The sequence below is a fragment of the Urocitellus parryii genome, chromosome 1 (assembly GCF_045843805.1).
Source record: "Urocitellus parryii isolate mUroPar1 chromosome 1, mUroPar1.hap1, whole genome shotgun sequence".
Classification (NCBI taxonomy): Eukaryota; Metazoa; Chordata; class Mammalia; order Rodentia; family Sciuridae; genus Urocitellus; species Urocitellus parryii.
Genome location: NC_135531.1, coordinates 224796777 through 224912484, shown reverse-complemented (window position 1 = coordinate 224912484; position 115708 = coordinate 224796777). Strand labels below are relative to the sequence as shown.

The 115708-nt window shown below is 35.1% G+C and overlaps 1 protein-coding gene across 1 annotated transcript; it reads left to right on the top strand.

Annotated features, from left to right (window-relative positions):
- The first annotated feature begins 25865 nt into the window (after positions 1 to 25865).
- Slc25a12 (solute carrier family 25 member 12) lies at positions 25866 to 110072 on the top strand. Its single transcript, XM_026389513.2, has 18 exons — positions 25866 to 26083; positions 27032 to 27085; positions 52843 to 52985; positions 57100 to 57215; positions 65600 to 65739; positions 70726 to 70872; positions 73055 to 73193; positions 73852 to 73945; positions 76063 to 76147; positions 83738 to 83819; positions 85263 to 85421; positions 89302 to 89354; positions 89607 to 89687; positions 102690 to 102830; positions 104731 to 104869; positions 107709 to 107867; positions 107970 to 108060; positions 109846 to 110072. Exons 1-18 carry the CDS (start codon positions 26072 to 26074, stop codon positions 110045 to 110047), a joined length of 2037 nt encoding a protein of 678 aa, XP_026245298.1. The 5' UTR covers positions 25866 to 26071; the 3' UTR covers positions 110048 to 110072.
- Positions 110073 to 115708: the final 5636 nt, after the last annotated feature.

The window sequence follows — 115708 nt, the reverse complement described above, 5'->3', positions numbered from 1 at the left end:
TACCAGAAAAGGTAAATTGCTCAAATTCACCCTCAGTATACAAGTTACACAAGAGCCCAATTCTCAGGTACTTAGAGATGGTCTTTCTTTTCTTTTTTTCAGTCGTTGGTAGATCTTTATTTTATTTATTTATATATGGTGCTGAGAATCATCACACATGCCAGGCAAGTGCACTACCCTTGAGCCACAGCCCCTTAGAGATGGTCTTTCTGAAGATAAAAATGAGAAAACTCAGAACTCCTGGATCCTTTTCTTATTAAAGCCTTAATTAGGGTTCAGGATGTGGTTACATGGTGAGTGCTTGTCCAGCATGCTCAAGACCCTAGATTCAATCCCAACACAGCAAAATGAATAAATAAAGCCATAATTATGCATTAGCCATTGTAGTCATAATGTTAAGACAAAACTGAAATCAATGCTACAAATGACATTATGAATCAAAAAAGGAGAACAATTCTTTTAATTTTTTTTTTCAAAATGTCAAGACTCATTTCTTTCCAAAAATCATTTTATCTATAGATTAGTCAATAGATGATCAGCAATTATGATTCTTTCAAGAAAGAAATCAAGAGGAAGTTATGTTTTAAATACAGCAAATCTGAAATAGATAATTAGTCCTGAGGCATTTGGTTAATTATAGGGAAGAAATATGATAAACATTGAGGCAGTGTAACTATATCGATATTTAATATGATCTGAATATCTGATTGCAGAATTGAGACTACAAACTTTTTTTGGTACCAGGGATTGAACCCAGGGGTGCTTAGCCACTGAGTCACATCCCAGCCCTTTATTTTTTTATTTTGGGACAGGGTCTCATCAGGTTGCTTACAGTGGCACTCAATTGCTGATGCTGGCCTTAAACCTGCAATCTTCCTGTCTCAGCCTCCCCAGCCACTGGGATTACAGATGTGTGCCACCACACCTGGCTGAGGCTACAATTTTAATATCATCCTTGTCTTAGACCTTTTCACACATATTTTTTAAAATATCACAGAATATATGTTTAAATACAGTTTAACCAAAAGATAAAAGAATGGCTTCTTTCAGAAAAATAATATAAAATTGCCAAAAAGGAAAAACATTCCCCTTATTTGTAGAGATGTTTCCCTTTAAAAAAAAATTAGTTATATATGAACACAATATCTTTATTTTGTTAATTTATTTTTATGTGGTCTGAGGATTGAACCCAGTGCCTCACTTGTGAGGGGCAAGTGCTCTGCCACTGAGCCACAACCCCAGCCGATGTTTCCCTTTTAATTCATGTTTTACCATGTTCTAAAAGGTACTTAAGAAAGTGACTGTTACAACTGTAGAATAAATTCCCATAAGAGTCATGCTATTCTGAAATATGTGGGAAAGTTAGCATAGTTGTCTGGAAAGTTCAGTGACCTATTACTTCTACTACTTCATGATTGACCTTGTTTCATCCATTAAGTAGAGTTAATATTTTCCCAGTCACCATAATGCATTTTTGTGAAATTAAATGGAATAATATTTATAAAAAAGCTTTGTAGACTCTAACATTTTATGTAAATACGAAGTGATAACATGATAACATTTAGTCTAGTATAGAAAATCTGGAAAAGGCTTTTTTTTTTTTAAGAGAAAAAATACTAATTATACTGTTAGGAATGACTAGTAACCATTTATTTGGTACAAGCTCAAGTGCAGATGGACTAGGAAATTTTACCATCGTCTTGAAACCTTCCAGAAGGAATTTTTTTTTTTACTTTGTATAAAAAATATGGTCACCAGAAAATAGACGTAGGAAATCTTAACAAATAACAATAGCTAGCTACATGTAGTTCATAGTTATTGTATTTATTTTTTAGCTCACAGTGGTAATGAGGGTAGCATTATGAGTTTCCATCCTCGATTATGCAGAAGCCCCTATCCAGCTAGATGACTTCCAAATGGAATATAGGAATGAAAATTAAAATAGATCAGCACATATGAAAATCATCATATAAAAAATAACTGAAATACACACAAATTATCAGCAATTGGAGTATTCTACTTTTAAACTACTCATAGATGTATACATGCTAGTACTTTTTTTTTGTCGGGGGAGGCAGGATTTGCTAGAGTTTCAACCCAGGGCCTCATGCATGCCAGACAAAGCACTCTATCACTGAGCCACATCTCTAGCTCTATGCTAATTTTTTTGAGAAACAATTTAGCAGTTTTAACAAATTTTTATAAGCCAAATTTAAAACTTTTATATATTCTTTGAGGTAATTTCACTTGTAAGTATTTGTATTACAAAATTACTTGCACATCCAGCATTACACCTGTAATCCTGGTTAGTTAGGAGACTGAGGCAGTAGAATCCCAAAATCAAGGGCTGCCTGGGCAATATAGCAAGACGCTGTCCCAAAATAAAAAATGAGCCAGGCATGGTGGCGCCCACTTATAATCCCAGCAACCAAGGAGGCTGAGATACTAGGATTTTAAGTTAAAGACCAGCCTCAGCAATTTAGTAAGGCCCTAAGCAACTTAGTGAGAAATAAAAATAAAAAATAAAATGGATTGAAGATGTTGCTGGGTGGTAAAGTCCCTTTGGGTTTAATCCCCAATAACTAAGCAAACAAGGCTGAGTATATACCCTTGGGTTCAAGCCTCAAAAGAAAAGAAAAAAAGTTAAAATGTAAATAGGGGGCTAAGGGATATAGCTCAATGGTAGAGTATATGTTCAGCATAAGCGAGGGCCTGGGTTAAATCCCTGGCACCTAACATTTTTTAAAAAAATAAATTGTACAAGAAGATTATGCTATTTCATTGATATAAAAATCTATTTTGGTGGGGGGACAGGGGTGCATGCCTGTAATACCAGTGGCTCTGAAATCTGAGGCAGGAGGATCATGAGTTCAAAGCCAGCCTCAGAAACTTAGAAAGGCCCTAAGCAACTTAGCGAGATCCTGTCTCAAAATAAAATATTTAAAGGCTAGGATGTGGCCTAATGGTTAAGTGTCCCTGGGTTCAATTCCCAGTACCAAAAAAAAAAAAAAAAAAAAAAAATCTATTTTGGATGTTAAGGGTGTATAGCTCAATGATAAAGTGCTTGTCTAGTATGTGTTATGGCCCTATCTCAATCCCAGTACCATCAAAAAGAAATGTATTTTGATAGAAACAGAAAATATCAAAAGCTTAACCTAATAAATTTAATTTTGTTATATTTAGGAGGGGAAATTCAGAGATAGGGATTAAAGCGTTTGTTTGTTTTAAATACTGTTTGCTTCTTTTAATAAGGACATATTGATTTATTTCATAATTAGAAACTTCTTCATCTCTTTGGAGTTTTTTAGGCATGGTTACTAACTCCTTAACCTCCTCTTTATGTTCTACAAATTATGGTACTCGAAATTAAAAGAAGCAGAGCTAGGGTTTTGGCTCAGTGGTGGTGCGCTTGCCTAGCATGCATGAGGCACTGGTTCGATTCTCAGCAACACATACAAATAAATAAAATAAAGATCCATCAACAACTAAAAAAAAAAAAATTAAAAGCAAACAAGGCTGGAGATGTACCCCTGGGTTCAAGCCTCAAAAAAAAAAAAAAAAAAGAAAAGAAAAGAAAGAAAGAAAAAAAATAAGCAATTTAGTTTGAAAAAGGAACAGTTGAACATTAATATTTTAGTTTTGCATTTTTTTACAAGCAAAGATTGACCAAGATAAGAGAAGGGCACTCTAGTTGTTTTTGTTTGTTTATAAAATAACCATTCAATGATGCCTGCTTTACTTTTGGAAACTGTACATGTTTTGTTTTGGATCTGATTTGTCCCCAAAATGCTCATGTGTGAGACAATGCAAGGTTTGGAAGTGAAATGATTGGGTTATAAAAGCCTTAACCCAACAGTGAGTTAATCCTCTGAAAGGGATTAACTGAGTGGTAACTAAATGGAGGTAGGGTGTGGCTGGAAGGTGTGAGTCATTGGGGGTGTATTTGGATATATATTTTGTATCTGGGGAGCAGAAGTGTCTTTCTCTCTCTCCCCCCCCCGCCCCCCTTCCTGGTGTGATGTTGTGAACACCACAGTCTTCCACCATGCTGTTCAGCCTCATCTCTAGCTCCCAAAGAATGCAGCCAGCCATCTATGCATTGAAACCTCTGAAACTGTGAGCCCAAAAATAGACCTTTCCTCCTCTAGTTTTTCTTGTCAGGACTCTTGGTCACAACAATAAAAAAGCTGACTAAACCAATACAGAATTCATTAGAATGGCATCATATATTTGTCTTCATAGGATGAGTAATATAATAATAACTATGACATTACATACTCTATGATTAAAATGTTATTTCAGATACTCCATCTTTTTTCAGTTTTAGCCAAGAAAAATAGCCATTACTTCTCTTTTAATTTTGTTGTTGTTGTTGCTAGTTTTTTTGGTTTTGCTTTTGTATTGTGAATTGAACCCAGGAACTCAGGCATGTGTGGCAAGCACTCTACCACTGAGCTACATCCCTAGCCCTTTTCTTTTAATTTTATTTTTTGAGGAGCCTTCCTAAAAAGTGTCAAGACTGACCTCAAACGTGTAATCACACTGCCTCAGTCTCCTAAGTAGCTAGGACTATAGGCCTCAGTTGCCACAAAACACCCCTGCCCCGCCCCCCTTGCCTTGTTTTGTATCTTAATGTAGAAGAGCTTCAGAATAAGGAGAAAGTTAAGAAAATTTAGTCAAGTTACTTTAGTAAGGCTAAAAAGTGAAAAATTAAGACTAGAAATATTAATTTTAAGTTCACATATTGCTTTAGTCCATGTCTTTAAATTGGTTTTAAAAACCCACATAGTATAAATTTACTAAATTAATAAAAAAACCCGTTATTTTAATGAATCATTTTAAGACAACTTCTTTGTAATGTACGTATTTATATAACACAATACAGTAGCAATACTTTTAACATACCATAATGCAGACACACAAAATAACATACATTTAAAACCGCTATATAATACCATTTATTCAATGTTTAGTTCATAAATCTTTTCCTTAAAAGAATCATAAAATAAAATAAAATTTAGTTTTTTGGTAATTTTTTCTAAATTTCTTTACAAGTCAGAATTTTGAGGGACTATATAAAGTTGTCAATAAGCTAAACCAACCAGTCACTTTGCACATTAGTGAAAATTAAAGGATTTCTCCTAAAATTTTTTGCTAGGGGAATTCAAACTTAATTATTAATTTGATCAATACGGAGCTTTCAGAAACCCCCTTTGCTGGTCTCTCTCTCTCTCTATTCTTTCTTTCTTAATACTGGGACAATTTACTTACTGAGCTATATTCCCAGTGTTTTTTTAAATTCCCCTATTTTGAGACAGAGTCTTAATAAATTGCCAAGACCGGCCTCAAACTTGTAATCCTCCCACCTCAGAAGGCTGGAATTACAGATGTACACCACCATGTCAGGCTTTTTGCTCCTGAATGAATTAAGAGAAAGAAAGGGTCATGCCACCTGGCACTATATAATACAAAGAGAGCCTGCTTCAAAATGGAAGAAGGGTAAATCAGTAGGGTTAGGATGCACTTAAAGAATGAAAGGTTTACTTTTTTATATATCTTTGCAAAATTGTTTTATTGTATGTGAGAAAGTCAATGTTACTTATAGATATTATTTTTTTAAATTTTTTAATATTTATTTTTTAGTTCTCGGCGGACACAACATCTTTGTTTGTATGTGGTGCTGAGGATGGAACCCGGGCCACACGCATGCCAGGCGAGCACGCTACCACTTGAGCCACATCCCCAGCCCTAGATATTATTTTTTGATACAGTTTAAGAGAAGCTAAGGTACTTTGAATAATATAGAATCAGGAATTTTACAGCAAATTGTTTTTTTTTTTATCTTTTATTGATTTTATTTTTTTAAAATATATGACAGCAGTAGAATGCATTACAATTCTTACTACATATATAGGGCACAATTTTTTGTATCTCTGTATATAAAATATAGTCACGCCAATTTATGCCTTTATACATGTACTTTTTTTTTTAACAAATTGGTTTTAGAAATCAGGTAATCTAGTCTTGTCATATATTATTATTTGGTATACATAGACATCAAAACTTGTTCATATCTCCTTATAAATATATATGTATATATTTATACTGCTGCTAGTTCATATGTTAAATACTACTATTTTTAACTTCTAAGTTTTTTGGCAAGAAATTATTAATATTCATTTTTAGTACTTTCTACTTCAGTAAATCACCTGTGCACTTCTGGAGGTTCCTGGCTTGATCCCATACTCTCATTTGAGTTTACTCAGCTAGTAAATAGTAATAGATAGAGCTAGATATTATGGTCCAAGTCTCTCAAATTGCTCTTTAGTTTTTCCACATTTTTCTTCCCTTTCTTCCTATAGCAAGGATTAATTTTTTCATGAAATAATTTACTTTGGAGAGAAATCATTGTGTCTGGCACATGGTTGACACCTATTAAATGCTTGTTAAATGATCACAGTCATAAGAACACAATTTATTCTCCAAATAACCAAGTTTCCAATTTTGTTCAAGTAATTCTTGGTTCTTGGGAGTGGAAACTGCTAAATTTCTTTGCTCTGAAATATCTTTGAGCATGTGATTAGAATCAAAGAGGCTAAAATCCAACTCATCCACATTTAGTCCATTATTACCAATATGTGTATTACAGAAGTCATTCCTTCTTATTAAATTGTTCTCTAGGTGTCTCTAGGGAAATAGTTTTGACCTAGGATTGGTAAGTAGTTTTCAGGAAGTAGATTTTTACCAGAGTACATTGTATTCCTGATAAAACAAAAAATTTTTCTGGGACAAGGACATATTCTTGTAGATAAGTTCAGATGATCAGTAACCCTGGATTTCCCTAATTTAAATTCAGATTAAGTTCTAGCTTTATTGTGTAGGTACAAGAAAATCTAGTTATTCTCCATGAGAGACTTCTTTCTAACTCCTTCTCAATTTTTAATCAACTAAACACCCAAACATTCAGACACTAAATGTAAGCTACAGTATCCCCAGACTCAGAGATTATTGGAAATATACTTATGGAGTCAAGGAGAGACATTGGGTAATTGATACAGTGGATATAACATCCTCCTCTTCTGCTTGGGTTTCCCACAACAAACAAGAATGAGTCCATGCTATTCCCTGTAGCAGTGCCATTCCATGTTAGCCTTTATATTTTCTTCTCTTCAGTTGACTTCATTGAGGCCTGCTGGACCTAGGGCCTGCTGTGTTCACTAATCAAGGTAGACCTGCTTATCACAGAAAGATTTCCTCCCTTTTTGATCTGTCCTCCATAGGTTAATTACAGATCATCTCCTTTTGGACAGTATGGACAACTCTGTGTTAATCAGCCTTTCATTGTTGTGACCAAAATACCTAACAAAAACAACTTAGAGAAGGAAAGATTTATTTTGGCTCAGTTTCAGAGGCTCAGTCTGTGGTCAGCTGGTTCCAAGGCAGAAACAATATGACAGAAGTATATAGTGAAGGAAAGCTGCTCAGATCTTCATAGCCAGAAAGCAGAGAGAGAAAGGGACCAGGGACAGATACAGTCCCCAAGGGCTTTTCCCCAGTGACCTACTTCCTCCAGCCACAACCTACAGTTACCACCCAGTAGTCTATTGAAATTATTAATTCATCACATGGATTAATCCACTGATGAGATTATAGTCTTCATGGTCCAATCATTTCACCTTTGATTGCTTAACATGAGCTTTGTGGGAACATTCCAGATTTAAAGCATAATATCCTGCAAGGCTAGAATTCTGTCATTTTTATATCTGAGTTCTCACTTGAAGTGAGAATACATTCCTTTAACATCTATCAAGGATTTAAAAAAAATTTTTTAGTTGTAGTTGGACACAATACCTTTAATTTATTTATTTATTTTTATGTGGTGCTGAGGATCGAAGCCAGCGCTTCACATGTGCTAGGTGAGCACTCTATCGCTGAGCCACAACCCCAGCCCCTTACCAAGGATTTTTAATCAGATTAACTGTTATATGATATACATTAATATTTAAGAATGCCCATACCCTCTCAGGCTCTATTAGGTTTCTTTATCCCCCCCATCCCCCCACCCCCCAAAAAACAAAACAAAACAAAAAAACACCAAAAAAAAAAAAACTTTGAGAAATGAAAACTTTCATTTAAAATAAATGAGAGTAGGGAATATAGTAGCTTAATGGTATTGCACTCACCTAGAATGCATGAGACCTTGAGTTCAATCCTCAGGGTCTCATGCATTTGATTTAATAAAAAATTAATAAGTAGGGCTGGGGATGTGGCTCAAATGGTAGCATGCTCGCCTAGCATGTGTGAGGCACTGGGTTTTATTCTCAGCACCACGTAAAAATAAAATAAAGATATTGTATCCACCTAAAACTAAAAAATAAATATAAAAAAATTAATAAGGAATCTCAAAAGAGTCCTAAAACTTTTTGAAATACTAACAAAAAATTTTAACATTTTGTTTTATGTTAGCTTTGTTAAAATAGAATAATAAGAAAGAAAAAAAATTTTTTTTCAAAAAATTGTGTCTGTACATCTTTATTGTCCTTGGATATGCGCTAAATTATATGTTTTTTTCATTTGATAATGATTTTTGCTATTTTTTCCTTTGCAAGTAGACCTTCAACTTCTTTTATTCTCATATTTTGAAGTTTACATTGTTCTTTTGAGTAAAATGCACAGAACTATGGTAGAGAAATGACAAATTTTTAATTCATTCAAATAGTATCAGTATAATAATCTTAGGTTTTGCTTTGCTTTCTGTTAAATGAAAGTTAGATTATATGTTTAAATACTAAATGACAATTTTATTTACACTATAAGATTTAATTGTATATGAACAAATATCTAAATACAAATGAAAATTGCCTTGTTAGCTGGTTTACATTATATAACACCTTATCCATTTTTTGAAAGTAGATAAAGACTAACCTAAATCTCATAACCTAAATCTCACTAATGTGGCTCCATAACTGTATTATGAATGTTCTCTCTGGTATGTGGATGCCAACCCACAACAAAGGAGGGTGGGGGAGGGGAGGAATAGAAATCCATTGGATTAGACAAAGGGGAATGAAGGGAAGGGAGAGGGAGAAGAATAGGAAAGACAATAGAATTAATCAGACATAATTTTCCTATCCTTGCATATGAATGCATGACTAGTGTAACTCCACATCATGTACAACCAAGAGAATAGGATCTTAATTATAATAAGTTATACTCCTTGTATGTATAATATGTCAAATACACTCTATTGTCATGTATATCTAAAAAGAACAAATAATTTAAAAGATAAATAAAATTTTAAAATAAAATAGAAAATTTAAAAAAAATTTTGGCTTCACATGAAAATGTGCTTTGAAGTCTAGGGATTCTACTTACATTCTATGCCTTACATTAGCATACACAATTAGAAAAATGAAAAAAAATAATCAAGTGACAATATGGGATGTTACAGTGCAACATTAAAATAATATGCCTTTCAAATAAAGAAGAAGAGGAGGAAGAGGAGGAGGAGGTTTGAGCATTCCTAGGTATGAGATCAATATACCACAAATAGTTCCAGGAGATTCTTGACTTGCTTCAGTTTCCTAAAATATTCCAGAGCAGAAAGGACTTTAAATATAAAGTAGACTCCTAGTCTGGGGATATAGGTCAGTGGTAGAGCACTTGCCTATCAAGCACAAAGTTCTGGGTTTAATCCCTACCACCACAAAATAAAGAAAGAAAAATAGAGTCCTCATACAAATATTACAAATGATGCAATAGAAACCGTAGTTAGAGACAGAACACAGGTAGATAGATGGTTTCACATGAGGTGGGCCAAAGGAATCTTTACTGGATTGCTCAAAGACCTGTTCTCTGAAATATCTGCAGTATTAACAATTTTAAATTTTTTTTTTAGTTGTAAATGGACATGATATCTTTATTTTTATTTATTTTTATGTGGTGCTGGGGATCAAACCCAGGGCCTCACGCATGGGAAGCAAGCACTCTAACCATTGAGCTACCTCTCCAGCCCAGTATTAACAATTAAAAAAAATTTTTTTGTAGTTGTAGATGGACAGAATGCCTTTATTTTATTTGTTTTATTTTTATGTGGTGCTGAGGATGGAACCCAGTGCCTCATGCATGCTAGGCAAGAGCTCTGCCACTGAGCTACAGCCCCAGCCCAACAACTTTTAATAATACAATATTAACAATGTATGGACTCCATTCAAATTGGAATGATTGCAGGTAATGGGAAAATTCCAGCACAATATTCAATTTTTAATGGAAAGGGAAGAGAGCTGGAGTTATAGCTCCTTGGTAGAGCACTTGCCTACATGTGTGAGGCACTGGGTTCAACCCTCAGCACCACATAAAAATAAATAAATAAAGATATTGTATCCATCTACAGCTAAAAATATAAAAAAAAATAAAATAAAAGGGAGGATTGAGGGAGCACATTCTGTTTAATTTTCTTTTAAATGCTATGATGTTAATCTTTGAAAAACACCCCCTGACCCCCAAAATAAGAACTCACAAAAAAGCACCCACAATTTATGGGTCCACAGACAGTAGCCAAGTATCTGTCATCCTAACATGGATCTGTGAAAAACAATCATGCTAAATGAACATTTTATATCTGAGACAAATAAATAGCAAAAAAAGAAAAAGTATAATTGCAGATTTGGTTAGCTATATGATCACCACTAACCTGATGCAAAATTGTGATTTAGAGAAAATTCAGTTATATTCTCTAGGCTTTAATATATTCAGATTATTCATGCAATTGTACTTGTCACGTATATAAAATATCAATTTCTGATTCATTCACTTAGCATATATTATAAGCTCTGTACTACTTTTACTTTTATATGACCACATTACCAAGGAATCTTAACCTTTTTTAAAAAATATTTTTAGTTGTAGATGGACATAATGCCTTCATTTTATTTATTTATATGTGGTGCTGAGGATCAAACCCACTACCTCACATGTGCTAGGCAAGTGCTCTACCACTGAACTACAGCCCCAATCCAGAAAACCTTAACTTCTGACTACAAGAGTTTCTCTTTTTATATCCAATGTTCCAGTATTTCAAAATGTGCATTAATGTACCTTGGAATGGAACCTTTTTCATTCATTGTTTTGGGCATACAGATGATACTTTGAAACTGGAAACTCATCTTTGAGATATGAAAACTAGAAACTCATCTTTGGGATATGAAAAATTCTCTCATATTTTCTTCATTGTCATTTTTAAACCTTTATTTTTCTCTGGAGCACTCCTAGAAGTCAATTATTGGACCCGCTGGGCTAAATCTCTATATTTAAATCTTTTTTTCTCCCTTTCTTCATGGATTGATTAGTTTTTTTTTTTCTTAGTGTTGTTGTTTTTGAAAATTTTTCACAATGGTTTTATTATAGTTCATTTCCTAACCTTATTTATTTATTTATTTTAAGAGAGAATTTTAATATTTATTTTTCAGTTTTCGGCGGACACAACATCTTTGTTTGTATGTGGTGCTGAGGATCGAACCCCGGGCGGCACGCATGCCAGGCGAACGCGCTACCGCTTGAGCCACATCCCAACCCAACCTTATTTATTTTTATGAGGTGCTGAGGATCAAAGTCATATAACTTTGAGCAAATTGTTTAATCTCAGCCTCAATTTCCTCATCTTTGAGATGGAGAAAACATGAAATAAGCTTATCTCAGCTTGTTTTTTGTTTTGTTTTGTTTTTTGTTCTTTTAGTGCTAGGGATCAAACCCAGGGCTTCATGCATACTAGGCAAGGCCTCTCTACCACTGAGCTACTTTGAGTTATTTTGAGGATAGGTTGATAGTGCTTAGAATAGTGTATTACACATAGGAAGTACTCAATAAAATTGGTGATATTGGTTATTCATCAGTATCCTGTTATTTTGGTTAATATAAATGATTTGGGGGCCATTTTTAAGATGATTTCTGACCAATAGAACTAATGACCACATCCCCATCTTGGTGACTTTACCACATTAAGCTTTTTTGTAAGACCTGACAACTGGCTTTCATAATCATGCCTATCTCACCATACCCTTCAAACTCAACTTTTTAAAATTTCCTTCACTTATTTTGTTGTCTGTACCTGTGCTTACATGTATATTTTCTTTTTTTAAATATTTTTAAAAAAATTATAGGTGGACATAATATGTTTTTATTTTTTTATGTGGTGCTGAGGATCAAACCCAGTGCCTCAAGCATGCTAGGTGAGTGCTGTTCCTCTTATCCACAATCCCAGCCCATGTGTATATTTTCTTATTATCTTTTAAAACGTTTAGTTCTTTTTTGCTTTTTTCCCCATTTTGTCTTATTTTTAGATTTTTGTAGGAAACATTTATTCTTAAAAAGGAAAGTGACAGGTTGGGGAATGACTCATGAAATGGTTCATCCTAGTATGTATTTACTCTTTTATTAAACATTTTTATTGACTGCTGCTATGTGCCTCACCCTGTGTTAATTGCTGGGAACATAGAGATTTTTATCTTTTTTTTTTCTTTTCTTTTTTCCAGTTCTTATCTTGAGCATTTTCCATGCTCTAGAACCTATGTAAGTTTTCATTCTGTTGCGGTATTTTTAAAATACAGGTCTTGTCCCAGTAATGGATTATAATATCAATTTAGTTTTGAAAGCAGTATTAGAAAAAAAAAAAGAAATAGAAGAGTACACAGTAGTAAGTACTAGAGAGTATGTTCTGTGTAGTAAGATTCAATATTGCTCCATAAAATTTTTATTTTGATTGTACTGAGATTGTAAAAAAGCATATTTTTTACTATATGCATCTGGGTCTGTAAACTTTGAAAGCCAGCAGTTAAAAAGATAATAAGCAAAAATGTAATTACAACACAATGTGAGAAATACTGTTCATGGGGTACACTGAGTGCTCAGAAAGGGTCTATCACAAATGGGGAAGGAGAGTTAAGGATTGTTTAATGGAAATAGAGCTTCCTGAGCTGTATCTCAAAGGATAAGCAAAATGGAGTAGATACGGAGTAAAATATTCTTATCAAAGAAAGCAGGACAAAAGCTCAAAATTCTTGTGGCTAAAGGAAAAAAATGCAGTACTAGTAGTAAGATAAAAGATATAAATAGGAAGTGGCCAAATCAGGAAGCTCTACTCTTCACCATATGGAGGAGTTTGGATTTTATCCTGAAATCAGTAGACAGCCTAGATGAAACATTTGAAAGCACTTTGGAGAATGGATTTGAGTATAGTGATCAGATGCAGAATATGGAGAACTAAAGACTGAGACAGGAATTAGGAGCCATTATGAAGACTATTTTAATCAAGAGAAGAAAATTTAAAAGCTCTGAAGGTGAGGGGAGAACACAGAACTGGATGGCTATTTGGATGTGAGGGGCAAGGTAGAGTCTGATACTCAATTTTTAGACTCAAACAACAATTTGTAATAGCTTTTGCCTAGAAAATAAAAGGCACTAGGGCCTGGGGATATAGCTCAATTGGTAGAGTGCTCGCTTCACATGTACAATGCCCTGGGTTCAATCCTCAGCACCAAAAAAAAAAAAAAAAAAAAAAAAAGCACTAATGATTTATGGTAGAGTAACCAGCTAGAAATGATCAATAAACATTTAATTAATTCTATGTATCTAATATCAGGCATTGAGATAACTGTTAGGACTGAGAATATGAAGGAAGGAAGGACACAGTAATGAAACATACTCTGGAAGTAACACAGAGGAATGCTGATTTCAAGAAGAGGTGAATTATTGTTTCCATGAAAACTTCTGTATACCATCCAGCTTGATTTGACTTTTTCTCTGTCTAAATCTCTATTGAATAAATTCACCATAATCAATCATCTTAACATATACTTTGTTACTTAAAGATTATAGATGTTATGTTCCTACTTACAGATAGCAATTATAGACATATGCTATATCTTAGAGATAATTAGAACCTCATAGTCATACAGAGTTTTATATGATGAAATATTCTACTTTTTTCTACAAGGTTCTCCAATGTGTTTAAGTGAAGAGGGATTTGTCTCATCTACAAAGTTGCTTCTCTGTGATCCATTCGCCTCATTACCACTCTTGTTATACTTTGGGTCACACTCATTTAACTGTTCGCTGTGTAGAATCTTGAACCTACTGTCTTTGATGGAATGATGTTGGTACTATAGTCATATGGATGTGAATGGTTATCACTTGACTGAGGAAGGTTATATCTCACATTTCTGCGACTTGATTTTCTTCCATGCCATCAACACAAAACTTGTTCACAGATAATGCTTCATTGAAGGTTGCAATGATCAGAGGACTTTGACTCCCTTTGTCATTTTTCATCCTCACCCTGAACCATCCAGGCAAGCCTATCCATCCAGCAAGATAGAAGAACAGAGTAACCAGAGACAGAGCCAACAATGACTGTTTTCTTGGGATTCTTTGCAAGCAGTGTGAGAGAGGGATAATATAGCAAAACTATGTAGATCTGTTACTTTCATGACTTATTACTCACATTGGCTTGCTTATCCACAGTCAGGGAAGAAGCAGCAGATAAGTATTATTGAGAAGCTTCCTCAAAAGTATAGGCACAGTAAACTATCTTTATACATAAATTGTACTCACATCCTTTGAAGAATCTTTTTAGCACAAAAAAATTAGGCCATGGGGAATTTAATGGACCTCTTATGCCCCAACTCTTAATTCCTGTTTACTTCATTTCCATGTGTTTTTCCTTATTATATTGTCATTAGCTTTAGGTATCCTATTGTCAAGACAACTGGTAATGGAACACACAGAATCCAACTTTGAGACTTTTAATTTTTCTTGGTCAAATTCTTTCTGTGTTCTCAACTTCTTTTCCTTTTGGTTAAAAGAATGCCGATCAGCTGAGTGCAGTGGCACACAGCTGTAATCCCAACTACTCATGTGAGGCTGAGGCAGGAGGATTGCAAGTTCTAGGTCAGTCTCAGCAACTTAGTGAGATTTTAAGCAACTTAGCAAAACCCTGTCTCAAAATAAAAAACGAAAAGGGCTTGAGGATGTAGCTCAGTGGTAAAGCCAAGCAGTCCACATTTTGGCCCAATTTCCTCCTTAACTTGTCTCATTCCTCAAGACCTAACTATATCTCCTCAAAGTCATGTTGTTTCATGTTTTTCCAAAACTTTCTAACTTAAACTTCAATTTAATACTGATCAATATTACATTATTCTTCTAATGTAATTCTTCAGGAGGAGCTTTTCTTTAGTTTCTTTCTGAGCCTACCTCAATTCCTAACTTTCTTGTCTTGAGGTTTGTAGACATTTTTTTTAAAAATTCTTATTGAGTCCATTCTTTATTTTAGGTCTCCCAGTACAAACCTATAGTTTCCCTTTAGAAAATCCCATATTCAAAGGGGTTGGTTTCATCCTACCATCAGTTCCCTTTCCCCCAGCTGGCCAATCCAAGGACATAATGACCCACTGCAGGATATTTCCCACCAAAGTTTGAATTTTTTGAATTACACTCAATTGCACTTCAGCAGGAAAGTGCTAAGTTAGGATTCAGATTGTTAAATTTTCTTCCTTCTGGAAGTTATACAAATATACTTCCGTATTCTTCCTCTAGTTTTCCTGTGGGTAACTATCAGACTAAACAAATACATTTATACAAACACTAACAACTCTCAAGGATGTGTAATTATTGTCTGAATTAATGTTAAGGAATTATAATTTTTTTCTTTATGCAATGTAATTTCACAGATCCTCTTGCCTATAAAAGAGAAACTATCAAGTAGTTTCAGTTTCTTTTCCTCTTCTCCAGCAATATACACAGACCTATCAAGGGTTAAGAAATAAGTCTCATTGCAATTTCTAACCAAACAACTGAATTACATCTTTGGATACCTATCTGTGCAAACATAAAGACTCAACAATTTTCCTTGACAATTTATTATGATATTTTCAAGCATTTGGAAAAGTTGAAAATTTTTTCAGCAAAGTCCTATATATCCCCTCCAATTAGGTATTGCATGTCTATCTATCTCTCCATCTAAAAATCTTTATTTCTTTGATATATTTCAAAATAAATATACTAGTACTCTTCTTCTGGACTACTTCAGAGTATTACTGAACTAGAGTTCCGTTTTTTTTCCTTTTGGAGAAAAATTAACACACATTTGTAATGAAATGTCTAAACCTTAAGTATACATTGGACAAGTTTTGAAAAACTTATCTAAATAGCTAACAAAACAGACAACTCATCACTTCAGATAATTCTTGCCTCTTTCTTGTGAAGTCCTTTCCCTTGACAATCACAGTTCTGATTTTCTCCATCAATTTAGTTTTATTGGTTCAAGAACTATATATAAATGGCATCAATAAACTGTATGCTTTTCTATATGATATGTTGCATGTGAGTTTTTTTTTCACTTAGCATGATAATCATCCCTCATCCATGTTGTTGTGTGTATCTATAGTTTGCTCCTTATTATTTCAGAATAGTATTCCATTCTGTGAACATACCATAGTTTGTTTATCCATTCTCCCATTGATGGATGCCTGGGGTATTTCCAGTTTGGGGCTATTATTGAAAAAGTGGCTGTGAACATTCTCATACAGGGCTTTTATGGACATAAATTTTCTTTTTTCTTGAGTAAATATTAAAGAGTAGAATACTGGGTCATAGCATAAGTGTTTGGATTTTTAAGAAACTGTTTAGACCTTTTCATTTGCCCATTACAATGTATGAGATCCCTGGTTGCTCCATATCCTTGCCAGAATCTAGTGTTTTCTGTCTTTTTAATTTTAGCTACTCTAGTGAATACGTAATACTATCTTCTGACTGGGATTTAATGTGCATTTCTCTGATGACTAATGATGATGTGCACTTTTTCATGTGCTTATTGATATTTGTATTTTTTTTTTATGATGAGTCTGTTCCAGACTTTTGCTCATTAGGTTGTTTATCTATCATTAAGTTTTAGGACTTCTTTATAGCCTGAAAATTAGTCTTCTATCATTTATATGTTTTGCTCATGTTTTGTCCCAGTTTGGGCTTTCCTATTCATTTTATTTTCCTTTATGGTGCTGGAGTATTGAACCCAGGACATCATGTAGGCAAGCACTCTACCACTGAGCTATATTCTCAGCCCTGCCTGTTAATTTTATTTTATTTAATATTATTTGTAAATGGACACAATTTTACTTGTTTATTTTTATGTGGTGCTGAGGATCAAACCCAGTGCCTCACATTCGTTAGGCAAGTGCTCTACCACTGAGCCACAATCCCAGCCTCATGTTCATTTTCTTAATGTCTTTTTTTTTTTTTTTTTTGTGATGCTAGGGATGGAACCGGCGACTTGTGCATGCAAGGCAAACACACTACCAACTGAGCTATATCTCCAGCCCTTAATGCTATTTTTTGATGAGTCAAAGTTTTAAATCTAATTTGCCAATTCTTTTTTTTAACTTTTTTTTTTTTTAGTAGATGGACAATATGTCTTCATTTTATTTATTTATTTATTTATTTTTATGTGGTGTTGAGGATAGAACATTCCAATGCCTCACACATGCAAGGCAAGCGCTTTACCACTGAGCTAACCCCAGCCCTAATTTGCCAATTCTTTTTTTTAACCTTTTTTTTTTTAGTAGATGGACAATATGTCTTCATTTTATTTATTTATTTATTTATTTTTATGTGGTGTTGAGGATAGAACATTCCAATGCCTCACACATGCAAGGCAAGCGCTTTACCACTGAGCTAACCCCAGCCCTAATTTGCCAATTCTTTTTTTTTTAGAGAATTTTTTTTTTAATATTTATTTTTTAGTTCTTGGCGGACACAACATCTTTGTTGGTATGTGGTGCTGAGGATCGAACCCGGGCCGCACGCATGCCAGGCGAGCACACTACCACTTGAGCCACATCCCCAGCCCCTAATTTGCCAATTCTTAATTTACTATTTATTATTTATTTTTATGTCCTAATAAAACCTTATCTACTTCCACAAAATGTTCTTTTATGTTTTTTTACTAAAAGTGTTATTTAAAAAGTTGGGACACAAAAAACTATGAGTTCAGCTTTAGCATATGACTATAATTCATTTCAAATTAATTTTAGTGTATGGTATGAGGTAGAAGTCAGGTTAATTTATTTTCTCATATTGATATCTAAGCATTCTAGTACCATTTGTTGAAAAGACTCCTTGCCCTCATTGAATTGCATTGTCCCATTAAATTGCATTAGAAATCAAATGACTTTATAATTTTGGATTTATTTCTTGGCTCTCTATTCTGTTCCATTGATCTATTTATCAATCCTTATGCCAGCTAGTACCACATTGATTTTTATAGCTTTATAGTAAAAATCTTGAAGGCAGGTAGTCTAAGTCCTCCAACTTTGACTTTTCAAATTTGCATTCAATACTCTGGGACCTTTGTTTTTCACTCATTTAATTCTTTCTACCCACCCCCAACCCAATCTGGTACTAGGGATTGAACCCAAGGACCCTCTACCGCTAAGCTACATCCCCAGCTCTTTTAAATTTTTTATTTTAGATGGGAACTTACTCAGTTGTCCAAGTTGGCCTTCTCCTGCTTCAGCCTCCCAAATAGCTGGGATTACAGGCATGCATCAGTGTGTCTGGCCACAATTTTTTTTTTTTTTTTTGTACCAGGAATTGAACCCAGAGACTCTTAAACACTGAGCCACGTCCCCAACCCTTTTCGTTTTTTATTTTGAGACAGGAACTCATTAAGTTGCTGAGGCTGGTTTTGAACATGTGATCCTCCTACCTCATCCTCTTGAGTCTCTGGGATTACAGACTTGTGACACCACGCCCAACTCCCACACAATTTTTAAAGTGCACATAGTTTTTAAAGTGAAGCTTTCTTTACTCTGGATCAGGTCCAAATCATCCTTCATTGACCCCTAATGAAGAGAGTTAAAAAAAAAACATCTGAGTAAATCCCCAAGGCTATGTTAGGAGTGGTGCTGAGAACTGAACCCAGTGTCTCACACATGCTAGGCAAGCGTTCTACCACTGAGCCAGAACTACAGCCTCCAGTTATACATTTTTTTTAATATTTATTTTTTAGTTGTAGTTGGATACAATAACTTTTATTTTGTCTATTTTTATGTGGTGCTGAGTATTAAACCCAGGGCCTCTCACATCCTAAGTGAGTGCTGTACCACTGAGCCACAACCAACCCAAGACCCCAGTTATACTTTTTTGATTGATCTGAAAATATGTGACAAGCCATAGAGCTTTTACACAATTATTTTATTTTATTTTGGTGGTAGATATTGAACCCAGGGCTTTGCGTATGCTAGGCAAGTACTCTACCATTGAACAATACTTGCAGCCCTATCCCATTATTACATCAAGTTGCCTTTGCCTTTGGCATATGACACAAGATTTTAGTGTCATTCTTTTCACTGTTAGTTGCAGTTTTTTTTTTTTTTTAATTCTTCAGCTAAAACAGAAGGGATGATTTATTGTATACACGTTACACTAGCCACAAATGAGAAATGAATTAGTCCAGAATGCAAAAGACCCTGGGCAAAGGACCAACAGGAGATGTTAAGAGCAAAGTGGGTCTTCTCTCCGTGGTGGTCTTGGCGATGGGGTAGCGATGTAAGTTGTAAATCCACTGAGACAAAATCTGGATAGTAACAGGCAGTCCATCAACTTATACCAATGTTTCCGGCCTCTGGCATTCCTATTTCTACTCCTTTGGACTCCATGGTACACAAGCTAAGGTTATTTGGACCTCTACCTCATCTTTCTTCTTTTGAGCTTCAGCCTATACATTGGCTTCTTTCTCCACTTGGCTCTTACTGTTACAGAAGCTTCCAAGAAGATGGTGCTAAGGCCGAGAGAGACTACAATTTTTTAAAACATTTTTTTTTTGTATTTGTAGAGGAACAGAATGCCTTTATTTTATTTATTTTTTAATGCAGTGCTAAGGATGGAACCCAGTACCTCACATGTGCTAGGCAATTGCTTTGCCACTAAGTTACAGCCCCAGCCCCTCATTAAAAATTTTATAAAATTTTGCCACAGAAAAATATTCCCCATACTTTGAGTACTGTGTATTTATCTTTTTTATATTTCCTGTAGCTGCAACAGCAAATTTCATACAAACACAAGGCACTCAATAAATGTTTATTAGCTAAAATTTGGTTCATTCCAAATTATAAAATTAAAGTGTTTGAAGAAGCATTAAAGCTTATCTAGTTCAATCCTCCCATCTGATAATATGAGCTTATACATGATTAGTATAATGATAGGCCACTCATATTCTTAAATATTTAGAGCAGCTCATTCCATGAATTTCTTCCAAAATTCAGTGAAAAGAAAACTGGCTGTTTTGCCTCCCTGAGGGAATAAAGAAAGCTGTGGTCCTAAAATAAGATAACTGTCATAAGTCCTGTATGCATAATTTACAGGACTTAGACTCGCACTGTAAGGAAGATCAGTATACTAAAACATATAATATCAGGAGTACAACTATTTTATCTATTTTTAATACTCTTTTTCCTTTCCACCAAAATGAGAATTTATTTTAATTAGGGCAAATGTTTATACATTTGTATAATTATTTGTATAATATAGAAAGGTTTACCATTTGTCTAGTGTTTACTAACTATAAGTGGTTTAGGCTTAAATAACAATTTCTGGCTTATTGATTTCTAAGTCAGACTGCCAAGCAAGATTTAATTAATGTTCAAAGTTGGACACTTAATCTTTCACATTTTTCCCTAGCCCACTCTTGCCATTTCTCCATATAGACACTTAACATGGAAGAAGTTAAAAAGCAACTTACACAATTTATAAGTTTTACAATGTTCCAGCAAAATTTAAAGAACTATTTATAATTTTAGGACTAGGACATAATCAAACTATACTTAAAAATTTCAGATGTTCAATTAGCCTTTTATGTGTGTTCCAAGGTTAGATCATGCTATTTAGTTCAACTATTTTTAAGCAAACATCTTGATAAAAGACATAAAATCCAGTTTATGCCTTATCATAGTGATGTTTTATATATATATATATATATATATATATATATATATATATATATATATATCTATCTTTAACCTAGGAAAAGAGCTAAACTTAGTTTAGTCAGTGATATTCTATTGCTCTACTAAATGTTTGTATCCCACCTCGATTTACTTTTTGAAAGATGGCATTCATCGTAGCTATGTGGAACATGGAAATAGGAACAAAAGTGCATTTATGTCAGTAAAATAACAAAAGGAGGCTAGATAATAAACAAATAATGTGTTATTAAAATGGAAAGAGGGCCATGTCTTTTGGCAGACTAGGATCATTGGAAATTGCCTTGTTTTAATAATCACATTTTAGTTTATTAATGAACTACACATTAGTATAATTCTAAGTTTTTCCCAGAAAGTGCCTGCCTAGTTTCAAATTATCATAATGTAAGTTGCCTGAGAGTTAGAGAAATGCTTTGGTGGGTTTGTCTTGCAAGCCCACATTTCAGTTTTGCATCTGGGGGTAACATGTTATTTTCATAGTAACAATGTTACTGGCAGATTTAAATTCCCAGCTCACTCAAGCTACATATTGAATCTTTTATGAAATCAGCTCTACAAAGTGACTCTTTATTAATGACATCTGCTTTTTAAGGTCAACAATGAGGATCAATACAGTTACCACTAGTCTCTAAACCTTTCACTTCCAGTTTTGCTTTCTGAAATGTCCATCTCTTAAAGCAGTCTTAATTATCTTGTTTTCAACTGAAAGTTGCTCCATAGTTTTGAAATTATTTCTGGTTTACAAACATAATTTGTGACTTAGAGGACAAATTCTAAATTACTAAAATGATGTGTAATTAAGAAATTATAGGAAGTTTTAAATTATTCTACCACTTTCCCCCATTTATTGTGAATCTTATTTGGCAGCTTTATCTTTTGATATTTCATTAGATAACAAGTTTTCCCCAACCATGATCATTTACAACTGAGGTAAAAAGTAAGTTTTAATTTGCTAAAACTTTTGCTAATACAATTAGCCAATTATTACAACAGAATGACAATTTGAAAGTTTTTTCAGGGTAGGAACTCTTTAATTTTTTAAAATTGTGAATATTTAAAGTATACAACATGATATTATAATATGAATGCATAGTAAAATGGTTTCTATAGTGGAACAAAATAACATACCCATCATTTCACATAGCTACCCATTCCATCCCCATCCTGTGGCAAGAGCAACTATAATCTACTCATTTAGCTAATTATAGTCCTCATGTTGTACATTAGATCTTTCAACTTGTTACTCCTACATAAGTGCTACTTTATATCCTTTAAGCTGTCTCTCCCCATTTCTTCCCTGTACCCCAAACCTGGTAGCCACTGTTTTATTCTCTATTTCTTTACTTATTGACCCTTTTTTCCTCTCTTCATCCTCCTCCTCTTCCTCCTTATTCTTCTTGACTCCACACATAAGTGAGATCATGCAATATTTTTCTTCCTGTGATTGGCTTATTTCACTTAGCATATTTCACTTATGGCAAATGGCAGGACTGGTGCTGGGGATATAGCCCATGTTCTCACACATGCTAAGCAAATGTTTTACCACTAAGCAACACTCCTAGCACTCTCCCCGTTTTTAAAGCCTGGATGATACTCATGTGTATATTTTACATATCTCACAGTTTCTTTCTTTCTTTGTTTGTTGATGAATACCTAGGTTATTTCCACATCTTGGTTATTTCGTATAATGTTTGCATTTGTGCCAGTAACATACTGGGTTTTTTGGAACTGGGGGTTGAACTTAGGAGCACTCAACCTCTGAGCCACATCCCCTGCCCAATTTTGTATTTTATTTAGAGACAAGATCTCACTGAGTTGCTTAGTGCCTCTCCATTGCTGAGGTTGGCTTTGAACTAGCAATCCTCCTGTCTCAGCCTCCAGAGCCGCTGGGATTACAGGATTACACTGCTGTTTTTTGTTTTTTTTTTTTCCAAATATATTTTTAGTTGTAGATGGACATAATACCTTTATTTTATTTATTTATTTTTATGGTGCTAAGGATCAAACCCGGTGCCTCACATGTGCTAGATGAGTAGTCCACTACTGATTCACAACCCCAGCCCAACATACTGCTTTGATTAAAATAGTTTTGTAATATAATTTTAAACCAGGAAGTGCGATACTCCTAACTTTTTTTTTTAATTGAAAAATGTCGGGCTGGAGATGTGGCTCAGCGGTAGCGTGCTCGCCTGGCATGCGTGCGGCCCGGGTTCGATCCTCAGCACCACATACCAACAAAGATGTTGTGTCCGCCGAGAACTAAAAAAAAAAAATAAATAAATATTAAAAAAAATTCTTTCAAAAAAAAAAAAAGAAAAATGTCATTGGGATTTCTTTGTTAAGAGTGAAAGGACATGGGCTGGGGATGTGGCTCAAGCAGTAGCGCGCTCGCCTGGCGTGCGTGCGGTTCGGTCCTCAGCACCACATACAAACAAAGATGTTATGTCCGCAGAAAACTAAAAAATAAATATTAAAAATTCTCTCTCTCAAAAAAAAAAAAAGAGTGAAAGGACAAGGATTATTCAATTGAGAAGAAAAGACAGAACTTTCACAGGGAGAGTTGGATCCAATAGCAAAGTTGCTGCTTAAATGTCTAGATTATTGCTGTCAGGCTAACAGTATTTGATCAAAATCTATGCTAAACAGGTCCTGGAAAAGTACCCACACTATTGATGAAAATACAGTTGGGATTTTGATTGCATTGAAGCTATGTATCACTTTAGGTAGTATGGAGATTTTAACAATTCTTTTGATCCATAAGCATCGAAAATCTTATTTGTGTCCTTTTCAATTTATTTAGGAAATCTATCTTGTATGTTTCTCTATTCCTTTTAATACTGAGTACATTTCCTATGGTACAATCTTAATATATTTGGGTATTTATGTTAGGGACTATAATATAATGCTAGATTTTACTGGTAATCATACTTGGTTAGATGAAAAATTCACTTTTGGGGGTAGGTGAGTTTTTTTCTCCATATGGCAGAATTAATTTTTTATTATTTATTTATTTATTTATTTATTTTAAATTTTGAGACAGGGAAGTTGCTGAGGCTGGCTTTGAACTTGTAATCCTCCTGTCTCAGACTCCTGAGTCTCTGGAATTACAGGTGTAGGCCACTGCAAGATCAGCTGTTTTTTAATCACAAAAACTTTCATTGTGACCTGGTACCTATACTTATGGGTTATTGTGGTGGGCTTTTTATATGTAAGATTATCTTCTTCTCTGGAAGTGTCCAGTCCAATTCCAAATTTTCACTCCAACAATGTAGATCTGGTCATAACATGTTCCTGTAGAAAATATTCCCTTCATTTTATATAAAGGTCTTCACTTCCTTCAGGTACTTTGGGATTTGGAGCTTCTAAACAGACAATCTTCCTTTATCAAGTAACATAAAATAAACTTCTTGAGATTCTTCCTTATAGAAATTTCATAAAATAAATAATAGAGGGCTGGGGATGTAGCATAGTGATAGAGCACTTGCCTAGCAAATATGAAGCTCTGGATTCAGTTCTCAATAATTCAAAGAGCAAAGGGACACAAAATGCTAGTAGGACAAAATGTTACATTGTTCAAAACACATGGAACAGACTGTAGAAAGAGATGGAATAGTGGTAAACAATTAAAGCAACTGTATCAGAAAAGCTCATATTGGGAGTACTAGTAATGTAACAGTACTTATTAACAATTTCCACTTGCCACTCCCCCTTCATTTAACTTGTATAGTAATGCAAGCATGATTAGTGTGATTGGAGAAATGGGAAGCCTCATGTGAGGTTCAACAATGGAAATGTAAAAGTGTGTGGAGAGTTCAGTGAGAAAGTGAAATTAAATCTTATAGTTGTTGGACTTTTATTTTTTTCTTTTAATAAAGACCATGGATTATTAAACCAAAAATATCCACAAGTAGTTAAGTTTATGAGGAAGCATCAACCATCTACCTGTAAGTGCTTAGAAGGTAAGGATGTATTTCTTTTTTGACTTTGTATTATTAAAAAGCAGGACTGTATTTGGCATATTATGAATGCCCAGTAACTGTTTGAGTCATTCAACATGTGGCCTAATATGGTCATATAATGACACAAGGCAGTTTTAGAGACATAATTCTGGTTCAAGGTAGCGCTATTACTTCTTAGATAGGGCTGAGAATCCAACAGAGAATTATTTTTTGTTTATGCAGAGGCAAGGGCCAGGATTGTGGCAGCCCTGTGAAAGATAAATGGAGTTTTTCTCATATATATTGGTACCCAACCTCATTACACAGGGATTTGGCTGTTTAAGAAAGTGGAGTCTATTCATAAACCTTTATTATAGTACAGAAGAACAATATTCTCAAGTTATGTTTACTTAGGTTTTCCCCAGTGAGTGGTTCTTAATCTTTTTTGTCAATATTTGCCATTAGTTGTTGTTAATTCGTTATAATTATTATTTTCTTAATATTTATTTTTTAGTTGTATTTGGACACAATACCTTTATTTTATTTATTTTTATGTGGTGCTGAGAATCAAACCCAGGGCCTCGCACTTGCTAGGCGAGCGCCCTACCGCTGAGCCACAACCCCAGCACTAATTCGTTATTATTAATGGATGTGTTCGTTGACGCTTCGGAAACCGTGCTCAATACCGGCCTTGCCAAGGGTTCCTTTAAGCCTCAGGAAAAATGACTTCGGCTGAAGCCTGTACCCAAAGCCACACCCACTAAGAGTCCTTAAGAAACTTGGTGTGGCTTGGCGGAGACTCAGCTGGGGCGGCCACGCGGTGCATTGGAATCCCGTGGCTCGAATTCCACCTTTTTCCGTGGGAGGCGCGTCCCTCCCTTCAGTGGGTCAACTCCGCGGGCCCACAGGCCCCGGGCCAGCTCCCTTTCCAGCGGAAGCTCCCGGCCTTCAGTCTAAACGCCGCGTACCGAGCTCATTTGCATAAGGACGCGCGCGACGCCGGCAAGAGGGAGGGCGGGCGCGGCCGGGGAAGCGGCGCGCGCGCGCACCCTGACAGCTCGGCCCTGCTCGCTCACTGGCTCGTTCCCGGCTTCCGAGCACAGCATGGCGGTCAAGGTGACTCCAACTCTCTGCTGCTGCCTTTATTGCATAAGAGACATTCCAAGGGCCCTGTCTGCAGCCCCCCAGCTCTCTCAATTTCCTTCTTTGCGTAGTTATTAGATAGCGCGTCCTAGGGCTCCAGCTTGCGGGTGGGAGAGCTGATGGGCAAGGATCCGGAGGAAGAGGATGCCCGGCTGGGGGAGGGGAAAGAGGAGGGATTGTGAGTTGGAGGGGTTGTGAGGACCACTGGTCAACGAAGGAAGAGTAGTGTGTCCTGCCCTAGGTACATGGGATTGTGAGCTCGGAGTTGAAGAGCATCGGAAAGGGAGTGGGAGGAAGTGGCAAGTAGAGCCGGGGATACCTAGGGCATCCGTGTATTGCGGTGGGGGAGGGGGTGAGTACTGAGTAATTTGGGGCCTCAATACTGCGGAGAGCAATGGTTGACATTTGCGTTGGAGGTTGCAGGATGTTGAAAGCATTTGTACTGGTGGCAGCTCTCGTGTTTTAGGTTAGATGGGGAACTAGAGGGGCGCTGAGATCTTTGTTATTATTTCTTTCCAATGGGAAGAAAGGCTGCTAATCCATGCCATTAATTTAGGTGTTTTGACTATCCTGTTGCTCCACTCTTGCAGGCCTCTTGATTTCAAGGTTGGTGGTTGCTACTGTGTTGTGGAGTAAAATAAAGAGTGATATTCATTTTCTTCCCTTTTCAGTTCAGAGGAAGCACTGTGTGTAATTTGCTATATCCCAGGCTATTCACACCCGCCTTTCCACCCTGTAGTGACAGATCTCAAATTTGACAGTTGTTATCAGCAGTTAGGGCTTTTGGGTTGTTTTAGACTAAATGCCCTTATAAAAGATAAGAGCATTGATTGTTAGCAATTGTGAACTCTAATCTGGAGATTGTGTGACCTTTAGTGAAGCATTAACTAGCTTTTTTTTCTTTTTTTTTTTTCCTTACAGGTGCAGACAACTAAGCGAGGTGATCCTCATGAGTTAAGAAACATATTCCTACAGGTAAATTATGTAATTCATGTTTCATTGAAAAAACAAAAAGGTGTAATCAGTAGTTCATTTGAAGCCTTAACGCTGAGGAATAGTCTATTTTCATGTATTCTTACATTGCTAGACAATATAATTTATTTTTCTCTTGTTGATGTTTGACTGAGGGTTTTCCTTTATATTAAGGGTTGTTAAGATATTTTCCTCAGGCCTTAAACCGAGCATCTGTAATCCTAGTTACTTGGGAGGCTGAGACAGTAGAATTACTTGGATGACATAGGGAGACCTTGTCTTTAAAAAAGAAAAAAAAATTCCTTAAATTAATGTGTGGTTTTTTTTTTTTTTTAATATGACTTAAGCGGTGTAAAAGTAGACTAAAAAGAACTTCCAGCTTCTCCTAAGTACTGAGGCTAATAAAAAAATTCAAAATGTATAGACATTCTTATATAATTGAGAGGTATAGTGACTAATTCTTCTTTGAAAGCTGCATGTTTTATAAAGTTTTTCTACTTAAAAACAATCCTCCATGTAGATTACAGATATAAGGCTACTGTAGGTATTCTTAATTTGTGTGTTTTCCCCCTCTACTTATTTATATTATAACATAGGCCTTTGGGGGTTTTATTCCAAAATGTTGTCTTGCCAGGTGCAGTGGTACATGCCTGTAATCCCAGTGACTGGGAGGCTGAGGTAGGAGGATTACAAATTCAAAGCCAGCTCAGCAATTTAGTGAGACCCTTTCTCAAAAAATAAAAAAGGGCTGGGGAGGAGCTGGAGCTGGGGCTCATCTGTAGCACTCTTGCCTGGCATGTGTGAGGCACTGGGTTTGATTTTCAGCACTGCATATAAATAAATAAAAATAATAAAGGTCTATCAACAACTAAAAAAAAATAAAAAAGTTCTGGGGATGTGGTTCAGTGGAAAATCACCTCTGGATTCAATCTCTGGTACCCAAAAACAAAACAAAAAGTTGCTGCCTAAAATTCTTGCAAGGATCCACCTTAACTTCTGATAAGCTTTTAGGATCAGAGACTTGCCTGTAGAATTAAAAGGAAAAAAAAAAAAAGGGGGTAGGCTTAGTTTTTTGTTTTGCTTTCTTAATTTCAAAAATTTCCTATGTAGGAAATTAAGCTTAAGAAGTAAATGTAAAGGGAAAGAAGCTAGTGTGTGTGTGTGTTTTTTTTTTAATATTGTATTTTTTTCTGAAATCTTCTTTTGAGAATTTCTATTCTGGATCTGGGTTCTTGTGTAGACACTTTAACCTTGGACAGATTCCTGCTGGGTATTATTTTCCTCTGTAAAATGAAAGGTGACCTCCAAGGTTCCTTCCAATTCTAAAAGTCTGTGATTCTATATTAGGAACAGATTCTAACATACTCTGATGTGCCTGGAATAGATGACATTTTTATCTGAGACATGTGGTTTACTTAAACTATTGTTGGGAAAGAGGCTGCATAGATGACCATCCATATGTATAGTTCATGAAGAAGAATTAGTAAAGGCTGGGGATGTAGCTCAGTGATAGAATATAATATACTTGCCTAGCATGTGCCCTGGGTTTGATCACCACACTGAAAAACAATTAGGAAAAATGAGAATATTAAATTTTATAAAATATACTAAGGGAAGTATCTTTTCTAGAACAAAAATAATTGTGATAGAATTGCTCCATTTGTGGCCTGAAATTTTTATTTTTCACAAGTATTCTTGAGAATACCCAAAATTATATCAGTATTAACATAGCATATAATTATACTCGATGTTTTATGAGGAATTCCTATGATACGGTTAATTTTATTTTCTATATTAGAATAGCGTGGAGGAAATCAGTTAGAATGTTGCAGGATGTACTGAAAAGTGCATTGGTCCAGGTAATTCCCAGGTCCACATCTACCTGGCTGTTGTTGTATGCTTAGAATAATTATCTAAGCTTTTTGAGTTTTATCTTCTCGTGAGATTTAGTGGGCCATAACGGAATTGGAATTGAGGTTCTTCCAGCTTTAAAAATTGTATAGGGGAAAAAAATCTGTGATTCTATATTGATTGTTTTTGTTTTTGAAGAGTGGTGTTGGTGGTGGTTGTGATGATGGGAGGGCTTGAAGCTACAAAGAGAGAGGCCAGGACTCAGCCTACCTCTTTGACAACTTTTAAATCTTACTTTTTCATTTAATGTTTTGCATATACTGTCACTATCTCTTTACATATTATTTTGCAATACTGGGGATCAAATCTAGGGCCTCAGGCATGCTACGCAAGCACCCTGCCAGTGAGCCTTACCAGTCCCTTACAAATTATTTTGATGTTGACTCTAATTTTATTTTCATACTGATAATTTGTAGAATTTATAATTGCATATGTAGCCCTAAGCATAAAGCATTGTCTCAAGCATTATTAATAAATAAGAACATGAAGACATTTATCTTCAGGAAAGCTAAAACTGCTAGGAAGATAAAATATAGCTAGTTGGATCAACAGGAGGACAGTTCCAAGTATTATATTAGGCAACTTTCAAGTATTTTTCCAAAAAAATTATTTATTACACATGCATATATGTTCTATTAATATTTTAGATTTAATAGAAGACAAAAATACATGCTAACTATGTATTTCTTTAGCACTTAAAATATTTACCCAGCAGATTGAGGACTATTTTCTGTGTGCTGGGCACTTGTATTCTATTATTCATTAATAAATACTAAATAGATTAATTGAAGCAGAGAATTGAGCTAGGTCATGAATGATGATGGGCATGTGGTTGGACTAGCCTCTCTCTGAGGCCTATTTCATCTCTGTTTAGGGTTGAAGCTATTGAGAATAGTGAAGGCAAATGCAAAGCCTGTGGTAGAGCAATCAGACTGGCTTGCCTAGAACAGAGTAGCCATACAATGATGACAGTGGTTAAGAGATACTGATTATTTAGAGTGTGCTGTACATTGACCCAGTACTCTAAGGATGGTATGTTAATTTTCATAACTTCTGAGGTTTAGTATTCTTGTTATGTAGATGAAGTTAAATGACTTTGTTAATGTCCCTTAATTTATAAGTGGTAGAGACCAGAGTTCAAATCAAACTACAGAACCTATAATCTTAACCCTTATACTATACTTGTATATAAGATTTTGAAATGTGATGATTTTTGAAAGATAGGCATGTCAGGGACTAATGGCAACTTTGTTAAGAAGTTAAAAAAAAAAAACCTGGTTACTTAGGTGATGAAATAAAAAAGTGCCTTTATGCTATAACTACCTAGAACAGTTGGCAAGGAGTTTGGATTTGAAACAGTAGGGAGGCACTGTGGGTTTCTGAGTGGGCAAATTGAAGTGGTGAATTCTGGCAGCTCTTTGTGTATGTTGGATAAAGTGTAGAGAGATTGGAAGTAAGTGAGGCGATCAGCTAAGAGGCTATTGAAATAATACATGTGGGAGATAATGACCTAGAGTGGCTGATGACTGGGTAATGGAAAGGAAGGACAATACCAGGGACTTTGTAAGGGAAGAATCTATTGATTTGGTATTATATATGGAAGTAAAGAAGAAATAGTGTACCTGGCATTTTATAAGATAGGTGTTAGTTTATTAGGCATTTATTTGGGGATTTTTTTTTTTTTGTCAGATAGGGTTAAATTTGATTGCTAAATAAATGTGACCCATTAAGTTAAAGTCAGGTTTGAACAGATACAAATTTATACAGGTGATAGATGAATCCTTGTAGTTATGAGAGTTAAATGCGAAATAAGCAGGACAGGATCAAAAGCTGATTTATACACAATGTTCATAATTGAAGTAGGAAGGAGGTGGAGGAGAACTAGGGATAATAGTCCCATGAAAATTTAAGGTTGGAGTTTCACAAAAAATGTTAAATCAAAGCTTAACATATAAATCGTTATCAGTATGGTTTGGTTTTGGTAAGATTTGGGGATTATTTGAGTTTAGGGCCATTTCAACTAAAGGCTACAGAGTACACCTACAAAAATGAGAAGTTATACGCCATGTATGTATGATATGTCAAAATACATTATACTGTCATGTATAATTAAAAAAAAAGACTACAGAGAAGATTTAATTTTAAATTTTAGAATACAGTTGAAAGCTTTGTAAAATTTAGATCTGTGATAATAACTGTCTAACTTTACACTAGTATGGCTCAAAACTCTTTTGTTGTGTAAAACAATTAAATGTTCCTTTTTGAAAGTACGGATGTATTCATGTTTAGTGGAATTATATATAGGTTTGTGAGGAGGGCTTTGTAAGAGTAAAACATTTTTATAGAGAAATGAGAAATAGTTCATTTTTTTTTCTGTGTTCTTTATTGCTTCTCAAAATTTGATGAGCTATGTTTTCTTTCTTTTTTTTTTTGTGGTGCTGGGGATCAAACCCAGCATCTTGAGCATGCTAGGCAAGCACACTGCCACTGAACAACACCCACAGCCCACAGGCCTTTTTCAAATTTTATTTGGAGACAGAAACTTGCTAAGTTGCCCAGACTGGCCTTGAACTTGCAATCCTCCCGTCTTAGACACTGTAGTAACTGGGATTATGGACATGGGCCACTGTGCCCAGCCAATAAACTGTATTTTCTGTTAAAAAAAAAATTTACTAGGATTCTGCTTTTTCCCAGTGTACCCCCAACCCCCAAGTTCATGCAACTGGAGTACAAAAAATGAATTCTTATGTGTTCTACTGTGCTATAATTTTACAACCAGTTGTCAAACTAACATTTTACTATTACCACCCTTAAAACTGTCATTTTTTGATTTATCTCTTTCTTCTTTTACCTTTCTCACCCACACACTATCATTGACCTAGTTTTGCTACATCAGAAGTATACAGTAGCAAAAGGATACAATAAAAGCAGTGAAGATGCAGGGAAGGTAGGGACAACAGAAATGTGACAGGCTGTTTGTTATAAGCCTGACAAATTTCAGAATGAACGGTTGATCTTGTCTGTGCTTTCTGGCAAAGTAGGTTTTTAAAAACTCTTCAGTGAATGATTTTTTAAGATTTCTTAAACTTTTTTTTAAATAGATAGACTTTCTGTTGTTCATTTATTAGTGTTATATGGTAAAAGCAACACTTTAAGATGGTACAACTATAGATACTAGACCAAAAATTTACTGAAAGATAGAATTCAAATATTTTGATTCTGTTCTTTTATTCACTAGCACCAATGTAACAGTGAAGATCATATCCCATATAAAGTTATGAAAATGCATTTTTTTTCTTTCTTGTTTATTTAAAGATTAAGTAGGAAGGAGATGATGCTAATATAAAGCAAAGAACATTTTCTCTTTAGGGTTTTTATGATGACATAATTATTAGTGGAAATAAATGTACTCTTATATTGTCAATATTTGTTTACATACTATACATTTACTTATGTTTGGCAGTAGGATGAAGTTTAGAAGGAAATTAAACAGGGCTTTTTAACCAGGGGATTCTTTCTCTTTATTGACATATACATTAGGGCTACCTTCTCAAAAGTTTGGGATGTATGCCATAATGTTAGAGTTACAAAAAGATTATCAAGTATAAAAGGATGATAATATCTACAGAGGCCAAATGTGGAGAAAAAGGGACTCTTATACAGTATTTGTGGAAACAAAAGACTCTTTTTAAAGCAATCTGGCAATAGTTTAAAATAAAAAGTAAATATGCTGGCTATGTATCTTAGAGGTAGAGTGCTTGCCTAGCATGTGGGAAGCTCTGGGTGTAATCTGTAGGATAGCAAAGAAACAAAGAAAAAAATAATAATTTGAACAAAGAAATCTTCTTCTTAGAATTTTTTTTTTTTTTTTTTTAATATTTTTATTTTTTAGTTCTCAGCGGACACAACATCTTTGTTGGTATGTGGTGCTGAGGATCGAACCCGGGCCGCACGCATGGAGGGCGAGCGCGCTACCACTTGAGCCACATCCCCAGCCCCTTCTTAGAATTTTTAAACATATTTTATTTTAATTTGTTATATATGACAACAGAATGCATTACAATTCATATTACACATATAGAGCACAATTTTTCATATCTCTGGTTGTATACAAAGTATATTCACACCATTCTTTTTTTTTTTTTTTAAAGAGAGAGAGAGAGAGGAGAGAGAGAGAGAGAGAGAGAGAGAGAGATTTTTTTAATATTTATTTTTTAGTTTTTGGCGGACACAGCATCTTTGTTTGTATGTGGTGCTGAGGATCGAACCCGTGTTGCATGCATGCCAGGCGAGCGTGCTACCGCTTGAGCCACATCCCCAGCCCCACACTATTCTTGTCTTCATACATGTTTCCTAGAATATTTATCCCAGAGAAATAAAAATGCATATAAGAATATATGCATTGTTAATTGCAACAATCATTTTTTTCTCAAAAAAGAAACAAACGCTATTAGGGGAGGATGGTAGAAAAATTGTGGAATAAGTATACTATGGAGATGCAGATACTACCAAGAATGAAACCTATTGCTGCTGATTTAGAGGAATTTCTAATGTACTAGTAAGTAAGGAAATATGAAAAGAAGCATGTGTAACATGATTTTGTTTTGTGTTTTGTGAAGCAAAGTAATTTCATATATATATATATATATATATATATTTTTTTTTTTTTTTTTTTTTTAATATCTTTTATTTATTTTTATGTGGTGCTGAGGATTGAACCCAGTGCCTCACATGTGCAAGGCGGGCGTCTCTACCACTGAGCTACATCCCCAGCCCTTCATATGCTTTTAGTATGTATATTTACATATATATGTTTGTGTTTGATTTAATGAGCATTGAGAATGGTATGGAAGGAGATATAGTAGGTCATTAACTTGTTTGAGAGAAAAAGAGGAAAATAAAAATAGTCTGAATGTTTGTATATTAAGGTTTGAGCCAATTAAAAAGTAAGAACTTGTTAATCCAAAACTTGAAGCTCAAACAGGGCTTCTCAGCATAAACTGGTTTTATTAGCCATTCCTGATAAGGGTTTTTGTCAATTCTTTAGAATATAGGAATTGAGGATGATAACTTTTAGCTTTATTTAAGGAAGTACTTGTAAACTATATAGTGTTCTTATTTATTTTTATTTTTTTAGTGTTAGGCATTGGGGCTGGGGTTGTGGCTCAGTTGTGGAGCGCTTGCCTAGCATATGTGGGTTTGATCCTTAGCACTGGGTTTGATCCTTAGCACCACATAAAAATAAATAAATAAATAAAATAAAGATATTGTGTCTATCTACAACTAAAAAAATATTTTTTTTTCAAAGAGAGAGAGAGAGAATTTTTTTTTTAATATTTATTTTTTAGTTCTCGGCGGATACAACATCTTTGTTGGTATGTGGTGCTGAGGATCGAACCCAGGCCGCCACATGCCAGGCGAGCATGCTACTGCTTGAGCCACATCCCCAGCCCTAAAAAAATATTTTTAAAAAAGTGTTAGGCATTAAGGACAGATTAGCACTATAGTGAAACTTTATCCTTAAATCATTTAAGAAGGATTGAGAAATGATTGATAAGAAATTTAGTGTTATTATTAAATGCTCTGTTATATTCTATTACCAATCAGTATTTTTTTTTATCTTTTTTTTTTTTTTTTTTTTTTTTTACTGTACTGAAATTTAGCCTAAGCGTACTTTACTATTGAGCTATATCCCCGAACTTTTTAATATTGAGATATGGTCTTGCTAGCCTCAACTTGTTTTCCTCCTGCCTCAGCCTACAGGGTTATTGGGATTATAGACATGCCCCACCGTGCCCAGCCCTAATCAATACATTTTAATTGCCTATATGTGCCATGCTATATACTGTGTAAAGGCCTACCTTTATGGAGATAAGATAGAGGAATTCAGTGATGATTAGGATAAGAAAGAGGAGTTCAGTGAAGAGAGGTCCTCATGTTGGAGGATTGAGGCTAAAAGGATAACAATAGATTGTGACAAATACAGTAAGAAAATAAACAGAATGATGAAAGGTTCTATTTTTCAACATTTTGCAAGAGGGTGGTCAGTAAGGCCCCTGAGGAAGTGAAGTTAGAGTTGAGAATTGAAAGGTTAAGTAAAGGTGGGGTGATGGAGAGACTTCCAGATGACTCACATGTGCACAGGCTTAGAAGTAGAAAAGCTTTTGGTATGTTTAACAAATAGAAAGGAGGCCAGAGAGCCAAAAGTATCGGTGAGTGAGGGGGCTGACTGGTTAGAGATTAAGTAGAAGGAGCCACATCAAGTAGGACCTTGTGAATAGGCCATGAAGAAGAGTTTGAATTTTTTTTTTTTTTTCTAGGAGCAGCATGGAAACCACTGGAGGACTTTTGTCTTTCCTTTTGGAAGTAGAATGATTGAACTTGTAATTTAAATAGATCAAATAATATATAAACTGTTTCTTTTACATTTCTGTGCTTTCTTTTGGATGACTGATTTATGGAGTATGAGTCTATCCATTTAATTTCCTCCTAGCTACATAGTTTTCCTAGAATGTGTTAACTGGATGCAATTCTTTTCCTTCATGAGGCAGCAGAATGTAGCTGGAGCCTCCATGGACTTTGTAGTCTAACCTGGATTTGAATCCTCATTTGACTCCTTTTTTATAGTGTGGTTTGCCTTTGGAGTCTGTTTTCTTATCTGTCTTATAAGGGATACTACAACTAGCACAAAGGAATGTTACAAAGATTGAACAAAGTGTTATGTAATCTATGCCCAACACATGGAGAACCAAATAAAAGCTAGTTTTGTTGTCTATCTGTTTTGGTACCAGGAATTGAACCCAGAGGCACTCGCTGAGCCACATCCCCAGCCCTTTTTAATCTTTTGAAACAGGGTCTCACTAAGTTTCTTAGGGCCTCGCTAAATTGCTGAGGTTGGCTTTGAACTTTCAATTCTCCCGAGCTGCTGGAATTACAGGTATGCGCCACCTCACCCAGTCAAAACTAGTTTTTTGTCCTTTTTCTTCTTTTCCAAGTTGAGGTGAGGATTCCTCCTCCACCCCCCTGAGTAGCATCTGAGTCCCTTGTCTCCCCGCAGCTAATGTTGGACATAATAAAGCAACTAAGATGTTAATATGTGTTTATGATTTTGTACACATATTCAATTAATCACATTCTTGAGACATGCAGCCAAAGACCTTCACAAATCTCTGTATTCAGAAATATCAACACAAGAGGTAATTTCTCCCAATGCTGCAAGGTTTTGAGAAGAGATATAGCTATAGTCTAAAGCTGGAAGACTTGAGAGACTGTGGCAGGTGTTTGCAGAATTTTATTCTGAACCTGCAGTTGCCTAGTCAGGACCCAAAAAGGAATAGTCCAACCATAAGCTCTGAAATACCAAGACACAGACCTGAAAGACTTATGATTCATTCTTTATATATGTCACTTTTTCTTCTTTTTAATTACTATCTTCCTGTTCTGTCTAGCTCTTGCTTAGTAGTGTGGAAATGTCTGAAAGCATCTTCCCTTGAAATTCTTGCTATGGCCAATATTAGGCTTCTAGAACTGGAAGAAACACATTTTTGGGCTTCACACATGTTAAGCAGGCAGTGTACCACAGAGCTACATTCTCAGTCTTTCTTTCCTATTTTCTAGAATAAGTCTAGGAATTATTCTTTCCCACCCCCACCCTAAAGCATGAACCAGAGAGATGCAGTTGTCTCATTAGCTAGATTTTGGTTTGAAATCTTACTCCTGGAACTGATGAGTAAGCCCCACTTGAATCACTTGTGTAAACCAAGAGTGGGGGAAGGAGACATATTTTAAAGGAAAATTAGCATGCAGTTACCCAGAAGGGGCAGGGAAATATGGGCAGGTTAAAAACAAGAAATGTGGAGGTACCACATAGAAGAGATTGGAAAACCTAGGATCCTGGATATGGCTCAGGGAAGGTGGAAGACAGAGATGAGAAGAGGCTTTACATCACCAAATCAATGTTGCTGTATTCAGTAGCTCTTTTTCTAGTACTGCTTTCATATTACCTGCAAAAATACTTTAACAACTACCCAAAATTAAGACCTCTAAAGAAGAAATGTTTCCCCACCCTTTCTTTCTTTAGGTCCCTCTACTCTTCTTTCTACTAGTGGTCTTCCTCTCCTAAACCTCATTCTTGTCTGCTCCTTCCCTTCTTCTGGTCCCTGGCTCGATATTTTGTTGTTGTTGTTGTTGTAGATGGATACAATGCCTTTATTTTACTTATTTATTTTTATGTGGTGCTGAGGATTGAACCTAGTGCCTCACACAGCCACAGACCCCTGGCTCAATATTTTGAACAGCTCTGTTCAACATAGAGTGCTAAGTGATTGTCCTACTAGGAGCCACGTACAGTTTAAGGGGCTAGAAGTATGAAGTTGAATAAGACATCCTGGTTCTTTTTTTTTTTTTTTTTTATTTTTCTGTTACTTTATTTTTTTTATTTTTTTTTATTGGTCGTTCATAACATTACATAGTTCTTAATACATCATATTACACGGTTTGATTCAAGTGGATTATGAACTCCCGCTTTTACCCCGTATACAAATTGCTGTATCACATCAGTTACCCTTCCATTGATTGACATATTGCCTTTCTAGTGTCTGATGTATTCTGCTGTCTGTCCTATTGTCTACTATCCCCCCTCCCCTCCCCTCCCCTCCCCTTTTCTCTCTCTACCCCTTCTACTGTAAATCATTTCTTCCATTTGTATTATCTTGTCTTACCCCTCCTTTCCTCTTATATGACATTTTGTATAACCCTGAGGATCACCTTCCATTTCCATGCAATTTCCCTTCTCACTCCCTTTCCCTCCCACCTCTCATCCCTGTTTAATGTAAATATTCTTCTCAAGTTCTTCGTCCCTACCCTGTCCTTGTTTACTCCCCTTATATCAAAGGAGTCATTTGGTATTTGTTTTTTAAAGATTGACTAGCTTCACTTAGCATAATCTGCTCTAATGCCATCCATTTCCCTCCAAATTCTATGATTTTGTCATTTTTTAATGCAGAGTAATACTCCATAGTGTATAAATGCCACATTTTTTTTTTTATCCATTCATCTATTGAAGGGCATCTAGGCTGGTTCCACAGTCTTGCTATCGTGAATTGAGCTGCTATGAACATCGATGTAGCAGTGTCCCTGTAGCATGCTCTTGTTAGGGCTTTAGGGAATAGACCGAGAAGGGGACATCCTGGTTCTTAAAGGACTTATATTCTAGATTCATTTAAATTACATAATCATGCATCAATATTTGTTTTTTCTTCTGAAATGAGGTCTCACTGTGCTTTCCAGGCTGGTCTCAAACTCCTGGGCTCAAGTGATCCTCCTGCCTCAGCCTTCTGTGTAGCTAGGATTGTAGGCATGTACAACATCCAACTCACATCCAACTCATTACAATTAAAAAAAAAATGAGAACATTATGAAAAGGCTGAAGGCTTGAAGTTCTTTCTGAACTCTCCAAAATCCCAGCATTTCCCTACTATCTAAGAAGTAATTGCTATTTTTAGTTAGTTGTGTTTCTTTCTGATCTTCTTCTGTGCATTTACTTAGAAAATATAGGGTTTGTGGTTTTTAAGAACTTAAGTGATAATAGCTAATGCTTACTGGGTCATTGTTATGTATTAGACACTATATTAAGTGTTTTATACAAACATTGTATTTAGTCCTCAGAGCAATTCAATAAGGTAGATACTATTAGTATTCCCAATTTATTTATTTATTTATTTTCCAGTGCTAGGGATTGAACCCAGACCTCATGCATGCTAGGCAAGTATGTTACCACAGAGCTATACCCCTGGCCCAACAGTTTATTTTTTCTTTCTTCTTTCCTCTTTTTTTGTATTGGTAGTTTAAAATTTTGAGACGGTCTCATTAAGTTGCTGAGGATATGGTTAAATTGCTGAGGCTGGCTTTGAATTTGCAATCCTCCTGCATCAGTCTCCTGAGTAGCTGGGATTATAGGCCTGAGCCATTGTGCCTGTCTTATTTCTGTTTTTTTTTTTTTTTTTTTGGGGGGGGGTGATGGGGATTTAACGCAGGGCCTCACACATGGTGCGCACTTGCTCTACCACTAAACTCAACCCCTAGCTATAGTATTCCTTTATACATGAGGAAACTGCTCTTCAGAGTTAAGTAACTTGCTCAAGTTACATAGCAAATGGAGGAAACTTGCTTTATGTATTTTAAGGCACTGTTGTTTTGTTTGTCTTTGTTTTTTACTTTATATTATTTGAAGATACAGGTAGGTGTTAGTATATACAGAATCATCCCAATTTTTTCTTAGCTTTAAAAAAACTTTTACTATGGAAGCCAGGCGGGTGGTGTACGCCTGTAATCCCAGCTGTTTGGGAGGCTGAGACATGAGGACTGTGAGTTCAAAGCCAGCTTCAGCAACGGCAAGGTGCTAAGCAACTCAGTGAGACCTTGTCTCTAAATAAAATACAAAATAGGGCTGGGGATGTGGCTCAGTGGTTGAATGCCTTTGAGTTCAGTCCCCAGTAGCCACCCTTACCCCGCAGAAATATACAACTTTTACTATGGAAAATGTTATATACAAATTTATAGGAAATAGTATAATGAATCACCATTTATTGTCACTAAGCTTCACCAATTATCATGGCTAATCTTGCTCCCTTTATATTGCAGCCCCACTGACTTATTTTGAAGCAGTTCCCAGACATTACATTCTTGCATCTATAAATATTTAAGTATGTATCTTTAAAGAAAGGACTCTGAAAAACCAAACCAATACTGTTAGCATACCTAGAAAAATAAGTTTGTAGCCAGCCTCAGTGACTTAGCAAGGCCCTAAGCAACTTGGATAGACCGTGTCTCAAAAAAAAAAAAAAAAAGATAGGGCTGGGGATGTGGCTCAGTGGTTATGCACCCCTGGGTTTAATCCCTGGTACCCAAAACTGGGTACCGGCCAGGTGTATACACAGCATTTGGTTGTTCTCTTACATCTTTTAATACTTTGCATTCTCTACCAGGATAGAGGTCCTTCTTTCTCTGTGGCAAAAATATTGGTATTTAATCAAGGCTTACCAACATTAAGGTATTCTGTTCCCCTAGGAGCTGTACCTTGATTGTCAAAAGAGACACAGTTTGCCCAGGTTTATAAATTTATGTGTTCCTTATTTGTTTCCATGGTTACTTAGACCAAGAGATTGAAGTATTTATTTAGAGAACAATATAAATTAATTATTCAATTTAATCTGCCCTGGGAAGCATTCTTGTCTCAGTCACTGGGTTCTCCTGGCTGATTATTTTATTTCCAAGGTTTTTGACCATTTTGAGGGAAAAATTGTTTTGGTAGCCCTACTTTATTATGGTAGCTTCAGTTGATTTCAGTGCTTAAAAGTGTTCTTGTTCCTCTTTACTTTGTTAGGAGTTGCATTGTCCAGTAACTGGTGATAGAACTTGCTATAATGGAATTTTTTTTTATAAGAGAGGAGAGAGAGAGAGAGAGAGAGAGAGATTTTAATATTTATTTTTTTAGTTTTTGGCCGATATAATATCTTTGTATGTGGTGCTGAGGATCGAACCTGGGCCACATGCATGCCAGGCAAGCACACTACCGTTTGAGCCACATCCCCAGCCCATTAATGGAAATTTTATAATAATAAAAGTAAATATATATTTTTATTTTTAATTTTTAGAAAAGTTTTCACTTATTTTTGAAAATAGATATGTTAAAGTAAAAAGAAAAATAAGCATGTAACATTTTCTGGAAGCATTTTGAGTAAGAAAGTTAAGGTTCTGAAGAATTTTCTTTGCAAAGTCAAATAGAAGTTTTTGTTTCTAGTGGATGTGAAATATGCAGCTGAAGTGCTAATTAAAACTAGATATAGGGCTGGGGTTGTGGCTCAGCAGTAGAGCGCTCGCCTAGCACGTGTGAGGCCCTGGGTTCGATCCTCAGTACCGCATAAAAATAAATAAATAAATAAAGGTATTGTTTCCAACTATAACTAAAAAATAAATATTAAAAAAAAAATTCTTAAAAAAACAACAAAACCCCTAGATATATAAAACTGCTTTTCCCTAATGTATGTGTAATTGATTTTGATAACATGGCAATATTTTTATATTACTAATTCAAATTTGTTTTTAAAAATTAATATGGCTTAATGAAGTTAAAATTAAGTCAGTGTGGCCATATGTGTTTAAAATTATTTGTCTCTTTAAAATATTTATAATAGACTACACTTTCATTGTAATGAAGTCAAGAGGAATTCCATATTGTACTGTTGTAACAGGGTTTGTGTGTCAGGTCTGTTGTGATCTTTCCTCCTTACACAGAGTGCTTGTGTAGTGAAAGGTCATGCATTCCTGACTAAATTTGGCTTAGGTGGGAAGTTCAAGCAGTAATAGTGAAGGATAGCAAGAGGATTAGCTTCATGTGCTCAACTCTTGCTTTGGCACATATCATCCTCTTTCATTGTTCACATAATTCATTTTTCTATATAGGAAATGCTCTGTGTGATATCTACAGTTACTGAACTTTGAAACATTGTTGTTCAAATTACTGAAATTGAAAGGATGTTAAGATCTGAAAATGTCAGTTCATTTCAGTTGGAATGAAGTCATGAGAAATTGTTTTGACTCATATTACCACCACGTGTTGGATAAGCAGAGATAGCTGCATAGACCAGTTACAACCAATTTCCTGGTAAGCCTAGAAATACTGGAAGCTGACCTCCTAGGAACCTTGATTTGGAGAGAAATGAAAAGGAAGAACAATAATGCCTTCGTGGGAGTTATTGGGAAAAGCAAGGAGGGAAACTGATCCTATGCTTTTCTATATCTAAGCATTTTACAGTAACTATTTAATTATACATGTGTTTTACCATTTCAAAGGTCTTCTTTTCCCTCACAACAGGATAGCTATTTTGCTTGTAATTCCTTCTTAGAGAAGAAACCGAAAGAAGTCGTATTTGTTTTGTTGAGACAGGGTTTTTGCTATGTTGCCCAGGCTGGTATGGAAGTTCTGTGCTCAAGATTTCCTTCTGCCTCAGCATCCCAAGTAGCTGGGAATACAGGCTGCTGCTGCTGCACCTGGCTAAGCCACATATTTTGTCCAAGAATTCTCAATGAGTTAATGGTACAGGAATTTAGAATCCAAGTTTCTAACCCTGATTTCAGTGTGCATCATGCCATCATTTCTGTGCTAGTTGGCAACATGAACTGTATTTTGATGATCTTCAGCCCTGGTATCAGGCATAATGCCCACCATACAGTTTTATCCTTAATGCAAAATAATGTGAAAGATTTGATTTTATCAGATTTTTGGCTTAAAAAATAATGTTTCTAGATATAGTACCTCAATTTTTGTATACATACTTGAAAATCCTTGTTCTTGATACACTGTTTAATTTTTTTTTTAAAGTAATCAGCTTTCTATTCACAACACATTGGAATTTTCCTTTATAGACTCTGGAATATCTTTTAGAAATATAAAATATCAAAGGACCTGTTTTGAACTGAATTCATTTAAACAGGTAATTTGTATCATTTGGACTTTAAAAAAAAAAAAACAACTCATTCAAGTCATTGAATTAAGTTAATCTTTTCTTTTTTTTAATTTCTTAGTTGAAATGTAGAGTGATCTACATTATTGCTCTTCATAGGGTCTAGTTAATATTGCTTACGTGTAATGTAGTTTGCCCACATTCTAAAAGTCATTTAAGGTTAAATTCAGTAAACTGCAAGGGAGTTAGCACTATCCAGTTTACTCCAGTCAGGTGAAGTCTTGATACCTTGATCTGTTGGCTTCATGGGCAAAACATTTCTACACAGCATGATCTTCTGATTTGGAGCTGCAGATCATTCACTGTCATTATCACATGTATCTGTATGTGAAACCCTGCCATTTTTTATAGACAATAATTTTGATTAAATGTATGAGGATTCTAATCTCTCATAAAATCCATTTTATTTCTCAAGCTTCAGAGTGCCAAGACTTTTTCAAGTATATGTGAACAATATTAATTTCAATTTAAATGTTTCTGGAAGTATCAATGTTGTGTAGGCACTTTTGCATTTTATATACTTCAAGTGGGTCTGGAAAAGTTTAAATGAGAAAATAGATCACCTATTTTTATTTAGATACTGTCAGCTACTTCTTGTCAATGTCTTTCATGTGTCCTTGACTTCTTGCCCAAGAAGGATTTACAGCTGCTTAAGAGACATCTTTGAAATGGCAAATGATTAACTCTACAGTTACCTGAAGTTAGGATATAGTATACTTAATATACTTTTAATACCTTTATTTTATTTTTATGTGGTGTTGAGGATCGAACCCAGGGTCCTGCACATGCTAGGCGAGTGCTCTACCATTGAGCCATAACCCCAGCCCCTGATAATTAATTTTTTTTTTTTAGTTGTAGATGGACACAATACCTTTATTTATTTATTTCTATTTTTTTAAAAATATTTTTTAGTTGTAGATGGACACAACATCTTTATTTATTTATTTTTATGTGGTGGTGGGGATTGAATCCAGTGCCTCATGCATGCCAGGCAAGAGCTCTACCACTGAGCCACAACCCCAGCCCAGGATATAATATTTATTTATTTATTTATTTATTTATTTATTGAATTTTAAAATATTTATTCTTCTTTTAGTTTTTGGCGGACACAACATCTTTGTTTGTATGTGATGCTGAGGATCGAACCCGGGCAGCACGCACGCCAGGAGAGCGTGCTACCGCTTGAGCCACATCCCCAGCCCCAGGATATAATATTTAAAAAAAAAAAAATTGTAGATGTAGATGGACAGAATGGCTTTACTTTATTTTTATGTGGTGCTAAGTGCCTCACACATGTTAGGCAAGCACTCTGCCACTAAGCTACAGCACCAGCCCAGAATGTAATATTTGATAATTTCATTTAATCATTTTAGTTCATCCTTTGGAATGATGGAACAAAATGGAAAAGATTGTTGCACTATTAAATTACTTGATAAATGAAATCTTTAGCATAATCTGGGAGACCCAAAACTTTGATTGAAACTGTTAATCATTTTTAGTACAAACACTCACATAATTTTAATTAGCAGAAAGAGGATGTCTCAGTAAGACATTACATTAATATTTGCTTATTTCTAGCCTTATGTGTTACCCTAGGCTATTTTCACTTTCTTAAAAGTCTGTTTAAGGGGCTGGGGATGTGGCTCAAGCGGTAGCGCGCTTGCCTGGCATGTGTGCGGCCTGGGTTCGATTCTCAGCACCACATAAAAGCAAAGATGTTGTGTCCGCCGATAGCTAAAAATAAATATTAAAAGTTCTCTCTTAAAAAAATGTTAAAAAAAAGTCTGTTTAAAACATTAATCAATTAAAAGAAGCATTAAAAATAAGTTGTTTAAAATAAGTGGGTCATTTTTTAAAGACTATTAAAAACACTTTTGTTTTAAATATTTTTTCCCTTTTATTTAATTTGCTGATGTTTGAACCCAGAGCCTCAAGCATTCTACCACTGCTTCATCCCCAGTCCCTAAGTATGTATGTATGTACATATATATGTATATATTGTGATATGGGGGAATCATACTAGGGCCTTGAACATGGCAGGCAGGTGTTCTGCTCAACTGCACTCATGTCATCAGTTTTTGAGGTACTGGCTTTTCTCTGTTAGCATAATATTTAAAATATTTTAGCATTGTGGATGGATTGAAGTCTTAGTTCTAAACTCCCTCTTTGGTTCTGTCTGTTCAGGCAACAGGCTTTCTGACATTACCAAGTAATTGTCACTAATTTAATGAGTTAATTAGTTAATTGTCTCCTGTAGAAGTTGACTACTGACTCTTGTAGATGAGTTTCCTTCCCCTCCTGAGGTACACACTCTATCTTTCAGTTAAAAATCAAGTTAAAATAAACTGGGAGACTTCGGGAAAACACTGGCAGAATACCTCAGGGAAAGTGGTTCTCTGGTATCATTTATAACACTAGACACTGGCTCAACCTGTTTCAGTTCATGTCAACCAAAGCATTTTTCTTTGTTGGCTGCTGTGTCCTTGGTGTCTTGTGCTAAGGTTATTCTATTTCCTGATATTTTAAAGTCAATAATGTTCTGAAGTCCTGGAGATTATATAACTACAGTACACTTTCATTGTGTGTGGGTGTTTTCTGTGTAGGTAGTATGGTTGTACTGGAGATCAAATTCAGTTAATAGAGAATAAACCTCTGTGACAAAAAGGAATGTACAGGGCTGGGGTTGTGGCTCAGCGGTAGAGCGCTCACCTAGCATATGTGAGCCCCTGGGTTTGATCCCTAACTACAACTAAAAGATAAATATTAAAAAAGGAATGTATAACTAATTCCCAAATTTTTGTCAATAATAAGAAATGTTCTCATAGTCTCCCCCTCTTTTGTCATTTGCTAATTAAAGAAAGCAACATTGAAATACTTGTGAAGAGAGAACAAAGGTAACCATAATTCCATCTCTAATGTTTTCTTAATTTTTATTTTGTTTAGGATTTTTTTTCTTAATGTTTCATAGGAGTCAGGCCCAGAATTTCTTGTTAAAGAATTTGGGCATTTTTTTTGTGATGCAGATGTATGCTTGCTTGTGCATATGTATAGTCAAATTGTTTTTCAAAAATACTGAATTTGAGAAAAAGCAAGAGGTTCACAATAATATAAATAAATGGCATGCCTATCACTAGAAAAGAAAAATGGATAAGAATTTCATATACAGCTTTGGGTGAAAATATAGTAGAACACATATAAATATATGTACATATATAAATATACTCATTTATACATAAAACATCTATAGAAGGAAATATAAAAATTGATTGTCTCTGGGATATGGAATTGAGTGACTGGAAATAGAGGTGGAAGAAAGGCTTTTTAAAAAATATTTTTAGGTGTAGATGGACATGATACCAGTTATTTATTTATTTATTTATATGTGGCGCTGAGAATTGAACCCAGTGTCTCACATGTGCTAGGAAAGCACTCTACCAAGGAGCTACGACTCCAGCTTTTTGTTGTATATCTTTTGTACCTTTTGAATTTTGAATGGTTTAAATACTAGACTATTAAAAGAATAAATAGCCTATCAGTAGTATACACCTGTAATTGCAGAGATTTGGGAGGCTCAGGCAGAAGCATCACTAGTTCAAGGTCAGCTGGGAACTTAGGGAGGTCATATCCCAAACTGAAAAAATAAAAAGGAAAAAGTAAAATAAAATAAAAATGGCTGGGGAGGTAGATCAGTGATAGAGTACCTCTGGGTTCAATTCCTAGTACTGCAAATAAATAAAGTAAAAAGCCATTAGAAATGATGAAGAGTACCTGTTATTTCTTCCCTTTCACTTCAACTGTCTTGATTCTGACCTCAGCCTCTTCTTTCACCTGGATTTTTGCAATAGCTACTACTTGGTCTCCTTGTTCCAGCCATTTCCTCTCTTCTCTACCTGTATTTTACATTGTTGCCAGGGATAGTACAGGTCAGATCATTTCTCTCTTCTCATCTAAAATTTCTAGTGACATAGTATGGCTCACAGAATAAAGTTCAGGCTACTTGGTTTGGCATTTAAAGTTTTCCACTATTTGCTCTTAAACTATTTTTTCTATCTTATGCTACATATCTTTGAATACAGGTTGAACATTCCTTTTTTTTCCCCACAGAAAAATCTAGTGAATTCCTTTTATTTTTATTTTTTAAATATTTTTTTTAGTTGTAGATGGACACAATATCTTTGTTTTATTTTTTATTTTTTATGTGGTGCCAGGGATCGAACCCAGTGCCTCACGCATGCTAGGCAAGCGCTCTACCACAGAGCCACAACCCTGGCCCTTCCTTTTATTTTTTTCCCCACATTTTTATAGGGTGAACATTCCTAATATAAAAGTTCAAAATCAGAAATCTTCCAAAATCCAAGTTTTGAGTAGACATGATGATACAAGTGGAAAAATCCATACCTTACCTCATATGACAGGTTGCTGTAAAAAATGAAGGCACACTAAAAATACTGTATAAAATTTACCTTCAGACCATGTATTTAAAGGTATGTGTGAAATGGCTTAAACTGGTAAAGTTTGTGTTATGTGTATTTTATCATAATAAAGCCAAAAACTTTAAAAATGAAAATAAAAATAATAAAGGTATGTGTGAAACATGAGTGAATTTTGTGTTTCAACTTAGGTCCATCCCCAGAATATTTCATGTATATGCAAGTATTCCAAAATCCAACAACAACAAAGTCTGAACTCTGAAATATTTCTGGTCCCAGGCATTTAGGATAAGGGATGCTCAACCTGTACTCTTTCTCTCTTTTTCTCTTTTTGTCTTAAGGATGGAAAGAAACTTTATTTTTTTAAAAAAAGTATAAGGCAGGAAAGTATTAAACTCTTGCAATCTGTAGTCTCTTTATTAACATTTTTCTTCAGCTAACCCCTCCCCCACAAAAAAGAAGAAAAGTGTTTTTTTTTTTTTTTTTTTTTAATTTCTATGTTTACATTGATTGTTTTGTTTTGTTTGGCAGTGCCGGAATCAAAATCAGGGCCTTGAGTATGCTGGATGCTAGGCAAGTGCTCTACCACTAGCTACATTGTGTTTCTTTTTAGCTTGAAATATTCTATCTTTTCCTTTGCATTTGATTTGCGAACACTCCTGTGTGTGTGTGTGTGTGTGTGTGTGTGTGTGTGTGTGTGTGTGTTTGTGTTTGTTTTACTGGGACTCTAACCCAAGGATACTTTAATACTGAGTTACATCCCCAGCCATTTTTATTGTATTTTGAGACAGGGTCTCACTAAATTGCCCAGGCTGGCCTTGAACTTGCTATACTCTTCTCTCAATCTCTGGTAGCTGAGATTATAGGTATGTGCCTCTATAACCAGCTTGAAATTGAATTTTATTTTTCCTTTCCTCTCCCTACTCCTCATCCCAACTGTTCTTAGAATCTTTTGGGTTTCCATAAATACATTTCTCATAGCATTGTTTAGTTTTTGATACTAATATCTTGTTGTGGTTGATTTGTTGTTCTCCTTAAATTCCACTTTTAGATTTCTTTGTGTTGATCCCTCTTTCCACTTGTGCTTATCTCCCCAACTACCGTGCCTTTTTTCACTCTGGCCTGATCTTTGTGATCTGGGTAGAATGTGTCCAATTATGTCACATAGTGAAGAGAGAAGGAAGTAGCAAGTGATAGGTGTCAGTGGACTTCATAAGTATTAATATCTTACAGTTTGTTTTTCTTTATCATGTGTTTGCATACCTATTGTTTTGAGCCATCAAGGATTATTTCATTACATAGATTTGTGAAATATCTAAAGGACTGAGAAGACAAATATTCTTGTTTCCTAAGGACTCACAATAGGTTAGTAGTAGAGTCAAAGTTTAGAACCAAGATTGCTAAAGGATTGGCTTTTATAGTCATATAGAAAGAAATGGACTCATTTGAGGTCATATTTCTTGAGTTTTTTTTTCTTTTTTTTTTTTTTTTTTTGGTACAGGGGATTGAACCCAGGGGCACTTAACCACTGAGCCACATTCCCAGCCCTTTTTTTGTATTCTTTTTAGAGACAGAGTTTCACTGAGTTGCTTAGGGCCTCACTAAATTGTTGAGGCTGGCTTTGAACTTGTGATCCTCCTGCCTCAGCCTCCCAAGTTGCTGGGATTACAGGTGTGTGACACCACCCTGGCTCCTGAGTGTTTTGGATAGCGTTAGCTTGTTAAAAAAAAACGTCTACCTTGGACTACTTCTCATGCAGGTTGATATAGCACTTCCTGTGATAGTCTCTTATTCTGTTTTCAGAATAAGACAAAGGAAACATTTCTTATTTAATTCTCTTCTGGTTGAAAGAGCAGATGGCTTTGTTTATTTAGATTCATAGATATTTGGAATATCTAGCCAAAAAGCAAACTGGTAATCCTTTCCTTTGATCCTTTTCCTTCATCTAGCTTATCAGAAGCAAACACTTATAACTATTAGCTATTTAGATATTGTCCTTCATATTTCCAGAAAATTTTGACTTTCTTTGCTAGTAGTTGAGGACTTAGTTTCCTTATACTACTACTTCTCCCATTTTCTTTTTCCATTCCTTTCAGTATATTCCTTTTTCTGTACCAGGGATTGAACCCAGGGGTGCTTAACCACTGAGCTATATCTCCAGTTCTTTTTATTTTTTATTTTGAGACAGGGCCTCGTTAAGTTGCTAAGGTTGTCTTTGACCTTGTGATCCTCCTGCCTCAGCCTCTGAAGATGCTGGGATTACCAGTGTGTGCTACCACAATTGGCCTCTCAGTATATTTCTAATTTATATTAAATCAATATTTAGTATTTACATTATGATGACTATTCTGTTTATTTAGAGCCAAGTTGTGCATAATATTTCCTATTTTTGTACAAAAAATACTTTTGTATTGTTAAAAGTTAGCACATTTTTCATGTGCTTAGTTATTTATATGCCTATTACCCATTCATTAATTTTACAGTTATTTACTGAGGGCCAGGTATTAGTTTTGGTACTTCGGATATATTAATAAAGAAACTAGACAAAGAATTTTTTCCTTCTGACACATTCTAGATGGGCAATGTACAGTAAAATATAATAAGTAAAACCTATAGTATGTTAGAAGGTGACAGATGCTAAAGGGGTAAAGGGGCAATGTAAGTTGGGGAGTTGGGAGTACATAGATACAGGGATGGGTTGTAATATTAAATAGGGTGATAAAAGTAGATCTCAGATCTTAGAAGGTCATATTTTAACAAAAACTTATACTCCTCTTAGTGCTATTTTCCCTATAACCAAATAACCTAACATTCCACTTTCCCTAGTGATTTTTTTTTCCCCTAGAATCTTTGTATCTGTCCTAGACAGGACTAGGAACTCCAAAAGCCTGTAGCCTGCAGCAAAGATGTCCTGGGATTCCCTTGGTCACTTTCCAATGTTGGATCACCTGTTTCCTGAGTCCCACATCTTCTTTTTATTTAGTTTACTCTTTTTTTTTTTTTTTTTTTTGGTAACAGGGAGTGAATCCAGGAGACACTTTATCACTTAACTACATCCCAACCCTTACTTTTGATATAGGGTCTCCCTAAGTTGCTAAGGCTGGCCTCAAACTTGTGATTTTCCTGCTTTAGCCTCCTGAGTAGTAGGGATTATAAATCATTTCCTTTAAAAACAAAACAAAACAAAACAACCCTCCTACAGCTTCCTGAAAAGGTAGGAACAAAATACTGAGAACATAGTTATCTTAAAGTACTTTTTTTTTCTTTTTTTGGCTTTTGATGGTGCTGGGGTATGAATCCCAAGGCCTTATACATGTTAGGCAAACACTCTACCACTGAGCTGCATCCCTAGTCCCTCAAAGTACTTTTGCCATAACCTTATATTTGATTGAAAGTTTGGGTCAGTTTAGAATTCTAGGTTGGAAATAATTTCTGTCAGAACTTTCTGGTGGGCTGGGGATGTGGCTCAAGCGGTAGCGCGCTCGCCTGGCATGCGTGCGGCCCGGGTTCGATCCTCAGCACCACATACCAACAAAGATGTTGTGTCCGCCGAGAACTAAAAAATAAATATTAAAAAAAAAAAATTAAAAAAAAAAAAAAAAAAAGAACTTTCTGGTGTTGCTGTTGAGGAGCATGATTCCCTTGATTCATGATTCTTTATATGTGACCTGGTTTTCTCTCCTAAACTTTTAGGGTTGTTCTCCTCTGATGTTTTAAAAAAGCGTGTAGGCATTGGTATAGATTTTTGTTCATTTTTTTGTGCTTGACATTTAGTGAGCCCTATAATTCCCTTTGCTTTTGGGACATTTTTTGATCTTACTGTGTTGTTGGTTGACTGAAATAACTAAATCAATCTGCTACTACTCAAAGAGGGGGGCTTTAGTTGTTTGTCATGCCGTAGTACATTGTACCTTTAAAATAATAACAAGTTTCTTTGATAGGCAGGTATTAAAAAACAAAACAAAAATCATTGTCAGGTTCAGAGGTGAATGCCTATACTCCCAGCTACTGGGGAGACTATGGCTAGCTTTAGCAACTTAATGAGAACTTCTCTCAAAAAAAAAAAATAAATGAATAAATAAAAAAGGACTGGGTGGGTATGGCTTAGTGGTAAAGTCACCCCTGGGTTCAGTCCCCAGTATCAGAAAAAAAAAAAACCAACTAATTACATAAAAGGTAGAATTTTTAATTTGTTTCTTTTTCCCCCCAACTATTGAAATTTAGAACAAATGGAAGATATTGTTTCTTAGACCTTTCTCATTCAGTTCCCATCTAGGGTTTGTTATGCCTTCCTCTCCTCCCACTCTTTTTTTTTTTTTAATATATGTATTTTTTTTAAGTTTTCGGCGGACACAACATCTTTCTTTGTATGTGGTGCTGAGGATTGAACCCGGGCCGCACGCATGCCAGGCGAGCATGCCACCGCTTGAGCCACATCCCCAGCCTTCCTCCCACTCTTATAGACAGTAGATATTATTTTCTCCCTTTTGGGTCCTGGCTTCTCATTCGCTTTTTTTAGTCTTTCTGATATCTCTTATATTACTTACACTCACACTCCCTCCCCCAACCCAGTACTGGGGATGGAACCCAAGGCCTTATGTATGCTAGTCAGGCACTCTACCATTGAGTTATATCCCTAGCCCATTTTTAGAATTTTATTTTGAGACAGAGTCTTGCCAAGTTGCCAAAGCTGGCCTCAAACTTGTGATCCTCCAGCCTCAGCTGCCTGAGTTGCTGTGATTATAGGTGTGCCACTGAACCAAGCTTATATATTAAGACAAAATATTCATTTAACATAAAATTCCCTTTTGTTGCATTTAAAATATATAATTTAATTTTTTTTAGTACATTTATAACATGTGACCCAAAGAGCGACCCCATCTCCCTTAAGCAGTTAACTCCCATTTTCTCTTTCTCCCAGTCCTGGCAACCACTCTTTCTTTCTGATTGTGTGGATTTGCCCATTGTGGACATTTCAAATAGATTGGATCCAGTAATATGTGCCTTTTGTGTCTGGTTCATTAATTTAGAATATTTTCAAGGTTCATCCATGTTATAGCATGTTGTCAGTATTTCATGTTGTTCTCCCTCGACCCCCTATGGTACTGGGGATTGAACCCAGGGACTTAAATATTAAGTCACAGCTGCATCCCCAGTCCTTTTTAAATATTTTATTTTGAGACAGGGTCTCGCTAAGTTGTCAGGTCTTGCTAAGTTGCTGAGGTTGGTCTTGAACTTGCAATCCTCCTGCCTTAGCCTCCAGAGTTGTTGTGCCATTGTGCCTGGCTTACAGTGTTCTTAAACTAGTCTCTGGGTGTTTCATTTTCACTATCCAGAGAAAAATTCTATGTTCATTATTCTTATTTTCTTTTCTTTGGTACCAGGGGTAGAACCCAGGAATACTTAACCAATGAGTGATTTCCCCAGCCCATTTGTTTTTTGTTTTTTAAAAATTTTTTTTGTAGTTGTAGATGGACAGAATGCCTTTATTTTGTTTGTTTTATTTTTATGTGATGCTAAGGTTCTGTTTTATTTTTATGTGATGCTAAGGATTAAACCCAGAACCTCATACATGCTAGGCAAGCGCTCTGTCACTGTACTACAGCCCCAGCCCCCTCAGCCTGTTTTTATATTTTATTTAGAAACAGGGTCTTGCTAAGTTGCTTAGAGCCTTGATAAGTTGCTAAGGCTGGCTTTGAACTTGTAATCCTCCTGCCTCAGCCTCCTGAGCCTCTGGGATTACAGGTGTGTGCCACAGTGCCTGGCTCTTATTTTAATACTGGCCTTTAATTTACCTTTTCATAAAACATTTGATGGCTATAAAATGATAATGATTAATTTTAACTTATTAGTCAAATTTTAACTTTTCAATATGCTTTATTTATTTATGTTTTAGTATGCCAGTACTGAGGTCGATGGAGAACATTACATGACCCCAGAAGATTTTGTCCAGCGCTATCTTGGACTGTATAATGATCCAAATAGCAACCCAAAGATTGTGCAGCTCTTGGCAGGAGTAGCTGATCAAACCAAGGATGGGTGAGAATTTTTATATATTTTTGAAAAATTAATGTTCTGAAATATGTTATTAAAAGTTTTTAAAAACAAAAATGTTACTTATGAATATTTAGAATTTTAATATTAGTAAACCCATATCTTTCTTTGAAGTTTATAAAAAATAGCATTATTTACTGCCATTATGAAAGATATTGGAATTTCTTTCTTTTTGAAAAAATTATATGGGAATAGTATGTTTTATAATAGTCTGAGTAGGATGGGTTCTGGGCAATTAGGTTTAATTTCTGACATCCATTCATTCAATAAATAATGAGTGCCTGCAGTTACTTCAGGCACTGTTCTTTGTGCTAGAACTTATCAGTGAATAAACCACAGAAAGGAGATAAACAAAATTTTAAAAATGATAGTATGTTATGAGATTATAAGTGCTGTGAAAAACAAACCAAAGAAGAGTTTAGACAAATTTATTAATTTGTCTATTTGTTTACTTGGCAAATATTGTGTTAACAACCATCATTTGTCAGGCACTATTGAATCTTATTAAAAACAAACAAATAAAATGAAGTTCTGACCTTAAGAAGCTTGTAACCTAGTAGGAATGAAGATGACCAAGCAAAGAAAAATAAAGCAATACTCTGGAATAAGACACTCTAATAGATGTATATGGAACATATAGAAGGTACCCAAGAAAACATGGCTAACTGTTTTGGGGTCAAGTCAGAATCATGAAAGAGGCGATATTTGAGTAAAATTTGTCAAAATGAATACAAGCTTGCTGGTAGTTGGACAAATAGGGAGAAGAATTTCAGGTAAGGGAGCATGAGTGGCATGAAACATGGAGGGTGTGTGCCTGTGTATGAGCAGCAGTGTGGGCAGGATTGTGTTCCACTCCAGTGCAGTTGTGGCATTGCTTTTTATTGTTGAAGTGGAGTTGGGGACCTTGTGTGCTGAATTTGACTATATCCTGCAAGCTTGTGACTCTTAGTCTTGGAGATACTTTTGCTTGGTAAGCATATGGATATGAAGTCATCTTATTAGAGTGTCAGCTTATTTAACTCAAGGGGGGAAAGTCACCATTATTTTTATTAAAATCATATACTAAAATCATATTCTCCATATAGTACTGGGCAAAGGCAATATTTGTATGAATTATATAAAGAAAATATTTGCTTACTATGGCAGTTTCAAGCTACAGCCTCAGACTTCCAAGCATCCAGGCTTGCTTTTCTACCTGTAGAGGTGCTTGTGTGAAAAACACTGAAAAACTGGGCAGCAAGGAGTCTTTAAAAATTATTACCATTGGGCCTGGGGTTGTAGCTCAGTGATACTGTGCTTGCCTAGCATATATGAGGCACTGGGTTTGATTCTCAGTACCACATATAAATAAATGAAATAAAGGTCTTTCAACAACTAAGAAAATATTATTATTATTATTATTATTATTTTTTAGTTATAGTTGGGCACAATTTCTTTATTTTGTTTATTTATTTTTATATGGTGCTGAGGATCGAATCCAGGGCCTTGCACATACAATGTGAGCGCCTTACCAGTGAGCCGCAATCCATTTAGAAAAATGGCAGGTTGGAGTGGGACAAGACTTGCACACAGTGAAATCTGGTTAGGTGACTATTGAGAGGGCTAAAGTAAATAAAGGTTGAGTACAGGACTAACATTGTATTCATTTTTATTGTCCCATAGAACCTAGCACAGTGCATGAAATTTATTATGTTCAACAAATGTTTGTCAAATGCGTATTTTATGAATGGGAAAGATTTTTGAATCATTATAAATATCAGGTATCAGGGAACATGTATAGTATTGTCTAGTCTCTAAAAATGTCAAATCACGTAAGTCACTGGATCATTTAATTAGAGTCTCAATAGTGATTAGACAGTAACACCTATGAAAATTTATTTTTAATTAGAATTCCTTCAGAATATTAAAGTTTACATATACATTAAGTTCTTTTAGAAAATATCAATGCATTATTAATTTGATCTGAAGTCTGCTTTTAAATATCCATATCTTTTCGGTTGCTTTCTTTTGTGACCATCTACTCTTGTCCATTTCAATAGGGTATCTTATCTAAAGCATGAGGTTTTGTAGGTCAAGCTGCATTATTAAAGTAGGATTTTTTTAATGTGGCCAAGTGTAATCAAGGGCAAGGGCTAAAGTTGCCAGAACAAAACAGATCAGTAATGTGTTTTGTCTAGTGGCAAAATCTAAAATAATGTTGAGCAGAGTTTACTTTTTTGGGAGGAGGGTACTGGGATTGAACCCAAGGGCTTAACAACTGAGCCACATCCTCAGCCCTTTTTATTTTTTATTTAGAGACAAGGTCTTACTAGGTTTCTTACAGCCTTGCCAAGTTACTGACTTTGAACCTGTGATCCTCTTGTCTCAGCCTCCTGAGCTGCTGGGATTACCAGAGTTTACTACTACTTCTTCTTTTTTTTTTTTTTTTTGGTGCTGGGGATTGAATCCAGGGCCTTGTGCATGAGAGGCAAGTACTCTACCAACTGAGCTATATCTCTAGCCCCAGAGTTCACTTTTTAAAATACTTGTTTTAGTTAAAAAAAAATAATAATAAATTTGTGGGCAGGTGTTGTGGTTCAGTGGCAGAGGGCTTGCCTGGGATGTGTGAGACACTGGGTTCAATCCTCAGCACCACATAAAAATAAATAAAAGTATTTTTTTGTGTACGACTAAAAAATATTTTTAAAAAACAGTTCTATTTCAATTTTTAAAATTTCTTAATCTCTTCCTCCCAAATCTTTGGAATCAGACAGGAATTGTGTAGGAAACCTGACTCAGAGTTAGGTTATAAAAATTATAAATGACTGTATGAAATGTGAATTATTTCTAGAAGCAAAGGTGGAGTTTTCTAGAAACACATAGGTTCTTAGTTGTCTCTTCATAAGTCTTCTCCAGAGATTCCTGAAGTTCCTGAAATATAATAAAGTATGAGTGGATTCATATCTACAGTTTTCTGGGAAGAATCTTAGATTTTCATAAAGGTCTATGACTTCAAAAACCTTAGTATCATTATTAAGTCTTTTAAAAATAATTTTAATTCAATAGAATCAAAAGCTTCGGTGTTTGACTCATTCAAATAAGTCGATCTTTCCTCATTTAACACATAGAGGAAAATAAGGCCCAAAGAGATTGACTTTCCCAATAACACAAAATTAGTTCTCCTAATTTTTAGTCCCTTTTTCTTATAATCATTTGTAAAAATAGATATTCTTTTTTCTCCCTCTTTCTCTATTACCCAGGGCAGTGAGGAAAGATTAAAATTGTTCAATTGGTACTTTTTTGTGGGGGATGGGGGGTACTGGGGATTCAATTCAGGAGTACTGAGCCACATCTCCAGCCCTATTTTGTATTTTATGCAGAGACAGAGTCTCACTGAGTTGCTTATTAGCACCTTGCTTTTGCTGAGGCTGGCTTTGAACTTGCAATCTTCTTGCCTCAGTCTTCCAAGCCACTGATTACAAGCATATACCACCATGCCTGGCCAATTGGTACATTTTCCCCACATATGAGCTATGTTCCTTGATTCTTTTGTACTTTTGATGATGAATTGTATAGGTGTGTCATTTGAAATGATAATACATAATATTACTTATAATCACCCATGAAGAAGTAAAATCAAGTGAATGAGTAGAACTCATTCAGACAAGTTTTAGTTATTTGGTTAAGTATGAGGAAAAAGCTGGTTTAAGAGTAGTCAATATCATGTTCTTTTGTGCTTTGCTCCTCTCTCCTCCATGTTTTATAGCATGTAAATAGCTACAATGCACAGGAGACCAACAAGAGCAAAAAAATTATCCAGCTTGAAATGTCAGCAGTGCTGAGATTGAAAAATTATGATCTAGAGACTTGATCACTTTCAGATTTAATTATTTTTGGTGTGGCTTTCTCTCCTTATGTGATGGTAGTATCTGTTGATTAGTTCGTTAATTTGTTAGGGCCTTACAAAAGGATAATATTCCATTCCTCCCTGGAATATACACACCCTTCATTAGTTATTTGGTTACTCTGAGCTACAGTTCATAAAGTAAAGGCAGATTAATTAATTTGCCTGATATTTTCCCTTTCTTTACTAGCCAGTAACATTTTATATTTGTTCCAGGTTGATCTCCTATCAAGAGTTTTTGGCATTTGAATCTGTTTTATGTGCTCCAGATTCCATGTTCATAGTGGCTTTCCAATTGTTTGACAAGAGTGGAAGTGGAGAGGTGACATTTGGTAAGGGAAAAAAAAGATTATAATAAGTAAAGTTATGATGTTGGTCCAATCTTTAATTGCTAAATCTAATAACTGATTATAGATTTATGCTTATTTAGAACCTAGTCAATAAGAGAAGTATTAATTTCCTAAGAGTTTTACAAAGATAAAAGTGGTTTTATTTTCTTCAAATTGTTAGACTACTTCAAAAATTAAGGAATCTAGGAATGCTGTTGGTTCAGCTTATTAGGTCACTGACACTTTCGAATTCCTAAAATAAGTGGTGTAAAATTTTCTTGTACTGGACCAGCCTGGGCAAAATTCTTTATAAAGTAGACTGGAGCAACCTTCTCATTCTTTATGGGATTTTTGGATAGGGAATTTAAACCTTCTCTGTAGCAACTTTGGAAAATTGCTACTATGCCATTTTTAACACCAACAATGAAACTAAAGGAGGAAGTTAAGATAAAATTAATTAGTATTCTCTGAACCTTCTGTTTTAGAGTTTTGGTTTTAGGAGACAGGGCTATAATATTAAAATAACTATCTGACTTGGATATAGAAATCGACTTAAGTTCTTTGGTAGACACAATCTAACACATTGTCGATGCCTTACAAGTATGCAAACTAGGATTTTTATATGTAGTCTGCATTAGTTTTTAAAGGTACTTATTTGTAGAAATTAGTTTATGCTTAGTGAAAGTATTGGCTAATTTTTCCTGTAACAGGCTTTTCAGTAAAACTAGTGTAGCATGTTCAAGGATGTTGAACTGCCCTCTTATTATTATTATTTTAATATTTGAAAGTATTTTGTTGTGGTTAAAAAACAAAAAATAAAATTTACCATCTTAACCATTATTGAGTGTACAGTTCAGTAGTGTTTAGTGTGTTCACATTGCTGTGAAACAGATCTCCAGAACTTTTTCCTCTTGCAGAACTGAAATTGATGAACTTGATTCATCTTTTTATGATATGAATTAGCATGAATATTTGTGGAGAAACCCTTGAAAATAAGGCTTTCCCTGAGCCACAAAACTCAATGTTTATTCATTGTGATGTTTGAGTTATAAAACACATCCTTTACTTAAACCTGAAGGAAGAATTATCACAGCAATGGTAAGACCGAGAGAAAATATTGGAAAAACCAGTGGCACCTTGGCTGTAACTTTGGTGAACACATTTTCCAGCTTGGCCTCGACTGTTTTTCTTCCTCTGCCCATTGTCCAATTGTGCTTTATATGAGAAGACTTTCCTCAATAAATACTATGCAAAGCTCTTTAAATTTCTGCATGTATTTTGGCATTCTCCTTGCTTTGGAGCAAGCTCTCGCCATTTTGCCTTCTAAAGAATGTTGACTTTCCATGTAAGCACCCAGATTCTATAGTTTAAAGCACAAAACCAATATCATCTCATCAATCAGTGTCAACCCTGTACTACTAATAATTGCTGCATTTTCTATTTTCAGTAAGTATCACACATGCTCATATGTCTCACTTCCAAATGTGGTACAGAAAAGCTTGGGAAATAATTTGATTCAAATGTCTGTGTTGGTGACAGCATACCTGTGCTTCTATTCTGTGTGCATTAAGACTTAGATTTCTTAAAACCAAATTCTGATTCATTTTGTCCCTCTACCTCGGTATCATGTCACCTCCAATTGATTGCTTTTCCCAGCTTCTATTTTTAAAAATAAATCACTCAAGTCACTTTACCCAACAAACCAACAACAGAGACCCATACCATTGTTGATTAGTAGATTAAAATGAGTGTTGGAAGTAGCTGAGTGGTTCATGTACACTTTATTTCTTGCAAATAAAAGCTTTTACTTATTAAATCCCAAATTTGTTCTTTTATAGTTTTTTAAATTTTTCTTTTAGACTATGATTTCTGAGTTAGGATTTCAAGAAATAGAATTAAAACAAAGTAAATTGGTTTAGTTTTTTTGCACCTGGTATGGACTGAAGAACATTTGAACCCTCTAGAATCTTGCTTTCATTTTTCTGCTCCATAATCTAGAGACAGGATTATTATGGAAGAAGAAAAAGTTATACCCACTTTTGACATTGTTCTTGGGGTAGGCCAGCTATATGGCTTTCTTGACGGTGGTCACCTATTTCTTAGGGACTTTGACCATTTCCCTTTCCTGTCTTGTCTCCACATTTTTGAGGATCTGTTGTTAGACACTTTTTAAAAAATGATTTTTTTTTCCACAGTGTTTAGATTTGAACCCAGGGCCTTATACATGCTGGCAAGCTCTCTAACACTGAGTTATATCCTTAGCCTCATTTTGGAACAAAATATTTTTAGCTAAATTGAAAGGAATTATAATAAAGGAGAGAAGACTAATTTTGTACTTTAATAAAAGAAGATAATCATTGAAACGGTTACTTATAGCAAATGCCATTTTAACAAGATTTCTAAGACCCCACTTATTTCAGGCTGTATTCAAGACTACAGAATTTCTGCATAAGGAAATAATTAACTTGCAGTTTATTTTATAGGATTTTGGATCTGTGATGAAGGTCAGTTTTTATGTTTGTACCCACTTAATATATTGAATTGTGCTAATATATTTGTAGATATATGTTTAGGTAAAAGGAAAATTTAGATTCATTCTAACTGGAGTTAAATCCTTTCCAACAAATGGCCTATGTTTTCTAATTTGGAGCTATTTATAGTTTTCTTTGGTGTACCTAAGGGAAGAAAGTTAGGAGAGAATATTGGATTCCAGGCACAATAATGTGGGGAAAACTATTATGCCATCAGTATCTCTTGTGGACTGCAATGATAATGTTAATGTTTTCTGTGTACATGTATATATTGTTCTCATCTATGCTTTTGTTTTTTTAGATATAGTTTTTATACACATCAAGTTATATACTTAAACTATGTTGTGTATCTTTGCAAGTATTTATACAAATGGCAATATTGAACAACATTTATTTACTTGAGTGCTAGACAAGTTTTATTTGTTTGAGGTACTTTCATTCTGGGAGAGTGGATTTTATGCTGGGGTCTTGGTGATGCATTTCAGAAAATGAAAGCTCAGAAAAAGGGTTCTGGAGGTTTTTTTTTTTTTTTAAGAGAAAATAAACTATTAGTTGTTTCCTCTTTGATGTTCTTTTAATAAAACTTCTAATGCATGCTGTAGGTAATTACTTAATGGCTTGTGTATCTGTTACTGCCAGGTGGCATGAGCCTTGTAGAGGCCGTTGCATGACTGGTGTGTGCTGGGTGCAGTGCAAATTTGCCTTGATCTTCCTATCATTCACTGAATAGCATACCTGATATCATTAGGTTGAGGTCACCTAGTTAAGTGGTTATACTACATTTTTTTGTCAATAGCTACCATGCATTTGTCCAAAATTAAAAGAAAACGTCTGTTGCTTTAAGAAAGAATAATTGTTAAAAAAAACAAACAGCAAAAAGAAGCTTATTAACTCATCAATGAGTATGATATGTATTATGTGTTCTGAGTTCTCTATTAAACACTCATCATCATTGTTACCCAAAGTGTTTGCTTAGGAATGGGAACTCTTAAAAGTGATCTTTTCTAAGGGTATATCCTCACCCCCTGACTAATACAACCCTCAAAAAGCAGGGATACCTTTTAATTTAGTACTGTGTGGGCTATCAGAATGTATAGCAAATTAAAATATGTTCCATTTGTGCTTCTTTTTCCCTAAAGGGAGAATATATTGGAGTGGTTTAGGCATAACCACTGCTTTAATTTAAAGGATTAGGAGATAGAAGTATAGATATGAAAAATATTGTACTCTTTCTCCATGGAAACAGACATAGGCATGGAAAAATATGAAATTCTAAAGGTGACAGACGGCTAATCTATAATTTGGAATGAAGTAGAGCTTCACCTAAGTGTTCAATTAAATCAGGAAGAATTTTTGAGATTCTTTGCTTCATATCATTTTCAGACATCACAAGATCCTTTTAAAAAATACTCAAGGATACTGGAGTAGATTTAGAGTTTGAGGTTAAAAAAAGGACCCAGTGTTTTTTTTTTTTTTTTATGCTATTTGATGGTAGACTGTTGAAACAGCTAGCTTCTGTAATCATAGATGTTCTTTAAATGTGAATTTATCTTTCCTGAGAAATGGATCTTTACATATTTTTGGCAGAGAGACTACTTTATTGACTGATCATACAGTATTCCCTTCTGGAGGTAGGTAAAGAGCTAATAGAAATACTTTTCCCTCACAGAAACAGGGGGGCTCACCTAGGACACTAATGGCATACCTGGGAGTAGAACCCTGCAGTCTGGGACTGAGTCTATATGCTATGTTGGTTAGGACTTCCTCTACAAGTTTCCTGTTGGTCTTTCTGTTGTTGTTCTTTGTTTTCCTTTATTTTCTTTTTTGGCCACTTAGTTGTTCCTACTCTTTTCCACAAATTTTCCTTCACCCAGAAATTCTTCACTTCCACAAGTCTCACCATTGTGTTTGTTCACTTATACACAAGGATATTCACTGTACACGATGAGTGTCCTAAAAGCTTCTCTGACTTCACTTAAAGAACTATGCTGGTGAAACTCAGTTATTGAGGAATTTTCCCCTCTCACAATCAGAATATTTGGTCTCAAGTCTATAAGTTGGAAGCAGTGGCTCCTGCTGGGCTGGAATCCTGGAATCAGGATATCAAGTTGGGCTGATGGTAGGTGGGCTGTGTCACAGGGCTGATGGCTTGTATACCTACAGGAGGAGTTCTCTGGCCACACCGTTGGTACAGCAGCTCCTTCCAGGCTCATTCATGGAACAGGCATGGTGGCAGTCTTGGAGAAGAGTGCCAGCCCCGGTCAGAGGTAATTTTGTACTGCAGAAAGGTGAACAAGACCAGTAGGAAGCTCCCATAAGAACCAGGGGAGGGATGAGGGTGGATGAGATGGGGAGACACAGTGTGGGCTACTGGGGAAATTGAAACCTCTGTTAAGACATATTTACATAAATATATATGCTTCAATGTGTATTTCATCTAGTCCAATCATTATAAGTTACTGATACAGCTAAACTGACTAATGTTATATACATCTGTGAACATTTTTATTTAATCACAGTTGTCACCATTACCTGCCTTCCTGACAAATCATTGTGCTCCTCTCCTTTGAGCAAAGAGAACATTAATGACAAGCTATTTTTGTATCTGGCCCTAATTCCCTTTTCAATGGAATTATCAAACAATCCCTTTTGTAAGCCCATTCTCTGCAGGAAGTGAAAAAGTGGTCTCTTGTTTTCTAGATGTCAGAAAAGGAATGGATTCCTATTTCTCTTAGCAATGCCAACCTGGTATAAAATACTAGATGGTTATCTTGCTGCCAGTAGATATGACTCATATCCCTTTCATCTTGCTGCCAGTAGATATGACTCTTATATCCCTTTCACAGTTTAGAACTGTGGCTACTGAAATAACACTCTAAAGGAGTGCTATTTACAGCTAAAGATCCTTGTTTGCCACTGGAAAGACGGGATTCTCTTTGGGTGGGAAACTTGCTATGCAGTTCCAGTTAGATGTTGTGGATATTTTTGAAATTATTGGTGATAAATCAAGTAAGATAATAACATCAGCTATTTGACTTATTGCCTCACACAAGTATAAGCTTTCCGATTCTGGAGCTTTTATATAACTTTTTAATAAGCATATCCCAGTTTTTTTTTTTAAAAAAGTGGTGATTATGAATTGGACTTTAAAACAATAGTTGTACTGATGACTTCTGTGACATTTCTAAATCGGCTTCAGTCAATTGGTAGTATAAATAATTATAAAAGAGAAGTAGAATGCATCTTAAGAGGTAACAAAGTAGATTTAAAATTTTATTAGTCTTACTAACTACAGTTGAAGCCTGTGATATGACTATAAAATAATTAAAAGTATCTGGGGAGTGGTTAATAAACCATAGCATATAATAATGGTCATAATAAAATCATATACAAAGCTGTCAAGAGATCACTTTGGGAGAAGTAGGAAATGTCCAAACAAATAACATGGAAAATGATGCTTCTGTAATGAAGAGATTGCTATGAGTAATTTAGGCCATTATTTTAATTGTTTCAAAAATATTATATATCTTATTTAGAGATTACTAGGAAATTTGTAAAATAGGATTTCCAGTTAAAACTATTTTATAGAGCTGTTTTCCAGATATAAATTATACATGGCAAATTAATTTATCAAAAAATTTTTTTGTAATAGGAAAAATTTTCTAGGTAAGTTTTCCTAGTTTGAAGGATTTTGAATATTTTTCAATTTAGATTCTGATATTTTCTCATCATAAAAGGGATTCAGTTTTATCCTCCCTTGCATAAAAATTATCAAGGGAGCAATACATATATTTCTTATCAAATAATTAGATTTTGGGAGTTGTGACCTTTAAAAAATTTGTTACCATGAAATAACTTATTCTCTTTAATAATCTATTTCCTGTCCCTGATGGTAACTTGGGATTAAAACAGGGACATTCTACCACAGAGCAACATCCCCAGCCTTTTCTATTTTTTATTTTAAGACAGGGTCTCATTAAATTGCCCAGGCTGTCCTTAAACTTTTGATCATCTAACTTTCACCTCCGAAATAACCGGGATTACAAGCCTGTGCCATCATACTTATCTATAACTAATCTTGATTAAATAAATTTAAGTTATTCTATTCAATTTTCAATTAATTTAAATTTTTTTTTAGTTGAACACTTCTTTTGTTAGGTCTTAAAAATAAGCAATTACATTATTTGATTTGGGGATAGAAGCAGCTAATTAATTAAATTGGGATTTTAAAAATATTTGCTGATCTTCCATTAAAATTTTTGGTCAAATATTTTTCCGACTCTTATTATTTTAATTATCTTATAAAGTTTAGCATATTTTGCAATATTATGTTTCGTGTAGTTTTAATGATAATTTTTTGTGTTGGTTAGAAACCTAGATCCCATGAATTGCTATGATTTCTTTGCTTTTTAGGAACAAAAGCCCATATAGCATTTCATTTGTGTTTAAGGTGAAAATACTTGACATGATTTGAAAACTCTGAAATACTGTTGCTACTTAGGCAAGAAATGAATCCTGCATTCCATTTGAAAGAAAAAATGAGAATCCCATCTCCCCAGTGACATCCAATGCCTTCTTCCAACTTTGCTGATTGCTGTAATCTACTCAGAGCTGTTACATTGGGTCCAGACTGGTAGGATTTCCAGCTTAGAATTTTTACACTCTCCTACCCCAGTTATAATGCTGTTATTAAGAAAAAAGGGTGTATAAAACAAAGGGAATCCATTCAATCATTTACAGTCTGAGATCAGTATCTTATCCAAAGAATTTGCAAAAATTAGGAAAAATAGCAAAATTGGAGGAGATTATAAAACATTAAACTTGTATTTACTAATTCTCTAGTATAATTGATAGCTATTATGGTAAAACCATTTCACTAATAAAATTGACATTTGAAAATAATTTTGCTCTTAAGACATCAGTAAAATAGGCTTCCTGCTTTCTTAACTTTGTTAATGAGTTTTGTTTTTTGTTTTTTGTTTTTTTTTTTTTTTCTGGCATGAGCTTCTAAATTAGTCTATCCAGTCTATGCTTGTTAAAGTACCAGTCATTTGTGGATTGACTTTTACAGTAAATGTAAAATTGTGTAAGAAAGTGAATGACATTGCTAGTGCATGAAGACAAGCTGCCAGAGAGTTTTGGTTGTATATTACACAGCGTGACTGGTTCCTATCTAAAAGTTAGTGTACTGTGTTTGGAGCTTTATTTAAAAGTGAATCACTAATTTCACTTAAAATATTTTAATAGTGCAGACTAATAATCATGGATTTTATGGGGATTTTGAAGCTTTGTGTCAAGACCATATTTTTGACAATATCAGAAGCTTTTAATAAGGTGCTTGCTGCTGAGCTAATGATATGCTTTTGGTAGTATTTCTTATACCTATCTTCAATAGACATATTCAGGCTAGTGTGAATGTAATAATCAAGCCTCAATCAAACCATACTTAGTATGACAAATATTGCATTATACTGTAATTTAGGTATTCATGCTTCTGATAAAGGGCTTAATTTGACTCCTTGAGGAACCGGGAAAACACTATTGATTTTATACTGGAATGTAAAGTAGCAGTCATTTATAGTACAAGATATAAATCACTTCTTAATTAAAATTAAATCAAGAGAAATTAAGAATCTCATGGCCTTATATGTAATGGTACACAATCTTAAGTGTAAAATTATATTTTGTATCAATTGTGTTCCTGTGCATGGATTTCTGGGCACAAAAAAATTTTTGCAGTTAATCTTAATAGAAGCAGATGATATTGACTTCTTAATTTTTTTCTGTAGGAACATTGCAGTGGGTTAAACTACTTATTCAAAGTATAATTGATTTATTTTTGTTTTCCCTTTTAAGAAAATGTCAAGGAAATTTTTGGACAGACTATTATTCATCATCATATCCCTTTTAACTGGGACTGTGAGTTTATCCGACTGCATTTTGGGCATAATCGGAAGAAGCATCTTAACTACACAGAGTTCACACAGTTTCTGCAGGTGAGCTTAGCTTTCACAGTTGTTATAAGTATATACTATTCACCTCCTTCCCTTTTTTTTTTAATTGTTTAGTACAAAAGCAGACATTTCCATTTCACCCCTATTTTTCATTTCCCTCTCATCAGAGACAACTTATTTTAAATCTTAAATCTGTGTTTTTTTTTTAAAGTGTATCCTAGGTGGCTCCATTTAATCAGATAGTAAACTTGTACTGGAACTTCCATAATTTCTTACTTTTTTTGTTTTGTTTTGTTTTTGGTATCGGGGATTGAACTCAGGAGGACTCAACCACTGAGCCACATCCCCAGCCCTGTTTTGTATTTTATTTAGAGACAGAGTCTCACTGGGTTGCTTAATGCCTCACTTTTGCTGAGGCTGACTTTGAACTTGAGATCCTCCTGCGTCAGCTTCCCAAGCCACTGGGATTACAGTTTGCGCCACCATGTCCATCTTAATTTTCCACTTTTGAGTATATTTTATTGATTCTAACTATGGAAAATTATACTGAAACAGGGTTGCACTAAGTTTCTTAAGATTTCACCAAGTTGCTGAGGTTGCCCTAGAACTTGTGATCCTCTTGCCTCAGCCTCCCAGGTTCTTGGGATTACAAGTGTGTGCTGTCACCTCTGGCTGTATAAGGTTTTACAAGTAGTCTAGAAATGATTTAAAGTATATGGGAGCTGGGGTTGTAGTTCAGTGGTAGAGCCCTTGTCTATCATGTGTGAGGCACTTGGTTTGATCATTAGCACCACATAAAAATAAGTTTAAAAAAAAAAAAGTATTGCGTCCATCTACAACTTAAACATTTTTTTTTTAAAAGTATATGGGAGGATGTATGTTGGTTGTATGCAATAATGTGTCATTTATATAAGGAACTTGAGTGTTCTTAGATTTGGGTATCCACTGGGGATGGGATCAGGTCCTGGAACCAGTACCCTACAGGTACTATACCTGACTTAAATTATTTGAGTTTCTAGTATGTATTTGTTTAGTTTTCAATGTATTAATGTAATATTTTCTCACATTTTGCCCAAATTATTCATGTTTTAATATAATATATGTAAAACATATTAGGTAGTTCTATCAATTTAATCTTGTTGAAGCCCTCCAGAAGCTTTCTTTCTTTCTTTTTTTAATATTTATTCTTAAGTTTTAGGTGTACACAATATCTTTATTTTACATTTATGTGGTGCTGAGGGTCAAACCTGGTGCCTCATGCATGCTAGGCAAGAACTCTACTACCGAGCCACAACCCCCGCCTTTCTTTCTTTTTAAAAAAATAGAATGCTGGGGGATGTGGCTCACTTTGCCTAGCATACACACAAGGCCTTGAATTTAACCCCCATTATTGCAAAAAAAAAAAAAAAAAAAAGTCATATAATATAAAATTAGCCCTTTGCCCCTGTTTAAAATTTTTTTAAAAAGTGTCTGATTTAGGGCTGGGGATGTGGCTCAAGCGGTAGCGCGCTCACCTGGCATGCGTGCGGCCCGGGTTCGATCCTCGGCACCACATACCAACAAAGATGTCGTGTCCGCCGAGAACTAAAAAATAAATATTTTTTTTCTGTCTGTTCATCAGTTGATGGACATTTGGATTGTTTCCACCTTGTGACTGTTGTGAACAGTACTCTTGTATATACTCATACAAATATTTGTTCAAATATCTACCAAGGAGTGTAATTGCTGGGTTGTAAGATAATTCTATTTAACTTTTTTGTTTTTGTAGTGTTGGGTATCAAACCTGGGGCCTTGTGTGTGCTAGCAAGTGCTCTATCACTGGGCTACTTCTCCAGCCCCTAACACTTTCTGAAGAACCACCAATTGTTTTCCACAGCAGCTGTACAATTTTTCTGGTGTTTTCTGATCTACTTCATCTTCAGAAGCTGGATTTTGGAACTTTAAGCATAGCTGTTAATCTGTAATCTCCCTTTACCTTCATCCTGGATAATCGATTTGCCTTTCTATTATGTTGAATCTTCTGTTTGCTAGAGATTTTCCTTATCATGGTTTACTTCTTTTTGGTGGAATACTTATTTATCAGCTTTCTGAGGAAAGTAAAATAGAACAATTTTAGATAATTTTCATATCTGAAAACCTCTTGCCTCGTCATTAAACTTAAATAGTATGGCTGGATATAGAATTTTAGTAGGAATTTATTTTTCTTATGATTTTGAAAGCATTTGTTTTCTAATTTGTGATGATGCCACTGAGATGGGCAGTGCCATTCTTTGTTTGTGGTGCTGGGGCTTGAACCCAGGGCCTTACATATGTTAAGCAAGCATTTCACCACTGAGCTATACCCCCAGTTCTTCCTTTTTTATTTAGAGACAGGGTCTTGTGAAGTTGTTCATGTTTTCTTTTTCTGTTCTCTTTGTCCTTGGGTTTTATTTTGTTTTGTCCCTTTGCTGTGATTTTACTGGAGAATGGAGTTTAAAACATGGTGAAGTATACAAATGTAGTCTAATCCAAAGTCATGCTATTTTTCACACTCTTGATATTTTCAGTTTACCTCATAGTTAGATGAAATGTATTTTCAAGTACATAACATCTTCACCTTTAGAATAGCTTGTTTACTTTGTCCTTTTCTTCCATTCCCCTATCCATCCAACCATCCTTTCAACAAGAAGCAGGATTTATTTATCTTTTATAAACCTACTATGTTGTTTTACTTCATTGTGGTGAACATAGATTTAACAACTATGCTGTTTAGGGCTGGGGTTGTTGCTCAATGGTAGAGCACTTGCTTAGCACGTGTGGGGCACTGGGTTTGATCTCAGCACTATATAAAAATGAATAAATAAAATAAAGTAAAAAAAAAAAACAAAACTCTGTGCTGTTTTGTGGGTATTTGTAAAACCCAGTGCTTGTTCTCATCTTGTAAAATACTCAAACTTGAAAGGCTAAAAAGGTTTACACATCTGAAAACTGATTTTTTTTTTAAAAAGGAAATGTCTTCCCAACTAGCATTTTTTTTTTTTTTTGGTTCCTCCAAAGATGACTTTCTCTCATTATTTTTCCCTTTGTTTATGGAAGATATCTGATAATATTATACCCCTATATTTAATTATAGTATGTGAACTGAGAGATTTATATATGAAACTCCTTTTTATTGTTTGTTTAGTTTCTCATTTGAAGTTCTTAATTTTAATTTTTTAATATTTTTCAATTTTGGAAGACTTCAAATATATTTAAATGTAGAGAGGATAGTGTAATGAATTCCTATATATTCATTATCTATCAGCTTTTGACCAGAATTGTTTTATCCACCTCCTCAGTCAGCCTCCTGTAATATCATTTGGAAGTCAGTCCTGCACATACTATAATTTCATCTGTAGTTCTTCAAATATGTATCTTGAAAAGATAGAGTCCTTCAACTGTTGACCTATAGAAAACACAAAATCTATTTTAACATTGTTCTCTCAGTGAACATTCTGCTTTATCTTTATAATAAATGTTCATATTTTCCTTAATACCACTATTAAAGCTAAGTTATATTCATAGTTGCTACTGGATATCGCTGGGTGGTTAAGATATGCACATGGGGAAAATAAATATATAACAAAGACATAAAGAGAAACAAAGGAGAGAGGGAGGGAACATATATGTAAGACAGGGCGTGGATTTTTGTGTGCTCTGAGGCTGCTAGGAATGTCTTTGCCATGGCAACCACTTTGAACCAATTTAATAAGACTAAAAATTCCTCTTATTTGAAGGGTGCAGATTGGAATAAGGTGATGGGAAGATGAAGCAAGTTAGGTAGAATGTTTAGAGTGAAAAACATATCTCTAGCTCATCACCCTACTAAGGAATTATTTTTAAAAATTTTTTTGTTAAATATCATACAACAAACAGAAAACCACATAAAACAAATGTATGCCTTAATGGATTATAAAACAAATACCTGCTAAGGTACTTTTACTGTCTTTGAATTACTAGTGGGGGATCAAAAATCCTTAGGAAAATATAGTTAACTAAAAAGAGTGAGACCTTTACCCAAAACTATTTTAAATGTCAGGAAAGATAAAGCAACATTGATTTGAAGGCTTTGATAAATAAATAGCAATGAAAATTATATTGTCTTATCTTTGAATAATATTTATATATTTAGATATGACTATTAATTTCCAGAGTTGCAGAGAATATAAAAATGGCATCTATGGCACATTATTATGTTGTGCCAACAGGTCTATTTGGATTATATCATGGGTCCCCAGAGCAGAAATGCTCTGATTTTGACTTTTGTATAGAACCCAGGGGATTACTGGCATATTTTGTTGTTTTTATTGATGTCATTTATTACAAAGTTTGACTGCATGGTAGTTCAAAAGTTCAGGGAGATTCTGGATTGTTTCATAGTTTGTGAGTAACTGTGCCCCAAACCCTATAGTGTGATAATTGAACACTGCTTATACAGTTTGTTGTTCATAATTTTTGCTGTAAAGTTATGAAGTATTGCATTTACTGATTGGTATAGTTTTACACTGAGTTTATTTTTTAAAATGTTTGAATAAATGGTGTTAATTCAGAGAAAACATGTATAATTTTCATTGCAACATTTAAAATTGAAAAACTGAACAGAATGTAAACTCAATACAAGAAGTACTCTTGGATGACAAAGTCTACAAGTAGGAGATAATAAATTACTGTGTAGTTGAAAGGCTGAAATAAAGCACTGAAAACACTGTACTTACTTTGTTATTTCAGTGATGAAAACTTTGCAAGTATAATTTGAAGTTTCTTTTTTTCCTTTCTGTTATTGCCCAGCTCTAATTCATTCCTTTCCCTAAGGAGTAATATGTAGTATGTTTCTAAGGAAAAAGGTGTTTCTTAAATGAAATTTGAAAGTTTCATAGTAATTTCAGAGCTGTATATTGTTTCTGTAATAAGCGCATGTTTGCAGAAGAATGTTTGTCTCTCCTTTCTAAGACATGTACTTGGGATGTGCTTTAATCTATTTAATACCCTATTTTAAATTTTTTCCTCTAGGAGCTGCAGCTGGAACATGCAAGACAAGCCTTTGCACTGAAAGACAAAACCAAAAGTGGCATGATTTCTGGTCTGGATTTTAGTGATATCATGATTACCATTCGGTCTCACATGCTTACTCCTTTTGTGGAGGAAAACTTAGTTTCAGTAAGTAGAAAGCAAGTACTTTAACTTTATATTTCCTAAAACATTTTGAACTATTGGGTCCCAAATTGCCTCCCTGTACTCATATGACTCAACTATTCAAACTTAATGCTGGGTTGGTAGAAGGTAAATAGGTACCGGTGTGTGTGTGTGTGTGTGTGTGTGTTTTGGAGATAGAGGTGAAATGATGAGTGGTCTTTCCTCAGATTGTAGTTTTATTCAGAGCTATCATCTTGTTCTCACGTATTTCTAAATTATTTATTTCCATTTATGGAGTCCAGTTCAAGGGAAATGGGAGTTTGTAGACAAGGGTGAGTAGTTACTTCTTCCAGTGAGCATTACCTGTCCCAGACACTGCTGTCTTCTTGACTTCTTTCCACCCTACCAGACTCCCAAGGTCTTGTTATAAGGATGGCTTCTTCCTTTGTCTGCTGAAAGGATCTCCATTGGCCTCTGCATTTTTTTAATAACCATTCCCTTGGCAGAAGGTATGGAGGAAATATGTGGCCAGCAGCCTTTGTGGATCACTCCTCTCTGCCCCTTCACCTGTTCATTCAGTGTTGACATATTATGCACAATTTTTTGTTCTGTAGAATTGCAGATTATATCATCTGGACCAATAGCTAACTCATGTAATCTACTTCCTCGCATAAAATGGTGAAACTTTCTTCTCTTACCCATTTTTTTTATTCATGTGTTGTACTTGCATATAAGTTTTTGATTACTGCTTGTTTTGAAAAGAGGGAAGCCAATGAATGCTTTTGTTGTTTCAGCTGAAGATCATTATCCTGGTTTAGACTGGGGTAGAAAGATCAACTTCTGTTCTTTTTCTTCAATGAATTTGAACATGGAGCATGTCAGTTTCTCCTACATATTTCACCTCCCTGACACCTATCCACACTCCCCTGCCTTTACCTCATACCCCAATTAAAAAAAAAAAATGAAAAAAGGGAGGAAAGAAAGAGGAGACAGGGAAGGAGAGAAGGAAAGATAATCTTAGAGGAAAGGGCTCACTCTATCTTAGGGTGGGGGGAGACCCATTTAATATTTTCCATCTGGGTTAGGTGGATATTATGGCCTCAGTTTACCAAAGGACATTTCTAGTCCTTAGAGGCATATGTTAAAAAATTTGAATCCTGCTTTTGAGTCACTGGTATACAAATTCAGGCTAATACAAGTATAATCTAATTTGGGTATGTGAGGGGTGTTGAGAGTGATTTGTTCACCATTATTAGACTGTTCATAATAATCACTTTTGTGATTAAGTTTTGTTACATTGGTATTTCCATAAGCATTTCTTTGAGGTTTTTAAAAATTTGTTATGATTCTAAATAAATGTGTTTTTTTTTTTCCCCATGATTCTTTGAGTTTTTAATAGAGAATGTTTTCAATCATGTGGCTTAGTCTGACTTCTGACTTGGAAACTAGGGTCTTCTGAGTTTTTGTGCAAGTGGAGGGCAGAGGGAGAAATTACTTCCTCACAATGCAGAGGTGATGAAGGCTACCTTGCTCCCTATTGCAGCATGAGGGAGTTTCTTTTATTTCTCTCACTGAAGGAATAATAGCACTTAAATTCTCACCAGATTTTTCTGTACGTTTTTTGATATTTTGGGTAGTGTACCTTTTGTGCTATAGATTCAGAGACCAGCACAGACTGTTAAGGATCTCAATTACTACAGCGGGCTTAAATTTTTTTAGGAAAGTTGATATATTGAAGTTGTCTTAAAATTTAAAGTTGCTGGGTTACAAAAAAAATTAAAGTTATCATATAGTTTTTGTGTATGTGTGTGGAGGAAATAAAAACGAGTTTAAATGCTGTTTCTTGTATTGTACATTGATATTTATTCAGGACTAGCAGGAGTTTTATAGTCAAAGGTCTTGAAATTCTGTTTAAATAACCATTATTCTTGATCTGTGATAATTGTTTTTGTTGTTTCTGACCTTATAGGTAGAACCATGAAGTCCAACTTCCAGATGGGGCTTTCTTCCTTAAAACCTACATTACGTAGACTTCTCTGAGGGCATGAAATGCACTGAGTGTTTCAGTATGATACCTTGTATTTCTGTACTATTTGTTGATCAATTTAATGACAAAGACCCCTTGGATTTTCTTTGAGAAAAATGCGGTGCCCAAAACACACTTCTTGTTTTTGTTTATAAAATTTTTTGTGTTGTTGTTTCCTAGGCTGCTGGAGGAAGTATCTCACATCAAGTTAGCTTCTCCTACTTCAATGCATTTAACTCCTTACTGAATAACATGGAACTTGTTCGTAAGATATATAGCACTTTAGCTGGCACAAGGAAAGATATTGAGGTCACAAAGGGTAAGATTTAAAAATATTGACTTGAATCTCAGCATTTTTTTACTTTTCATCATCTAGGCAAGAGAGTGATCTAAGTTCACCATACTAAAGCCAGATCTAGACAAGTGTGTTACCATGTATGCACATGCTTCACTTTTGCTCCAGAAATCCAGGTGGATTTAATGGAATCCTGAAAAGTGGCTTTGACAGTTTTGAAAAGAACCTTAGCCCAATCTGTCAAATAGGTCATTGGCACTGTGGCAGCCGCTTTTTTGTTATAGGAAGAAGTTGCCACAGAAAGATGAGTAAGCCTACTCCTCTTGGTGTATTGTAATAGGATGTTTTGGGTGACTGGAGAACAGCCTCTTCTTTTATCTTGTAACTCTGGAGGCCAAACTGGATAAACAAGATGAAAGAGAGGATTCTAAAGAGATTATTTTATTATTAAAGTTAATTTATCTGTTTTTGCTGTTTCATTCTCTTAACATTTCATCTTTTACTGGCCTTCAGAAACACATAGTTATTCTTATGTAGTTGAATTCAAGTATTTCAGTTTTGGACTTTTAAAATAGTACTAAAATTCCTTTAGTGTTCAGATTATTATAGTTGGTTAAGATAGAAATTTGTTATATATGGAGAGTATTTCAAGATTTTAATAGTTTTTTCCTTTCTGTTTCAGAGGAATTTGCCCAGAATGCCATACGCTATGGACAAGTCACTCCACTAGAAATTGATATTCTATACCAGCTTGCAGACTTATATAATGCTTCGGGGTTAGTAACTATTCCAGTAATTCTTCATGGTATTTACTATAGGGCAGTTCTTTAAAATGTGAGATAGTAGTTTGTTTTCAGTTCATTTTTTAAATATGTATTTTTTAGTTGTAGATGGACATAATACCCTTATTTTATTTTTATGTGGTGATGAAGATCAAATCCAGTGCCTCTCACATGCCAGGCGAGCGCTATACCACTGAGTCCCAGCCCTGTTTTCAGTTCCTTTTAACAATATTTTATTTAGTATATAAATTTTAAGGAAAAGAAACACACAGATGTGAGAAATAGAGGAGGAAAAAGAAGAGAAAAGGTCAAGGGACATGGAGGAAGGTAAAAGAAGAGAGAACAGTGAGGAGAAGAAATGATAAAAAGGGATGGAAAGGGGAGGAAGAGATGGAACAGGAGAGATGAGAGAAGGGAGTAAAGGATTGAGGGGAATGAGAAAGGAAAATTGGGAAAGGAAAAAATGAGAGAAAAGGGGAAAGAATAGAAAGGAGAAGGAAGAAAAAGATTGATTTAAACTTGGCTCTCTGAAAGTATTATGAATTTCAAGAGATTTGTGGAAATTTTCCTAAGTGTGTATATTTATGAAAATAAGCTGAAGTATATGGAGGAGTTTGTAACCTCAAATGGTATAAATGGTCATTTTACTGAACAGTATATACCATTTTGAATAAATTTTGTGTTGAAGAGTATCATTTTCTTGAAATATACCTGTGACATTATTATCATAGCACCAAAATCAGATGTTTTATAAATTTTAAAAACCCAAAGCACATTGAAGGTATTTACTTTGCAAAGTCTTATGAAAATAGGAAAGAAAAACTCTTTAAAAAAATTTTTTTTAGTTGTAGATGGACACAATCCTTTATGTTCTTTCTTTCTTTATCTTATGTGGTGCTGAGGACTGAACCCAGTGCCTCACATGGGCCAGGCGAGTGCTCTGCTACTGAGCCATAACCCCAGCCCTGAAAAACTCTATGGTACCCAGCAAACCTGTGGAAAGGGAACTTACAGAAATTGTTTTCTCTCATATGCGGAATATAGAGTAAAACAAAGGAAAGGGGGAGAGAAGAGTAGGATAGCATAAAGAACCAATGAAATACAAATTAATAGACTAGCAAAAGTAATTCTAGTAGAATAGAGAAAGGAGATTGTGAAAGGGGAGGGAAAAGGATGGGGATCATGAACTGAAATCAGTTTCCAAGCATGTATGAGTTTGTTGGGATGAACCCAACTATTCTGTATAAGTATAAAACTCTAATAAAAACAATTTTTTAAAAAATTGAATTTTTTTAGTCTCTTCTAATAGTTAAGTATAACGGTATCTGAAAAATGGACTCTAACCCTAGAGCTCAAGACTAATGGAAGGTCAATATATAATAGGTGATTTATTTATTGTGTTATGCTTCATAATGAATTGTTGTACTGGAGAGGATGGTGTTAAATATATGTATTAGCTGTCTTTGGTGATTGACATGAAATATCAGGCCATGTCTCATTCATCTGTAATTCACATTTTTAGACAGAGGTTCTGATTGTCCATCATGATATTAAATGCTTTCCCAAAGTATTTCTCAAAACTAGATCTAAAGTGTCTTTTTAGCTAGTTCATGAAATATACATATTTTAAAGTAGATTTTGGGAATAATAGTGCATTTATGGTTCAAAATTCAAAGGATCTAAAAGAATGTACTGTTAAAAAAACAACAAAAAAAGTCTCTCTCTTACCCTTGTGCCCTTCTTTAAAGGCAACCAATATTTATCAGTTTTGCATTTAAATTTTCTTCCAGGATACTTTGCACCTATTCATTAATAGATATACTGAGAGGGATGTATTGCATATGCACGTGCTGTCAGTGTTTATACTTTGCTTCTGGCAAGAATTATTTCTTCACTGTTAATATCTATCATTAATACAGTCCAACATTATTTCTCTGAAGTCTATAGCTTATTCTTATAAACAAAGTCTGAAGAATTTTTTTTTTTCCTCACAAGAATTATCTGATCTGTGTGAATAGGGAAATAATTTTGTTTTGTTTTTAAGGAAAGATTCACTTGTTGTGAGCAGTGTGTCACTGTCTAATAATCCTTTCTTTCCCTTTTCTCTTAAGGCGCTTGACCTTAGCAGATATTGAGAGAATAGCCCCATTGGCTGAGGGGGCCTTGCCTTTCAACCTGGCAGAACTTCAGAGACAGGTAGAAATAGTCTGTACTGAAATAATATGTACATGACAAACCTAAAGCTTCAGATTGCTGTGAAAATTTAAAGCTTTCTGTAGGAGGATTTTACTTAAAGATTACCTTTATTTAACTATTACTCTCATCCTTACAGAATATTTTTATGGCATTATTATGTTTATGTTTTTGTTTTGTTCTTTCAACTTTTTGAGGTAAAGAAAGTAAGAATTCAAACATAGATGGGATCGGGCTGCTTTCCATTAGAATTAGCATTCTTTTCACTTCATTTGTCTAGTCATCTTTAAAGATTAGTGTTAGGTTCATTTTGTACCATTAAACTGTTATTTTATAGGGTTTTTAAAGTACAAAACATTTCTCAAATTAATCTCTTACTGGAATCATGCCTTATAGATTACAATAAGAAAAAAGGAAATGTACCTAATTAATGAACCAGAAAGAAAACCTTGACTATTATTACATTTTTAGTAATACAAGTTTTTAATGTTAAGGATAATTCAAAAATAGCTTCTGCATCCTATAAAGTTAATATAGTTCTACTTCTGATTTTACAAATAACTATCTTGGTGGGGGAAAAAAAAGCACATGAAATGACCTTGAAGAGTAGAATAGAACAGTTTTTAATAAATCTTGTTTTAAATGGAAACCTCTACTTCTGTAGCCCTTAGAGGAAGCTTCAGTTGTAGCCAAAGATCCTGTGGGTTGGTGTGGGGGTGAGGGTCAGGAGGGCCATCCTTGTCTTCCTGAGATTTCCTTGCTATGGCCCAGATGGGACCTGTGGCCCTTGTACTTCTTTAGGAGACTGCTGTGCCACCCTAGGCTAGGAGTTGGGCAGGGTTTCTGAGGAATGGAATGACAGGAGTTGGGGGAAGCAGGTAGGTAAGAAGAAAAGACCTATGCCTACTTTTCTTTATTGTTGCCACATTGATGAGTAGCCAGGGATGGGCTTACCTGATTCACCTTCACCAAATAGGTAAGTAAGGGATCAAGGCATTTAAGTATGGTTTCTTTGGGGAAGATTTGGTGGAAAATTTTTTCTTTTATTTGAGCTCCATGGAATGATATTCTGCCTCTGAAATTAGGATTTCCATGTCCACTTTATATAATGAATAAGAACTTTTGTGGTCAGTTGAAGCAAACTGAAAATGGAAAAAAGAGCTTTTATATCTACATTTTATGGTAATACTTTAGTTGTGTGCTTGGTGTATAATAAAGCTTCCTACAGATTAAAATGAATGTGTAGCTCATTACAGTTTAGCTTCTTTTGTACTAAGAAAGTCCTGATGTCATCAAAACTTATTTCCATCTCGAGTTATCAGATTCTTAAAAATAGATGGATTTATTCAAATTCAGTGATTTTTTTAAAATAAAATTTTATAAAATTATAAAAAGTTTAAGACATTGAAATATTTAAAGAGTTCTGTATTCAATTTTATATTTTGTATACATTTGTGAAAATTTGCTCTTGGATTTTGAAAAAACTTTATTTGGAAGGAGCTATCTTATGGTGTAATATGTCTATTATTGCGGTCCTTGGAGGTGTCCCTAATCTTTGTAATTGGGGAATATTTCATTTAGCTTATTAAAAACAATATATTGGGCTGGGGATGTGGCTCAAGCGGTAGCGCGCCCTCCTGGCATGCGTGCGGCCCGGGTTCGATCCTCAGCACCACATACAAAGATGTTGTGTCCGCCAATAAATAAATAAATATTAAAAAAAAAATCTTAAAAAAAAAAAACAATATAAACTGAGTTTAAAAGTTTTAGCTCATTTCCTCCTTCATTGACTTTTTCTTTAAAAAAATGTGTATTTTTTAGTTGTAGATGGTTACGATATCTTTAATTTTTTAAAAATAATTTTTAGTTGTAGATGGACACAATATCTATATTTTTATTTATTTTTATGTGGTGCTGAGGATCGAACCCACAGCCTCATGCATGCGAGGCAAGAGCTCCACCACTGAGCTACAATCCAGCCCAATATCTTTGCTTTTTATGTGGTGCTGAGGATGGAACCCAGTGACTCATGTGTGTGCTGGGTGAACGATCTACCACTGAGCCACAATTCCAGCCCTTCATTGGCTTTTCTGCTGCTCATGCTCTTTACTCACCTCTTTTGCTCCCAGCAGTTTCCTTAGAAGCCAAAACTGAAACTTGTTTTGTATCCTTTATAATTCTTTGTCCTTAGGAAGATGATGAAATCCTGCTCCTAGTATGTATTTTCTTCAAGGCAGATACAAGATGCCTTCAATGGCAGTGCTGATTTGATGCTTTTAATGCTGACATGGGTGGCTTCAAGGGGTTTTTTTAGATGCTTAGGTAATAAGCACCACTGCTTCCTTCTTTTCTGGTTCTCTAGAGAGGTAGTTGGGTGCTGCTTTGCCTTTTCCCTAAACCTGGGATGATATAGGGTTCTGGAATCTCTGTAGAGCAGGTAGAGTTCTTGGGTATTCTTGCATTGTTCCTCATGGGAAGAATCTCAGAGCCTGCATTTTTTGTTTTTCCTCTTGTATCTCACATAAATTAGGTAGTCTTATATCTCACATAATTTAGGTAGTCTTACTACTGAAGGTTTATGTATAAAGAAATAAAAATTAAGATTTTAGGGCTGAGGCTGGGATTTTAGCTCAGCGGTAGAGCTCTTGCCTGGCACGGACGGGACCCAGGTTCCATCCTCAGCACCACATAAAAATAAAGGCATTGTGTTGTGTCCATTACATCTAAAAAAAAAAAAAAAAAAAAAAAAGATTTTAGGGCTGGGGTTGTGGCTCAGCAGTAGAGTGCTTGCCTCACACGTGTGAGACCCTGGGTTCACGATCATCAGTACCACATACAAAAATAAACAAATGTAATAAAGGTGTTATGTCCAACTACAACTAAAAAATAAATATTAAAAAAATTAAGATTTTAAATGTTTTTCCCATTTAAATTATTATAAAATTACCCAGGAAATTAAAATGCAATAAAAGACATAAATAAATATCACAATTTTATAGAAATAGATTTATGATGACTTTAAGAAGGATTGAGGATATTTGAACCAGCAGAGGCTCTGGTTCAAATCCCAGCACCAATTAAAAAAAAAAAAAAGAATTCAAATGAATGTCCATTCATGTCTGTTGTGAAATCTGACCTTTACTATCTTTAGGATCTGATACAAAGTTTTTCAAATATTTCCAAGAATCCTTTAAGCTCCTGCATTCTGTGAAATGTTGTGAGTCAATGGATTTTATTTTCAGAATTCAAAATTCACCTTTGAAGCATTTAACACTTTGTAAGGAATACATGATAGGACTCAAGTAGAATAATGTAAAAACATGGCTAAGTTCTTAAACAACCAAGGTAATAGTCTCTTGTGTTTTCAGGGTTTTTTTGAGGGAGGGGAGGTTACCACCGATTGAACTCAGGAGCACTCCACCACTGAGCTACATCTCCAACCCTATTTTGTGTTTTATTTACAGACAGGGTCTCATTGAGTTGCTTAGAGCCTCGCCTTTGCTGAGGCTGGCTTTGAACTCGTGATCCTCCTGCCTCAGCCTCCCAAGCTGCTGGGATTATAAGCATGGCCACCACGCCCAGCGAATTTTCAGTCTTGAAGAAAACTTTCTTCTGTTTACATATTTCAGATTTATAAGAAATTCTAAGGCATTCATGTTAACTAGTGTGTAACAATTTTGAGATCATGCATTAGTGATTAAATGTTAACTGACATGATCTTGTCTTAATTCTCATTTATTTTCCCCCTTTATAGGATGAGGTACATTTAATAAAAACAGGAAAAGAGTTTTTCTTTAAATAAATGAGGTCTCAAAATGAGGTCTTATTCCCTATCATACATGTATGCTTAGGGAGCCAGTTAAAAATCATATAAGATTCTCAACTCTTGTTTTGCTTTGAAAAACACTTAATTAACCTTGTTAAATACCAGCCTTCATGATCATAATCGTAACCTTCAGGTAAAGAGTGCCTTTTCCTTTGGCCCATTTGATCACAGTAGGTGATCATCTTATTGCTGAATATTTTCTTTCAGCCTAAATGCTAAAAATTCAGTACATAGTCATTAATAGGGATGACAGCTGTAGTAGCATTCTGCTTATGAATATTCATGATGCGAAATCTATAGCATTAATTATATTAATTTACATAACTGAATGCAAGTGAACCATAAGTTATACTAATAAACTAAGCCTTAAGAAAAAATTCTTGGTTACCATATACTGTATGTTTTCTTTTCTTTTTTTTTTTTTTTTTAAAGAGAGAGTGAGAGAGGAGAGAGAGAGAGAGAGAGAGAATTTTTTTTAATATTTATTTTTTAGTTCTCGGCAGACACAACATCTTTGTTGGTATGTGGTGCTGAGGATCGAACCCGGGCCGCACGCATGCCAGGCGAGCGCGCTACCGCTTGAGCCACATCCCCAGCCCTGTATGTTTTCTTATAAATGCTATTTAATAGGGATGAAGGTGACATTTTGGTCAAAAGGCATTTGGGTATTTATGATTTGAGATATTTTAGTTAAGAATTAAAGCACAATATAATTCCTCAGTTTTGATAGGATTTTTTAGGGTTTATAGAAACATTCTTTGAAAGAAGAGAGGGAAAAGAAAAATATATGTGGTTAAATACAAGAGAAACCTTTTATATGAATAGTGGAATTAGTGGTTGTTTAGGATCATAGCCTTTTTATTTATGAATTTTAACTTTGTATTTTTTTTGAGAGAACACATGATTGAAAATAAAATCTATGAGAGTGAGATTTCTCTTCATCTAAATTTGTGTTGAAGAAACTCCAGTTTTGGAGTTTTGGAAGAAAAAGTTTTATATGAATGTTTTTGGGTTTTTTTTTTTTTTGTACTGGAAATAAAACCCAGGGCCCTTTACATACTTTCCAAGCTCTCTACCATTGACATATGCATATTTTTAAGTTACAAATATGCTGTGTGTTTAATATATAACATAACAGCTATATTGATTTTAAAAGGTTGTTAAATTTAAGGCAAAATGCCTGCCTTGGTATGTTTGGGCTGCCATAACTAACTAATATGGACTGAGTAGATTAGACAACAAAGTTAATTTTTCATAGTGGCTAGGAAGTCAAAGTTGCCATTTAATTCTGTTCAATTCCTGTTGAGGATTGTTTTCTTGGTTTGTAGATGGCAGTGTTCTCATTATATCTTCTTTATGGCGGGGACCCTGGGGTGGGGAGGGGAGAGAGCGGGGGGGGGGGAGAGAAAGAGAAAGAGTGAGAGAAAGAGAAAGAGTGAGAGTGTGTGTGTGTGCGCACGCACACGTGCGCCTGCATGTGCACTAGTTGTTTCTTTTTATAAGGGCGCAAATCTTATCATGAGGTCTTCACTCTCATGATCTAATTATCTCCCAAAGTTTTCATCTCTCTCTTACTCCGGGGTTTAGGGTTTCAATACATGAATTTTGGAGGGACACTTAGGGATACTCTAAGTTGAATTTATATGTGATGTTAAATATCATTGCTTTGAAGGAATGGATTTTGTTTGTTTTTAATTCTTGTCTTTGAAACAAAGTATCAGAATTAGTTGGTTAGACTCACTATATACAAAATGTTCCATCAACATTTGAGAAAGCTGGGCATTGTGTGGAACACCTATAATCCCAGCTACTCTGGAGGTGGAAGCAAGAGGAGAGCCAGGTGGATGCCAGCCTCGGTAACTTAGACTTTGTCTCAAAATTTAAATAAAATAAAAAGGATGTAGTTAAGTGGTAATACCCTGTATTCAATCCCCAACACCCCCCACACTTTAAAAAACTAAATGAAGTATGCTAAAGCATTACCAAAAACGTTTTGGCATTAATAAATGAAAAATAAAATTATTTTAAAACATTTCAGTTTCTCATTTTAATCATTTCTATTTTTGTATGTGTTTAAAATGTGTATTTTATATAATTTATAATGTATATTACTTAGATTTATGTGTATATAAATAATATAGTAGAGAGTATCTGAACTTTTTATTATGGTTTTTCATCGAATTATATATTTGTTGATGGTGCTGGGATTCAAACCCAGAATTGAACATGCTAGGTAAGCACTCTATCACTGAACTATATCCATAGCTCCTTATACTTTTATAAAAAGCTCATTTCAAGCTAACGTTTTTCGAGTTTTCTTTATGAGAAAGTGAATATTTTATTCCTTGTTTCCTATGTAGTATAGCAGATTATTTTCATAAAATATTAAAGAATAAGACTGAGCGCTGGGGTTGTGGCTTAGTGGTAGAGGGCTTGCCTAGCATGTGTGAGGCACTGGGTTTGATTCTCAGCACTACATGTAAATAAATTAATAAAGTTTCATTGACAAATTTAAAAAATATTTTTTAAAAAAGAATAAGACTGACACACTGATATAGACAAATTATTTCAGGTCTTTTATGTTATAGGATACCTGTGAAATAGTATTCTGTATTACATAGGATTTTTTCCTTTTTATTTTCATAGATTTTGTTAGAATTGAATATGATTAGGACAGTAGTCTTTACAGATATTAGATTATGATCAATATTCTGATTTAGGAATCAAGGTAATTTTTTATGCATTTGAGAAAGTTTTAAAATTTTAAGTTAGAGGGGGAAAAATTTGAAACTTGAAATGTGGCCTGGCACATTGGCACAGGCCTAAAATCCCAGAGGTTGAGGTAGGAGGATTGTAATTCAGAGCCAGCCTCAGCAACTTAGCAAGACCCTGAGCAACTCAGCAAGGTCGTGTCTTTAAATAAAATACAAAAAGGGCTGGGGATGTGACTTCAATTCTTGGTACCAAAAAGAAAAAAAAAAAACAAAACCCCTGAAATGTTTATTTACCTAAGAGATTCACTTCTAGAGATTAATGGTGTATTCCCCAATAGTAGCCAATAAATGAGGCATTAATAGGCTTGTAAACAGATAGGAAGAAAAAAGCTGTGTATTTTGCCAGATATATATATATTTTTAATAAGATCATAAATCTATTCTTACTCAATTTCACTGACTGCTTAACTGGAATCTACAAAGCTGCTACCGGAGACTCTAGATATGTTTTTTAAATGTTAATAATAGAAGTACTTATTTTTAGTTTTTAATTTTTTATAGTTTTTTTATTACATAGTATCTTTATTTTGATATAGAAATTTTAATAACCAAATGATATAAATAATTGTATGCACCAGTAATTATATCTGGGGCTCTTTCTTTTTCTTTTTTTTTAATTGGTTCTTTTTAGTTATATATGGCAGTAGAGTTTATTTTGATATAATTATACAAGCACGGAATATATCATATTCTAATTAGGATTCCTTTCTTGTGGATGTACATGATGGTGGAATTCACTATGATGTTTTCATGTATGTGTATAGGAAATTATTTCAGATTCATTTCACTTTCTTTCCTTTTGAAGTATTTTTTAAAAATAATTTTTTACCATTTTTGACTACATGAATATCTTATTTTTTTTCAAAGATGTTACCTCATTAACCATATTGCTTTTACTTTTGTTTTTTTATCTTGAAATAGACAAATTCTTTCTTTTTTAAATTTGCTGTACATTTTTCCAAAATTTTTTACATGTTTTCTTCTTCCCTACAGCAATCTCCTGGGTTAGGCAGGCCTGTCTGGCTCCAGATTGCCGAGTCCGCTTACAGATTTACTCTGGGCTCAGTTGCTGGAGGTGAGTGACATGTCTGTGTGCTGTTTCAGGCTTGTGTTAATGTAATATTATCTCACTAGACTGGGGCAGATCAGCAAAGGTGCAGTTCATTGTTCCCAGAGGTCAGGACTGCAGGGCTTTCTGAAGTGTTCTTTATTTTTACCTATGATCAGAGGACTTGTCATAACATAGCTGTGGCCCCTCTGGCTCCAGTCTGTCTTCAGAATAAAACCTCTCTCTGTATTGATGTGAATGTCTGAGATGCAGTGCTGTACTCACCTTAATTATACTGGTGAAGGCCAGTATGAAAAAAATGGAGAATAAGACCAAATTTATGGCATAGGGGCAGGTAGGAAATCAAGATTTGTGATGTAAACTCAGAACCTCATGAAACAAAACAACCTCTCAAAGTGATTTCACTTTTGCTTTTATGTTTATATTTTTTTCTTTCTTTTTTCACTGGCTTAAAACTATCTAGACTTACAGTTTATTTGCTAAAAGGAATCTCCCTTCCCTTCCTTGCTCCCAGCAGAAATTTAAAGAGATTGTTTTTGCTGAATACTCTGCAAAGAAAATGTGTAGTCACTTTGTTGAAGGTGTCTAGCAGGTGTGATTAAAATGTTTATGATTTTTCAAAACAAGCCTGAACTTATGAGACTAGTATTTTTTTTTTCAGTCTTAGTTTTAGAAGTCATAAAGCATGTTTGGGTTTCAAATGTCAAAAATACAATACTATGGCTAATGTAATAAATATTTCACTTCCTGACAAATTCTAAAGCATGGCCTTATTTTTTAAAAAATCAAATTCTATATGTAGGGATAGTATTGTGTTGAAATTTGTTTCCAATATTATGGTTATAACTAAGATTAATTTACCAAAATGCTTTAGTATACTTGATTTTAGAAGTACAGCCACTTGGTTTGCATATATAGTCATTTTATAATTATTAAGATGTAGGACTGGGGTTGTGGCTCAGTGACAGAGTGCTTGCCTCGCATATGTGAGGCACTGGATTTGGTCCTTAGCATCACGTAAAAATAAACAAAATAAAGATATTGTGTCCATGTATAATTAAAAAATATTTTTTAAAAGATGTAACTGCAGTAATAACATTTAATGGAAAAATATAAAGAATTGTTATACATAATATTTTAATGTTGTTTTTATGAGAAATTGAGTGTGAATTATCTGATAGTGGTGATGACTTGATAATCTACTTTTCAACTTATGAAGCTAAGATATCAAAGATCATTCTTGACAGTTGTTCCCTGAAGCAGTTCTTTTTATTGCCTCCAGTGGTTGTTAGTCTGCCATCCTTTAGCTATGTATGGGAGAATAAGTCTCTTTTATAAGAATAGATCTTATATTTTATATCATCACCCTTTCAGATGAGATTTATTGTCCTTATAGACTCTATATTTAATTGTGTGCTTTTTAAAGACTAAACCTTGTTCTGTTTGTAGCTGTGGGAGCCACCGCAGTGTATCCTATAGATTTGGTGAAGACCCGGATGCAAAACCAGCGTGGCACTGGCTCTGTTGTTGGGGAGCTGATGTATAAAAACAGCTTTGACTGTTTTAAGAAAGTCTTGCGTTATGAGGGCTTCTTTGGACTCTACCGGGGTAAGCAAATCTCAGCAGCAGTTAAAGGTAGAGATCTTGTCTCACCAGCAGCAGATTTTTTTAAAAATATTTTTTTTTTTTAAGAGGAGAGAGAGAGAGAGAGAGAGAGAGAGAGAGAGAATTTTTAATGTTTATTTTTTAGTTCTCGGCAGACACAACATCTTTGTTGGTATGTGGTGCTGAGGATCGAACCCGGGCCGCACGCATGCCAGGCGAGCACGCTACCGCTTGAGCCACATCCCCAGCCCCCTAAAAATATTTTTTAAAGTTATGGATAGGCCTTTATTTCTTCATTTATGACTTATTTATATGTGATGCTGAGAATCGAACCCAGGGCCTCACACATGCCAGGCAAGTGTTCTACCACTGAGCCACAGCCACAGCCCAGCAGCAGATTTTAACTATTATGGAAACCAGTATGTAGCCTACCTAGTCTTCCTCTCTGTTTTCTCTTTGCTCATTTTCCTCTTTTACATTCTTTCTGGTGACTAGCAATATTAATCTGCAGACAAGACCTCTGTCTTCTTCCTTCTATTTATACTTCTTGTAATCTAAATCTTGTGTTTGTGCCAACATGAGTCTATATCACCATGCTCTTACAAACTAAGGCACATGTCTGCAGGTGGAACACAGGGATGGAAGCTAAAATATAGCTTCTTTTCTCAAAGAAGCTAGGCTCTACTTGAAGATGAGTTTACGTTCAATGCACTTGCTTCAACTAAAAGAAATATAAAATATTTTTGTTTCTTCTGAAGAGACAGTTTCTATAAGTCTTATCCAGTGGTTCACTGGAGTTTAAGAAAAAAACAGTAGAAAGCCCTTTGGCTCTAAGTCTCATTCTTGCTCCTTTCCACCTCTGAGATTAGAGGCACACAGTCATAGCAGAGATTTTCTTTTGCAGGAATGTTACCACCAACTCTGCACTGAGCACAGTGCTATCAGCATCAGAGGCTGCAGCTCCGTGCGGAATCCTCCCCAGCCCCCATCAGCTTTGTAGGAACTTGTTCTCTTTGGAAAGAGAATGACTTTCATGGACATGTTTTCACATTAGAATTTACAGTTCCTTTGTCGGGGGTGGGGGGGATCAATTTTTTAATCCATTTGGGCGCCACATGGAATTCTTTGAAAATACTCTCAACATGCTCAAGTCCAGAATATTTATGTACTTTACTGTACTTGTTTGTTTGCACATAGAGGCTTATTAATTCCTAAGCTCATTCTGAGCTTTGTTGAACTGTTTGGCTTAGAACTTCTTCCTAGGAAAGAAAGATTGGGCCTGAGCAAAGCTGTAGGCTTGGGGCTGGGGTTGTGGCTCAGTGGTGGAGTAATTGCCTTATACATGTGAGGCACTGGGTTTGATCTTCAGCACCACATAAAATAAATAAATAAAATAAAGTCACTGTGGCTATCTACAACTTAGAAAAATGTATTTAAAAAAAACTTAGATAAAAAAGCTATAGGCTCATGGACAGAAGAAAAAACACCTCTAATTAGCATTATGTTTAAGCATTCAAGTTAAGAATGTAACACTTATTTGAAGGAGAGCATGATGAAGATGTTTGGTTTTTGGCATTTATAGAATAAGAGAGTTATTTTGAATTCAAACTGCACTCGAATACCCCATTCTTGAGAATAAATCTAATTAATTTTGCTCAAAATATTAATAAAAATTTAAAAAAATTTAATATAAAAAATTAAAAAAATTCACAACTGTAGCCTCTTTAAATTCTGGTTGTACAGCGTATATTCCATGAGAAGAGGTGTGCATTCTCCCAAAAGTAGATCTGCCCATGTGAAAGCTTGTTTTAAACTGATTAAGCCCTGTATGTCTAGAGTTTATTTAATGGGAATCAGTTGCGTGGCACTATGGTTGTTTTTTTCTTTGACATCACCAATCTTTTCATTGTTGAAAAATGACCTTTCTCTTCCTTAGTCTACAAAAAGAATGTTCTTAATTAGAAGAAACCTGGATATATAATGCATGGTTTAGCCTTTCCAAGGATAAATGTTCACAGAAGATTTCTTTTTTGGATTGAACCCAGGGGCACCTAACCACTTAGCTACATCCCAGCTCTTTCTTTCTCTCTTTCTTTCTCTCTCTCTCTCTCTCTTTCTTTCTTTTTCTTTCTTTCTTTCTTTCTTTCTTTCTTTCTTTCTTTCTTTCTTTCTTTCTTTCTTTCTTTCTTTCTTTCTTCTCTTTCTCTCTTTCGTTCTTTCTTTCTTCTAAATTTTGAGACAGGGTCTCACTAAGTTGCTAGGGTCTTACTAAATTGCTGAGGTTGGTTTGAATTTGTAATCCTCCTGCCTCAACCTCCTGAGCCACTGGGGGCACACAGGTATGAGCCACTGTACCTGGCCAAGATTTCATGTGGAAGAGATACCATACTAATTAAATGGGTGCAACACAGTAAGTGGGGGAAGAGATTGTTGGCTCTATTTGGGATATAAACTGATAAACTCAGTCCTTAAATGAGAGATTTTTGTATTAAGGAGAAGATTCTAGAAGTTCTGTATGTGAGCACTGTGATTATTGAGATTGTCATATATTGTTTAGAGCTGGTCCATTATTTTGTCAGATGATTGACAAAATTGTTGACAGATTAACTAAATTTCTTTGCAGGCAACAATGATAACATGACACAAGTCAGTACTGTATTAAAATTCCACAAGCTTTAGTGTGGCAAGTTGTAAAACAAATACCCATGCTGGCATGGTTGTGTGGAAGTTAGATTAAAAATAATAGGGCCTGATAATCATGAGAGTTAGAAAGTTAAGACTGCCATCTGCTGATTCATTCTTTTAAATCATTCTGCTATCCATGAAAGGTGTGTGCAGATTTGTGTTTGCCATTGATAATTCAGTTTGACTGACAGTAGCCTGTATGCATGATTATTTGCTGGCTCTCAACTCATGGAACATCAGTAGGCTTAAGATCAGCAGTGAGTGAGCATACAAACACATATATAACTCCCTGGGCTGAATGACTTAAGGATATACAATGTTTATTGTTAGCATCTTTTAAAAAAATGTATGCTAACAATTTGGATAAGCTGTGTGCTTTAGAGAGCTGAACCCTTGGAATATCTACAGATGTTGAATCATTTATACTTTTTTTTTTTTCTAGTTTGCAACCTGCCTGGGAAATTTAACTTTCTAAGAATAACAGTTTCTTTTGTTTTGAGGGGTTTCTTTTAAAATGTCTTAAGGTTGACACATGTTAGTAAATGCAAATATAAAAGGCATTTTTTTAATAGAAAATATTCATCAGATAATACTAGAAACTGCATTTTTCTTTACAGTTGTGGCTTCCTTTTAAATAGATGAATACTGAATGCTGTATTTCTCTTAAGAGAAAATTATGGGAGTTGGTATTCTATAATAATCAAGTTACTGTAGGCTGTTATGTCAATAGCATTATTTTTTGTAAAATTTGGGTGTACTTAACAAAACACTATTCAGAGATTTTCCAGGTAGACAGCATTAACTTCCATAAAGTGTCTGTATATGTTTGTATATTGTTGGTTGTAACAAGGGAGGGAATTTGGTTCTGTTGCTATTGGCAGTATTCCCAGAGTAGAGAAATCCCGTAGACTCTATTCTTTCTTCCTGTACTTTTTTAGAAGGTACTAGATAGCTAGGCTTTTAATAAAGCATGTTTAAGAAAAGGACTTATAGCCTCAAGAAAACATGACATTATATTTGACTTGTAAATGATTATTACATACATGTATAGAGTTTTTAGGGTAATCACTTTGCCCCATTTTAATTAAAACTCTAAAATGTTTGCTGGGTAAATAGTATGAAGAAAGCACTTCCTTCTTGGGCTTTTGTATAAGTATTTAGTAATTTATATTGCTATTGATTCTCTCTCTTTACTTAGGTCTGATACCACAACTAATAGGAGTTGCTCCAGAAAAGGCCATTAAATTAACTGTAAGTTTCTTTCTCTCCAAACTTAAGTCATTTATTTAGATTGCCATTTATTTAGATTAAGTTAAAAATTAAAATTGATGCTGCTGAGACTGGTACACTATCAAGACACTTGTAAAACTTTACATTTATATGTAAACCTTTGGCAAATTAAATAATTTTATCATGAGACAAATATTTTGCTGACTTGGAAAAGCAACAGTAGAGGAAATGGTTGGGAATTCTGGTTAACTGACATATTATCTTTCTAATTAGGTTAATGATTTTGTCCGGGACAAATTTACCAGAAGAGATGGCTCTATTCCACTTCCAGCGGAAATCCTGGCTGGAGGTTGTGTAAGTATTAATCCTGGGTGTTTCTTGTGGCAATTATATTCCTTTAATATTTTTTGCATGCAGGGTATGATAACTGAGTGCCATTTCCCTTGAACTCAAGTGATTCAAAGCAGGTTTTCTCATGTGGAATGATTTTTTAATTTTCTTGTGTAATCTAAGTGGTTTTGAGGACAGAAAAGAGATATTATTTTCATCAGCTCTCTTAGAAGTTTCTGAAGCATAACCTTACAGACTTTTAAAAATCCTGATTCTTATTATTCTTAACTATCACAGGAAAAATAGCATTGAGTAGAGTTATCACATATTTATATCGACTGGACCTTTTAAGTATGAGGTGACTAATTAATTGAACCTTTATATTTTAGGTGTAAGTAAGCAATTGCAGTACAATTATAATTTTCCTTATTTAAGGGACAGAAGGGTGTGGCCAGCTTCTGAAACTATATTGCAGCTATTGATAAAAATTCTAAAGTTAAAGGTTCAGATTATACTTACTTACAGCACAAGGGCCTCTGTCTTAAAAATATAAGCTTTATGTTTGATTTAGGCCAATTATCATATCTAAATTACAACTCAAGTAATTTTACTTCTGGTATTTGTTTCACATTTGAGAATGTAATTTGTTTCCTACTTCTTTAGTCCATTTTGTTCCTGAAAGTGTAAATAACTTCTAGCTGAATTGGCAGGCAGTCTTCACTAAAACTTTTTTAGTTGCTGAGCCTGAGGTGATGAGGTCAATGACCTCTGAAGTTTTAATTCAGAAAAGATGCCCCCTGGCTCATAGAGGTAGGTTATTCAGGTTCTCCTTGATGAGATTTGTCAGCCTAACACATACTAAGTCTTACCTTTCTGCACCCAAAGTTCTAATAAAAGAGGTGGATTTGGGTATGTGTGTGTGTTTACATGTATGTTTCTTGTATACATTCTGAGCAATGCATTCTGAGGATAAAAAAATGGACAAAAATAAAACTCTTGCCTAGGTGGATCACCAAACTTGTAGTTTCTCCTCTCTATCCCCACTAGACACTCTAATTGTTTCTCATCTAGTGAGGTAAACTTTGTAAATTATAAATATTTATCTAAGTGGTTAGCTTCTATTTGGTTAAGGAGTTTCCTAATTCATTTTTACCACAGCATGTGCATACATTTACCAGAAACCTAAGTCATGCTCTTTCTGTCCAATATTCCTTATAATACCAGCGAGACTAAGGAAGGATGATTGCAAGTTTGAGGTCAGCCAGGGCAACACAGTGAAACCATCTCAAAATAAAATAGAAAAAAAAAGGGCTGGGGTTATAACTAAGTAGTAGAATAAGCATCTAGCATGTGTGAAACCTTGGGTTCAATCCCCAGTACTGCATGCATGCATGCATAAATAAATAAATGGATAAATAAATAAATATTTCCATAGAGCTAATTATTTCTGTTTCTATTTGTGATGGAGGATTTGGCCATAAAACCGACCTATTCCCATGTCTGACATGTGACCTAAGAGATTAAATTATAATCAGATAACTTGGTTCCTTTCTTATTCCTGGGTATGGACCCCATTTATAGATTTGAACTTCTAAGGATTTCTGTTTAAATCTTGAGGATTGTGCTGACATTCTAAATCTCTTACTTAATCATGACTCATTTCTGGAAGCTTTAATGAATTGTCTAGCTGGAAATTAACAGGATGGAAATAGTTAGGTTGGGCTCTAGGCAGAATGATTAGGTTGTCTGCAGTTCTTTACCTTGAACATTTTCTGCTTCCAACTTTAAATGTCTTTATTCAGAGATGAAAGAAAAAAAATGCAATTATTGAGTTTTTACTGATGAATTCATACTACAGTGTAAATGACTATTTCTTCCAAAATTTGATAAATTTCAACAGAGAATAAAGTCTTGGACATATAGGGTGAAACTATAGAATACCAGGCACTATGGGATACAAGATACTCTTTCCTGGATTATAAACACTGGGAAGCAAGTAGCTGCGTAACATCCTGTTCCTGAGAGTTCTCACTATCTGAGGTATCGATGATACAAGTACAGTGTCCTTGAAGGTGTTTGAGTGCTGTCAGTACTACCTGTGAGAAGAGTTCTGATCTTCTTCCAAAAATTATCCAATTTTAAAGTTGTACCTAATACAGGTTAATTTGGAAGAAATGACCGAAACTGAACAATAGGTTTTGTTTTTTTTTTTTAGTGGGTACCAGGGATTGAACTCGGGGACACTTGACCACTGAGCCACATCCCCAGCCCTATTTTGAATTTTATTTAGAGACAGGGTCTCACTGAGTTGCTTAGTGCCTTGCTAAATTGCTGAGGCTGGCTTTGAACTCACGATCCTCTTGCCTCTACCTCCTGAGCCGCTTGGATCACGGATGTGCATCACCAAGTCAGTTAGCTAAGACCTAGACTTTAAGTTTCTTGAAGATAGGGGAGAGGGAAATTTTGTTGCCATGGAAATAACTATAACATTGTCCTTTCTAAAAAACTATGTGTATTGTCTAAATCATGAAGTAATGAAGAAGTAAAAATCTGGTCCTCTGGCATTATATATTTTTCATTGTTGTTCTTTGTTTTATTTTATGATATTTTCTTTTCTTTCTTTTTTGGTGCTGGGGATCGAACCCAGGACCTCATGCTTGCTAAGCATGACTCTACCACTGAGCTACATCTCTAGCCTATGATCAGTTTTTAAAGATATGTGATATTTGATACATGCAAAAGAATACATGCTATGTGAATATGAAGAGTAATAATAAAATGAACATCCACACGCTTACTACCCAACTTAGCTAAAATATTATTACTATTGTTGCACTGATTTTTGCTTTTAATGTAGTCTGTTCTGCTAGATTCCTAATGAGCAGCAGGGACTTTTCCTACTGGGCTGAACATTTTATAGCCATTATCTCATTATTATTCCTAACTAGGTTCACTAAAACCTCAGTGAGATCCAGCACTTAGTAAATGGCAAAGTTGAAATTAAAACCATTTCTGCCTTCAAAACCATATTCTTTCACATTTGATATATGTCCATTCATTAATTCTTTTATTTGTTCATTTTCTTATTCATTGAATACTATGTTTCAGGCAAAATTTAAAAAATAACAGCTTTGTTGTTGTTGCAATGGGAAAGAAACCCAGGGCATTTCACGGGGGTGGAAACTGGGGATTGAATTAAGGGGCACTTGGCCACTGAGCCATATCCCAGCCCTGTTTTGTATTTTATTTAGAAACAGGGTCTCACTAAGTTGCTTAATGCCTTGCTTTTCTGAGGCTGGCTTTGAACTTGGGATCCTCTTGCCTCAGCCTTTCGAGCCCCTGGGATTACAGGGATGCACCACCATGCCTGGCACCAGGCTTTGCATATGCTAAGCATGTGATTTACCACCAAGATATATTCCCAACCTGTCAAAAAACTGCTGTACTGACATGTAATTCACATACTATACAATTCCCCCACTTAACATGTATAGTTAAATTGGATTTTAGTATATTCAGAGTTGTGCAACCATACTCTCAATCATTTTTAATATTTTCATCACCACAAAAAGAAACCTAATATCCTTATCTGTCCCCCTCCAATTTTCCCACCTCATTCCAAATTCTAACAAACCGTTAATTGGTGAATTCTGTAGATTCACCAATTTTTTAATATTTCATATAAATGGAATCATATATCATATGCCATTGTGCCTGTCTTCTTACACAGAGCATGCTTTCAAGCTTTATCTATGTTTTAGCATATATCAATACTTAAATTCCTTTTTATTGCTCAATATATGGATATACAGCATTGTGTTTATCCATTCATCAGTAAATGGAAATTTGGGTTGTTTCCATCTTTTGTTTATTGTGAATAATGCTGCTGTGAACATTGGTATATAAGGTTTTACAAACAAACACAAAAATCTGATCCCCATCCACAATTCTAAAAACATGTTAAGCAAAAGAAACCAGCTATAAAAGAATGCACAAATGTTTTCATTTCTCTTGGATACCTACCTATAAGTGGAATTAGTGGAGGGTCATATGGCAATTCCAGTTAGGATTTTAAGGAACCAAAATCCTGTTTCCAAAAATGATCACACTTGTACATTTCTATAGTAGTTCATGAGTTCCATTTTCTCCACATCTTTGCCAGTTGTCTGCTTTTTCATTGTAGCTATACTACTGGGTGTGAAGTGTGGCATTTTATTTGTGGTCTAACAACTAATAATATTGAGCACCTTTTCATGTGCATATTGGCCATTTGTATAATCTTCTTCAGAAAAACATCTATATAGAATCTTATTGGTTGTCTTTTATTATTGAGTTATAAGAGTTCTTCATATATGTGAAATATGATTACCTTATTAGATATGTGATTTTCAAATATTTTTCACTTTCTTGATGATGTTCTTTGAAGAATCGGACTTTAATATTGTCCCATTTATCTATTTTTTCTTGTGCTGCTTGTGCTTTTTGTATTATGTCTAAAAAATTATTGCCTAAAGCAAGATCATGAAGAGTTGTGTCTATTTTCTTCTAAGAGTTTTATAGTTTTAGCTCTTACATTTAGGTCTTTGATATTTAATGCCATTTTTTAATCTTACATTTTTAGGATCTTTTACCTTGAGAAGAGATATTATCAAACAACAGCTTTTAATTTTTTTTTTTTTTGTATTTTTAGTTGTCAATGGACCTTTATTTTATTCATTTATATTTTGTGTTGAGACTTGATCCCAGGGCCTCACATATGCCAGGCCAGTGCTCCACCACTGATCCACAACTCCAGCCCCCAACTTTATTTTTCATTGCTAACATTTGGCATGTTTCCTTCTAAAGTTTTCATATACTGTACATGTGTACACACTCTTCTGCATCATGTGTATGAACACAGTGAACACGGTTCACACACATTCTCTTTTTTAAGCCAGATGGAAGTTTCATTGACTTTGACTTTCTGATTGGAAATGCAAGCTGCTTTCACTAAGGGAAGGATAGAGTCACAAGTGGAACATCTCACTTTAGAAATAGAATATAGAACTGGGGGTGTAGCTCAGGTAGTAGAGCCCATGCCTAATGTGTGAGGATCTGGGTTTGATCTCCAGCACCAAAAAAGAAAAGAGAAAAAATAGAATACAATTTTTGTAAATAGAACTATAAACAGATTGTGTATTTGATTACTACCCAAGATAACGCTCCAGAAAATCCATTCATGCCTCTATCTGGTCAGTCTCTTAGCCTACTTCCCTGACGCAACTATAGTTCTGAGTTCTGTCTTAAGTTTTGTTTGTACTTGGATTTCATATAAATGGAATATCAAAATGCATTCTTTCATGGCTGGCTTCTTTTGCTTAACATGCTTTCAAGTAGTCATCCTTGTTGTTATGTGGGAATCAGGTTTGTCTGCATTTTTTTTTTTTTTATAATTTGGCTGAGTTATTACTCCATTGTATAATTGTATAACATTTTGTTTATCCATTCTTCTGTTGGTGAACATTTGGGTTGTTTCCATATTTTGTTTGTTATAAATATATTGCTATAAATGTTATATCAATCTTTTTGTCAACATGTTTTCTTTTGGGGGGTTACTGAGAGTAGAATAGGGTAGATGTACATTCAACTTAAAAGAAACTGCCAATTACTTCTTAGAAGTGGACAGGACATCTTATCTTCTATTAGCAGTGTGTAAGTATTCCAGTTATTGCACATCCTCACTAATGTTCAAAATTCTTAATGTTTTTGCTCTTAGTCATTCTAGTTAGTATGAAATGGTATGTTATTGTGGTGGTTTTTTCTGATTTTTATTTTTGTGGTCATGCTAAGGATTGAACCCAGGGCCTTGTGCATGCTAGGCAAGTACTCTACCAACTTAGCTATATCCCTGGCCTGTTATTGTGATTTTAATTTGCTTTTCCCTGATGCCTAAAAATATTAAGTATCTTTTCATATGGTTTACAGGCTTTTCTTGTATCTTTTTTTTTTTTTAGAGAGAGAGAGAATTTTTTAATATTTATTTTTTAGTTCTTGGCGGACACAACATCTTTGTTTGTATGTGGTGCTGAGGATCGAACTCGGGCTGCACGCATGCCAGGCGAGCACACTACCGCTTGAATCACATCCCCAACCCTTCTTGTATCTTTTTTGTGAAGTATTTGTTTAAGTCTTTTGCCTACTTTTTTTAATGTTATTCATATTTGTTATTGATTTATAGTTCTTTATACATCATGGATATGGTTTTTGTCAGATACATGTGTACATGTGTTATATTTTTCATAGTCTCTGACTGATTACATTATTATTTTTCTTCATGGTGTTTGGAGTAGTTTTTTTTTTTTTTAAGAAAATTTGACTATATATAGTTTCTTGGATGTATCCAGAAACTTATTTGGGAATAAATTTAAATGTCTTTCCAAATTGACAAAACCAAGTTTAAAACTCTAAATGGGCTGACCTGTAAGTTAAGATTTCTCTGGTAAGTACCTGTTATTTTTTGTTAAAAACTAACCACAGGTCAGTTTACTATTCACCTGACTGATTTACCTCCTTCAGAGTGTGTTTACTTCTGAGTAGATGGAAATGATAAAACCCCAAATGTATTTATTGCTAGCAAAGGGCTAAAGTAATCTCATGTTGCAGATAAAGTTCCGCAGCCATGTGCAAACATACTTCATAGAGGACACATCCTTTCTTTTGTGTCTTGTTTTTAATCTACATAGTGCCTTCACCTTAGTTAGCACTCCAAATCCCTATGAAATAGATAGGTCAGTTGTTGGGATCCCAAGGAAACCAAGAATTGGATTGGCTTATGATTATTTAGGTCAACAGGCTTCCAAACCCAGAATCTTTCCACTGTTCCAAGTTTCTTCTTTTTAGTTTATGGATGTGTGCACATGTGTGGGCACACACACATGCCCTCTCCCCATATAGGTGCAGCAGAAATCTTACTTGTTAATTGGAGCATTTAGCAATCTTTGTGGCCAGAATCTGTAGCTACCCAGTTCCCTAACTGAAGATGTCTATTTGCATCTTCCTCTATAAGCTGATCTTGTGCATCTTTAAATTGCTCCTCTGTCTCCCATCTCCAGGGGTATCTGTATGGTTCCAACTTTATGCCTACATACTTAACGTGAATATGTAAACGTATGCTCACAAGTTAAAAGTGTTGTATGATAGGTACACAGGGATTTTGATACCTCTTTTATTAGCCTGTTCTGGCAGCTATAACAAAATCCCTTAGACTGGGTACTTCATAATATAAATTTATTGTTCATAATTCTGGGAAGCTCAAGATCAAGGTGCCAGCAGATTTCCAGGGTGATAATGGTGCCTTGTTGCTGTACCCTCACATGGAGGAAGGGACAAGATATTTACCTTCAACCTCTTCTATAAAGGTTACCAAGCCCATTCATGAGGACAGAAGTCCCAAGATTTAATCATGTCCCGTAGGTCCTACTCTTGATACTGTCACCCTGGGGAATAGGTTCTAAACTATGAATTTGGGGGGAATACCAACATTGAGACCATAGCACTTCCTTTACCCTAGATGTAAATATGTATAGTTTTATATCACAACAGCCAGCTGTATTTTATCACTTAGCAATGAACATTGCAGTTTGTTCTTTTTAAACTAGTACTATCTTAGACTATTTTAGAAAGAACTATTTCCTATTACTTAATGAAAGTAAGAATGTTTGGTTGATGGTCTATAGGACAGAGTTACTGTTGCTGTTTCTCTTGAGTCAGTGCTAGTGACAGCTCATTTGGGAACACTTATTGATTTGTTCTGGGTATTTAAAATACACATATTTTGGGGGCTGTGGATGTAGCTCAGTGGTAGAATGTTCAATTAGTATGCACAATACCCTGGGTTCAATCCACAGTACTACCGAAACAAAACAAAACCCCCACATATTTTGTACATCTGCTTGAGTAACTGCATGGCCTTAAATAAATTGAAGTTAGATTTTTTAGTGAGGGAAGTTTTTATAGTGAGTTCCATGATAAGATATTTTGTGGTTGGAGGGAAAGGGTTCTAAACTATAGAGACAAGAGATCAAAGAAAGCCAGAAGCAAGGGACTTGGATAAACAGGGCCCAGTCTATACTCTTTGTGGACCCTGCCCCTGGGGTAGGATTGTGAGGGCAGAAGGTTGAACTGGCCAAATCCTCAGGTTGAACAGCCTCAGCCTCGGGCACATTGGAGGCCAGTGACACTTTAATATCACATCCTTTCCCCACTAACTTTTCCTGCTAACTTTAGTTGGTTTATTTTCTCATTAAAAAATGGTGTGACATAAGATTAAATGTACATTCTTTCCATTTTTGTCACATAATGGTGACCCTTATTCTAAATGGGATTTATTCCCCTTTGTCTTTTCAATTCAGTTTTAGAACAACTACAACAAAATGACAGTACTGAAAAATAAAAGTGTATAAGTATGTTTCAATATTAGTGTTTCCATTTCTTTAAGAAAAATAAGTAGCAGATCTATACCCCCCTCTTCTGCCCCCACGTCAGGGATGAAACCCAGGGCCTTATGCATGCTACTCAAACATTCCTCTAGTAAGCTGTGCTCCCAGCCCCTTAAGCAGCAGATTTGCTGAGGAAAACTTACGGATTACAGGGTTAGAAGCTGAATTTGGTGATGAGGTGAGTGAAAAAATTCACCAAAGATATGGCATGTTATGTAATGTAAATCATCAGAAGCAGCAAGATGTCAAATCTGGCAATGTCCATTTAAATCTATATAGTTGTGTATTGTGAATGGTTTATTATAAACCACCCACAATATACACAATATACATCTTTGTTTGTTTTTTGTTTTGCTGTGCTGGGAATTGGAACCAGGGCCTAAGGCCTAACAGGCAAGAAGATCTTTACCACTAAGCTACATTCCCAGTAGCCCTGACTCCCATTACTTTTTTACATTTAAAAAATTTTGAAACAGAATCTCACTAAATTGTACAGGCTGGCCTTATATTTGTGATTCTCCTGTCTTAGCTTCCCAAGTAGCTGGCATTACAGCTATGTGCCACCATGCCTGGCTAAATTTTATGTATCTTGATGTCTATTATTTCCAATAATTAGCTATATTTGGTTAGTTTTTTTTAGTGTGTGTTTGTGTGTGTATGCTTTTTAAAGTTTGAATCCACAGATGACTAATGTCAACCAGCTAAAAAATAGATTTAAACTATAAAAATTATCAAATTTGCTGTGAGGAGGAATGTATGAAGGAGGACTTAGTCTGTAAAGAAACCCAAGACTGGTTCTCTCTGTTCTCATTTTTGAGTAGTTTATACATTCATATTATTTGAGAATTTAAAAAGTGCAACAAGGTATGCTATTAAATTTTTTTCTTCCAGTTCTTCAGTTTCTCTTTCTAATATACAACTAATGTTTTAATCTTTAACTCACTTTGATTTTGGTAAACTTAAGTAAAATATTTTGACATATTTGTGATCAAATGTGTAGCTAATATTTTTCATTCTGTTTATGTAATTTGTCATGATTTAATGGCAACTTGCATTGCTTTATTAAAAGTATATAATTTGCTTCTATTTAACTGTTTTCTATTGAGCATTTGAATTTTTTCAGTTCAATTTTGTTCTTATTAAAATCAGCAAACAAACTGGGTTTGTGGCTCAGTGGTAGAGCACTTGCCTATCATCCGTGAGCACCCATCCTCCTATACCCCCTACCCCCTCACACACACACACACACACACACACACACACACACACACACTAAATAAATACATATGCACTTACATAATAAAAATAAAATTGCAAACAAATTGGCATGGTGGTGCATAACTGTTATCCCAGCTATTTGGGAAATTGAGGCAGGAAATTGCAAGCTTCAGACCAGCCTGGACAACTTCATGAAACAGTCTCAAAATAAAGATGTCTGGAATATAGCTCAGTGGTACAGTGCCCCTGAGTTCAATTCCCAGCACAACAAAACAAAATATTAGCAAACATCATATTTGTATAAATACAGGTACTATTTTTTTCATTGAAAATTTACAATGTTCATGAAATTCTATACATTAAATGTATAATTTGTAAACAGTGCTTTTTTCCTTTGAAAAGTTGTTATTCTCTTAATGCTATCACTTAAAATTAGCAGAGTTTTAGAATAGAGGAAATGTATTTGTTTCTTAGAGGGAGAAGATTCAGTTGAAGCGTATGATAACATCATAATCTTATGTTGCTTAGTTACTTACCAGTATAATAAACTAATTCAGATTTTATTGCCCCCCCCCCTATCTCCAGTTTAATATGTTTAAGATAGTGGTCAACATCAAAGTTTTTAAAAGGACAGTGCATATTTGCCCTTTAAATGATATAAACATCCAAAGTTTTAGACATATAGCAGTCGTCAGTCTAAACTATTATTTATTTATTTAGTCTAAATTTATTCAGTGTTCCTGGATAGTATTTACTTACATGTTTCTAGGCTTATCATAAGGTTTTTTAAAAATGTTTACTGGTTTTTAAATATATACAAACTACATAATTGCTGGAAGTTTTGCTCTTTCTAGTACAGTAGAATAAGTAGGTAAGAAATAAACTATAGTCGTATGCCTTGCTATAATGTGTCATCGTTTCATTGTTTGTATGTTCCCTTGCCAGGTTAGGTATGTTTATAAATGCATATCAGTTTAGTTTTGTGTTCATGTCCAATACATTTTTGTATCTTACTGTAAGGTAACTAACTTTTAAAACATATAACAATTAAGGGGAATGTATTTGAAAATGTTGTCACCTCCTCTCTATTGTACTGTTTTAGTAGAATTTTAGTAGATAGTTTGTTATTTGTACAGATGGAAAGAAATATGAAGAATTGTTAAAGAAGAACAAATCTTAATAAACTGGCATTTTTTTCCAAAAGTGGCCATGGTAGAAGGGAGGTGGGATGAGAGGGAACTTGGAGTTGGGGAGTGCAGATTGTACTTCTCCTGCTCTGCCTGATATTATAATTTACTAATAATTAAAAGCATGAAAGAACTTTGTATTTATTTAAACAAAATGTTCACATATAACACTTAGCACCTAGGGCTGACACTGTCTGATGGTAGCAAATTTGGGGGATTATGATTAAAATTTGTAGTCCTGTTCTATTCTTCTTTTTTTTAAAAAATCTGCTTGGAATATAAAACACATTTCCCAAAGATAGTCTTTGCAACAATTATTTAAACAAAAGATATCAGGGAAGTAGTAAACTTTTCCAATTGGTTTGATCTTTAATACTAGCTACAGGAGTAATTACTTGGATTATCATTTTAACATAATTTTTTCCCTCAGCAATCCTTTTGAAAGTATTGTTTGCTTAGATTCAAACATTGATATGCTCCCTTCTGCCTGCAGTGCAACAGATTAAAAGAGAGAAATGCAGGCATATCAACATATAAAACTGGGTCAGTACATTGTTGGGGGACCTGTGTGCCAGTGGTCTGAATTGCTTTGAGTCGGGGAGTTACAGGAAACAGTGTTCCTATTGAGAGTGTGTGCAAGTGTGCGCTCAAATCGCTGCATTCCTTATTTGGTAGACAAAAGAGGGATTTAGGCCCTGGGGAATCCAGGAAAGAGGAAAGGATCTAGTGTCAGTGTTGGCAGTTGTGGATTATGACAAGAGGAAATGGTCAAAGTTGGAACTTGTGTAACTGTGGGGTTTTGTAGCCCCAGAGTGGTTTGGAAAATGCGCCAAGCAACACAACATTGCTGCTCTTTGGAAAGGGTTGTGGGTTTTACATAAATGAGCAGGACTATTGTTGTGAAGTTAAAGCATGGATATGCTATTGAGGTTGCCTGTGCAGTTTTTTGGGTATTGTTTGTAGCATTTTGATACCCATGGAATCACGGTGCCCCCAATGAGGCACACATTTCATATTTCACATGGTACATGCATTGCAGTTGTTATGATTACTTAATGATTATATGAATATGATTATGAATATTGTATGAATAGAGTTATGATTATATATATAATGTAAACAACCACAGTTTAAGATGACAGTGTATAAATTGGATTTTTTTACTTCATGGAAAGAGATAATATATATTTTATTTATTTTTATGTATCCATAGCTACACATCTTTTCTTTCTTACAGATGTCAAAAAGGAGTTAGTAGTATTTATTTTAAACATTCTTTGTTTTCTTTACTAGTTAACAAATTTCAGATGCAAATACGCTATGATTATCCAAATTCAAATCTTTTATCACTCACCACTAAGAGTATGGAATGTGGCTTTGATCTGAGGGTGTTGTACTCATGGTAACTAGATAGATGTTCCATTTCTTAGCTCTTCATACAAGAGTTTTTCTGGTTTTGTCTGAAATGATACCGAAATTTATCTTTCTAAATTTCCTCCTTTTGTGTGGGATAGCTAGCTATCTGTGTATCTGTCTTAGAGTTCTCTCAGGCTCATCTATTTTAGAATTTGAATCGGAGCCTTCCCTCTCTCTAACTTGAGATACTTCTGAGGGGCCAAAGTGTTGTTAATTGTTCTACAATCCAAGGAAGTAGAAGCAAGTGGCTAGGCTAAGGGAATGCTTTCTAAGAAACATTATAGATCTGGGTTATAGCTCCAGTATATAAAAGATACCAGTCTTTTGTCATATTTTCCCCTTTCACTGGGGAGGTACCCTACTGCCACATCTGCCTTCACATTTGTTTTCCAAACTAGGCTTATTAGTTTTGCTATTTTTAATATGGCTGGGTTTATCTTGGTTAAGATTGGTCTGAGGAACAATCTTGACATTTTAAATAGAAACAAACCCAGACATAGGTTGGCCTGTGACAGGGACCATCTCTCAGAGCATTAGATAAAGCGTCAGCTAAAGCATCCTTCTCCAATGAATAAGAAGGAGGTGTAAAGGTGTGTGTGTGAGAGAGAGGTGGCGGGGAGGGAGGAAGGGAGAGAAGGAGAAATGGAAGTTTCCTAGTTTTTTCTTATTTACATCGACACTCTGGCTCTGATGTGGAATTGCCTCTGTCTCTTCTCCTTTGCCTGCAGGCTGGGGGTTCTCAAGTCATCTTTACAAACCCACTGGAGATAGTGAAGATTCGCCTGCAGGTGGCCGGAGAGATCACCACAGGACCCAGAGTCAGTGCCCTGAATGTGCTACGGGACTTGGGACTTTTTGGTCTGTATAAGGTGGGTTGATTCCCTTGGGCTAGCTCAGCAAAGAAGTTGTAATGTACTCAGTATAAGTGTGAAAGAATGTGAAAACCAGACTTCGTCCCCACTAGTTTGAAAAGCAATCTTGTCCAGCAGGGTGGTCCATGGAGTAGAAAATCAAACAAAAAGAAAAAATCAGGACGCTGCTATTAAAGGCAGTGGGATACACAAGCACATTCTCCTGTTGTCATCTGCAGCTTTTGTGAAGCCTCTGGCAGGGAGGCCTGCACTGCAGACCTGCTGGCTTCAGGCTCTCAGCCTTTAATTCCATGGGGGCTTGGGAAGTTTCTTTGGTATTCTCTTTGCTGGGGGTTTAGAACTTCAAAATAGTCTTTATTTTGAATCTGAGTTATCTCTATTGTTATCCTCCCAATAGGAGCTTCTCTTTGTCTTAATAATTTGACCACAGTCAAACAGTAGTAGAGTTTGGTAGGATTCAGATCTTTAAGAAGTTAAGTGGTAGGATTTGTCAATAATGAATTCCATTTAAAAAAAAAAAAAGTGTACTATACTTTAGCAAAATGCCAGTCAACAGATCCTTCCCTGCAGGTATACTTACTCCCATCATTACAGATCAGATGTAATGGAGCAGAAGCTATTATTTTTCTTAAACAAGGAAGAGTATTTCTTTCCATTCCTTTGCCTCGTATAAGGGGGAATACATAAATTTAGCCACTCTAGGCAATTGTGTTTCCACAGCATCCGATTTATTTATAGATCCATCATTGCAGGAATGTGTAAATTTGCTTCAGTAGCTGAAAATTAGAAATTAGACATTCTCTAGATTAGAATCACACAGCTACAGGGTTCTCTGGAGACCAGCAAACAATGATGCTTATCTTGAGAGAGTTTTTGCACACTTTGCTCCTCCCTGTCCACCTCTAATTTCCATCCTTTTTAGAATTCCCTTTCAGAGCTGAATTTATGAATATTTTTTCTCTGTGTATTATCCTTTAGAGTCCTTGAATTTTTTTTTTTTTTTTTTTTTTTTTTTTCTGTTTTGCTTGCCTTTTCCTTAGGAGCAAGTGCTGGATTGCTGTGGACAAAGTTGAGAAAGGTGGTCATTGTGACCTTAGTCACTGGGACAAGCTATCACTTTTTCTACTCTCATGGAAACCTCCTGCTAAAATATTTGTCTGGGTTTCCCCTAGTCCACTTCTAGTTAGCACATTGATAATAAAGTGGGAAAAATTCCTTAGAATAGTTACTCTTACCCCTGCCTATGTAGCCTTTTACCTTGCATGGAAAGAACTCTTAAACTGATAGAGATCAAATTGATAATTTGATAGTCTTTTTGGGCTATCTTTGCTAATTATTTAGGAATTAAGCTAGTAATCTTGAAATTTAAAGTCTAAACCCTCCCCTACAACTCTGCCCTCAACTTTCTTCCCCTTCCAAAGCCAAATAAAACAAGCAACCTGGAGGTTTGAGAATTAAATTTTTATGAATCTCAAAAAATTGAATGTAATTAAATGATATAACTTTTCAGTTATGCCAACATTAATAAGTTATAAAGATTTCTAGAGCCCTATGCTTGTAATTAATATTGTACTATATGCTCATAAATTTAAGAGGGTAGATCTCATCCTGTGTATTTTTACCACAACAAAAATCAAATTGATGGATTAAAAAAAATCTGAATCTAAATTAGAAATACCAGAAAATTCTTGTTTGTGAGAATACTATCATTGCCCAGTTATTAGGTCTACTCCATTAAGTTCTGTGCTTACATTCATCTCTCCCACCCCCATTTCCCTTCCACATCAGTTCTAATACTGTTTGAGGGACACCTCAGGCTGAAAGCCCTCTGGATCCCATTTGAGCATTCACACCCTGTTTACACACTGTTTTGTACTATTTCCTGACTCTGTGACAGGGTGCCAAAGCGTGTTTCCTCCGAGACATTCCCTTCTCTGCAATCTATTTTCCTGTTTATGCTCATTGCAAACTACTTCTGGCTGATGAAAATGGACACGTGAAAGGTTTAAATCTCCTTGCAGCTGGAGCCATGGCAGGTAACTACAGAGTATTTTAACCCAAAGAATTCTCCTCCCATTGTCTTTGAGAAGTACAGAATCTCTATGTACTTTCCCCCTTTCTTTTTAGAAAAGTTATTGTTTGTATCTGACTTAGTTAAATATGATTGCCTTTTCTCCTTTGTGGGATGTGCTGTAATTCTGATGAGAGTTAATTACATTTGCATAATGTGGATAAACAGCTTAATGCAGCTTAGCAACTTGGAGCCAAATTAGATCTGCCCATCTAAATTGGGCTTTCATCATTAACATGTTTCTTAGTCTCCCTCTCCCCTGAAACCTTGGGTGCCACCAAGCTAAGCATTAAGATGGAAAAGTTCTCATCAAATCAGCTGCTTTGTTACACCCCATGCTGATGCACAGGTCTTGCATGCCCTTACTTCCTAGCACTATATATTGGAGTTTATGTGATTTGGCCTAAAATTGAGTTCTCTTTGTGAAGCTGTCCCTATTCTTCCTGACATTGATTTTCATCAAGATCCTTAACTTTTTGTCTCTTGTCTTTTCTTTTTTTGTACCAGGGATTGAACCCAGGGGCACTTAACCACTGAGCCACATTTCCAGCCCTTTCTTATGTTTTATTTTGAAATAGGGTTTCACTAAGTTGCTTAGGGCCTTGCAAAATTGCTGAGGCTGCCTTTGAACTTGGGATCTTCCTGCCTGTGCTTCCTCAGTTGCTGGGATTTTTCTTTTGTTCATAGTTGTTTCTGTGTTTTATAATCTGTACTAGGCTAAGTGCTGCTTCAGGATAGGAGTTTCATTCTGTTCATCTTTGCCTTCTATATAGCCAACATAGTAATAATAATAGGAGCTCAATAAGTGTCAGTGGAATGAATGAAAATTTTCATCTAGTATAAAATACCAAAGTAGGCACAGAAGAGATTCCATTTGAAAGAAGAGTCTAAGACCTTTTCTTCTGATCTCACAGGTACAGCCTTACTTTTTTTTTTTGTACTGGTGATTGAACCCAACAGTATTTAACTAATAAGCTATATCCCCATTCCTTTTTATTTTTTGTTTTGAGACAGAGCCCTGCTAAATTGCTGAGGCTGGCTTTGAACTTGATATTCTCTTGTGTCAGCCTCCTGAGCCACTGGTATTACAGGTGTGCATCACTGTGCCTGGCTAGCCTTATTCTTGAGTTAGGAAGGAGCTAACTTGGAACAGAAGGGAGAACCAGGCATCCTTGGCTGTACCAACACTCAAGAAATGACAGAGGAAGGAAAGGTCATGTATTTATTTTCCATATAGCCAGCAATAAGCCATTATAGAGCTCCATGTGGCTCTGACCAGCTGGGCTCAGGTACCCTGTTTGGTTCTCAGGTGCCGGGTTTATTCTTTTCTGGTGGCTTTGGCTATAAAGCAGGATAGCCTGAGCATGTCCAGAATTATGGTGTGCCCAGTGTGTTCTGAGAGTGTGGAGCTGGACATGTTGTTATTCTTGCCTATAATGGCAGAGGATAGCTTATGATGATTTAGAAACTCCCTCTGGGAGTTTTGAGCCATAATTTTGGGTTCAGCAAATCCCTTTCCTTTGCCATTAGTAATTTTTGGTTAGTTGAACGTTAAAAGTTAGCTCAGTCTTGGCACTGAAGTGTTCATCGGGTTCCTTTCTTATATGCGCCAATCTCCCCTTCTTAAATGGGGGCCAGCATTTTCCCTCTAAGTTTTTCCTTGTACTTTCCAATCAGCAGGAAAAAACAGGCAGAGAACATTCTGATCATGGACAGGAATTTACCAGTGGTTGATTGAACTAAGTAAACATATTCCAAGTCAGCACCATCTTCTTGCCCATAGACATTTGAAGTGTTTTCAGAATGAGATATGATTTTTTCTAATTTTTACCAATAAAGCTTTGCTGGCGGGCAGTGAGAACATTTGGAATCCTGTCTCCTAAAGGAGGCAGTTTACCTAGTTTCATGTGAATAGGGTGCACCTGTGTGGAGGTATTTGCATCGTTCCTTAATTGAGCCCCCACTAGGCCACCCATTCCATCTGCCTAGTGATGATATAGTAATATTTAGGCCAAATTTGATTTCTTCCCCTTGGGGAACGTTATATAGCTCCTGTGTCCTGTTTTGTTTTATAAGTAAAAAGTGTGGTTGTGAAATCCGTCTTGTGTGTCCTGCTGCTGATCAATCTCAGTATGACTCCAGGGAGCTCAGGCATAGGAGATAGATAAAAAGCCTTTTGATGATCAGCTCCCCTGTTGTTCCTTAACTGGTCACCTGGCCTCCTTTTGCTCCAGTTGTAATAATTCCTGTCATGTAAGTCTGTCTGAAAAGAGTTATTCAACTCTCAAGTTAGCTGGAGACTCTCAAGTTAGCTCACCCTCCAATAGGTGAGTCAGTGCTTATTAGTATCGCAATTTACCTCATACAGTACAGTTGACAAGATTCAGCAAAAAACACCACAGTTGGGTGTCAGATACATTCAGCAGCTCGTTAAATTGACATTATCCTTATATTTTGTACATAAAATGATCACATTTGAGGAAAAAGGAGATAAAATAATTGAAACTGAAAGGGAACACTTGGGAATCATCCTGTTACTATTGTTGCATTTTTTTCTTTTCACAGTTCTTTAGGATCATGCAATGTACAATGATTTTCTTCATTCAGAAAGAAAAAGTATTTTTCCTGGATTATACAGTAGCAGCTAATAGGTTCCTAGACGTCCCTTTTTCTATTAGTGCCTAGACATCTACTTAAGGAGCTTTGAGTTCCCCATACATGGTTAAAGTTGCAGATTGTATGGTTTAGATGTCAGCAGTATTTCTGTCCTTTTATGCATGAGTTAAATATGTCTCTCCTGAAAGGTGTGCCTGCTGCTTCTCTGGTGACCCCTGCTGATGTCATCAAGACAAGACTGCAAGTGGCTGCCCGTGCTGGCCAGACAACATACAGTGGTGTCATTGACTGTTTCAGAAAGATACTTCGGGAAGAAGGGCCCTCAGCGTTTTGGAAAGGGACTGCAGGTAGAACAGCTAATTGGCTTTAGTGCCTTGTCCCCTGTTACTCAGTGGTTGTCTTTGCCACAGATGTTATGGTTTTAAGCCTACCCCACTCCTCTTTTTCAGCTCGAGTGTTTCGATCGTCTCCCCAGTTTGGGGTTACTTTGGTCACCTACGAACTTCTTCAGCGGTGGTTTTACATTGATTTTGGAGGCCTGTAAGTGCAGCTGCTCAACTATTTTACAAAGAAATCACCAAAACCAAAACAAATGTTTGTTCTGTTTACAAAGACATTTTGGAATTCAGAAAACCAGTAAGGAAGAAATTGTTAAGACCGATGCATTTTATTTATTTATTTTTAATATCTTTAATTTTATGTATTTATTTGTATGTGGTCTTTAGGATCAAACCCAGGGCCTCAGGCATGTGAGGCAAGTGCTCTACCACTGAGCCACAATACCAGCCCCACATTTTATTTTTTTACTTTTTAATTTTTGAGTGTTAGGAATTGAACTTGGGGGCACTCAACCACTGAGCCACATCCCTAGCCCTATTTTGTATTTTATTTAGAGACAGGGTCTCACTGAGTTGCTTAGTGCCTCACTTTTGCTGAGGCTGGCTTTGAATTCGTAGTCCTCCTGCTTCAGCCTCCCAAGCCATGCCACTGCACCCAGCTAGACCAATGCATTTTAAATAGTCAGCTTAAAAAGCTTCAGTGTTAAGAGGTAAGACCTTGGCAGAATGATGTAATGCACATAATAATCAGCTATTTGGGGAAAGTTTAGGGAGGCAGCAAATGAAAATGCTTTGTGAATGATCGTCTGTTTTTGTGTAAGCAAGTTTGGAACTTTATGGAGTTAGGTCCTTCAATGTGAATTGTATTATATGGCCTTTCCAGCAGAAGTGATATAAATGTGTACTATTAACACTTTTGTGAATTTTCTGCCAAATACCCAAGCCCTTTTGCACCTCTAAAATTTCATATTCACCATTATTTATTATTAGATAGTTATAGGTCTTCCTAGAGCTAATATATTGTCAACCTGCCCCTGTCCCCTAGCAGGTTCAAAAAGAGGTTATGCCTGTGGGTGTAATCATTGGTAGGATATAGGCAAAAAAATTGGGACACTTGAAGCTTACCCTGGGGAGAAGACCAGTTACTTGCTACATTTGCTGGGTGGGGAAGTTTTGTCCAAAAGCAAGCAATTATCAGCTTTTCAACAGAAGACCAAATACTGTTTCTGAATGCTCATAGCAAACTGTGAACCTGACTCTTCCTCAGAGGTTAAGTAGGGAATTAGCTGATGAACCAGGAAGTGGAGGGACCCAGACAAAAAAGAATAACAACCTTCAAATTATATCATACAAATATTAAGATTCTATGAAATCATAGAAAAGCCTGAATCTTAAAAAGAACTGGCTGTTTCTCATTAACTTTTTGACATTTATGAGCTACTATTAAGCTACTATTTTAAACTATGTCAAAATAAAGAAAAATGTATGCTTTTATGATTAGTTTCACATATGCTTACTGTAGAAAAAAAATTTAGGAAATGAAAAAATAGAAAAGAGAAAAAAATCTATAATTCTACTTTCTGGGGTTTTAATACTTGGGTGTATTTTCTTCTGTTTTTTTTTTTGTCATCTATTTATATATTTATATAAGCATTGAAATTGAGACCATTCTCTTCAAATATGTGCATGTAGAGCTTCCAAAGTGCTATAAATCATGGCTAATGCAACATAGATGACATGGAAATGGTAGATGACATGGAAATGGTTGAAACAAACAAACTTCTTGGCATGTGGGTCAGACTGAAAATGTTCACTTTTAGCCACCCTTGTCAATCTTTTTTTTTTTTTTTTTTTTTTTTTGTGGTACCAGGGATTGAACCCAGGGCCTTGTGCATGTGAGGCAGGCACTCTACCAACTGAACTATATCCTTAGCCCCACCCTTATCAATCTTGAGCACACTAACCATTGACTTTTTCCTGTCAACAGCAAACCTTCTGGCTCAGAACCAACACCTAAGTCCCGCATCGCAGACCTTCCTCCTGCCAATCCTGATCACATTGGTGGATACAGACTTGCCACAGCCACTATTGCTGGAATTGAAAACAAGTTTGGCCTTTATCTCCCCAAATTTAAGTCTCCTACTGTTGCAGTGGTTCAGCCAAAGGCAGCAGTGGTAACAGCTCAGTGATGAGACACTGTCAAGAATGGCAAAATGGCACCCGAAAAAAGAGGCCTAGGAGAGCAGCCCTGTAGTGTATCCAGTCAGCTGCATGGTGCTGACTGAGCTGGGAAATCAAACTATTCTTTCTATATGATATATATATACATATATTTGTTTATAAAGTAATCATCTGCCCAGGGAAAAACCACAATACAGTTATAAGCGTTAGTCTTATGTGTTGACATGTTTTCTAAGCCTTGGCATGAATTAGTGTTTTAGACTCTGCTTTGCACAGCTTGTACTTACAGTGACTGTACATATTGTACATCTTTGTACAGAGACATCTTGGCACCTCATCCCAACAAATCACATTTATAGAAATGTAATGCAGTTCTGAGTGGCTTGAAATGTACAGAATGTTTTGAAAGTGTTTTATTAAGAATCACATAAGAATCAATGTATTAAAATTAAATTCATTCTCTTATTGGTGACTTATGGAAATAAAGCATCAATATTGGATGTATTTAATTCCTAGTTTGTTTTCCGTTCTGGAATAAGAAGGTATTTGCTGATAAAAGGCATAATGAGACCCATCACCAAATAAGTAATATTTTGGAAAGGCGCATGCTAGTGGATGCCAGAGGATCAAGCTGATGACTTGGTGTGCTCATGTGTTTCCATTTATATTTAATGTGTGTGTGATCTTCCTCTGTTAATCAACAAGCATTTCTGGGACAGCTCTTCTCCTGTCGGTGTGCATATGGAAACAGGGTGGTTTCCAGCATTACTTGTTTAGGTTTGCTTTCCTCTGACACAGCAGAGCAAAGATCAAGCTTTTGAAAGAGTAAATGACACTTTGACAATTTCCCTTCATATGGTATGATTCCAATAAAAAAATAAAAGCACACCAAAATGTATGAATGTAGTTGGATTTTCCTTCATAAATATACTGATAGTGCTTTTTGTACTCATTCACTACTGATTTTAAACAACTCATGGTCAGGTTTACCCTCTTACACATCTTTATAGGAAATAGACAATTTGGTTTCCTAAAGGGATAGGGTGGAATGAGGGGAGGCAAGAAAAAGAAAAGCTCTTTTTTTTTTTTTTTTTTAAATGTGGTGATTTGGTGGTATCTAGCTCCTTACTTAGCAGTCCAATAAAAGCTTATTTCATCCAAAAGTCACTCACCAAGGGTGTGATTACTAATTTGGATCTAAACACACATATTGATAGCTACATCTATACTTTGCTATGGATGTAATTTGATGTGTAGCCTTAGAATTTATTTACTCTTAACAGTGTTTTGAGAAGACATTGCTATTGCCCATAAGCAATGTAAGTAAGAGAATGTAAGCAAATATTTTCAAGGGGTGAGCCTGGAGATGGACCAGGTTACTTAGTATCCTATGCAACATTCATCAATTGATGACTGACAGCCCTGTGACTGCAACTATAAGCTTTCTCAAGTCCTTCCAGGAACAAAACAACTAGCTTTGAAAGAAAGTTCTTTCCAGTGTATTAGATTAGTGTCTTTAGAATGGAACAAATACAATTGTTTTGCTATACTACTCATTAAAAATATACAAATAGTCTATGGATGTATAATTACATATATGTGTGTATAGAATAAGAGGTGAAAGTGCCCTCTTTACCCTGCCCCACTTCCTGCCCTAGAGTTAATAATTGCTAACAAATTATATATTTGTAGTCTGTTTTCCACACTTACATAAGTATATGTACATATTTATATTTTTAAAACCAGAATTACGTTGTATATGTTATTCTGATACTTTTATTTATTAGTACATCTGAACTCTTTCCATGTCAGTTCATAAAATGTATGTTAACAGCTGCATAGTGTTTCATTTTATGAATTATGAAAAATTTGGTAAATATTACATTATTGATACTTATTCATTTTCTTCACTATCACAAACAATGCTGAAGTGAATGGAAATCATCTTTGTATGAATATACTAAGGATATATGCTATTATTTCATTAGGATGCAGAATGGAAATGGAAAATTCACAAGACAAATGAGAGTTTTTGTGATACTGGGGATCAAACCCGGGGCCTCATACATGCTACATTTCCTAGTCCAAGATAATTTTTATATTTTTGTACATAATACCACATTATTCTTCAAAAAGCTTTTATTAATTTACTTTCTTTTAAAAATATTTTTTTAGTTGTTGATGGACCTTTATTTTATTTATGTGTATGTGGTGCTGAGAATCGAACCCAGTGCCTCATGCATGCTAGGCAAGCGCTCTACCACTGAGCTACAACCCCAGCCCCTAATTTACTTTCCTATAAGCAGAGTATGAGAATGCCTAATTCTTAGGAAAATCAGTGGCAGGTGTGATCCTTGTTGTTTTAATTTTTGTTTTCCTAATTACTAGTGGGATTGAATGTCTTTTCATATTTACTGGTCATTTGTATATTTTCTTGTTAAGGAATATATAGAAAGAAACATGTATATGCATATTTTAAGCAATCGTAAAAAGAACTCCATATGATTAACCAGGTCAAGAAACAGAATGTTTCCAGCCATAGGAGTTCTTCCATATGCCCCTCTCTAACTCTTTCTCTCTACTTTAAAACCATCCATACTCTTTATTTCTTTGCTTTTCTTTATACTTTTACCACCCATGTATATTCCTAAACAATATATTCCTATAGTTGAAATTTGTATAAATGAAATTATATTGTAAACCTTTAAAATTTATTTTGCTAAATATTATGTTTGTAGGATTCATGTCATTGTGTGTAGCTATAGTTTATTTCATTGTTTAGCTATATTTATTTCTCATTTTACTCTTGATGGACATTTGGATTTTTCTAGTTTGGGGATTACAGACAGTGCTGCTATGGATATTGTGAACATGTATTCTGGACTATGCATCTTTAAAAGATAAGATGCTTAAGAGTGGAACCACAGAGTTACCAGGCTTATTATATTTTTAATTTTACTAGATCATGTCAGACTGTTTTCCAAAGATTCTTGTAGTAATTTACATGTTCCCAAGGGTATAATGGCTTTTTGATTTTTACCAAAAAAAAAAGTAGATGTATAATGGTATCTTGTTTTTGATTAGCATTTTCATATGTCAAATGAGGCCGAACATCTTTCATGTTTATTGGCCATTTGAATTTCATCTTGGGTAGATATGTTAAAATATACTTTTAACCCATTTTTCTCATTAATTTACATATTCTGGTTACTACTTTGAGTTGTTTGTGTTACAGAATATTTTCTCACTTGGTGGCTTGTTTTCACAATGTTTTTTGATACATTAACATTTTAATTTGAATATGTTCAAATATATCAATGTTATTCTGTATGGTTAACTTGTTTTGCATTTCTTATTTTTAAAAATATTCTCTTTCTAGGTCAAAAATATAGTAACTTTTTTTGCTAAATGCTTTACAGTTTGCCTCTTCCATTTAGGTTTCATCTACCTGGGAACTGTCTTTGGCATGCAATATGAGGTAATTGTTTGGCATCTTTATATGTCCAGTCTGTTGTGCCAGCACTGTTTATTGAAAAGTGTTTGTTGAAAAGTCTGTGTGACTTTGATGTGCTTTCTTGTACAGTGTCAGTTTACCCTTGAATTTATTTTTGGGCTTTTTGTTTTATTATATTGGTCTTTTCCTATGTCAAAATACATACACTGTCTTCAGTACTCTATCCTTTAGAAAAGTTTTGTTATATAGTAGAGCAAATCCTTTCACCTTATTATTCTTTAAGAGCTTGTGGTTCTTCTTGGTTCTTTGATTTTTCCATATACATTTTAAACTTATCCATTTCCACCCCTAAAATAACAAACTAAACACATGGAAACATTGATTGCGGTTGCAATGAATATTCGTAAGCCATTTTCAGGAGAATATATATCATTATAGTAGGGCTTCTAATTCATCAACATGATATATTTCTATTTAAAATTTTTAATATCTTAATAAAATTTTACAATCACCAGAGGTCTTGTATATCTTTTGTTATGTATATCCCTCAGTGCTCCATATGTTTGAATGCTGTTATAAATTATGTCTCTTAAATCTCTTGACTCAGGATGCTGAGATAGAAGGATCTCAAGTTTGAGGCCAACCTTAGCAACTTAGTAAGGCCCTAAGCAACTTAGACTCGGTCTTAAAATGAAAAGAGAACTGGGGATGTAGCTCAGTGGTAAAACTCCTCTGTGCTCAAACCCAAGTCTCCCCCTAAAAAAATTTTTATATGTCTTAAAATATTATTTCTGATATGCAGGACTAAAAGTATTCCCCTACTTTTATTATTAAAATATTTGGAAGTATAGAAAAGTTTGAAGAAATAAGATGAATTCCTCAATGCTTTTCACTTATTTACATTTTTCCACTATAATACGTATATATTTATATACATACATAAACATAACATTTATTTTTGCTGAACCATTGGAGAACAAGTTGCAGACATATCATACTTTATCCCTATTTCAGTATACATCTTATTCTCTAACTGAACAATACTATTAACATAAAAATCTGTAATAACTTCATAATGTCTGGCATTCAGTCTAAATTCAAAATTCCTAATTACTTGCAAAATGTATTTGTTTTTATGATCCAAGATCTAATAAAAATTGACACATGATGTTTAGTGGTTAACATCTTTCATTTCTAACTCTGAAATATTCCCTTTGTCATTTTGATCGTTTATCATAAGATTGTAAGCCAACTGTCTTGTAGAATATCTCATTTATTTATCTGATTATTTCCTTCTGGTATAACTTGTTCCAGTATTGTACACTGGAAATAGTCTAGCAGTAGTTTTTCTTTTTAATAGCTTTACTGATTCTTTCCTCCCTCCCTCCCTCCCTCCCTCCCTCCCTCCCTCCCTTCCTCCCTCCCTTCCTCCCTCCTTCCTTCCTTCCTTCCTTCCTTCCTTCCTTCCTTCCTTCCTTCCTTCTTTCTTCTTTTTTTTGTAGATGGAGAGCATGCCTTTATTTTATTTGTTTTTATGCGGTGCTAAGGATGTAACTCAGTGCCTCACATATGCTAGACAAGCCCTCTGCCACTGAGCCCACAACCCCAGCCCTCCTGATGTATTCTTTACAGAGCTCTGTAACCATCACCACAATCCCATTTTAGTGCATTTCCATCACCCTCCAAAATGTAAAGTGTATCATATTCCCATCAGCAATGGAAAAGTGTTAGTTTCTTCACATGTTACCAACACTTTATAATTGTCAGTCTTTTGTTTAGTGGGTATGAAGTGATACCACATTGTGATTTTGATTTGCATTTCCCTAATGACTAATGATGTTGGGCATCTTTTCATGTCTTATAAACATCTGTGTTTCTGAAAATCTGTTGTTTTTAAATTGTGGTTTGTCTTTTTGTTGAGTTGTAAGAGATTTTTGTTTTTATTTTGTTTTGTTTTGGTACTAGGAATTGAACTCAGCAGTGCTCAACCACTGAGCCACATCCCCAGCCCTATTTTGTATTTTATTTAGAAACACAGTCTCAACTGAGTTGCTTAGTGCCTTGCTTTTGCTGAGGCTGGTTTTGAACTCATGATCCTCCTGCCTCAGTCTCCCAAGCCACTGGGATTACAGGCGTGTACCACCTCACCTTGCAGGGTTTTTTTTTTTTCCATACATTGTAGATTATATCAGATTTGCAAATATTTTCTCCTAGA

Coding starts and splice junctions, on each gene's coding strand:
- Slc25a12 (XM_026389513.2), top strand. Junction 27,086..52,842: donor TAAGAAACATATTCCTACAG/GTAAATTATGTA, acceptor TTTATGTTTTAG/TATGCCAGTACTGAGGTCGA. Junction 102,831..104,730: donor GACTTTTTGGTCTGTATAAG/GTGGGTTGATTC, acceptor ACTCTGTGACAG/GGTGCCAAAGCGTGTTTCCT.